This window comes from Cucumis melo, chromosome 7 (genome assembly GCF_025177605.1).
Source record: "Cucumis melo cultivar AY chromosome 7, USDA_Cmelo_AY_1.0, whole genome shotgun sequence".
NCBI classification, from domain to species: domain Eukaryota; kingdom Viridiplantae; phylum Streptophyta; class Magnoliopsida; order Cucurbitales; family Cucurbitaceae; genus Cucumis; species Cucumis melo.
Window position 1 is genome coordinate 20,174,702 of NC_066863.1, and position 140,048 is coordinate 20,314,749.

Here is a 140,048-nt window from a genome sequence, read left to right on the forward strand (position 1 = left end):
AAACGCGAGCGGGAATGCCCCGGACTCAGTTTTCTCGTCCTGGGGTAAAAAGCGGTCCCCCGACGGTTTCTTCCCTTTGCTCCGTATTGGTCATAAATCTTTCGATCTTCGGGTCTCGTGCTCCGAGGACTTCAACCCACACTCCTGGCATGCTCCCTGACACGTTTTCCGGAGGTATAGGTCGGGAAGCGAGCTCGTTGGAGGGAGAACTGTGGTGCGACCCAATACGGTCCAAAAGATGGCCGAAGCTTCCAACGAGTGGCGAACGCTCGTCCGGTGTCAGAAACCACTGGAAATGCACTTGCAGCGAAGGAAACGGGCTGAGCTCGAGGACTTCCGATGCTCGTCCCAAGAAAACGCGAGCGGGAATGCCCCGGACTCAGTTTTCTCGTCCTGGGGTAAAAAGCGGTCCCCCGACGGTTTCTTCCCTTTGCCCCGTATTGGTCATAAGTCTTTCGATCTTCGGGTCTCGTGCTCCGAGGACTTAGACCCACACTCCTGGCATGCTCCCTGACACGTTTTCCGGAGGTATAGGTCGGGAAGCGAGCTCGTTGGAGGGAGAACTGTGGTGCGACCCAAAACGGTCCAAAAGATGGCCGAAGCTTCCAACGAGTGGCGAACGCTCGTCCGGTGTCAGAAACCACTGGAAATGCACTTGCAGCGAAGGAAACGGGCTGAGCTCGAGGACTTCCGGTGCTCGTCCCAAGAAAACGCGAGCGGGAATGCCCCGGACTCAGTTTTCTCGTCCTGGGGTAAAAAGCGGTCCCCCGACGGTTTCTTCCCTTTGCTCCGTATTGGTCATAAGTCTTTCGATCTTCGGGTCTCGTGCTCCGAGGACTTCAACCCACAGTCCTGGCATGCTCCCTGACACGTTTTCCGGAGGTATAGGTCGGGAAGCGAGCTCGTTGGAGGGAGAACTGTGGTGCGACCCAAAACGGTCCAAAAGATGGCCGAAGCTTCCAACGAGTGGCGAACGCTCGTCCGGTGTCAGAAACCACTGGAAATGCACTTGCAGCGAAGGAAACGGGCTGAGCTCGAGGACTTCCGGTGCTCGTCCCAAGAAAACGCGAGCGGGAATGCCCCGGACTCAGTTTTCTCGTCCTGGGGTAAAAGGCGGTCCCCCGACGGTTTCTTCCCTTTGCTCCGTATTGGTCATAAGTCTTTCGATCTTCGGGTCTCGTGCTCCGAGGACTTCAACCCACACTCCTGGCATGCTCCCTGACACGTTTTCCGGAGGTATAGGTCGGGAAGCGAGCTCGTTGGAGGGAGAACTGTGGTGCGACCCAAAACGGTCCAAAAGATGGCCGAAGCTTCCAACGAGTGGCGAACGCTCGTCCGGTGTCAGAAACCACTGGAAATGCACTTGCAGCGAAGGAAACGGGCTGAGCTCGAGGACTTCCGGTGCTCGTCCCAAGAAAACGCGAGCGGGAATGCCCCGGACTCAGTTTTCTCGTCCTGGGGTAAAACGCGGTCCCCCGACGGTTTCTTCCCTTTGCTCCGTATTGGTCATAAGTCTTTCGATCTTCGGGTCTCGTGCTCCGAGGACTTCAACCCACACTCCTGGCATGCTCCCCGACACGTTTTCCGGAGGTATAGGTCGGGAAGCGAGCTCGTTGGAGGGAGAACTGTGGTGCGACCCAATACGGTCCAAAAGATGGCCGAAGCTTCCAACGAGTGGCGAACGCTCGTCCGGTGTCAGAAACCACTGGAAATGCACTTGCAGCGAAGGAAGCGGGCTGAGCTCGAGGACTTCCGGTGCTCGTCCCAAGAAAACGCGAGCGGGAATGCCCCGGACTCAGTTTTCTCGTCCTGGGGTAAAAAGCGGTCCCCCGACGGTTTCTTCCCTTTGCTCCGTATTGGTCATAAGTCTTTCGATCTTCGGGTCTCGTGCTCCGAGGACTTCAACCCACACTCCTGGCATGCTCCCTGACACGTTTTCCGGAGGTATAGGTCGGGAAGCGAGCTCGTTGGAGGGACAACTGTGGTGCGACCCAAAACGGTCCAAAAGATGGCCGAAGCTTCCAACGAGTGGCGAACGCTCGTCCGGTGTCAGAAACCACTGGAAATGCACTTGCAGCGAAGGAAACGGGCTGAGCTCGAGGACTTCCGGTGCTCGTCCCAAGAAAACGCGAGCGGGAATGCCCCGGACTCAGTTTTCTCGTCCTGGGGTAAAAAGCGGTCCCCCGACGGTTTCTTCCCTTTGCTCCGTATTGGTCATAAGTCTTTCGATCTTCGGGTCTCGTGCTCCGAGGACTTCAACCCACACTCCTGGCATGCTCCCTGACACGTTTTCCGGAGGTATAGGTCGGGAAGCGAGCTCGTTGGAGGGAGAACTGTGGTGCGACCCAAAACGGTCCAAAAGATGGCCGAAGCTTCCAACGAGTGGCGAACGCTCGTCCGGTGTCAGAAACCACTGGAAATGCACTTGCAGCGAAGGAAACGGGCTGAGCTCGAGGACTTCCGATGCTCGTCCCAAGAAAACGCGAGCGGGAATGCCCCGGACTCAGTTTTCTCGTCCTGGGGTAAAAAGCGGTCCCCCGACGGTTTCTTCCCTTTGCCCCGTATTGGTCATAAGTCTTTCGATCTTCGGGTCTCGTGCTCCGAGGACTTAGACCCACACTCCTGGCATGCTCCCTGACACGTTTTCCGGAGGTATAGGTCGGGAAGCGAGCTCGTTGGAGGGAGAACTGTGGTGCGACCCAAAACGGTCCAAAAGATGGCCGAAGCTTCCAACGAGTGGCGAACGCTCGTCCGGTGTCAGAAACCACTGGAAATGCACTTGCAGCGAAGGAAACGGGCTGAGCTCGAGGACTTCCGGTGCTCGTCCCAAGAAAACGCGAGCGGGAATGCCCCGGACTCAGTTTTCTCGTCCTGGGGTAAAAAGCGGTCCCCCGACGGTTTCTTCCCTTTGCTCCGTATTGGTCATAAGTCTTTCGATCTTCGGGTCTCGTGCTCCGAGGACTTCAACCCACAGTCCTGGCATGCTCCCTGACACGTTTTCCGGAGGTATAGGTCGGGAAGCGAGCTCGTTGGAGGGAGAACTGTGGTGCGACCCAAAACGGTCCAAAAGATGGCCGAAGCTTCCAACGAGTGGCGAACGCTCGTCCGGTGTCAGAAACCACTGGAAATGCACTTGCAGCGAAGGAAACGGGCTGAGCTCGAGGACTTCCGGTGCTCGTCCCAAGAAAACGCGAGCGGGAATGCCCCGGACTCAGTTTTCTCGTCCTGGGGTAAAAGGCGGTCCCCCGACGGTTTCTTCCCTTTGCTCCGTATTGGTCATAAGTCTTTCGATCTTCGGGTCTCGTGCTCCGAGGACTTCAACCCACACTCCTGGCATGCTCCCTGACACGTTTTCCGGAGGTATAGGTCGGGAAGCGAGCTCGTTGGAGGGAGAACTGTGGTGCGACCCAAAACGGTCCAAAAGATGGCCGAAGCTTCCAACGAGTGGCGAACGCTCGTCCGGTGTCAGAAACCACTGGAAATGCACTTGCAGCGAAGGAAACGGGCTGAGCTCGAGGACTTCCGGTGCTCGTCCCAAGAAAACGCGAGCGGGAATGCCCCGGACTCAGTTTTCTCGTCCTTGGGTAAAACGCGGTCCCCCGACGGTTTCTTCCCTTTGCTCCGTATTGGTCATAAGTCTTTCGATCTTCGGGTCTCGTGCTCCGAGGACTTCAACCCACACTCCTGGCATGCTCCCCGACACGTTTTCCGGAGGTATAGGTCGGGAAGCGAGCTCGTTGGAGGGAGAACTGTGGTGCGACCCAATACGGTCCAAAAGATGGCCGAAGCTTCCAACGAGTGGCGAACGCTCGTCCGGTGTCAGAAACCACTGGAAATGCACTTGCAGCGAAGGAAGCGGGCTGAGCTCGAGGACTTCCGGTGCTCGTCCCAAGAAAACGCGAGCGGGAATGCCCCGGACTCAGTTTTCTCGTCCTGGGGTAAAAAGCGGTCCCCCGACGGTTTCTTCCCTTTGCTCCGTATTGGTCATAAGTCTTTCGATCTTCGGGTCTCGTGCTCCGAGGACTTCAACCCACACTCCTGGCATGCTCCCTGACACGTTTTCCGGAGGTATAGGTCGGGAAGCAAGCTCGTTGGAGGGAGAACTGTGGTGCGACCCAAAACGGTCCAAAAGATGGCCGAAGCTTCCAACGAGTGGCGAACGCTCGTCCGGTGTCAGAAACCACTGGAAATGCACTTGCAGCGAAGGAAACGGGCTGAGCTCGAGGACTTCCGGTGCTCGTCCCAAGAAAACGCGAGCGGGAATGCCCCGGACTCAGTTTTCTCGTCCTGGGGTAAAACGCGGTCCCCCGACGGTTTCTTCCCTTTGCTCCGTATTGGTCATAAGTCTTTCGATCTTCGGGTCTCGTGCTCCGAGGACTTCAACCCACACTCCTGGCATGCTCCCCGACACGTTTTCCGGAGGTATAGGTCGGGAAGCGAGCTCGTTGGAGGGAGAACTGTGGTGCGACCCAATACGGTCCAAAAGATGGCCGAAGCTTCCAACGAGTGGCGAACGCTCGTCCGGTGTCAGAAACCACTGGAAATGCACTTGCAGCGAAGGAAACGGGCTGAGCTCGAGGACTTTCGGTGCTCGTCCCAAGAAAACGCGAGCGGGAATGCCCCGGACTCAGTTTTCTCGTCCTGGGGTAAAAAGCGGTCCCCCGACGGTTTCTTCCCTTTGCCCCGTATTGGTCATAAGTCTTTCGATCTTCGGGTCTCGTGCTCCGAGGACTTAGACCCACACTCCTGGCATGCTCCCTGACACGTTTTCCGGAGGTATAGGTCGGGAAGCGAGCTCGTTGGAGGGAGAACTGTGGTGCGACCCAAAACGGTCCAAAAGATGGCCGAAGCTTCCAACGAGTGGCGAACGCTCGTCCGGTGTCAGAAACCACTGGAAATGCACTTGCAGCGAAGGAAACGGGCTGAGCTCGAGGACTTCCGGTGCTCGTCCCAAGAAAACGCGAGCGGGAATGCCCCGGACTCAGTTTTCTCGTCCTTGGGTAAAAAGCGGTCCCCCGACGGTTTCTTCCCTTTGCTCCGTATTGGTCATAAGTCTTTCGATCTTCGGGTCTCGTGCTCCGAGGAGTTCAACCCACACTCCTGGCATGCTCCCTGACACGTTTTCCGGAGGTATAGGTCGTGAAGCGAGCTCGTTGGAGGGAGAACTGTGGTGCGACCCAAAACGGTCCAAAAGATGGCCGAAGCTTCCAACGAGTGGCGAACGCTCGTCAAGTGTCAGAAACCACTGGAAATGCACTTGCAGCGAAGGAAACGGGCTGAGCTCGAGGACTTCCGGTGCTCGTCCCAAGAAAACGCGAGCGGGAATGCCCCGGACTCAGTTTTCTCGTCCTGGGGTAAAAAGCGGTCCCCCGACGGTTTCTTCCCTTTGCTCCGTATTGGTCATAAGTCTTTCGATCTTCGGGTCTCGTGCTCCGAGGACTTCAACCCACACTCCTGGCATGCTCCCTGACACGTTTTCCGGAGGTATAGGTCGGGAAGCGAGCTCGTTGGAGGGAGAACTGTGGTGCGACCCAAAACGGTCCAAAAGATGGCCGAAGCTTCCAACGAGTGGCGAACGCTCGTCCGGTGTCAGAAACCACTGGAAATGCACTTGCAGCGAAGGAAACGGGCTGAGCTCGAGGACTTCCGGTGCTCGTCCCAAGAAAACGCGAGCGGGAATGCCCCGGACTCAGTTTTCTCGTCCTGGGGTAAAAAGCGGTCCCCCGACGGTTTCTTCCCTTTGCCCCGTATTGGTCATAAGTCTTTCGATCTTCGGGTCTCGTGCTCCGAGGACTTAGACCCACACTCCTGGCATGCTCCCTGACACGTTTTCCGGAGGTATAGGTCGGGAAGCGAGCTCGTTGGAGGGAGAACTGTGGTGCGACCCAAAACGGTCCAAAAGATGGCCGAAGCTTCCAACGAGTGGCGAACGCTCGTCCGGTGTCAGAAACCACTGGAAATGCACTTGCAGCGAAGGAAACGGGCTGAGCTCGAGGACTTCCGGTGCTCGTCCCAAGAAAACGCGAGCGGGAATGCCCCGGACTCAGTTTTTTCGTCCTGGGGTAAAAAGCGGTCCCCCGACGGTTTCTTCCCTTTGCTCCGTATTGGTCATAAATCTTTCGATCTTCGGGTCTCGTGCTCCGAGGACTTCAACCCACACTCCTGGCATGATCCCTGACACGTTTTCCGGAGGTATAGGTCGGGAAGCGAGCTCGTTGGAGGGAGAACTGTGGTGCGACCCAAAACGGTCCAAAAGATGGCCGAAGCTTCCAACGAGTGGCGAACGCTCGTCCGGTGTCAGAAACCACTGGAAATGCACTTGCAGCGAAGGAAACGGGCTGAGCTCGAGGACTTCCGGTGCTCGTCCCAAGAAAACGCGAGCGGGAATGCCCCGGACTCAGTTTTCTCGTCCTGGGGTAAAACGCGGTCCCCCGACGGTTTCTTCCCTTTGCTCCGTATTGGTCATAAGTCTTTCGATCTTCGGGTCTCGTGCTACGAGGACTTCAACCCACACTCCTGGCATGCTCCCCGACACGTTTTCCGGAGGTATAGGTCGGGAAGCGAGCTCGTTGGAGGGAGAACTGTGGTGCGACCCAATACGGTCCAAAAGATGGCCGAAGCTTCCAACGAGTGGCGAACGCTCGTCCGGTGTCAGAAACCACTGGAAATGCACTTGCAGCGAAGGAAGCGGGCTGAGCTCGAGGACTTCCGGTGCTCGTCCCAAGAAAACGCGAGCGGGAATGCCCCGGACTCAGTTTTCTCGTCCTGGGGTAAAAAGCGGTCCCCCGACGGTTTCTTCCCTTTGCTCCGTATTGGTCATAAGTCTTTCGATCTTCGGGTCTCGTGCTCCGAGGACTTCAACCCACACTCCTGGCATGCTCCCTGACACGTTTTCCGGAGGTATAGGTCGGGAAGCGAGCTCGTTGGAGGGAGAACTGTGGTGCGACCCAAAACGGTCCAAAAGATGGCCGAAGCTTCCAACGAGTGGCGAACGCTCGTCCGGTGTCAGAAACCACTGGAAATGCACTTGCAGCGAAGGAAACGGGCTGAGCTCGAGGACTTCCGGTGCTCGTCCCAAGAAAACGCGAGCGGGAATGCCCCGGACTCAGTTTTCTCGTCCTGGGGTAAAAAGCGGTCCCCCGACGGTTTCTTCCCTTTGCCCCGTATTGGTCATAAGTCTTTCGATCTTCGGGTCTCGTGCTCCGAGGACTTAGACCCACACTCCTGGCATGCTCCCTGACACGTTTTCCGGAGGTATAGGTCGGGAAGCGAGCTCGTTGGAGGGAGAACTGTGGTGCGACCCAAAACGGTCCAAAAGATGGCCGAAGCTTCCAACGAGTGGCGAACGCTCGTCCGGTGTCAGAAACCACTGGAAATGCACTTGCAGCGAAGGAAACGGGCTGAGCTCGAGGACTTCCGGTGCTCGTCCCAAGAAAACGCGAGCGGGAATGCCCCGGACTCAGTTTTTTCGTCCTGGGGTAAAAAGCGGTCCCCCGACGGTTTCTTCCCTTTGCTCCGTATTGGTCATAAATCTTTCGATCTTCGGGTCTCGTGCTCCGAGGACTTCAACCCACACTCCTGGCATGATCCCTGACACGTTTTCCGGAGGTATAGGTCGGGAAGCGAGCTCGTTGGAGGGAGAACTGTGGTGCGACCCAAAACGGTCCAAAAGATGGCCGAAGCTTCCAACGAGTGGCGAACGCTCGTCCGGTGTCAGAAACCACTGGAAATGCACTTGCAGCGAAGGAAACGGGCTGAGCTCGAGGACTTCCGGTGCTCGTCCCAAGAAAACGCGAGCGGGAATGCCCCGGACTCAGTTTTCTCGTCCTGGGGTAAAACGCGGTCCCCCGACGGTTTCTTCCCTTTGCTCCGTATTGGTCATAAGTCTTTCGATCTTCGGGTCTCGTGCTACGAGGACTTCAACCCACACTCCTGGCATGCTCCCCGACACGTTTTCCGGAGGTATAGGTCGGGAAGCGAGCTCGTTGGAGGGAGAACTGTGGTGCGACCCAATACGGTCCAAAAGATGGCCGAAGCTTCCAACGAGTGGCGAACGCTCGTCCGGTGTCAGAAACCACTGGAAATGCACTTGCAGCGAAGGAAGCGGGCTGAGCTCGAGGACTTCCGGTGCTCGTCCCAAGAAAACGCGAGCGGGAATGCCCCGGACTCAGTTTTCTCGTCCTGGGGTAAAAAGCGGTCCCCCGACGGTTTCTTCCCTTTGCTCCGTATTGGTCATAAGTCTTTCGATCTTCGGGTCTCGTGCTCCGAGGACTTCAACCCACACTCCTGGCATGCTCCCTGACACGTTTTCCGGAGGTATAGGTCGGGAAGCGAGCTCGTTGGAGGGACAACTGTGGTGCGACCCAAAACGGTCCAAAAGATGGCCGAAGCTTCCAACGAGTGGCGAACGCTCGTCCGGTGTCAGAAACCACTGGAAATGCACTTGCAGCGAAGGAAACGGGCTGAGCTCGAGGACTTCCGGTGCTCGTCCCAAGAAAACGCGAGCGGGAATGCCCCGGACTCAGTTTTCTCGTCCTGGGGTAAAAAGCGGTCCCCCGACGGTTTCTTCCCTTTGCTCCGTATTGGTCATAAGTCTTTCGATTTTCGGGTCTCGTGCTCCGAGGACTTCAACCCACACTCCTGGCATGCTCCCTGACACGTTTTCCGGAGGTATAGGTCGGGAAGCGAGCTCGTTGGAGGGAGAACTGTGGTGCGACCCAAAACGGTCCAAAAGATGGCCGAAGCTTCCAACGAGTGGCGAACGCTCGTCCGGTGTCAGAAACCACTGGAAATGCACTTGCAGCGAAGGAAACGGGCTGAGCTCGAGGACTTCCGATGCTCGTCCCAAGAAAACGCGAGCGGGAATGCCCCGGACTCAGTTTTCTCGTCCTGGGGTAAAAAGCGGTCCCCCGACGGTTTCTTCCCTTTGCCCCGTATTGGTCATAAGTCTTTCGATCTTCGGGTCTCGTGCTCCGAGGACTTAGACCCACACTCTTGGCATGCTCCCTGACACGTTTTCCGGAGGTATAGGTCGGGAAGCGAGCTCGTTGGAGGGAGAACTGTGGTGCGACCCAAAACGGTCCAAAAGATGGCCGAAGCTTCCAACGAGTGGCGAACGCTCGTCCGGTGTCAGAAACCACTGGAAATGCACTTGCAGCGAAGGAAACGGGCTGAGCTCGAGGACTTCCGGTGCTCGTCCCAAGAAAACGCGAGCGGGAATGCCCCGGACTCAGTTTTCTCGTCCTGGGGTAAAAGGCGGTCCCCCGACGGTTTCTTCCCTTTGCTCCGTATTGGTCATAAGTCTTTCGATCTTCGGGTCTCGTGCTCCGAGGACTTCAACCCACACTCCTGGCATGCTCCCTGACACGTTTTCCGGAGGTATAGGTCGGGAAGCGAGCTCGTTGGAGGGAGAACTGTGGTGCGACCCAAAACGGTCCAAAAGATGGCCGAAGCTTCCAACGAGTGGCGAACGCTCGTCCGGTGTCAGAAACCACTGGAAATGCACTTGCAGCGAAGGAAACGGGCTGAGCTCGAGGACTTCCGGTGCTCGTCCCAAGAAAACGCGAGCGGGAATGCCCCGGACTCAGTTTTCTCGTCCTGGGGTAAAACGCGGTCCCCCGACGGTTTCTTCCCTTTGCTCCGTATTGGTCATAAGTCTTTCGATCTTCGGGTCTCGTGCTCCGAGGACTTCAACCCACACTCCTGGCATGCTCCCCGACACGTTTTCCGGAGGTATAGGTCGGGAAGCGAGCTCGTTGGAGGGAGAACTGTGGTGCGACCCAATACGGTCCAAAAGATGGCCGAAGCTTCCAACGAGTGGCGAACGCTCGTCCGGTGTCAGAAACCACTGGAAATGCACTTGCAGCGAAGGAAACGGGCTGAGCTCGAGGACTTCCGGTGCTCGTCCCAAGAAAACGCGAGCGGGAATGCCCCGGACTCAGTTTTCTCGTCCTGGGGTAAAAAGCGGTCCCCCGACGGTTTCTTCCCTTTGCTCCGTATTGGTCATAAGTCTTTCGATCTTCGGGTCTCGTGCTCCGAGGACTTCAACCCACACTCCTGGCATGCTCCCTGACACGTTTTCCGGAGGTATAGGTCGGGAAGCGAGCTCGTTGGAGGGAGAACTGTGGTGCGACCCAAAACGGTCCAAAAGATGGCCGAAGCTTCCAACGAGTGGCGAACGCTCGTCCGGTGTCAGAAACCACTGGAAATGCACTTGCAGCGAAGGAAACGGGCTGAGCTCGAGGACTTCCGGTGCTCGTCCCAAGAAAACGCGAGCGGGAATGCCCCGGACTCAGTTTTCTCGTCCTGGGGTAAAAAGCGGTCCCCCGACGGTTTCTTCCCTTTGCTCCGTATTGGTCATAAGTCTTTCGATCTTCGGGTCTCGTGCTCCGAGGACTTCAACCCACACTCCTGGCATGCTCCCTGACACGTTTTCCGGAGGTATAGGTCGGGAAGCGAGCTCGTTGGAGGGAGAACTGTGGTGCGACCCAAAACGGTCCAAAAGATGGCCGAAGCTTCCAACGAGTGGCGAACGCTCGTCCGGTGTCAGAAACCACTGGAAATGCACTTGCAGCGAAGGAAACGGGCTGAGCTCGAGGACTTCCGGTGCTCGTCCCAAGAAAACGCGAGCGGGAATGCCCCGGACTCAGTTTTCTCGTCCTGGGGTAAAAAGCGGTCCCCCGACGGTTTCTTCCCTTTGCCCCGTATTGTTCATAAGTCTTTCGATCTTCGGGTCTCGTGCTCCGAGGACTTAGACCCACACTCCTGGCATGCTCCCTGACACGTTTTCCGGAGGTATAGGTCGGGAAGAGAGCTCGTTGGAGGGAGAACTGTGGTGCGACCCAAAACGGTCCAAAAGATGGCCGAAGCTTCCAACGAGTGGCGAACGCTCGTCCGGTGTCAGAAACCACTGGAAATGCACTTGCAGCGAAGGAAACGGGCTGAGCTCGAGGACTTCCGGTGCTCGTCCCAAGAAAACGCGAGCGGGAATGCCCCGGACTCAGTTTTCTCGTCCTGGGGTAAAAGGCGGTCCCCCGACGGTTTCTTCCCTTTGCTCCGTATTGGTCATAAGTCTTTCGATCTTCGGGTCTCGTGCTCCGAGGACTTCAACCCACACTCCTGGCATGCTCCCTGACACGTTTTCCGGAGGTATAGGTCGGGAAGCGAGCTCGTTGGAGGGAGAACTGTGGTGCGACCCAAAACGGTCCAAAAGATGGCCGAAGCTTCCAACGAGTGGCGAACGCTCGTCCGGTGTCAGAAACCACTGGAAATGCACTTGCAGCGAAGGAAACGGGCTGAGCTCGAGGACTTCCGGTGCTCGTCCCAAGAAAACGCGAGCGGGAATGCCCCGGACTCAGTTTTCTCGTCCTGGGGTAAAACGCGGTCCCCCGACGGTTTCTTCCCTTTGCTCCGTATTGGTCATAAGTCTTTCGATCTTCGGGTCTCGTGCTCCGAGGACTTCAACCCACACTCCTGGCATGCTCCCCGACACGTTTTCCGGAGGTATAGGTCGGGAAGCGAGCTCGTTGGAGGGAGAACTGTGGTGCGACCCAATACGGTCCAAAAGATGGCCGAAGCTTCCAACGAGTGGCGAACGCTCGTCCGGTGTCAGAAACCACTGGAAATGCACTTGCAGCGAAGGAAACGGGCTGAGCTCGAGGACTTCCGGTGCTCGTCCCAAGAAAACGCGAGCGGGAATGCCCCGGACTCAGTTTTCTCGTCCTGGGGTAAAAAGCGGTCCCCCGACAGTTTCTTCCCTTTGCTCCGTATTGGTCATAAGTCTTTCGATCTTCGGGTCTCGTGCTCCGAGGACTTCAACCCACACTCCAGGCATGCTCCCTGACACGTTTTCCGGAGGTATAGGTCGGGAAGCGAGCTCGTTGGAGGGAGAACTGTGGTGCGACCCAAAACGGTCCAAAAGATGGCCGAAGCTTCCAACGAGTGGCGAACGCTCGTCCGGTGTCAGAAACCACTGGAAATGCACTTGCAGCGAAGGAAACGGGCTGAGCTCGAGGACTTCCGGTGCTCGTCCCAAGAAAACGCGAGCGGGAATGCCCCGGACTCAGTTTTCTCGTCCTGGGGTAAAAAGCGGTCCCCCGACGGTTTCTTCCCTTTGCTCCGTATTGGTCATAAGTCTTTCGATCTTCGGGTCTCGTGCTCCGAGGACTTCAACCCACACTCCTGGCATGCTCCCTGACACGTTTTCCGGAGGTATAGGTCGGGAAGCGAGCTCGTTGGAGGGAGAACTGTGGTGCGACCCAAAACGGTCCAAAAGATGGCCGAAGCTTCCAACGAGTGGCGAACGCTCGTCCGGTGTCAGAAACCACTGGAAATGCACTTGCAGCGAAGGAAACGGGCTGAGCTCGAGGACTTCCGGTGCTCGTCCCAAGAAAACGCGAGCGGGAATGCCCCGGACTCAGTTTTCTCGTCCTGGGGTAAAAAGCGGTGCCCCGACGGTTTCTTCCCTTTGCCCCGTATTGGTCATAAGTCTTTCGATCTTCGGGTCTCGTGCTCCGAGGACTTCAACCCACACTCCTGGCATGCTCCCTGACACGTTTTCCGGAGGTATAGGTCGGGAAGCGAGCTCGTTGGAGGGAGAACTGTGGTGCGACCCAAAACGGTCCAAAAGATGGCCGAAGCTTCCAACGAGTGGCGAACGCTCGTCCGGTGTCAGAAACCACTGGAAATGCACTTGCAGCGAAGGAAACGGGCTGAGCTCGAGGACTTCCGGTGCTCGTCCCAAGAAAACGCGAGCGGGAATGCCCCGGACTCAGTTTTCTCGTCCTGGGGTAAAAAGCGGTCCCCCGACGGTTTCTTCCCTTTGCTCCGTATTGGTCATAAGTCTTTCGATCTTCGGGTCTCGTGCTCCGAGGACTTCAACCCACACTCCTGGCATGCTTCCTGACACGTTTTCCGGAGGTATAGGTCGGGAAGCGAGCTCGTTGGAGGGAGAACTGTGGTGCGACCCAAAACGGTCCAAAAGATGGCCGAAGCTTCCAACGAGTGGCGAACGCTCGTCCGGTGTCAGAAACCACTGGAAATGCACTTGCAGCGAAGGAAACGGGCTGAGCTCGAGGACTTCCGGTGCTCGTCCCAAGAAAACGCGAGCGGGAATGCCCCGGACTCAGTTTTCTCGTCCTGGGGTAAAAAGCGGTCCCCCGACGGTTTCTTCCCTTTGCTCCGTATTGGTCATAAGTCTTTCGATCTTCGGGTCTCGTGCTCCGAGGACTTCAACCCACACTCCTGGCATGCTCCCTGACACGTTTTCCGGAGGTATAGGTCGGGAAGCGAGCTCGTTGGAGGGAGAACTGTGGTGCGACCCAAAACGGTCCAAAAGATGGCCGAAGCTTCCAACGAGTGGCGAACGCTCGTCCGGTGTCAGAAACCACTGGAAATGCACTTGCAGCGAAGGAAACGGGCTGAGCTCGAGGACTTCCGGTGCTCGTCCCAAGAAAACGCGAGCGGGAATGCCCCGGACTCAGTTTTCTCGTCCTGGGGTAAAAAGCGGTCCCCCGACGGTTTCTTCCCTTTGCTCCGTATTGGTCATAAGTCTTTCGATCTTCGGGTCTCGTGCTCCGAGGACTTCAACCCACACTCCTGGCATGCTCCCTGACACGTTTTCCGGAGGTATAGGTCGGGAAGCGAGCTCGTTGGAGGGAGAACTGTGGTGCGACCCAAAACGGTCCAAAAGATGGCCGAAGCTTCCAACGAGTGGCGAACGCTCGTCCGGTTTCAGAAACCACTGGAAATGCACTTGGAGCGAAGGAAACAGGCTGAGCTCGAGGACTTCCGGTGCTCGTCCCAAGAAAACGCGAGCGGGAATGCCCCGGACTCAGTTTTCTCGTCCTGGGGTAAAAAGCGGTCCCCCGACGGTTTCTTCCCTTTGCTCCGTATTGGTCATAAGTCTTTCGATCTTCGGGTCTCGTGCTCCGAGGACTTCAACCCACACTCCTGGCATGCTCCCTGACACGTTTTCCGGAGGTATAGGTCGGGAAGCGAGCTCGTTGGAGGGAGAACTGTGGTGCGACCCAAAACGGTCCAAAAGATGGCCGAAGCTTCCAACGAGTGGCGAACGCTCGTCCGGTGTCAGAAACCACTGGAAATGCACTTGCAGCGAAGGAAACGGGCTGAGCTCGAGGACTTCCGGTGCTCGTCCCAAGAAAACGCGAGCGGGAATGCCCCGGACTCAGTTTTCTCGTCCTGGGGTAAAAAGCGGTCCCCCGACGGTTTCTTCCCTTTGCTCCGTATTGGTCATAAGTCTTTCGATCTTCGGGTCTCGTGCTCCGAGGACTTCAACCCACATTCCTGGCATGCTCCCTGACACGTTTTCCGGAGGTATAGGTCGGGAAGCGAGCTCGTTGGAGGGAGAACTGTGGTGCGACCCAAAACGGTCCAAAAGATGGCCGAAGCTTCCAACGAGTGGCGAACGCTCGTCCGGTGTCAGAAACCACTGGAAATGCACTTGCAGCGAAGGAAACGGGCTGAGCTCGAGGACTTCCGGTGCTCGTCCCAAGAAAACGCGAGCGGGAATGCCCCGGACTCAGTTTTCTCGTCCTGGGGTAAAAAGCGGTCCCCCGACGGTTTCTTCCCTTTGCCCCGTATTGTTCATAAGTCTTTCGATCTTCGGGTCTCGTGCTCCGAGGACTTAGACCCACACTCCTGGCATGCTCCCTGACACGTTTTCCGGAGGTATAGGTCGGGAAGCGAGCTCGTTGGAGGGAGAACTGTGGTGCGACCCAAAACGGTCCAAAAGATGGCCGAAGCTTCCAACGAGTGGCGAACGCTCGTCCGGTGTCAGAAACCACTGGAAATGCACTTGCAGCGAAGGAAACGGGCTGAGCTCGAGGACTTCCGGTGCTCGTCCCAAGAAAACGCGAGCGGGAATGCCCCGGACTCAGTTTTCTCGTCCTGGGGTAAAAAGCGGTCCCCCGACGGTTTCTTCCCTTTGCTCCGTATTGGTCATAAGTCTTTCGATCTTCGGGTCTCGTGCTCCGAGGACTTCAACCCACATTCCTGGCATGCTCCCTGACACGTTTTCCGGAGGTATAGGTCGGGAAGCGAGCTCGTTGGAGGGAGAACTGTGGTGCGACCCAAAACGGTCCAAAAGATGGCCGAAGCTTCCAACGAGTGGCGAACGCTCGTCCGGTGTCAGAAACCACTGGAAATGCACTTGCAGCGAAGGAAACGGGCTGAGCTCGAGGACTTCCGGTGCTCGTCCCAAGAAAACGCGAGCGGGAATGCCCCGGACTCAGTTTTCTCGTCCTGGGGTAAAAAGCGGTCCCCCGACGGTTTCTTCCCTTTGCCCCGTATTGTTCATAAGTCTTTCGATCTTCGGGTCTCGTGCTCCGAGGACTTAGACCCACACTCCTGGCATGCTCCCTGACACGTTTTCCGGAGGTATAGGTCGGGAAGCGAGCTCGTTGGAGGGAGAACTGTGGTGCGACCCAAAACGGTCCAAAAGATGGCCGAAGCTTCCAACGAGTGGCGAACGCTCGTCCGGTGTCAGAAACCACTGGAAATGCACTTGCAGCGAAGGAAACGGGCTGAGCTCGAGGACTTCCGGTGCTCGTCCCAAGAAAACGCGAGCGGGAATGCCCCGGACTCAGTTTTCTCGTCCTGGGGTAAAAGGCGGTCCCCCGACGGTTTCTTCCCTTTGCTCCGTATTGGTCATAAGTCTTTCGATCTTCGGGTCTCGTGCTCCGAGGACTTCAACCCACACTCCTGGCATGCTCCCTGACACGTTTTCCGGAGGTATAGGTCGGGAAGCGAGCTCGTTGGAGGGAGAACTGTGGTGCGACCCAAAACGGTCCAAAAGATGGCCGAAGCTTCCAACGAGTGGCGAACGCTCGTCCGGTGTCAGAAACCACTGGAAATGCACTTGCAGCGAAGGAAACGGGCTGAGCTCGAGGACTTCCGGTGCTCGTCCCAAGAAAACGCGAGCGGGAATGCCCCGGACTCAGTTTTCTCGTCCTGGGGTAAAACGCGGTCCCCCGACGGTTTCTTCCCTTTGCTCCGTATTGGTCATAAGTCTTTCGATCTTCGGGTCTCGTGCTCCGAGGACTTCAACCCACACTCCTGGCATGCTCCCCGACACGTTTTCCGGAGGTATAGGTCGGGAAGCGAGCTCGTTGGAGGGAGAACTGTGGTGCGACCCAATACGGTCCAAAAGATGGCCGAAGCTTCCAACGAGTGGCGAACGCTCGTCCGGTGTCAGAAACCACTGGAAATGCACTTGCAGCGAAGGAAACGGGCTGAGCTCGAGGACTTCCGGTGCTCGTCCCAAGAAAACGCGAGCGGGAATGCCCCGGACTCAGTTTTCTCGTCCTGGGGTAAAAAGCGGTCCCCCGACAGTTTCTTCCCTTTGCTCCGTATTGGTCATAAGTCTTTCGATCTTCGGGTCTCGTGCTCCGAGGACTTCAACCCACACTCCAGGCATGCTCCCTGACACGTTTTCCGGAGGTATAGGTCGGGAAGCGAGCTCGTTGGAGGGAGAACTGTGGTGCGACCCAAAACGGTCCAAAAGATGGCCGAAGCTTCCAACGAGTGGCGAACGCTCGTCCGGTGTCAGAAACCACTGGAAATGCACTTGCAGCGAAGGAAACGGGCTGAGCTCGAGGACTTCCGGTGCTCGTCCCAAGAAAACGCGAGCGGGAATGCCCCGGACTCAGTTTTCTCGTCCTGGGGTAAAAAGCGGTCCCCCGACGGTTTCTTCCCTTTGCTCCGTATTGGTCATAAGTCTTTCGATCTTCGGGTCTCGTGCTCCGAGGACTTCAACCCACACTCCTGGCATGCTCCCTGACACGTTTTCCGGAGGTATAGGTCGGGAAGCGAGCTCGTTGGAGGGAGAACTGTGGTGCGACCCAAAACGGTCCAAAAGATGGCCGAAGCTTCCAACGAGTGGCGAACGCTCGTCCGGTGTCAGAAACCACTGGAAATGCACTTGCAGCGAAGGAAACGGGCTGAGCTCGAGGACTTCCGGTGCTCGTCCCAAGAAAACGCGAGCGGGAATGCCCCGGACTCAGTTTTCTCGTCCTGGGGTAAAAAGCGGTCCCCCGACGGTTTCTTCCCTTTGCCCCGTATTGTTCATAAGTCTTTCGATCTTCGGGTCTCGTGCTCCGAGGACTTAGACCCACACTCCTGGCATGCTCCCTGACACGTTTTCCGGAGGTATAGGTCGGGAAGCGAGCTCGTTGGAGGGAGAACTGTGGTGCGACCCAAAACGGTCCAAAAGATGGCCGAAGCTTCCAACGAGTGGCGAACGCTCGTCCGGTGTCAGAAACCACTGGAAATGCACTTGCAGCGAAGGAAACGGGCTGAGCTCGAGGACTTCCGATGCTCGTCCCAAGAAAACGCGAGCGGGAATGCCCCGGACTCAGTTTTCTCGTCCTGGGGTAAAAAGCGGTCCCCCGACGGTTTCTTCCCTTTGCTCCGTATTGGTCATAAGTCTTTCGATCTTCGGGTCTCGTGCTCCGAGGACTTCAACCCACATTCCTGGCATGCTCCCTGACACGTTTTCCGGAGGTATAGGTCGGGAAGCGAGCTCGTTGGAGGGAGAACTGTGGTGCGACCCAAAACGGTCCAAAAGATGGCCGAAGCTTCCAACGAGTGGCGAACGCTCGTCCGGTGTCAGAAACCACTGGAAATGCACTTGCAGCGAAGGAAACGGGCTGAGCTCGAGGACTTCCGGTGCTCGTCCCAAGAAAACGCGAGCGGGAATGCCCCGGACTCAGTTTTCTCGTCCTGGGGTAAAAAGCGGTCCCCCGACGGTTTCTTCCCTTTGCTCCGTATTGGTCATAAGTCTTTCGATCTTCGGGTCTCGTGCTCCGAGGACTTCAACCCACACTCCTGGCATGCTCCCTGACACGTTTTCCGGAGGTATAGGTCGGGAAGCGAGCTCGTTGGAGGGAGAACTGTGGTGCGACCCAAAACGGTCCAAAAGATGGCCGAAGCTTCCAACGAGTGGCGAACGCTCGTCCGGTGTCAGAAACCACTGGAAATGCACTTGCAGCGAAGGAAACGGGCTGAGCTCGAGGACTTCCGGTGCTCGTCCCAAGAAAACGCGAGCGGGAATGCCCCGGACTCAGTTTTCTCGTCCTGGGGTAAAAAGCGGTCCCCCGACGGTTTCTTCCCTTTGCCCCGTATTGGTCATAAGTCTTTCGATCTTCGGGTCTCGTGCTCCGAGGACTTCAACCCACACTCCTGGCATGCTCCCTGACACGTTTTCCGGAGGTATAGGTCGGGAAGCGAGCTCGTTGGAGGGAGAACTGTGGTGCGACCCAAAACGGTCCAAAAGATGGCCGAAGCTTCCAACGAGTGGCGAACGCTCGTCCGGTGTCAGAAACCACTGGAAATGCACTTGCAGCGAAGGAAACGGGCTGAGCTCGAGGACTTCCGGTGCTCGTCCCAAGAAAACGCGAGCGGGAATGCCCCGGACTCAGTTTTCTCGTCCTGGGGTAAAAAGCGGTCCCCCGACGGTTTCTTCCCTTTGCTCCGTATTGGTCATAAGTCTTTCGATCTTCGGGTCTCGTACTCCGAGGACTTCAACCCACACTCCTGGCATGCTTCCTGACACGTTTTCCGGAGGTATAGGTCGGGAAGCGAGCTCGTTGGAGGGAGAACTGTGGTGCGACCCAAAACGGTCCAAAAGATGGCCGAAGCTTCCAACGAGTGGCGAACGCTCGTCCGGTGTCAGAAACCACTGGAAATGCACTTGCAGCGAAGGAAACGGGCTGAGCTCGAGGACTTCCGGTGCTCGTCCCAAGAAAACGCGAGCGGGAATGCCCCGGACTCAGTTTTCTCGTCCTGGGGTAAAAAGCGGTCCCCCGACGGTTTCTTCCCTTTGCTCCGTATTGGTCATAAGTCTTTCGATCTTCGGGTCTCGTGCTCCGAGGACTTCAACCCACACTCCTGGCATGCTCCCTGACACGTTTTCCGGAGGTATAGGTCGGGAAGCGAGCTCGTTGGAGGGAGAACTGTGGTGCGACCCAAAACGGTCCAAAAGATGGCCGAAGCTTCCAACGAGTGGCGAACGCTCGTCCGGTGTCAGAAACCACTGGAAATGCACTTGCAGCGAAGGAAACGGGCTGAGCTCGAGGACTTCCGGTGCTCGTCCCAAGAAAACGCGAGCGGGAATGCCCCGGACTCAGTTTTCTCGTCCTGGGGTAAAAAGCGGTCCCCCGACGGTTTCTTCCCTTTGCCCCGTATTGGTCATAAGTCTTTCGATCTTCGGGCCTCGTGCTCCGAGGACTTCAACCCACACTCCTGGCATGCTCCCTGACACGTTTTCCAGAGGTATAGGTCGGGAAGCGAGCTCGTTGGAGGGAGAACTGTGGTGCGACCCAAAACGGTCCAAAAGATGGCCGAAGCTTCCAACGAGTGGCGAACGCTCGTCCGGTGTCAGAAACCACTGGAAATGCACTTGCAGCGAAGGAAACGATCTGAGCTCGAGGACTTCCGGTGCTCGTCCCAAGAAAACGCGAGCGGGAATGCCCCGGACTCAGTTTTCTCGTCCTGGGGTAAAAAGCGGTCCCCCGACGGTTTCTTCCCTTTGCTCCGTATTGGTCATAAGTCTTTCGATCTTCGGGTCTCGTGCTCCGAGGACTTCAACCCACACTCCTTGCATGCTCCCTGACACGTTTTCCGGAGGTATAGGTCGGGAAGCGAGCTCGTTGGAGGGAGAACTGTGGTGCGACCCAAAACGGTCCAAAAGATGGCCGAAGCTTCCAACGAGTGGCGAACGCTCGTCCCGTGTCAGAAACCACTGGAAATGCACTTGCAGCGAAGGAAACGGGCTGAGCTCGAGGACTTCCGGTGCTCGTCCCAAGAAAACGCGAGCGGGAATGCCCCGGACTCAGTTTTCTCGTCCTGGGGTAAAAAGCGGTCCCCCGACGGTTTCTTCCCTTTGCTCCGTATTGGTCATAAGTCTTTCGATCTTCGGGTCTCGTGCTCCGAGGACTTCAACCCACACTCCTGGCATGCTCCCTGACACGTTTTCCGGAGGTATAGGTCGGGAAGCGAGCTCGTTGGAGGGAGAACTGTGGTGCGACCCAAAACGGTCCAAAAGATGGCCGAAGCTTCCAACGAGTGGCGAACGCTCGTCCGGTGTCAGAAACCACTGGAAATGCACTTGCAGCGAAGGAAACGGGCTGAGCTCGAGGACTTCCGGTGCTCGTCCCAAGAAAACGCGAGCGGGAATGCCCCGGACTCAGTTTTCTCGTCCTGGGGTAAAAAGCGGTCCCCCGACGGTTTCTTCCCTTTGCTCCGTATTGGTCATAAGTCTTTCGATCTTCGGGTCTCGTGCTCCGAGGACTTCAACCCACACTCCTGGCATGCTCCCTGACACGTTTTCCGGAGCTATAGGTCGGGAAGCGAGCTCGTTGGAGGGAGAACTGTGGTGCGACCCAAAACGGTCCAAAAGATGGCCGAAGCTTCCAACGAGTGGCGAACGCTCGTCCGGTGTCAGAAACCACTGGAAATGCACTTGCAGCGAAGGAAACGGGCTGAGCTCGAGGACTTCCGGTGCTCGTCCCAAGAAAACGCGAGCGGGAATGCCCCGGACTCAGTTTTCTCGTCCTGGGGTAAAAAGCGGTCCCCCGACGGTTTCTTCCCTTTGCTCCGTATTGGTCATAAGTCTTTCGATCTTCGGGTCTCGTGCTCCGAGGACTTCAACCCACACTCCTGGCATGCTCCCTGACACGTTTTCCGGAGCTATAGGTCGGGAAGCGAGCTCGTTGGAGGGAGAACTGTGGTGCGACCCAAAACGGTCCAAAAGATGGCCGAAGCTTCCAACGAGTGGCGAACGCTCGTCCGGTGTCAGAAACCACTGGAAATGCACTTGCAGCGAAGGAAACGGGCTGAGCTCGAGGACTTCCGGTGCTCGTCCCAAGAAAACGCGAGCGGGAATGCCCCGGACTCAGTTTTCTCGTCCTGGGGTAAAAAGCGGTCCCCCGACGGTTTCTTCCCTTTGCTCCGTATTGGTCATAAGTCTTTCGATCTTCGGGTCTCGTGCTCCGAGGACTTCAACCCACACTCCTGGCATGCTCCCTGACACGTTTTCCGGAGCTATAGGTCGGGAAGCGAGCTCGTTGGAGGGAGAACTGTGGTGCGACCCAAAACGGTCCAAAAGATGGCCGAAGCTTCCAACGAGTGGCGAACGCTCGTCCGGTGTCAGAAACCACTGGAAATGCACTTGCAGCGAAGGAAACGGGCTGAGCTCGAGGACTTCCGGTGCTCGTCCCAAGAAAACGCGAGCGGGAATGCCCCGGACTCAGTTTTCTCGTCCTGGGGTAAAAAGCGGTCCCCCGACGGTTTCTTCCCTTTGCTCCGTATTGGTCATAAGTCTTTCGATCTTCGGGTCTCGTGCTCCGAGGACTTCAACCCACACTCCTGGCATGCTCCCTGACACGTTTTCCGGAGGTATAGGTCGGGAAGCGAGCTCGTTGGAGGGAGAACTGTGGTGCGACCCAAAACGGTCCAAAAGATGGCCGAAGCTTCCAACGAGTGGCGAACGCTCGTCCGGTGTCAGAAACCACTGGAAATGCACTTGCAGCGAAGGAAACGGGCTGAGCTCGAGGACTTCCGGTGCTCGTCCCAAGAAAACGCGAGCGGGAATGCCCCGGACTCAGTTTTCTCGTCCTGGGGTAAAAAGCGGTCCCCCGACGGTTTATGCCCTTTGCTCCGTATTGGTCATAAGTCTTTCGATCTTCGGGTCTCGTGCTCCGAGGACTTCAACCCACACTCCTGGCATGCTCCCTGACACGTTTTCCGGAGGTATAGGTCGGGAAGCGAGCTCGTTGGAGGGAGAACTGTGGTGCGACCCAAAACGGTCCAAAAGATGGCCGAAGCTTCCAACAAGTGGCGAACGCTCGTCCGGTGTCAGAAACCACTGGAAATGCACTTGCAGCGAAGGAAACGGGCTGAGCTCGAGGACTTCCGGTGCTCGTCCCAAGAAAACGCGAGCGGGAATGCCCCGGACTCAGTTTTCTCGTCCTGGGGTAAAAAGCGGTCCCCCGACGGTTTCTTCTCTTTGCTCCGTATTGGTCATAAGTCTTTCGATCTTCGGGTCTCGTGCTCCGAGGACTTCAACCCACACTCCTGGCATGCTCCCTGACACGTTTTCCGGAGGTATAGGTCGGGAAGCGAGCTCGTTGGAGGGAGAACTGTGGTGCGACCCAAAACGGTCCAAAAGATGGCCGAAGCTTCCAACGAGTGGCGAACGCTCGTCCGGTGTCAGAAACCACTGGAAATGCACTTGCAGCGTAGGAAACGGGCTGAGCTCGAGGACTTCCGGTGCTCGTCCCAAGAAAACGCGAGCGGGAATGCCCCGGACTCAGTTTTCTCGTCCTGGGGTAAAAAGCGGTCCCCCGACGGTTTCTTCCCTTTGCTCCGTATTGGTCATAAGTCTTTCGATCTTCGGGTCTCGTGCTCCGAGGACTTCAACCCACACTCCTGGCATGCTCCCTGACACGTTTTCCGGAGGTATAGGTCGGGAAGCGAGCTCGTTGGAGGGAGAATTGTGGTGCGACCCAAAACGGTCCAAAAGATGGCCGAAGCTTCCAACGAGTGGCGAACGCTCGTCCGCTGTCAGAAACCACTGGAAATGCACTTGCAGCGAAGGAAACGGGCTGAGCTCGAGGACTTCCGATGCTCGTCCCAAGAAAACGCGAGCGGGAATGCCCCGGACTCAGTTTTCTCGTCCTGGGGTAAAAAGCGGTCCCCCGGCGGTTTCTTCCCTTTGCTCCGTATTGGTCATAAGTCTTTCGATCTTCGGGTCTCGTGCTCCGAGGACTTCAACCCACACTCCTGGCATGCTCCCTGACACGTTTTCCGGAGGTATAGGTCGGGAAGCGAGCTCGTTGGAGGGAGAACTGTGGTGCGACCCAAAACGGTCCAAAAGATGGCCGAAGCTTCCAACGAGTGGCGAACGCTCGTTCGGTGTCAGAAACCACTGGAAATGCACTTGCAGCGAAGGAAAGGGGCTGAGCTCGAGGACTTCCGGTGCTCGTCCCAAGAAAACGCGAGCGGGAATGCCCCGGACTCAGTTTTCTCGTCCTGGGGTAAAAAGCGGTCCCTCGACGGTTTCTTCCCTTTGCTCCGTATTGGTCATAAGTCTTTCAATCTTTGGGTCTCGTACTCCGAGGACTTCAACCCACACTCCTGGCATGCTCCCTGACACGTTTTCCGGAGGTATAGGTCGGGAAGCGAGCTCGTTGGAGGGAGAACTGTGGCGCGACCCAAAACGGTCCAAAAGATGGCCGAAGCTTCCAACGAGTGGCGAACGCTCGTCCGGTGTCAGAAACCACTGGAAATGCACTTGCAGCGAAGGAAACGGGCTGAGGTCGAGGACTTCCGGTGCTCGTCCCGAGAAAACGAGAGCGGGAATGCCCCGGACTCAGTTTTCTCGTCCTGGGGTAAAAAGCGGTCCCCCGACGGTTTCTTCCCTTTGCTCCGTATTGGTCATAAGTCTTTCGATCTTCGGGTCTCGTGCTCCGAGGACTTCAACCCACACTCCTGGCATGCTCCCTGACACGTTTTCCGGAGGTATAGGTCGGGAAGCGAGCTCGTTGGAGGGAGAACTGTGGTGCGACCCAAAACGGTCCAAAAGATGGCCGAAGCTTCCAACGAGTGGCGAACGCTCGTCCGGTGTCAGAAACCACTGGAAATGCACTTGCAGCGTAGGAAACGGGCTGAGCTCGAGGACTTCCGGTGCTCGTCCCAAGAAAACGCGAGCGGGAATGCCCCGGACTCAGTTTTCTCGTCCTGGGGTAAAAAGCGGTCCCCCGACGGTTTCTTCCCTTTGCTCCGTATTGGTCATAAGTCTTTCGATCTTCGGGTCTCGTGCTCCGAGGACTTCAACCCACACTCCTGGCATGCTCCCTGACACGTTTTCCGGAGGTATAGGTCGGGAAGCTAGCTCGTTGGAGGGAGAACTGTGGTGCGACCCAAAACGGTCCAAAAGATGGCCGAAGCTTCCAACGAGTGGCGAACGCTCGTCCGGTGTCAGAAACCACTGGAAATGCACTTGCAGCGAAGGAAACGGGCTGAACTCGAGGACTTCCGGTGCTCGTCCCAAGAAAACGCGAGCGGGAATGCCCCGGACTCAGTTTTCTCGTCCTGGGGTAAAAAGCGGTCCCTCGACGGTTTCTTCCCTTTGCTCCGTATTGGTCATAAGTCTTTCGATCTTCGGGTCTCGTGCTCCGAGGACTTCAATCCACACTCCTGGCATGCTCCCTGACACGTTTTCCGGAGGTATAGGTCGGGAAGCGAGCTCGTTGGAGGGAGAACTGTGGCGCGACCCAAAACGGTCCAAAAGATGGCCGAAGCTTCCAACGAGTGGCGAACGCTCGTCCGGTGTCAGAAACCACTGGAACTGCACTTGCAGCGAAGGAAACGAGCTGAGCTCGAGGACTTCGGGTGCTCGTCCCAAGAAAACGCGAGCGGGAATGCCCCGGACTCAGTTTTCTCGTCATGGGGTAAAAAGCGGTCCCCCGACGGTTTCTTCCCTTTGCTCCGTATTGGTCATAAGTCTTTCGATCTTCGGGTCTCGTGCTCCGAGGACTTCAACCCACACTCCTGGCATGCTCCCTGACACGTTTTCCGGAGGTATAGGTCGGGAAGCTAGCTCGTTGGAGGGAGAACTGTGGTGCGACCCAAAACGGTCCAAAAGATGGCCGAAGCTTCCAACGAGTGGCGAACGCTCGTCCGGTGTCAGAAACCACTGGAAATGCACTTGCAGCGAAGGAAACGGGCTGAACTCGAGGACTTCCGGTGCTCGTCCCAAGAAAACGCGAGCGGGAATGCCCCGGACTCAGTTTTCTCGTCCTGGGGTAAAAAGCGGTCCCCCGACGATTTCTTCCCTTTGCTCCGTATTGGTCATAAGTCTTTCGATCTTCGGGTCTCGTGCTCCGAGGACTTCAACCCACACTCCTGGCATGCTCCCTGACACGTTTTCCGGAGGTATAGGTCGGGAAGCGAGCTCGTTGGAGGGAGAACTGTGGCGCGACCCAAAACGGTCCAAAAGATGGCCGAAGCTTCCAACGAGTGGCGAACGCTCGTCCGGTGTCAGAAACCACTGGAAATGCACTTGCAGCGAAGGAAACGGGCTGAGCTCGAGGACTTCCGGGGCTCGTCCCAAGAAAACGCGAGCGGGAATGCCCCGGACTCAGTTTTCTCGTCCTGGGGTAAAAAGCGGTCCCCCGACGGTTTCTTCCCTTTGCTCCGTATTGGTCATAAGTCTTTCGATCTTCGGGTCTCGTGCTCCGAGGACTTCAACCCACACTCCTGGCATGCTCCCTGACACGTTTTCCGGAGGTATAGGTCGGGAAGCGAGCTCGTTGGAGGGAGAACTGTGGCGCGACCCAAAACGATCCAAAAGATGGCCGAAGCTTCCAACGAGTGGCGAACGCTCGTCCGGTGTCAGAAACCACTGGAAATGCACTTGCAGCGAAGGAAACGGGCTGAGCTCGAGGACTTCCGGTGCTCGTCTCGAGAAAACGCGAGCGGGAATGCCCCGGACTCAGTTTTCTCGTCCTGGGGTAAAAAGCGGTCCCCCGACGGTTTCTTCCCTTTGCTCCATATTGGTCATAAGTCTTTCGATCTTCGGGTCTCGTGCTCCGAGGACTTCAACCCACACTCCTGGCATGCTCCCTGACACGTTTTCCGGAGGTATAGGTCGGGAAGCGAGCTCGTTGGAGGGAGAACTGTGGTGCGACCCAAAACGGTCCAAAAGATGGCCGAAGCTTCCAACGAGTGGCGAACGCTCGTCCGGTGTCAGAAACCACTGGAAATGCACTTGCAGCGAAGGAAACGGGCTGAGCTCGAGGACTTCCGGTGCTCGTCCCAAGAAAACGCGAGCGGGAATGCCCCGGACTCAGTTTTCTCGTCCTGGGGTAAAAAGCGGTCCCCCGACGGTTTCTTCCCTTTGCTCCGTATTGGTCATAAGTCTTTCGATCTTCGGGTCTCGTGCTCCGAGGACTTCAACCCACACTCCTGGCATGCTCCCTGACACGTTTTCCGGGGTATAGGTCGGGAAGCGAGCTCGTTGGAGGGAGAACTGTGGCGCGACCTAAAACGGTCCAAAAGATGGCCGAAGCTTCCAACGAGTGGCGAACGCTCGTCCGGTGTCAGAAACCACTGGAAATGCACTTGCAGCGAAGGAAACGGGCTGAGCTCGAGGACTTCCGGTGCTCGTCCCGAGAAAACGCGAGCGGGAATGCCCCGGACTCAGTTTTCTCGTCCTGGGGTAAAAAGCGGTCCCCCGACGATTTCTTCCCTTTGCTCCGTATTGGTCATAAGTCTTTCGATCTTCGGGTCTCGTGCTCCGATGACTTCAACCCACACTCCTGGCATGCTCCCTGACACGTTTTCCGGAGGTATAGGTCGGGAAGCGAGCTCGTTGGAGGGAGAACTGTGGCGCGACCCAAAACGGTCCAAAAGATGGCCGAAGCTTCCAACGAGTGGCGAACGCTCGTCCGGTGTCAGAAACCACTGGAAATGCACTTGCAGCGAAGGAAACGGGCTGAGCTCGAGGACTTCCGGGGCTCGTCCCAAGAAAACGCGAGCGGGAATGCCCCGGACTCAGTTTTCTCGTCCTGGGGTAAAAAGCGGTCCCCCGACGGTTTCTTCCCTTTGCTCCGTATTGGTCATAAGTCTTTCGATCTTCGGGTCTCGTGCTCCGAGGACTTCAACCCACACTCCTGGCATGCTCCCTGACACGTTTTCCGGAGGTATAGGTCGGGAAGCGAGCTCGTTGGAGGGAGAACTGTGGCGCGACCCAAAACGGTCCAAAAGATGGCCGAAGCTTCCAACGAGTGGCGAACGCTCGTCCGGTGTCAGAAACCACTGGAAATGCACTTGCAGCGAAGGAAACGGGCTGAGCTCGAGGACTTCCGGTGCTCGTCTCGAGAAAACGCGAGCGGGAATGCCCCGGACTCAGTTTTCTCGTCCTGGGGTAAAAAGCGGTCCCCCGACGGTTTCTTCCCTTTGCTCCATATTGGTCATAAGTCTTTCGATCTTCGGGTCTCGTGCTCCGAGGACTTCAACCCACACTCCTGGCATGCTCCCTGACACGTTTTCCGGAGGTATAGGTCGGGAAGCGAGCTCGTTGGAGGGAGAACTGTGGCGCGACCCAAAACGGTCCAAAAGATGGCCGAAGCTTCCAACGAGTGGCGAACGCTCGTCCGGTGTCAGAAACCACTGGAAATGCACTTGCAGCGAAGGAAACGGGCTGAGCTCGAGGACTTCCGGGGCTCGTCCCAAGAAAACGCGAGCGGGAATGCCCCGGACTCAGTTTTCTCGTCCTGGGGTAAAAAGCGGTCCCCCGACGGTTTCTTCCCTTTGCTCCGTATTGGTCATAAGTCTTTCGATCTTCGGGTCTCGTGCTCCGAGGACTTCAACCCACACTCCTGGCATGCTCCCTGACACGTTTTCCGGAGGTATAGGTCGGGAAGCGAGCTCGTTGGAGGGAGAACTGTGGCGCGACCCAAAACGGTCCAAAAGATGGCCGAAGCTTCCAACGAGTGGCGAACGCTCGTCCGGTGTCAGAAACCACTGGAAATGCACTTGCAGCGAAGGAAACGGGCTGAGCTCGAGGACTTCCGGTGCTCGTCTCGAGAAAACGCGAGCGGGAATGCCCCGGACTCAGTTTTCTCGTCCTGGGGTAAAAAGCGGTCCCCCGACGGTTTCTTCCTTTTGCTCCGTATTGGTCATAAGTCTTTCGATCTTCGGGTCTCGTGCTCCGAGGACTTCAACCCACACTCCTGGCATGCTCCCTGACACGTTTTCCGGAGGTATAGGTCGGGAAGCGAGCTCGTTGGAGGGAGAACTGTGGTGCGACCCAAAACGGTCCAAAAGATGGCCGAAGCTTCCAACGAGTGGCGAACGCTCGTCCGGTGTCAGAAACAACTGGAAATGCACTTGCAGCGAAGGAAACGGGCTGAGCTCGAGGACTTCCGGTGCTCGTCCCAAGAAAACGCGAGCGGGAATGCCCCGGACTCAGTTTTCTCGTCCTGGGGTAAAAAGCGGTCCCCCGACGGTTTCTTCCCTTTGCTCCGTATTGGTCATAAGTCTTTCGATCTTCGGGTCTCGTGCTCCGAGGACTTCAACCCACACTCCTGGCATGCTCCCTGACACGTTTTCCGGAGGTATAGGTCGGGAAGCGAGCTCGTTGGAGGGAGAACTGTGGCGCGACCCAAAACGGTCCAAAAGATGGCCGAAGCTTCCAACGAGTGGCGAACGCTCGTCCGGTGTCAGAAACCACTGGAAATGCACTTGCAGCGAAGGAAACGGGCTGAGCTCGAGGACTTCCGGTGCTCGTCTCGAGAAAACGCGAGCGGGAATGCCCCGGACTCAGTTTTCTCGTCCTGGGGTAAAAAGCGGTCCCCCGACGGTTTCTTCCCTTTGCTCCATATTGGTCATAAGTCTTTCGATCTTCGGGTCTCGTGCTCCGAGGACTTCAACCCACACTCCTGGCATGCTCCCTGACACGTTTTCCGGAGGTATAGGTCGGGAAGCGAGCTCGTTGGAGGGAGAACTGTGGCGCGACCCAAAACGGTCCAAAAGATGGCCGAAGCTTCCAACGAGTGGCGAACGCTCGTCCGGTGTCAGAAACCACTGGAAATGCACTTGCAGCGAAGGAAACGGGCTGAGCTCGAGGACTTCCGGGGCTCGTCCCAAGAAAACGCGAGCGGGAATGCCCCGGACTCAGTTTTCTCGTCCTGGGGTAAAAAGCGGTCCCCCGACGGTTTCTTCCCTTTGCTCCGTATTGGTCATAAGTCTTTCGATCTTCGGGTCTCGTGCTCCGAGGACTTCAACCCACACTCCTGGCATGCTCCCTGACACGTTTTCCGGAGGTATAGGTCGGGAAGCGAGCTCGTTGGAGGGAGAACTGTGGCGCGACCCAAAACGGTCCAAAAGATGGCCGAAGCTTCCAACGAGTGGCGAACGCTCGTCCGGTGTCAGAAACCACTGGAAATGCACTTGCAGCGAAGGAAACGGGCTGAGCTCGAGGACTTCCGGTGCTCGTCTCGAGAAAACGCGAGCGGGAATGCCCCGGACTCAGTTTTCTCGTCCTGGGGTAAAAAGCGGTCCCCCGACGGTTTCTTCCTTTTGCTCCGTATTGGTCATAAGTCTTTCGATCTTCGGGTCTCGTGCTCCGAGGACTTCAACCCACACTCCTGGCATGCTCCCTGACACGTTTTCCGGAGGTATAGGTCGGGAAGCGAGCTCGTTGGAGGGAGAACTGTGGTGCGACCCAAAACGGTCCAAAAGATGGCCGAAGCTTCCAACGAGTGGCGAACGCTCGTCCGGTGTCAGAAACAACTGGAAATGCACTTGCAGCGAAGGAAACGGGCTGAGCTCGAGGACTTCCGGTGCTCGTCCCAAGAAAACGCGAGCGGGAATGCCCCGGACTCAGTTTTCTCGTCCTGGGGTAAAAAGCGGTCCCCCGACGGTTTCTTCCCTTTGCTCCGTATTGGTCATAAGTCTTTCGATCTTCGGGTCTCGTGCTCCGAGGACTTCAACCCACACTCCTGGCATGCTCCCTGACACGTTTTCCGGAGGTATAGGTCGGGAAGCGAGCTCGTTGGAGGGAGAACTGTGGCGCGACCTAAAACGGTCCAAAAGATGGCCGAAGCTTCCAACGAGTGGGGAACGCTCGTCCGGTGTCAGAAACCACTGGAAATGCACTTGCAGCGAAGGAAACGGGCTGAGCTCGAGGACTTCCGGTGCTCGTCCCGAGAAAACGAGAGCGGGAATGCCCCGGACTCAGTTTTCTCGTCCTGGGGTAAAAAGCGGTCCCCCGACGGTTTCTTCCCTTTGCTCCGTATTGGTCATAAGTCTTTCGATCTTCGGGTCTCGTGCTCCGAGGACATCAACCCACACTCCTGGCATGCTCCCTGACACGTTTTCCAAAGGTATAGGTCGGGAAGCGAGCTCGTTGGAGGGAGAACTGTGGTGCGACCCAAAACGGTCCAAAAGATGGCCGAAGCTTCCAACGAGTGGCGAACGCTCGTCCGGTGTCAGAAACCACTGGAAATGCACTTGCAGCGAAGGAAACGGGCTGAGCTCGAGGACTTCCGGGGCTCGTCCCAAGAAAACGCGAGCGGGAATGCCCCGGACTCAGTTTTCTCGTCCTGGGGTAAAAAGCGGTCCCCCGACGGTTTCTTCCCTTTGCTCCGTATTGGTCATAAGTCTTTCGATCTTCGGGTCTCGTGCTCCGAGGACTTCAACCCACACTCCTGGCATGCTCCCTGACACGTTTTCCGGAGGTATAGGTCGGGAAGCGAGCTCGTTGGAGGGAGAACTGTGGCGCGACCCAAAACGGTCCAAAAGATGGCCGAAGCTTCCAACGAGTGGCGAACGCTCGTCCGGTGTCAGAAACCACTGGAAATGCACTTGCAGCGAAGGAAACGGGCTGAGCTCGAGGACTTCCGGTGCTCGTCTCGAGAAAACGCGAGCGGGAATGCCCCGGACTCAGTTTTCTCGTCCTGGGGTAAAAAGCGGTCCCCCGACGGTTTCTTCCCTTTGCTCCATATTGGTCATAAGTCTTTCGATCTTCGGGTCTCGTGCTCCGAGGACTTCAACCCACACTCCTGGCATGCTCCCTGACACGTTTTCCGGAGGTATAGGTCGGGAAGCGAGCTCGTTGGAGGGAGAACTGTGGCGCGACCCAAAACGGTCCAAAAGATGGCCGAAGCTTCCAACGAGTGGCGAACGCTCGTCCGGTGTCAGAAACCACTGGAAATGCACTTGCAGCGAAGGAAACGGGCTGAGCTCGAGGACTTCCGGGGCTCGTCCCAAGAAAACGCGAGCGGGAATGCCCCGGACTCAGTTTTCTCGTCCTGGGGTAAAAAGCGGTCCCCCGACGGTTTCTCCCTGACACGTTTTCCGGAGGTATAGGTCGGGAAGCGAGCTCGTTGGAGGGAGAACTGTGGTGCGACCCAAAACGGTCCAAAAGATGGCCGAAGCTTCCAACGAGTGGCGAACGCTCGTCCGGTGTCAGAAACCAATGGAAATGCACTTGCAGCGAAGGAAACGGGCTGAGCTCGAGGACTTCCGGTGCTCGTCCCAAGAAAACGCGAGCGGGAATGCCCCGGACTCAGTTTTCTCGTCCTGGGGTAAGAAGCGGTCCCCCGACGGTTTCTTCCCTTTGCTCCGTATTGGTCATAAGTCTTTCGATCTTCGGGTCTCGTGCTCCGAGGACTTCAACCCAAACTCCTGGCATGCTCCCTGACACGTTTTCCGGAGGTATAGGTCGGGAAGCGAGCTCGTTGGAGGGAGAACTGTGGTGCGACCCAAAACGGTCCAAAAGATGGCCGAAGCTTCCAACGAGTGGCGAACGCTCGTCCGGTGTCAGAAACCACTGGAAATGCACTTGCAGCGAAGGAAACGGGCTGAGCTCGAGGACTTCCGGTGATCGTCCCAAGAAAACGCGAGCGGGAATGCCCCGGACTCAGTTTTCTCGTCCTGGGGTAAAAAGCGGTCCCCCGACGGTTTCTTCCCTTTGCTCCGTATTGGTCATAAGTCTTTCGATCTTCGGGTCTCATGCTCCGAGGACTTCAACCCACACTCCTGGCATGCTCCCTGACACGTTTTCCGAAGGTATAGGTCGGGAAGCGAGCTCGTTGGAGGGAGAACTGTGGTGCGACCCAAAACGGTCCAAAAGATGGCCGAAGCTTCCAACGAGTGGCGAACGCTCGTCCGGTGTCAGAAACCACTGCAAATGCACTTGCAGCGAAGGAAACGGGCTGAGCTCGAGGACTTCCGGTGCTCGTCCCAAGAAAACGCGAGCGGGAATGCCCCGGACTCAGTTTTCTCGTCCTGGGGTAAGAAGCAGTCCCCCGACGGTTTCTTCCCTTTGCTCCGTATTGGTCATAAGTCTTTCGATCTTCGGGTCTCGTGCTCCGAGGACTTCAACCCAAACTCCTGGCATGCTCCCTGACACGTTTTCCGGAGGTATAGGTCGGGAAGCGAGCTCGTTGGAGGGAGAACTGTGGTGCGACCCAAAACGGTCCAAAAGATGGCCGAAGCTTCCAACGAGTGGCGAACGCTCGTCCGGTGTCAGAAACCACTGGAAATGCACTTGCAGCGAAGGAAACGGGCTGAGCTCGAGGACTTCCGGTGCTCGTCCCAAGAAAACGCGAGCGGGAATGCCCCGGACTCAGTTTTCTCGTCCTGGGGTAAAAAGCGGTCCCCCGACGGTTTCTTCCCTTTGCTCCGTATTGGTCATAAGTCTTTCGATCTTCGGGTCTCGTGCTCCGAGGACTTCAACCCACACTCCTAGCATGCTCCCTCACACGTTTTCCGGAGGTATAGGTCGGGAAGCGAGCTCGTTGGAGGGAGAACTGTGGTGCGACCCAAAACGGTCCAAAAGATGGCCGAAGCTTCCAACGAGTGGCGAACGCTCGTCCGGTGTCAGAAACCACTGGAAATGCACTTGCAGCGAAGGAAACGGGCTGAGCTCGAGGACTTCCGGTGCTCGTCCCAAGAAAACGCGAGCGGGAATGCCCCGGACTCAGTTTTCTCGTCCTGGGGTAAAAAGCGGTCCCCCGACGGTTTCTTCCCTTTGCTCCGTATTGGTCATAAGTCTTTCGATCTTCGGGTCTCGTGCTCCGAGGACTTCAACCCACACTCCTGGCATGCTCCCTGACACGTTTTCCGGAGGTATAGGTCGGGAAGCGAGCTCGTTGGAGGGAGAACTGTGGTGCGACCCAAAACGGTCCAAAAGATGGCCGAAGCTTCCAACGAGTGGCGAACGCTCGTCCGGTGTCAGAAACCACTGGAAATGCACTTGCAGCGAAGGAAACGGGCTGAGCTCGAGGACTTCCGGTGCTCGTCCCAAGAAAACGCGAGCGGGAATGCCCCGGACTCAGTTTTCTCGTCCTGGGGTAAGAAGCGGTCCCCCGACGGTTTCTTCCCTTTGCTCCGTATTGGTCATAAGTCTTTCGATCTTCGGGTCTCGTGCTCCGAGGACTTCAACCCAAACTCCTGGCATGCTCCCTGACACGTTTTCCGGAGGTATAGGTCGGGAAGCGAGCTCGTTGGAGGGAGAACTGTGGTGCGACCCAAAACGGTCCAAAAGATGGCCGAAGCTTCCAACGAGTGGCGAACGCTCGTCCGGTGTCAGAAACCACTGGAAATGCACTTGCAGCGAAGGAAACGGGCTGAGCTCGAGGACTTCCGGTGATCGTCCCAAGAAAACGCGAGCGGGAATGCCCCGGACTCAGTTTTCTCGTCCTGGGGTAAAAAGCGGTCCCCCGACGGTTTCTTCCCTTTGCTCCGTATTGGTCATAAGTCTTTCGATCTTCGGGTCTCGTGCTCCGAGGACTTCAACCCAAACTCCTGGCATGCTCCCTGACACGTTTTCCGGAGGTATAGGTCGGGAAGCGAGCTCGTTGGAGGGAGAACTGTGGTGCGACCCAAAACGGTCCAAAAGATGGCCGAAGCTTCCAACGAGTGGCGAACGCTCGTCCGGTGTCAGAAACCACTGGAAGTGCACTTGCAGCGAAGGAAACGGGCTGAGCTCGAGGACTTCCGGTGATCGTCCCAAGAAAACGCGAGCGGGAATGCCCCGGACTCAGTTTTCTCGTCCTGGGGTAAAAAGCGGTCCCCCGACGGTTTCTTCCCTTTGCTCCGTATTGGTCATAAGTCTTTCGATCTTCGGGTCTCGTGCTCCGAGGACTTCAACCCACACTCCTGGCATGCTCCCTGACACGTTTTCCAGAGGTATAGGTCGGGAAGCGAGCTCGTTGGAGGGAGAACTGTGGTGCGACCCAAAACGGTCCAAAAGATGGCCGAAGCTTCCAACGAGTGGCGAACGCTCGTCCGGTGTCAGAAACCACTAGAAATGCACTTGCAGCGAAGGAAACGGGCTGAGCTCGAGGACTTCCGGTGCTCGTCCCAAGAAAACGCGAGCGGGAATGCCCCGGACTCAGTTTTCTCGTCCTGGGGTAAGAAGCGGTCCCCCGACGGTTTCTTCCCTTTGCTCCGTATTGGTCATAAGTCTTTCGATCTTCGGGTCTCGTGCTCCGAGGACTTCAACCCACACTCCTGGCATGCTCCCTGACACGTTTTCCAGAGGTATAGGTCGGGAAGCGAGCTCGTTGGAGGGAGAACTGTGGTGCGACCCAAAACGGTCCAAAAGATGGCCGAAGCTTCCAACGAGTGGCGAACGCTCGTCCGGTGTCAGAAACCACTGGAAATGCACTTGCAGCGATGGAAACGGGCTGAGCTCGAGGACTTCCGGTGCTCGTCCCAAGAAAACGCGAGCGGGAATGCCCCGGACTCAGTTTTCTCGTCCCGGGGTAAAAAGCGGTCCCCCGACGGTTTCTTCCCTTTGCTCCGTATTGGTCATAAGTCTTTCGATCTTCGGGTCTCGTGCTCCGAGGACTTCAACCCACACTCCTGGCATGCTCCCTGACACGTTTTCCGGAGGTATAGGTCGGGAAGCGAGCTCGTTGGAGGGAGAACTGTGGTGCGACCCAAAACGGTCCAAAAGATGGCCGAAGCTTCCAACGAGTGGCGAACGCTCGTCCGGTGTCAGAAACCACTGGAAATGCACTTGCAGCGAAGGAAACGGGCTGAGCTCGAGGACTTCCGGTGCTCGTCCCAAGAAAACGCGAGCGGGAATGCCCCGGACTCAGTTTTCTCGTCCTGGGGTAAAAAGCGGTCCCCCGACGGTTTCTTCCCTTTGCTCCGTATTGGTCATAAGTCTTTCGATCTTCGGGTCTCGTGCTCCGAGGACTTCAACCCACACTCCTGGCATGCTCCCTGACACGTTTTCCGGAGGTATAGGTCGGGAAGCGAGCTCGTTGGAGGGAGAACTGTGGTGCGACCCAAAACGGTCCAAAAGATGGCCGAAGCTTCCAACGAGTGGCGAACGCTCGTCCGGTGTCAGAAACCACTGGAAATGCACTTGCAGCGAAGGAAACGGGCTGAGCTCGAGGACTTCCAGTGCTCGTCCCAAGAAAACGCGAGCGGGAATGCCCCGGACTCAGTTTTCTCGTCCTGGGGTAAAAAGCGGTCCCCCGACGGTTTCTTCCCTTTGCTCCGTATTGGTCATAAGTCTTTCGTTCTTCGGGTCTCGTGCTCCGAGGACTTCAACCCACACTCCTGGCATGCTCCCTGACACGTTTTCCGGAGGTATAGGTCGGGAAGCGAGCTCGTTGGAGGAAGAACTGTGGTGCGACCCAAAACGGTCCAAAAGATGGCCGAAGCTTCCAACGAATGGCGAACGCTCGTCCGGTGTCAGAAACCACTGGAAATGCACTTGCAGCGAAGGAAACGGGCTGAGCTCGAGGACTTCCGGTGCTCGTCCCAAGAAAACGCGAGCGGGAATGCCCCGGACTCAGTTTTCTCGTCCCGGGGTAAAAAGCGGGTCCCCCGACGGTTTCTTCCCTTTGCTCCGTATTGGTCATAAGTCTTTCGATCTTCGGGTCTCGTGCTCCGAGGACTTCAACCCACACTCCTGGCATGCTCCCTCACACGTTTTCCGGAGGTATAGGTCGGGAAGCGAGCTCGTTGGAGGGAGAACTGTGGTGCGACCCAAAACGGTCCAAAAGATGGCCGAAGCTTCCAACGAGTGGCGAACGCTCGTCCGGTGTCAGAAACCAATGGAAATGCACTTGCAGCGAAGGAAACGGGCTGAGCTCGAGGACTTCCGGTGCTCGTCCCAAGAAAACGCGAGCGGGAATGCCCCGGACTCAGTTTTCTCGTCCTGGGGTAAGAAGCGGTCCCCCGACGGTTTCTTCCCTTTGCTCCGTATTGGTCATAAGTCTTTCGATCTTCGGGTCTCGTGCTCCGAGGACTTCAACCCAAACTCCTGGCATGCTCCCTGACACGTTTTCCGGAGGTATAGGTCGGGAAGCGAGCTCGTTGGAGGGAGAACTGTGGTGCGACCCAAAACGGTCCAAAAGATGGCCGAAGCTTCCAACGAGTGGCGAACGCTCGTCCGGTGTCAGAAACCACTGGAAATGCACTTGCAGCGAAGGAAACGGGCTGAGCTCGAGGACTTCCGGTGCTCGTCCCAAGAAAACGCGAGCGGGAATGCCCCGGACTCAGTTTTCTCGTCCTGGGGTAAGAAGCAGTCCCCCGACGGTTTCTTCCCTTTGCTCCGTATTGGTCATAAGTCTTTCGATCTTCGGGTCTCGTGCTCCGAGGACTTCAACCCAAACTCCTGGCATGCTCCCTGACACGTTTTCCGGAGGTATAGGTCGGGAAGCGAGCTCGTTGGAGGGAGAACTGTGGTGCGACTCAAAACGGTCCAAAAGATGGCCGAAGCTTCCAACGAGTGGCGAACGCTCGTCCGGTGTCAGAAACCACTGGAAATGCACTTGCAGCGAAGGAAACGGGCTGAGCTCGAGGACTTCCGGTGCTCGTCCCAAGAAAACGCGAGCGGGAATGCCCCGGACTCAGTTTTCTCGTCCTGGGGTAAAAAGCGGTCCCCCGACGGTTTCTTCCCTTTGCTCCGTATTGGTCATAAGTCTTTCGATCTTCGGGTCTCGTGCTCCGAGGACTTCAACCCACACTCCTGGCATGCTCCCTGACACGTTTTCCGGAGGTATAGGTCGGGAAGCGAGCTCGTTGGAGGGAGAAGTGTGGTGCGACCCAAAACGGTCCAAAAGATGGCCGAAGCTTCCAACGAGTGGCGAACGCTCGTCCGGTGTCAGAAACCACTGGAAATGCACTTGCAGCGAAGGAAACGGGCTGAGCTCGAGGACTTCCGGTGCTCGTCCCAAGAAAACGCGAGCGGGAATGCCCCGGACTCAGTTTTCTCGTCCTGGGGTAAAAAGCGGTCCCCCGACGGTTTCTACCCTTTGCTCCGTATTGGTCATAAGTCTTTCGATCTTCGGGTCTCGTGCTCCGAGGACTTCAACCCACACTCCTTGCATGCTCCCTGACACGTTTTCCGGAGGTATAGGTCGGGAAGCGAGCTCGTTGGAGGGAGAACTTTGGTGCGACCCAAAACGGTCCAAAAGATGGCCGAAGCTTCCAACGAGTGGCGAACGCTCGTCCGGTGTCAAAAACCACTGGAAATGCACTTGCAGCGAAGGAAACGGGCTGAGCTCGAGGACTTCCGGTGCTCGTCCCAAGAAAACGCGAGCGGGCATGCCCCGGACTCAGTTTTCTCGTCCTGGGGTAAAAAGCGGTCCCCCGACGGTTTCTTCCCTTTGCTCCGTATTGGTCATAAGTCTTTCGATCTTCGGGTCTCGTGCTCCGAGGACTTCAACCCACACTCCTAGCATGCTCCCTGACACGTTTTCCGGAGGTATAGGTCGGGAAGCGAGCTCGTTGGAGGGAGAACTATGGTGCGACCCAAAACGTTCCAAAAGATGGCCGAAGCTTCCAACGAGTAACGAACGCTCGTCCGGTGTCAGAAACCACTGGAAATTCACTTGCAGCGAAGGAAACGGGCTGAGCTCGAGGACTTCCGGTGCTCGTCCCATGAAAACGCGAGCGGGAATGCCCCGGACTCAGTTTTCTCGTCCTGGGGTAAAAAGCGGTCCCCTTACGGTTTCTTCCCTTTGCTCCGTATTGGTCATAAGTCTTTCGATCTTCGGGTCTCGTGCTCCGAGGACTTCAACCCACACTCCTGGCATGCTCCCTGACACGTTTTCCGGAGGTATAGGTCGGGAAGCGAGCTCGTTGGAGGGAGAACTTTGGTGCGACCCAAAACGGTCCAAAAGATGGCCGAAGCTTCCAACGAGTGGCGAACGCTCGTCCGGTGTCAGAAACAACTGGAAATGCACTTGCAGCGAAGGAAACGGGCTGAGCTCGAGGACTTCCGGTGCTCGTCCCAAGAAAACGCGAGCGGGAATGCCCCGGACTCAGTTTTCTCGTCCTGGGGTAAAAAGCGGTGCCCCGACGGTTTCTTCCCTTTGCTCCGTATTGGTCATAAGTCTTTCGATCTTCGGGTCTCGTGCTCCGAGGACTTCAACCCACACTCCTGGCATGCTCCCTGACACGTTTTCCGGAGGTATAGGTCGGGAAGCGAGCTCGTTGGAGGGAGAACTGTGGTGCGACCCAAAACGGTCCAAAAGATGGCCGAAGCTTCCAACGAGTGGCGAACGCTCGTCCGGTGTCAGAAACCACTGGAAATTCACTTGCAGCGAAGGAAACGGGCTGAGCTCGAGGACTTCCGGTGCTCGTCCCAAGAAAACGCGAGCGGGAATGCCCCGGACTCAGTTTTCTCGTCCTGGGGTAAAAAGCGGTCCCCCGACGGTTTCTTCCCTTTGCTCCGTATTGGTCATAAGTCTTTCGATCTTCGGGTCTCGTGCTCCGAGGACTTCAACCCACACTCCTGGCATGCTCCCTGACACGTTTTCCGGAGGTATAGGTCGGGAAGCGAGCTCGTTGGAGGGAGAAGTGTGGTGCGACCCAAAACGGTCCAAAAGATGGCCGAAGCTTCCAACGAGTGGCGAACGCTCGTCCGGTGTCAGAAACCACTGGAAATGCACTTGCAGCGAAGGAAACGGGCTGAGCTCGAGGACTTCCGGTGCTCGTCCCAAGAAAACGCGAGCGGGAATGCCCCGGACTCAGTTTTCTCGTCCTGGGGTAAAAAGCGGTCCCCCGACGGTTTCTACCCTTTGCTCCGTATTGGTCATAAGTCTTTCGATCTTCGGGTCTCGTGCTCCGAGGACTTCAACCCACACTCCTTGCATGCTCCCTGACACGTTTTCCGGAGGTATAGGTCGGGAAGCGAGCTCGTTGGAGGGAGAACTTTGGTGCGACCCAAAACGGTCCAAAAGATGGCCGAAGCTTCCAACGAGTGGCGAACGCTCGTCCGGTGTCAAAAACCACTGGAAATGCACTTGCAGCGAAGGAAACGGGCTGAGCTCGAGGACTTCCGGTGCTCGTCCCAAGAAAACGCGAGCGGGAATGCCCCGGACTCAGTTTTCTCGTCCTGGGGTAAAAAGCGGTCCCCCGACGGTTTCTTCCCTTTGCTCCGTATTGGTCATAAGTCTTTCGATCTTCGGGTCTCGTGCTCCGAGGACTTCAACCCACACTCCTAGCATGCTCCCTGACACGTTTTCCGGAGGTATAGGTCGGGAAGCGAGCTCGTTGGAGGGAGAACTATGGTGCGACCCAAAACGTTCCAAAAGATGGCCGAAGCTTCCAACGAGTAACGAACGCTCGTCCGGTGTCAGAAACCACTGGAAATTCACTTGCAGCGAAGGAAACGGGCTGAGCTCGAGGACTTCCGGTGCTCGTCCCATGAAAACGCGAGCGGGAATGCCCCGGACTCAGTTTTCTCGTCCTGGGGTAAAAAGCGGTCCCCTTACGGTTTCTTCCCTTTGCTCCGTATTGGTCATAAGTCTTTCGATCTTCGGGTCTCGTGCTCCGAGGACTTCAACCCACACTCCTGGCATGCTCCCTGACACGTTTTCCGGAGGTATAGGTCGGGAAGCGAGCTCGTTGGAGGGAGAACTTTGGTGCGACCCAAAACGGTCCAAAAGATGGCCGAAGCTTCCAACGAGTGGCGAACGCTCGTCCGGTGTCAGAAACCACTGGAAATGCACTTGCAGCGAAGGAAACGGGCTGAGCTCGAGGACTTCCGGTGCTCGTCCCAAGAAAACGCGAGCGGGAATGCCCCGGACTCAGTTTTCTCGTCCTGGGGTAAAAAGCGGTGCCCCGACGGTTTCTTCCCTTTGCTCCGTATTGGTCATAAGTCTTTCGATCTTCGGGTCTCGTGCTCCGAGGACTTCAACCCACACTCCTGGCATGCTCCCTGACACGTTTTCCGGAGGTATAGGTCGGGAAGCGAGCTCGTTGGAGGGAGAACTGTGGTGCGACCCAAAACGGTCCAAAAGATGGCCGAAGCTTCCAACGAGTGGCGAACGCTCGTCCGGTGTCAGAAACCACTGGAAATTCACTTGCAGCGAAGGAAACGGGCTGAGCTCGAGGACTTCCGGTGCTCGTCCCAAGAAAACGCGAGCGGGAATGCCCCGGACTCAGTTTTCTCGTCCTGGGGTAAAAAGCGGTCCCCCGACGGTTTCTTCCCTTTGCTCCGTATTGGTCATAAGTCTTTCGATCTTCGGGTCTCGTGCTCCGAGGACTTCAACCCACACTCCTGGCATGCTCCCTGACACGTTTTCCGGAGGTATAGGTCGGGAAGCGAGCTCGTTGGAGGGAGAACTTTGGTGCGACCCAAAACGGTCCAAAAGATGGCCGAAGCTTCCAACGAGTGGCGAACGCTCGTCCGGTGTCAAAAACCACTGGAAATGCACTTGCAGCGAAGGAAACGGGCTGAGCTCGAGGACTTCCGGTGCTCGTCCCAAGAAAACGCGAGCGGGAATGCCCCGGACTCAGTTTTCTCGTCCTGGGGTAAAAAGCGGTCCCCCGACGGTTTCTTCCCTTTGCTCCGTATTGGTCATAAGTCTTTCGATCTTCGGGTCTCGTGCTCCGAGGACTTCAACCCACACTCCTGGCATGCTCCCTGACACGTTTTCCGGAGGTATAGGTCGGGAAGCGAGCTCGTTTGAGGGAGAACTGTGGTGCGACCCAAAACGGTCCAAAAGATGGCCGAAGCTTCCAACGAGTGGCGAACGCTCGTCCGGTGTCAGAAACCACTGGAAATGCACTTGGGGCGAAGGAAACGGGCTGAGCTCGAGGACTTCCGGTGCTCGTCCCAAGAAAACGCGAGCGGGAATGCCCCGGACTCAGTTTTCTCGTCCTGGGGTAAAAAGCGGTCCCCTTACGGTTTCTTCCCTTTGCTCCGTATTGGTCATAAGTCTTTCGATCTTCGGGTCTCGTGCTCCGAGGACTTCAACCCACACTCCTGGCATGCTCCCTGACACGTTTTCCGGAGGTATAGGTCGGGAAGCGAGCTCGTTGGAGGGAGAACTGTGGTGCGACCCAAAACGGTCCAAAAGATGGCCGAAGCTTCCAACGAGTGGCGAACGCTCGTCCGGTGTCAGAAACCACTGGAAATGCACTTGCAGCGAAGGAAACGGGCTGAGCTCGAGGACTTCCGGTGCTCGTCCCAAGAAAACGCGAGCGGGAATGCCCCGGACTCAGTTTTCTCGTCCTGGGGTAAAAAGCTGTCCCCCGACGGTTTCTTCCCTTTGCTCCGTATTGGTCATAAGTCTTTCGATCTTCGGGTCTCGTGCTCCGAGGACTTCAACCCACACTCCTGGCATGCTCCCTGACACGTTTTCCGGAGGTATAGGTCGGGAAGCGAGCTCGTTGGAGGGAGAACTGTGGTGCGACCCAAAACGGTCCAAAAGATGGCCGAAGCTTCCAACGAGTGGCGAACGCTCGTTCGGTGTCAGAAACCACTGGAAATGCACTTGCAGGGAAGGAAACGGGCTGAGCTCGAGGACTTCCGATGCTCGTCCCAAGATAATGCGAGCGGGAATGCCCCGGACTCAGTTTTCTCGTCCTGGGGTAAAAAGCGGTCCCCCGACGGTTTCTTCCCTTTGCTCCGTATTGGTCATAAGTCTTTTGATCTTCGGGTCTCGTGCTCCGAGGACTTCAACCCACACTCCTGGCATGCTCCCTGACACGTTTTCCGGAGGTATAGGTCGGGAAGCGAGCTCGTTGGAGGGAGAACTGTGGTGCGACCCAAAACGGTCCAAAAGATGGCCGAAGCTTCCAACGAGTGGCGAACGCTCGTCCGGTGTCAGAAACCAAGGGAAATGCACTTGCAGCGAAGGAAACGGGCTGAGCTCGAGGACTTCCGGTGCTCGTCCCAAGAAAACGCGAGCGGGAATGCCCCGGACTCAGTTTTCTCGTCCTGGGGTAAAAAGCGGTCCCCCGACGGTTTCTTCCCTTTGCTCCGTATTGGTCATAAGTCTTTCGATCTTCGGGTCTCGTGCTCCGAGGACTTCAACCCACACTCCTGGCATGCTCCCTGACACGTTTTCCGGAGGTATAGGTCGGGAAGCGAGCTCGTTTGAGGGAGAACTGTGGTGCGACCCAAAACGGTCCAAAAGATGGCCGAAGCTTCCAACGAGTGGCGAACGCTCGTCCGGTGTCAGAAACCACTGGAAATGCACTTGGGGCGAAGGAAACGGGCTGAGCTCGAGGACTTCCGGTGCTCGTCCCAAGAAAACGCGAGCGGGAATGCCCCGGACTCAGTTTTCTCGTCCTGGGGTAAAAAGCGGTCCCCCGACGGATTCTTCCCTTTGCTCCGTATTGGTCATAAGTCTTTCGATCTTCGGGTCTCGTGCTCCGAGGACTTCAACCCACACTCCTGGCATGCTCCCTGACACGTTTTCCGGAGGTATAGGTCGGGAAGCGAGCTCGTTGGAGGGAGAACTGTGGTGCGACCCAAAACGGTCCAAAAGATGGCCGAAGCTTCCAACGAGTGGCGAACGCTCGTCCGGTGTCAGAAACCACTGGAAATGCACTTGCAGCGAAGGAAACGGGCTGAGCTCGAGGACTTCCGGTGCTCGTCCCAAGAAAACGCGAGCGGGAATGCCCCGGACTCAGTTTTCTCGTCCTGGGGTAAAAAGCGGTCCCCCGACGGTTTCTTCCCTTTGCTCCGTATTGGTCATAAGTCTTTCGATCTTCGGGTCTCGTGCTCCGAGGACTTCAACCCACACTCCTGGCATTCTCCCTGACACGTTTTCCGGAGGTATAGGTCGGGAAGCGAGCTCGTTGGAGGGAGAACTGTGGTGCGACCCAAAACGGTCCAAAAGATGGCCGAAGCTTCCAACGAGTGGCGAACGCTCGTCCGGTGTCAGAAACCACTGGAAATGCACTTGCAGCGAAGGAAACGGGCTGAGCTCGAGGACTTCCGGTGCTCGTCCCAAGAAAACGCGAGCAGGAATGCCCCGGACTCAGTTTTCTCGTCCTGGGGTAAAAAGCGGTCCCCCGACGGTTTCTTCCCTTTGCTCCGTATTGCTCATAAGTCTTTCGATCTTCGGGTCTCGTGCTCCGAGGACTTCAACCCACACTCCTGGCATGCTCCCTGACACGTTTTCCGGAGGTATAGGTCGGGAAGCGAGCTCGTTGGAGGGAGAACTGTGGTGCGACCCAAAACGGTCCAAAAGATGGCCGAAGCCTCCAACGAGTGGCGAACGCTCGTCCGGTGTCAGAAACCACTAGAAATGCACTTGCAGCAAAGGACACGGGCTGAGCTCGAGGACTTCCGGTGCTCGTCCCAAGAAAACGCGAGCGGGAATGCCCCGGACTCAGTTTTCTCGTCCTGGGGTAAAAAGCGGTCCCCCGACGGTTTCTTCCCTTTGCTCCGTATTGGTCATAAGTCTTTCGATCTTCAGGTCTCGTGCTCCGAGGACTTCAACCCACACTCCTGGCATGCTCCCTGACACGTTTTCCGGAGGTATAGGTCGGGAAGCGAGCTCGTTGGAGGGAGAACTGTGGTGCGACCCAAAACGGTCCAAAAGATGGCCGAAGCTTCCAACGAGTGGCGAACGCTCGTCCGGTGTCAGAAACCACTGGAAATGCACTTGCAGCGAAGGAAACGGGCTGAGCTCGAGGACTTCCGGTGCTCGTCCCAAGAAAACGCGAGCGGGAATGCCCCGGACTCAGTTTTCTCGTCCTGGGGTAAAAAGCGGTCCCCCGACGGTTTCTTCCCTTTGCTCCGTATTGGTCATAAGTCTTTCGATCTTCGGGTCTCGTGCTCCGAGGACTTCAACCCACACTCCTGGCATGCTCCCTGACACGTTTTCCGGAGGTATAGGTCGGGAAGCGAGCTCGTTGGAGGGAGAACTTTGGTGCGACCCAAAACGGTCCAAAAGATGGCCGAAGCTTCCAACGAGTGGCGAACGCTCGTCCGGTGTCAGAAACCACTGGAAATGCACTTGCAGCGAAGGAAACGGGCTGAGCTCGAGGACTTCCGGTGCTCGTCCCAAGAAAACGCGAGCGGGAATGCCCCGGACTCAGTTTTCTCGTCCTGGGGTAAAAAGCGGTCCCCCGACGGTTTCTTCCCTTTGCTCCGTATTGGTGATAAGTCTTTCGATCTTCGGGTCTCGTGCTCCGAGGACTTCAACCCACAGTCCTGGCATGCTCCCTGACACGTTTTCCGGAGGTATAGGTCGGGAAGCGAGCTCGTTGGAGGGAGAACTGTGGTGCGACCCAAAACGGTCCAAAAGATGGCCGAAGCTTCCAACGAGTGGCGAACGCTCGTCCGGTGTCAGAAACCAAGGGAAATGCACTTGCAGCGAAGGAAACGGGCTGAGCTCGAGGACTTCCGGTGCTCGTCCCAAGAAAACGCGAGCGGGAATGCCCCGGACTCAGTTTTCTCGTCCTGGGGTAAAAAGCGGTCCCCCGACGGTTTCTTCCCTTTGCTCCGTATTGGTCATAAGTCTTTCGATCTTCGGGTCTCGTGCTCCGAGGACTTCAACCCACACTCCTGGCATGCTCGGTGACACGTTTTCCGGAGGTATAGGTCGGGAAGCGAGGTCGTTGGAGGGAGAACTGTGGTGCGACCCAAAACGGTCCAAAAGATGGCCGAAGCTTCCAACGAGTGGCGAACGCTCGTCCGGTGTCAGAAACCACTGGAAATGCACTTGCAGCGAAGGAAACGGGCTGAGCTCGAGGACTTCCGGTGCTCGTCCCAAGAAAACGCGAGCAGGAATGCCCCGGACTCAGTTTTCTTGTCCTGGGGTAAAAAGCGGTCCCCCGACGGTTTCTTCCCTTTGCTCCGTATTGGTCATAAGTCTTTCGATCTTCGGGTCTCGTGCTCCGAGGACTTCAACCCACACTCCTGGCATGCTCCCTGACACGTTTTCCGGAGGTATAGGTCGGGAAGCGAGCTCGTTGGAGGGAGAACTGTGGTGCGACCCAAAACGGTCCAAAAGATGGCCAAAGCTTCCAACGAGTGGCGAACGCTCGTCCGGTGTCAGAAACCACTGGAAATGCACTTGCAGCGAAGGAAACGGGCTGAGCTCGAGGACTTCCGGTGCTCGTCCCAAGAAAACGCGAGCGGGAATGCCCCGGACTCAGTTTTCTCGTCCTGGGGTAAAAAGCGGTGCCCCGACGGTTTCTTCCCTTTGCTCCGTATTGGTCATAAGTCTTTCGATCTTCGGGTCTCGTGCTCCGAGGACTTCAACCCACACTCCTGGCATGCTCCCTGACACGTTTTCCGGAGGTATAGGTCGGGAAGCGAGCTCGTTGGAGGGAGAACTGTGGTGCGACCCAAAACGGTCCAAAAGATGGCCGAAGCTTCCAACGAGTGGCGAACGCTCGTCCGGTGTCAGAAACCACTGGAAATGCACTTGCAGCGAAGGAAACGGGCTGAGCTCGAGGACTTCCGGTGCTCGTCCCAAGAAAACGCGAGCGGGAATGCCCCGGACTCAGTTTTCTCGTCCTGGGGTAAAAAGCGGTCCCCCGACGGTTTCTTCCCTTTGCTCCGTATTGGTCATAAGTCTTTCGATCTTCGGGTCTCGTGCTCCGAGGACTTCAACCCACACTCCTGGCATTCTCCCTGACACGTTTTCCGGAGGTATAGGTCGGGAAGCGAGCTCGTTGGAGGGAGAACTGTGGTGCGACCCAAAACGGTCCAAAAGATGGCCGAAGCTTCCAACGAGTGGCGAACGCTCGTCCGGTGTCAGAAACCACTGGAAATGCACTTGCAGCGAAGGAAACGGGCTGAGCTCGAGGACTTCCGGTGATCGTCCCAAGAAAACGCGAGCGGGAATGCCCCGGACTCAGTTTTCTCGTCCTGGGGTAAAAAGCGGACCCCCGACGGTTTCTTCCCTTTGCTCCGTATTGGTCATAAGTCTTTCGATCTTCGGGTCTCGTGCTCCGAGGACTTCAACCCACACTCCTGGCATGCTCCCTGACACGTTTTCCGGAGGTATAGGTCGGGAAGCGAGCTCGTTGGAGGGAGAACTTTGGTGCGACCCAAAACGGTCCAAAAGATGGCCGAAGCTTCCAACGAGCGGCGAACGCTCGTCCGGTGTCAGAAACCACTGGAAATGCACTTGCAGCGAAGGAAACGGGCTGAGCTCGAGGACTTCCGGTGCTCGTCCCAAGAAACCGCGAGCGGGAATGCCCCGGACTCAGTTTTCTCGTCCTGGGGTAAAAAGCGGTCCCCCGACGGTTTCTTCCCTTTGCTCCGTATTGGTCATAAGTCTTTCGATCTTCGGGTCTCGTGCTCCGAGGACTTCAACCCACACTCCTGGCATGCTCCCTGACACGTTTTCCGGAGGTATAGGTCGGGAAGCGAGCTCGTTGGAGGGAGAACTGTGGTGCGACCCAAAACGGTCCAAAAGATGGCCGAAGCTTCCAACGAGTGGCGAACGCTCGTCCGGTGTCAGAAACCACTGGAAATGCACTTGCAGCGAAAGAAACGGGCTGAGCTCGAGGACTTCCGGTGCTCGTCCCAAGAAAACGCGAGCGGGAATGCCCCGGACTCAGTTTTCTCGTCCTGTGGTAAAAAGCGGTCCCCCGACGGTTTCTTCCCTTTGCTCCGTATTGGTCATAAGTCTTTCGATCTTCGGGTCTCGTGCTCTGAGGACTTCAACCCACACTCCTGGCATTCTCCCTGACACGTTTTCCGGAGGTATAGGTCGGGAAGCGAGCTCGTTGGAGGGAGAACTGTGGTGCGACCCAAAACGGTCCAAAAGATGGCCGAAGCTTCCAACGAGTGGCGAACGCTCGTCCGGTGTCAGAAACCACTGGAAACGCACTTGCAGCGAAGGAAACGGGCTGAGCTCGAGGACTTCCGGTGCTCGTCCCAAGAAAACGCGAGCGGGAATGCCCCGGACTCAGTTTTCTCGTGCTGGGGTAAAAAGCGGTCCCCCGACGGTTTCTTCCCTTTGCTCCGTATTGGTCATAAGTCTTTCGATCTTCGGGTCTCGTGCTCCGAGGACTTCAACCCACACTCCTGGCATGCTCCCTGACACGTTTTCCGGAGGTATAGGTCGGGAAGCGAGCTCGTTGGAGGGTAAACTGTGGTGCGACCCAAAACGGTCCAAAAGATGGCCGAAGCTTCCAAAGAGTGGCGAACGCTCGTCCGGTGTCAGAAACCACTGGAAATGCACTTGCAGCGAAGGAAACGGGCTGAGCTCGAGGACTTCCGGTGCTCGTCCCAAGAAAACGCGAGCGGGAATGCCCCGGACTCAGTTTTCTCGTCCTGGGGTAAAAAGCGGTCCCCCGACGGTTTCTTCTCTTTGCTCCGTATTGGTCATAAGTCTTTCGATCTTCGGGTCTCGTGCTCCGAGGACTTCAACCCACACTCCTGGCATGCTCCCTGACACGTTTTCCGGAGGTATAGGTCGGGAAGCGAGCTCGTTGGAGGGAGAACTGTGGTGCGACCCAAAACGGTCCAAAAGATGGCCGAAGCTTCCAACGAGTGGCGAACGCTCGTCCGGTGTCAGAAACACTGGAAATGCACTTGCAGCGAAGGAAACGGGCTGAGCTCGAGGACTTCCGGTGCTCGTCCCAAGAAAACGCGAGCGGGAATGCCCCGGACTCAGTTTTCTCATCCTGGGGTAAAAAGCGGTCCCCCGACGGTTTCTTCCCTTTGCTCCGTATTGGTCATAAGTCTTTCGATCTTCGGGTCTCGTGCTCCGAGGACTTCAACCCACACTCCTGGCATGCTCCCTGACACGTTTTCCGGAGGTATAGGTCGGGAAGCGAGCTCGTTGGAGGGAGAACTTTGGTGCGACCCAAAACGGTCCAAAAGATGGCCGAAGCTTCCAACGAGTGGCGAACGCTCGTCCCGTGTCAGAAACCACTGGAAATGCACTTGCAGCGAAGGACACGGGCTGAGCTCGAGGACTTCCGGTGCTCGTCCCAAGAAAACGCGAGCGGGAATGCCCCGGACTCAGTTTTCTCGTCCTGGGGTAAAAAGCGGTCCAAATACGGTTTCTTCCCTTTGCTCCGTATTGGTCATAAGTCTTTCGATCTTCGGGTCTCGTGCTCCGAGGACTTCAACCCACACTCCTGGCATGCTCCCTGACACGTTTTCCGGAGGTATAGGTCGGGAAGCGAGCTCGTTGGAGGGAGAACTGTGGTGCGACCCAAAACGGTCCAAAAGATGGCCGAAGCTTCCAACGAGTGCCGAACGCTCGTCCGGTGTCAGAAACCACTGGAAATGCACTTGCAGCGAAGGAAATGGGCTGAGCTCGAGGACTTCCGGTGCTCGTCCCAAGAAAACGCGAGCGGGAATGCCCCGGACTCAGTTTTCTCGTCCTGGGGTAAAAAGCGGTCCCCCGACGGTTTCTTCCCTTTGCTCCGTATTGGTCATAAGTCTTTCGATCTTCGGGTCTCGTGCTCCGAGGACTTCAACCCACACTCCTGGCATGCTCCCTGACACGTTTTCCGGAGGTATAGGTCGGGAAGCGAGCTCGTTGGAGGGAGAACTTTGGTGCGACCCAAAACGGTCCAAAAGATGGCCGAAGCTTCCAACGAGTGGCGAACGCTCGTCCGGTGTCAGAAACCACTGGAAATGCACTTGCAGCGAAGGAAACGGGCTGAGCTCGAGGACTTCCGGTGCTCGTCCCAAGAAAACGCGAGCGGGATTGCCCCGGACTCAGTTTTCTCGTCCTGGGGTAAAAAGCGGTCCCCCGACGGTTTCTTCCCTTTGCTCCGTATTGGTCATAAGTCTTTCGATCTTCGGGTCTCGTGCTCCGAGGACTTCAACCCACACTCCTGGCATGCTCCCTGACACGTTTTCCGGAGGTATAGGTCGGGAAGCGAGCTCGTTGGAGGGAGAACTGTGGTGCGACCCAAAACGGTCCAAAAGATGGCCGAAGCTTCCAACGAGTGGCGAACGCTCGTCCGGTGTCAGAAACCACTGGAAATGCACTTGCAGCGAAGGAAACGGGCTGAGCTCGAGGACTTCCGGTGCTCGTCCCAAGAAAACGCGAGCGGGAATGCCCCGGACTCAGTTTTCTCGTCCTGGGGTAAAAAGCGGTCCCCCGATGGTTTCTTCCCTTTGCTCCTTATTGGTCATAAGTCTTTCGATCTTCGGGTCTCGTGCTCCGAGGACTTCAACCCACACTCCTGGCATGCTCCCTGACACGTTTTCCGGAGGTATAGGTCGGGAAGCGAGCTCGTTGGAGGGAGAACTGTGGTGCGACCCAAAACGGTCCAAAAGATGGCCGAAGCTTCCAACGAGTGGCGAACGCTCGTCCGGTGTCAGAAACCACTGGAAATGCACTTGCAGCGAAGGAAACGGGCTGAGCTCGAGGACTTCCGGTGCTCGTCCCAAGAAAACGCGAGCGGGAATGCCCCGGACTCAGTTTTCTCGTCCTGGGGTAAAAAGCGGTCCCCCGACGGTTTCTTCCCTTTGCTCCGTATTGGTCATAAGTCTTTCGATCTTCGGGTCTCGTGCTCCGAGGACTTCAACCCACACTCCTGGCATGCTCCCTGACACGTTTTCCAGAGGTATAGGTCGGGAAGCGAGCTCGTTGGAGGGAGAACTGTGGTGCGACCCAAAACGGTCCAAAAGATGGCCGAAGCTTCCAACGAGTGGCGAACGCTCGTCCGGTGTCAGAAACCACTGGAAATGCACTTGCAGCGAAGGAAACGGGCTGAGCTCGAGGACTTCCGGTGCTCGTCCCAAGAAAACGCGAGCGGGAATGCCCCGGACTCAGTTTTCTCGTCCTGGGGTAAAAAGCGGTCCCCCGACGGTTTCTTCCCTTTGCTCCGTATTGGTCATAAGTCTTTCGATCTTCGGGTCTCGTGCTCCGAGGCCTTCAACCCACACTCCTGGCATGCTCCCTGACACGTTTTCCGGAGGTATAGGTCGGGAAGCGAGCTCGTTGGAGGGAGAACTGTGGTGCGACCCAAAACGGTCCAAAAGATGGCCGAAGCTTCCAACGAGTGGCGAACGCTCGTCCGGTGTCAGAAACCACTGGAAATGCACTTGCAGCGAAGGAAACGGGCTGAGCTCGAGGACTTCCGGTGCTCGTCCCAAGAAAACGCGAGCGGGAATGCCCCGGCCTCAGTTTTCTCGTCCTGGGGTAAAACGCGGTCCCCCGACGGTTTCTTCCCTTTGCTCCGTATTGGTCATAAGTCTTTCGATCTTTGGATCTCGTGCTCCAAGGACTTCAACCCACACTCCTGGCATGCTCCCTGACACGTTTTCCAGAGGTATAGGTCGGGAAGCGAGCTCGTTGGAGGGAGAACTGTGGTGCGACCCAAAACGGTCCAAAAGATGGCCGAAGCTTCCAACGAGTGGCGAACGCTCGTCCGGTGTCAGAAACCACTGGAAATGCACTTGCGGCGAAGGAAACGGGCTGAGCTCGAGGACTTCCGGTGCTCGTCCCAAGAAAACGCGAGCGGGAATGCCCCGGACTCAGTTTTCTCGTCCTGGGGTAAAAAGCGGTCCCCCGACGGTTTCTTCCCTTTGCTCCGTATTGGTCATAAGTCTTTCGGTCTTCGGGTCTCGTGCTCCGAGGACTTCAACCCACACTCCTGGCATGCTCCCTGACACGTTTTCCGGAGGTATAGGTCGGGAAGCGAGCTCGTTGGAGGGAGAACTGTGGTGCGACCCAAAACGGTCCAAAAGATGGCCGAAGCTTCCAACGAGTGGCGAACGCTCGTCCGGTGTCAGAAACCACTGGAAATGCACTTGCAGCGAAGGAAACGGGCTGAGCTCGAGGACTTCTTGTGCTCGTCCCAAGAAAACGCGAGCGGGAATGCCCCGAACACAGTTTTCTCGTCCTGGGGTAAAAAGCTGTCCCCCGACGGTTTCTTCCCTTTGCTCCGTATTGGTCATAAGTCTTTCGATCTTCGGATCTCGTGCTCCGAGGACTTCAACCCACACTCCTGGCATGCTCCCTGACACGTTTTCCGGAGGTATAGGTCGGGAAGCGAGCTCGTTGGAGGGAGAACTGTGGTGCGACCCAAAACGGTCCAAAAGATGGCCGAAGCTTCCAACGAGTGGCGAACGCTCGTCCTGTGTCAGAAACCACTGGAAATGCATTTGCAGCAAAGAAAACGGGCTGAGCTCGAGGACTTCCGGTGCTCGTCCCAAGAAAACGCGAGCGGGAATGCCCCGGACTCAGTTTTCTCGTCCTGGGGTAAAAAGCGGTCCCCCGACGGTTTCTTCCCTTTGCTCCGTATTGGTCATAAGTCTTTCGATCTTCGGGTCTCGTGCTCCGAGGACTTCAACCCACACTCCTGGCATGCTCCCTGACACGTTTTCCGGAGGTATAGGTCGGGAAGCGAGCTCGTTGGAGGGAGAACTGTGGTGCGACCCAAAACGGTCCAAAAGATGGCCGAAGCTTCCAACGAGTGGCGAACGCTCGTCCGGTGTCAGAAACCACTGGAAATGCACTTGCAGCGAAGGAAACGGGCTGAGCTCGGGGACTTCCGGTGCTCGTCCCAAGAAAACGCGAGCGGGAATGCCCCGGACTCAGTTTTCTCGTCCTGGGGTAAAAAGCGGTCCCCCGACGGTTTCTTCCCTTTGCTCCGTATTGGTCATAAGTCTTTCGATCTTCGGGTCTCGTGCTCCGAGGACTTCAACCCACACTCCTGGCATGCTCCCTGACACGTTTTTCGGAGGTATAGGTCGGGAAGCGAGCTCGTTGGAGGGAGAACTGTGGTGCGACCCAAAACGGTCCAAAAGATGGCCGAAGCTTCCAACGAGTGGCGAACGCTCGTCCGGTGTCAGAAACCACTGGAAATGCACTTGCAGCGAAGGAAACGGGCTGAGCTCGAGGACTTCCGGTGCTCGTCCCAAGAAAACGCGAGCGGGAATGCCCCGGACTCAGTTTTCTCGTCCTGGGGTAAAAAGCGGTCCCCCGACGGTTTCTTCCCTTTGCTCCGTATTGGTCACAAGTCTTTCGATCTTCGGGTCTCGTGCTCCGAGGACTTCAACCCACACTCCTGGCATGCTCCCTGACACGTTTTCCGGAGGTATAGGTCGGGAAGCGAGCTCGTTGGAGGGAGAACTGTGGTGCGACCCAAAACGGTCCAAAAGATGGCCGAAGCTTCCAACGAGTGGCGAACGCTCGTCCGGTGTCAGAAACCACTGGAAATGCACTTGCAGCGAAGGAAACGGGCTGAGCTCGAGGACTTCCGGTGCTCGTCCCAAGAAAACGCGAGCGGGAATGCCCCGGACTCAGTTTTCTCGTCCTGGGGTAAAAAGCGGTCCCCCGACGGTTTCTTCCCTTTGCTCCGTATTGGTCACAAGTCTGTCGATCTTCGGGTCTCGTGCTCCAAGGACTTCAACCCACACTCCTGGCATGCTCCCTGACACGTTTTCCGGAGGTATAGGTCGGGAAACGAGCTCGTTGGAGAGAGAACTGTGGTGCGACCCAAAACGGTCCAAAAGATGGCCGAAGCTTCCAACGAGTGGCGAACGCTCGTCCGGTGTCAGAAACCACTGGAAATGCACATGCAGCGAAGGAAACGGGCTGAGCTCGAGGACTTCCGGTGCTCGTCCCATGAAAACGCGAGCGGGAATGCCCCGGACTCAGTTTTCTCGTCCTGGGGTAAAAAGCGGTCCCCCGACGGTTTCTTCCCTTTGCTCCGTATTGGTCATAAGTCTTTCGATCTTCGGGTCTCGTGCTCCGAGGACTTCAACCCACACTCCTGGCATGCTCCCTGACACGTTTTCCAGAGGTATAGGTCGGGAAGCGAGCTCGTTGGAGGGAGAACTGTGGTGCGACCCAAAACGGTCCAAAAGATGGCCGAAGCTTCCAACGAGTGGCGAACGCTCGTCCGGTGTCAGAAACCACTGGAAATGCACTTGCAGCGAAGGAAACGGGCTGAGCTCGAGGACTTCCAGTGCTCGTCCCAAGAAAACGCGAGCGGGAATGCCCCGGACTCAGTTTTCTCGTCCTGGGGTAAAAAGCGGTCCCCCGACGGTTTCTTCCCTTTGCTCCGTATTGGTCATAAGTCTTTCGATCTTCGGGTCTCGTGCTCCGAGGCCTTCAACCCACACTCCTGGCATGCTCCCTGACACGTTTTCCGGAGGTATAGGTCGGGAAGCGAGCTCGTTGGAGGGAGAACTGTGGTGCGACCCAAAACGGTCCAAAAGATGGCCGAAGCTTCCAACGAGTGGCGAACGCTCGTCCGGTGTCAGAAACCACTGGAAATGCACTTGCAGCGAAGGAAACGGGCTGAGCTCGAGGACTTCTTGTGCTCGTCCCTAGAAAACGCGAGCGGGAATGCCCCGAACACAGTTTTCTCGTCCTGGGGTAAAAAGCGGTCCCCCGACGGTTTCTTCCCTTTGCTCCGTATTGGTCATAAGTCTTTCGATCTTCGGATCTCGTGCTCCGAGGACTTCAACCCACACTCCTGGCATGCTCCCTGACACGTTTTCCGGAGGTATAGGTCGGGAAGCGAGCTCGTTGGAGGGAGAACTGTGGTGCGACCCAAAACGGTCCAAAAGATGGCCGAAGCTTCCAACGAGTGGCAAACGCTCGTCCGGTGTCAGAAACCACTGGAAATGCACTTGCAGCGAAGGAAACGGGCTGAGCTCGGGGACTTCTTGTGCTCGTCCCAAGAAAACGTGAGCGGGAATGCCCCGAACACAGTTTTCTCGTCCTGGGGTAAAAAGCGGTCCCCCGACGGTTTCTTCCCTTTGCTCCGTATTGGTCATAAGTCTTTCGATCTTCGGATCTCGTGCTCCGAGGACTTCAACCCACACTCCTGGCATGCTCCCTGACACGTTTTCCGGAGGTATAGGTCGGGAAGCGAGCTCGTTGGAGGGAGAACTGTGGTGCGACCCAAAACGGTCCAAAAGATGGCCGAAGCTTCCAACGAGTGGCGAACGCTCGTCCTGTGTCAGAAACCACTGGAAATGCACTTGCAGTGAAGAAAACGGGCTGAGCTCGAGGACTTCCGGTGCTCGTCCCAAGAAAACGCGAGCGGGAATGCCCCGGACTCAGTTTTCTCGTCCTGGGGTAAAAAGCGGTCCCCCGACGGTTTCTTCCCTTTGCTCCGTATTGGTCATAAGTCTTTCGATCTTCGGGTCTCGTGCTCCGAGGACTTCAACCCACACTCCTGGCATGCTCCCTGACACGTTTTTCGGAGGTATAGGTCGGGAAGCGAGCTCGTTGGAGGGAGAACTGTGGTGCGACCCAAAACGGTCCAAAATATGGCCGAAGCTTCCAACGAGTGGCGAACGCTCGTCCGGTGTCAGAAACCACTGGAAATGCACTTGCAGCGAAGGAAACGGGCTGAGCTCGAGGACTTCCGGTGCTCGTCCCAAGAAAACGCGAGCGGGAATGCCCCGGACTCAGTTTTCTCGTCCTGGGGTAAAAAGCGGTCCCCTGACGGTTTCTTCCCTTTGCTCCGTATTGGTCATAAGTCTTTCGATCTTCGGGTCTCGTGCTCCGAGGACTTCAACCCACACTCCTGGCATGCTCCCTGACACGTTTTCCAGAGGTATAGGTCGGGATGCGAGCTCGTTGGAGGGAGAACTGTGGTGCGACCCAAAACGGTCCAAAAGATGGCCGAAGCTTCCAACGAGTGGCGAACGCTCGTCCGGTGTCATAAACCACTGGAAATGCACTTGCAGCGAAGGAAACGGGCTGAGCTCGAGGACTTCCGGTGCTCGTCCCATGAAAACGCGAGCGGGAATGCCCCGGACTCAGTTTTCTCGTCCTGGGGTAAAACGCGGTCCCCCGACGGTTTCTTCCCTTTGCTCCGTATTGGTCATAAGTCTTTCGATCTTTGGATCTCGTGCTCCGAGGACTTCAACCCACACTCCTGGCATGCTCCCTGACACGTTTTCCGGAGGTATAGGTCGGGAAACGAGCTCGTTGGAGAGAGAACTGTGGTGCGACCCAAAACGGTCCAAAAGATGGCCGAAGCTTCCAACGAGTGGCGAACGCTCGTCCGGTGTCAGAAACCACTGGAAATGCACTTGCAGCGAAGGAAACGGGCTGAGCTCGAGGACTTCCGGTGCTCGTCCCAAGAAAACGCGAGCGGGAATGCCCCGGACTCAGTTTTCTCGTCCTGGGGTAAAAAGCGGTCCCCCGACGGTTTCTTCCCTTTGCTCCGTATTGGTCATAAGTCTTTCGGTCTTCGGGTCTCGTGCTCCGAGGACTTCAACCCACACTCCTGGCATGCTCCCTGACACGTTTTCCGGAGGTATAGGTCGGGAAGCGAGCTCGTTGGAGGGAGAACTGTGGTGCGACCCAAAACGGTCCAAAAGATGGCCGAAGCTTCCAACGAGTGGCGAACGCTCGTCCGGTGTCAGAAACCACTGGAAATGCACTTGCAGCGAAGGAAACGGGCTGAGCTCGGGGACTTCCGGTGCTCGTCCCAAGAAAACGCGAGCGGGAATGCCCCGGACTCAGTTTTCTCGTCCTGGGGTAAAAAGCGGTCCCCCGACGGTTTCTTCCCTTTGCTCCGTATTGGTCATAAGTCTTTCGATCTTCGGGTCTCGTGCTCCGAGGACTTCAACCCACACTCCTGGCATGCTCCCTGACACGTTTTTCGGAGGTATAGGTCGGGAAGCGAGCTCGTTGGAGGGAGAACTGTGGTGCGACCCAAAACGGTCCAAAAGATGGCCGAAGCTTCCAACGAGTGGCGAACGCTCGTCCGGTGTCAGAAACCACTGGAAATGCACTTGCAGCGAAGGAAACGGGCTGAGCTCGAGGACTTCCGGTGCTCGTCCCAAGAAAACGCGAGCGGGAATGCCCCGGACTCAGTTTTCTCGTCCTGGGGTAAAAAGCGGTCCCCCGACGGTTTCTTCCCTTTGCTCCGTATTGGTCACAAGTCTTTCGATCTTCGGGTCTCGTGCTCCGAGGACTTCAACCCACACTCCTGGCATGCTCCCTGACACGTTTTCCGGAGGTATAGGTCGGGAAGCGAGCTCGTTGGAGGGAGAACTGTGGTGCGACCCAAAACGGTCCAAAAGATGGCCGAAGCTTCCAACGAGTGGCGAACGCTCGTCCGGTGTCAGAAACCACTGGAAATGCACTTGCAGCGAAGGAAACGGGCTGAGCTCGAGGACTTCCGGTGCTCGTCCCAAGAAAACGCGAGCGGGAATGCCCCGGACTCAGTTTTCTCGTCCTGGGGTAAAAAGCGGTCCCCCGACGGTTTCTTCCCTTTGCTCCGTATTGGTCATAAGTCTTTCGGTCTTCGGGTCTCGTGCTCCGAGGACTTCAACCCACACTCCTGGCATGCTCCCTGACACGTTTTCCGGAGGTATAGGTCGGGAAGCGAGCTCGTTGGAGGGAGAACTGTGGTGCGACCCAAAACGGTCCAAAAGATGGCCGAAGCTTCCAACGAGTGGCGAACGCTCGTCCGGTGTCAGAAACCACTGGAAATGCACTTGCAGCGAAGGAAACGGGCTGAGCTCGAGGACTTCTTGTGCTCGTCCCAAGAAAACGCGAGCGGGAATGCCCCGAACACAGTTTTCTCGTCCTGGGGTAAAAAGCTGTCCCCCGACGGTTTCTTCCCTTTGCTCCGTATTGGTCATAAGTCTTTCGATCTTCGGATCTCGTGCTCCGAGGACTTCAACCCACACTCCTGGCATGCTCCCTGACACGTTTTCCGGAGGTATAGGTCGGGAAGCGAGCTCGTTGGAGGGAGAACTGTGGTGCGACCCAAAACGGTCCAAAAGATGGCCGAAGCTTCCAACGAGTGGCGAACGCTCGTCCTGTGTCAGAAACCACTGGAAATGCATTTGCAGCAAAGAAAACGGGCTGAGCTCGAGGACTTCCGGTGCTCGTCCCAAGAAAACGCGAGCGGGAATGCCCCGGACTCAGTTTTCTCGTCCTGGGGTAAAAAGCGGTCCCCCGACGGTTTCTTCCCTTTGCTCCGTATTGGTCATAAGTCTTTCGATCTTCGGGTCTCGTGCTCCGAGGACTTCAACCCACACTCCTGGCATGCTCCCTGACACGTTTTCCGGAGGTATAGGTCGGGAAGCGAGCTCGTTGGAGGGAGAACTGTGGTGCGACCCAAAACGGTCCAAAAGATGGCCGAAGCTTCCAACGAGTGGCGAACGCTCGTCCGGTGTCAGAAACCACTGGAAATGCACTTGCAGCGAAGGAAACGGGCTGAGCTCGGGGACTTCCGGTGCTCGTCCCAAGAAAACGCGAGCGGGAATGCCCCGGACTCAGTTTTCTCGTCCTGGGGTAAAAAGCGGTCCCCCGACGGTTTCTTCCCTTTGCTCCGTATTGGTCATAAGTCTTTCGATCTTCGGGTCTCGTGCTCCGAGGACTTCAACCCACACTCCTGGCATGCTCCCTGACACGTTTTTCGGAGGTATAGGTCGGGAAGCGAGCTCGTTGGAGGGAGAACTGTGGTGCGACCCAAAACGGTCCAAAAGATGGCCGAAGCTTCCAACGAGTGGCGAACGCTCGTCCGGTGTCAGAAACCACTGGAAATGCACTTGCAGCGAAGGAAACGGGCTGAGCTCGAGGACTTCCGGTGCTCGTCCCAAGAAAACGCGAGCGGGAATGCCCCGGACTCAGTTTTCTCGTCCTGGGGTAAAAAGCGGTCCCCCGACGGTTTCTTCCCTTTGCTCCGTATTGGTCACAAGTCTTTCGATCTTCGGGTCTCGTGCTCCGAGGACTTCAACCCACACTCCTGGCATGCTCCCTGACACGTTTTCCGGAGGTATAGGTCGGGAAGCGAGCTCGTTGGAGGGAGAACTGTGGTGCGACCCAAAACGGTCCAAAAGATGGCCGAAGCTTCCAACGAGTGGCGAACGCTCGTCCGGTGTCAGAAACCACTGGAAATGCACTTGCAGCGAAGGAAACGGGCTGAGCTCGAGGACTTCCGGTGCTCGTCCCAAGAAAACGCGAGCGGGAATGCCCCGGACTCAGTTTTCTCGTCCTGGGGTAAAAAGCGGTCCCCCGACGGTTTCTTCCCTTTGCTCCGTATTGGTCACAAGTCTGTCGATCTTCGGGTCTCGTGCTCCAAGGACTTCAACCCACACTCCTGGCATGCTCCCTGACACGTTTTCCGGAGGTATAGGTCGGGAAACGAGCTCGTTGGAGAGAGAACTGTGGTGCGACCCAAAACGGTCCAAAAGATGGCCGAAGCTTCCAACGAGTGGCGAACGCTCGTCCGGTGTCAGAAACCACTGGAAATGCACATGCAGCGAAGGAAACGGGCTGAGCTCGAGGACTTCCGGTGCTCGTCCCATGAAAACGCGAGCGGGAATGCCCCGGACTCAGTTTTCTCGTCCTGGGGTAAAAAGCGGTCCCCCGACGGTTTCTTCCCTTTGCTCCGTATTGGTCATAAGTCTTTCGATCTTCGGGTCTCGTGCTCCGAGGACTTCAACCCACACTCCTGGCATGCTCCCTGACACGTTTTCCAGAGGTATAGGTCGGGAAGCGAGCTCGTTGGAGGGAGAACTGTGGTGCGACCCAAAACGGTCCAAAAGATGGCCGAAGCTTCCAACGAGTGGCGAACGCTCGTCCGGTGTCAGAAACCACTGGAAATGCACTTGCAGCGAAGGAAACGGGCTGAGCTCGAGGACTTCCAGTGCTCGTCCCAAGAAAACGCGAGCGGGAATGCCCCGGACTCAGTTTTCTCGTCCTGGGGTAAAAAGCGGTCCCCCGACGGTTTCTTCCCTTTGCTCCGTATTGGTCATAAGTCTTTCGATCTTCGGGTCTCGTGCTCCGAGGCCTTCAACCCACACTCCTGGCATGCTCCCTGACACGTTTTCCGGAGGTATAGGTCGGGAAGCGAGCTCGTTGGAGGGAGAACTGTGGTGCGACCCAAAACGGTCCAAAAGATGGCCGAAGCTTCCAACGAGTGGCGAACGCTCGTCCGGTGTCAGAAACCACTGGAAATGCACTTGCAGCGAAGGAAACGGGCTGAGCTCGAGGACTTCTTGTGCTCGTCCCTAGAAAACGCGAGCGGGAATGCCCCGAACACAGTTTTCTCGTCCTGGGGTAAAAAGCGGTCCCCCGACGGTTTCTTCCCTTTGCTCCGTATTGGTCATAAGTCTTTCGATCTTCGGATCTCGTGCTCCGAGGACTTCAACCCACACTCCTGGCATGCTCCCTGACACGTTTTCCGGAGGTATAGGTCGGGAAGCGAGCTCGTTGGAGGGAGAACTGTGGTGCGACCCAAAACGGTCCAAAAGATGGCCGAAGCTTCCAACGAGTGGCAAACGCTCGTCCGGTGTCAGAAACCACTGGAAATGCACTTGCAGCGAAGGAAACGGGCTGAGCTCGGGGACTTCTTGTGCTCGTCCCAAGAAAACGTGAGCGGGAATGCCCCGAACACAGTTTTCTCGTCCTGGGGTAAAAAGCGGTCCCCCGACGGTTTCTTCCCTTTGCTCCGTATTGGTCATAAGTCTTTCGATCTTCGGATCTCGTGCTCCGAGGACTTCAACCCACACTCCTGGCATGCTCCCTGACACGTTTTCCGGAGGTATAGGTCGGGAAGCGAGCTCGTTGGAGGGAGAACTGTGGTGCGACCCAAAACGGTCCAAAAGATGGCCGAAGCTTCCAACGAGTGGCGAACGCTCGTCCTGTGTCAGAAACCACTGGAAATGCACTTGCAGTGAAGAAAACGGGCTGAGCTCGAGGACTTCCGGTGCTCGTCCCAAGAAAACGCGAGCGGGAATGCCCCGGACTCAGTTTTCTCGTCCTGGGGTAAAAAGCGGTCCCCCGACGGTTTCTTCCCTTTGCTCCGTATTGGTCATAAGTCTTTCGATCTTCGGGTCTCGTGCTCCGAGGACTTCAACCCACACTCCTGGCATGCTCCCTGACACGTTTTTCGGAGGTATAGGTCGGGAAGCGAGCTCGTTGGAGGGAGAACTGTGGTGCGACCCAAAACGGTCCAAAATATGGCCGAAGCTTCCAACGAGTGGCGAACGCTCGTCCGGTGTCAGAAACCACTGGAAATGCACTTGCAGCGAAGGAAACGGGCTGAGCTCGAGGACTTCCGGTGCTCGTCCCAAGAAAACGCGAGCGGGAATGCCCCGGACTCAGTTTTCTCGTCCTGGGGTAAAAAGCGGTCCCCTGACGGTTTCTTCCCTTTGCTCCGTATTGGTCATAAGTCTTTCGATCTTCGGGTCTCGTGCTCCGAGGACTTCAACCCACACTCCTGGCATGCTCCCTGACACGTTTTCCAGAGGTATAGGTCGGGATGCGAGCTCGTTGGAGGGAGAACTGTGGTGCGACCCAAAACGGTCCAAAAGATGGCCGAAGCTTCCAACGAGTGGCGAACGCTCGTCCGGTGTCATAAACCACTGGAAATGCACTTGCAGCGAAGGAAACGGGCTGAGCTCGAGGACTTCCGGTGCTCGTCCCATGAAAACGCGAGCGGGAATGCCCCGGACTCAGTTTTCTCGTCCTGGGGTAAAACGCGGTCCCCCGACGGTTTCTTCCCTTTGCTCCGTATTGGTCATAAGTCTTTCGATCTTTGGATCTCGTGCTCCGAGGACTTCAACCCACACTCCTGGCATGCTCCCTGACACGTTTTCCGGAGGTATAGGTCGGGAAACGAGCTCGTTGGAGAGAGAACTGTGGTGCGACCCAAAACGGTCCAAAAGATGGCCGAAGCTTCCAACGAGTGGCGAACGCTCGTCCGGTGTCAGAAACCACTGGAAATGCACTTGCAGCGAAGGAAACGGGCTGAGCTCGAGGACTTCCGGTGCTCGTCCCAAGAAAACGCGAGCGGGAATGCCCCGGACTCAGTTTTCTCGTCCTGGGGTAAAAAGCGGTCCCCCGACGGTTTCTTCCCTTTGCTCCGTATTGGTCATAAGTCTTTCGATCTTCGGGTCTCGTGCTCCGAGGACTTCAACCCACACTCCTGGCATGCTCCCTGACACGTTTTCCGGAGGTATAGGTCGGGAAGCGAGCTCGTTGGAGGGAGAACTGTGGTGCGACCCAAAACGGTCCAAAAGATGGCCGAAGCTTCCAACGAGTGGCGAACGCTCGTCCGGTGTCAGAAACCACTGGAAATGCACTTGCAGCGAAGGAAACGGGCCGAGCTCGAGGACTTCCGGTGCTCGTCCCAAGAAAACGCGAGCGGGAATGCCCCGGACTCAGTTTTCTCGTCCTGGGGTAAAAAGCGGTCCCCCGACGGTTTCTTCCCTTTGCTCCGTATTGGTCATAAGTCTTTCGATCTTCGGGTCTCGTGCTCCGAGGACTTCAACCCACACTCCTGGCATGCTCCCTGACACGTTTTCCGGAGGTATAGGTCGGGAAGCGAGCTCGTTGGAGGGAGAACTGTGGTGCGACCCAAAACGGTCCAAAAGATGGCCGAAGCTTCCAACGAGTGGCGAACGCTCGTCCGGTGTCAGAAACCACTGGAAATGCACTTGCAGCGAAGGAAACGGGCTGAGCTCGAGGACTTCCGGTGCTCGTCCCAAGAAAACGCGAGCGAGAATGCCCCGGACTCAGTTTTCTCGTCCTGGGGTAAAAAGCGGTCCCCCGACAGTTTCTTCCCTTTGCTCCGTATTGGTCATAAGTCTTTCGATCTTCGGGTCTCGTGCTCCGAGGACTTCAACCCACACTCCTGACATGCTCCCTGACACGTTTTCCGGAGGTATAGGTCGGGGAGCGAGCTCGTTGGAGGGAGATGCACTTGGAGCGAAGGAAACGGGCTGAGCTCGAGGACTTCCGGTGCTCGTCCCAAGAAAACGCGAGCGGGAATGCCCCAGACTCAGTTTTCTCGTCCTGGGGTAAAAAGCGGTCCCCCGACAGTTTCTTCCCTTTGCTCCGTATTGGTCATAAGTCTTTCGATCTTCGGGTCTCGTGCTCCGAGGACTTCAACCCACACTCCTGGCATGCTCCCTGACACGTTTTCCGGAGGTATAGGTCGGGAAGCGAGCTCGTTGGAGGGAGAACTGTGGTGCGACCCAAAACGGTCCAAAAGATGGCCGAAGCTTCCAACGAGTGGCGAACGCTCGTCCGGTGTCAGAAACCACTGGAAATGCACTTGGGGCGAAGGAAACGGGCTGAGCTCGAGGACTTCCGGTGCTCGTCCCAAGAAAACGCGAGCGGGAATGCCCCGGACTCAGTTTTTTCGTCCTGGGGTAAAAAGCGGTCCCCCGACGGTTTCTTCCCTTTGCTCCGTATTGGTCATAAGTCTTTCGATCTTCGGGTCTCGTGCTCCGAGGACTTCAACCCACACTCCTGGCATGCTCCCTGACACTTTTTCCGGAGGTATAGGTCGGGAAACGAGCTCGTTGGAGGGAGAACTGTGGTGCGACCCAAAACGGACCAAAAGATGGCCGAAGATTCCAACGAGTGGCGAACGCTCGTCCGGTGTCAAAAACCACTGGAAATGCACTTGCAGCGAAGGAAACGGGCTGAGCTCGAGGACTTCCGGTGCTCGTCCCAAGAAAACGCGAGCGGGAATGCGCCGGATTCAGTTTTCTCGTCCTGGGGTAAAAAGCGGTCCCCCGACGGTTTCTTCCCTTTGCCCCGTATTGGTCATAAGTCTTTCGATCTTCGGGTCTCGTGCTCCGAGGACTTCAACCCACACTCCTGGCATGCTCCCTGACACGTTTTCCGGAGGTATAGGTCGGGAAGCGAGCTCGTTGGAGGGAGAACTGTGGTGCGACCCAAAACGGTCCAAAAGATGGCCGAAGCTTCCAACGAGTGGCGAACGCTCGTCCGGTGTCAGAAACCACTGGAAATGCACTTGCAGCGAAGGAAACGGGCTGAGCTCGAGGACTTCTGGTGCTCGTCCCAAGAAAACGCGAGCGGGAATGCCCCGGACTCAGTTTTCTCGTCCTGGGGTAAAAAGCGGTCCCCCGACGGTTTCTTCCCTTTGCTCCGTATTGGTCATAAGTCTTTCGATCTTCGGGTCTCGTGCTCCGAGGACTTAAACCCACACTCCTGGCATGCTCCCTGACACGTTTTCCGGAGGTATAGGTCGGGAAGCGAGCTCGTTGGAGGGAGAACTGTGGTGCGACCCAAAACGGTCCAAAAGATGGCCGAAGCTTCCAACGAGTGGCGAACGCTCGTCCGGTGTCAGAAACCACTGGAAATGCACTTGCAGCGAAGGAAACGGGCTGAGCTCGAGGACTTCCGGTGCTCGTCCCAAGAAAACGCGAGCGGGAATGCCCCGGACTCAGTTTTCTCGTCCTGGGGTAAAAAGCGGTCCCCCGACGGTTTCTTCCCTTTGCTCCGTATTGGTCATAAGTCTTTCGATCTTCGGGTCTCGTGCTCCGAGGACTTCAACCCACACTCCTGGCATGCTCCCTGACACGTTTTCCGGAGGTATAGGTCGGGAAGCGAGCTCGTTGGAGGGAGAACTGTGGTGCGACCCAAAACGGTCCAAAAGATGGCCGAAGCTTCCAACGAGTGGCGAACGCTCGTCCGGTGTCAGAAACCACTGGAAATGCACTTGCAGCGAAGGAAACGGGCTGAGCTCGAGGACTTCCGGTGCTCGTCCCAAGAAAACGCGAGCGGGAATGCCCCGGACTCAGTTTTCTCGTCCTGGGGTAAAAAGCGGTCCCCCGACGGTTTCTTCCCTTTGCTCCGTATTGGTCATAAGTCTTTCGATCTTCGGGTCTCGTGCTCCGAGGACTTCAACCCACACTCCTGGCATGCTCCCTGACACGTTTTCCGGAGGTATAGGTCGGGAAGCGAGCTCGTTGGAGGGAGAACTGTGGTGCGACCCAAAACGGTCCAAAAGATGGCCGAAGCTTCCAACGAGTGGCGAACGCTCGTCCGGTGTCAGAAACAACTGGAAATGCACTTGCAGCGAAGGAAACGGGCCGAGCTCGAGGACTTCCGGTGCTCGTCCCAAGAAAACGCGAGCGGGAATGCCCCGGACTCAGTTTTCTCGTCCTGGGGTAAAAAGCGGTCCCCCGACGGTTTCTTCCCTTTGCTCCGTATTGGTCATAAGTCTTTCGATCTTCGGGTCTCGTGCTCCGAGGACTTCAACCCACACTCCTGGCATGCTCCCTGACACGTTTTCCGGAGGTATAGGTCGGGAAGCGAGCTCGTTGGAGGGAGAACTGTGGTGCGACCCAAAACGGTCCAAAAGATGGCCGAAGCTTCCAACGAGTGGCGAACGCTCGTCCGGTGTCAGAAACCACTGGAAATGCACTTGCGGCGAAGGAAACGGGCTGAGCTCGAGGACTTCCGGTGCTCGTCCCAAGAAAACGCGAGCGGGAATGCCCCGGACTCAGTTTTCTCGTCCTGGGGTAAAAAGCGGTCCCCCGACGGTTTCTTCCCTTTGCTCCGTATTGGTCATAAGTCTTTCGATCTTCGGGCCTCGTGCTCCGAGGACTTCAACCCACACTCCTGGCATGCTCCCTGACACGTTTTCCGGAGGTATAGGTCGGGAAGCGAGCTCGTTGGAGGGAGAACTGTGGTGCGACCCAAAACGGTCCAAAAGATGGCCGAAGCTTCCAACGAGTGGCGAACGCTCGTCCGGTGTCAGAAACCACTGGAAATGCACTTGCAGCGAAGGAAACGGGCTGAGCTCGAGGACTTCCGGTGCTCGTCCCAAGAAAACGCGAGCGGGAATGCCCTGGACTCAGTTTTCTCGTCCTGGAGTAAAAAGCGGTCCCCCGACGGTTTCTTCCCTTTGCTCCGTATTGGTCATAAGTCTTTCGATCTTCTTGTCTCGTGCTCCGAGGACTTCAACCCACACTCCTGGCATGCTCCCTGACACGTTTTCCGGAGGTATAGGTCGGGAAGCGAGCTCGTTGGAGGGAGAACTGTGGTGCGACCCAAAACGGTCCAAAAGATGGCCGAAGCTTCCAACGAGTGGCGAACGCTCGTCCGGTGTCAGAAACCACTGGAAATGCACTTGCGGCGAAGGAAACGGGCTGAGCTCGAGGACTTCCGGTGCTCGTCCCAAGAAAACGCGAGCGGGAATGTCCCGGACTCAGTTTTCTCGTCCTGGGGTAAAAAGCGGTCCCCCGACGGTTTCTTCCCTTTGCTCCGTATTGGTCATAAGTCTTTCGATCTTTGGGTCTCGTGCTCCGAGGACTTCAACCTACACTCCTGGCATGCTCCCTGACACGTTTTCCGGAGGTATAGGTCGGGAAGCGAGCTCGTTGGAGGGAGAACTGTGGTGCGACCCAAAACGGTCCAAAAGATGGCCGAAGCTTCCAACGAGTGGCGAACGCTCGTCCGGTGTCAGAAACCACTGGAAATGCACTTGCGGCGAAGGAAACGAGCTGAGCTCGAGGACTTCCGGTGCTCGTCCCAAGAAAAGGCGAGCGGGAATGCCCCGGACTCAGTTTTCTCGTCCTGGGGTAAAAAGCGGTCCCCCGACGGTTTCTTCCCTTTGCTCTGTATTGGTCATAAGTCTTTCGATCTTCGGGTCTCGTGCTCCGAGGACTTCAACCCACACTCCTGGCATGCTCCCTGACACGTTTTCCGGAGGTATAGATCGGGAAGCGAGCTCGTTGGAGGGAGAACTGTGGTGCGACCCAAAACGGTCCAAAAGATGGTCGAAGCTTCCAACGAGTGGCGAACGCTCGTCCGGTGTCAGAAACCACTGGAAATGCACTTGCGGCGAAGGAAACGGGCTGAGCTCGAGGACTTCCGGTGCTCGTCCCAAGAAAACGCGAGCGGGAATGCCCCGGACTCAGTTTTCTCGTCCTGGGGTAAAAAGCGGTCCCCCGACGGTTTCTTCCCTTTGCTCCGTATTGGTCATAAGTCTTTCGATCTTCGGGCCTCGTGCTCCGAGGACTTCAACCCACACTCCTGGCATGCTCCCTGACACGTTTTCCGGAGGTATAGGTCGGGAAGCGAGCTCGTTGGTGGGAGAACTGTGGTGCGACCCAAAACGGTCCAAAAGATGGCCGAAGCTTCCAACGAGTGGCGAACGCTCGTCCGGTGTCAGAAACCACTGGAAATGCACTTGCAGCGAAGGAAACGGGCTGAGCTCGAGGACTTCCGGTGCTCGTCCCAAGAAAACGCGAGCGGGAATGCCCTGGACTCAGTTTTCTCGTCCTGGGGTAAAAAGCGGTCCCCCGACGGTTTCTTCCCTTTGCTCCGTATTGGTCATAAGTCTTTCGATCTTCTTGTCTCGTGCTCCGAGGACTTCAACCCACACTCCTGGCATGCTCCCTGACACGTTTTCCGGAGGTATAGGTCGGGAAGCGAGCTCGTTGGAGGGAGAACTGTGGTGCGACCCAAAACGGTCCAAAAGATGGCCGAAGCTTCCAACGAGTGGCGAACGCTCGTCCGGTGTCAGAAACCACTGGAAATGCACTTGCGGCGAAGGAAACGGGCTGAGCTCGAGGACTTCCGGTGCTCGTCCCAAGAAAACGCGAGCGGGAATGTCCCGGACTCAGTTTTCTCGTCCTGGGGTAAAAAGCGGTCCCCCGACGGTTTCTTCCCTTTGCTCCGTATTGGTCATAAGTCTTTCGATCTTTGGGTCTCGTGCTCCGAGGACTTCAACCTACACTCCTGGCATGCTCCCTGACACGTTTTCCGGAGGTATAGGTCGGGAAGCGAGCTCGTTGGAGGGAGAACTGTGGTGCGACCCAAAACGGTCCAAAAGATGGCCGAAGCTTCCAACGAGTGGCGAACGCTCGTCCGGTGTCAGAAACCACTGGAAATGCACTTGCGGCGAAGGAAACGAGCTGAGCTCGAGGACTTCCGGTGCTCGTCCCAAGAAAAGGCGAGCGGGAATGCCCCGGACTCAGTTTTCTCGTCCTGGGGTAAAAAGCGGTCCCCCGACGGTTTCTTCCCTTTGCTCTGTATTGGTCATAAGTCTTTCGATCTTCGGGTCTCGTGCTCCGAGGACTTCAACCCACACTCCTGGCATGCTCCCTGACACGTTTTCCGGAGGTATAGATCGGGAAGCGAGCTCGTTGGAGGGAGAACTGTGGTGCGACCCAAAACGGTCCAAAAGATGGTCGAAGCTTCCAACGAGTGGCGAACGCTCGTCCGGTGTCAGAAACCACTGGAAATGCACTTGCGGCGAAGGAAACGGGCTGAGCTCGAGGACTTCCGGTGCTCGTCCCAAGAAAACGCGAGCGGGAATGCCCCGGACTCAGTTTTCTCGTCCTGGGGTAAAAAGCGGTCCCCCGACGGTTTCTTCCCTTTGCTCCGTATTGGTCATAAGTCTTTCGATCTTCGGGCCTCGTGCTCCGAGGACTTCAACCCACACTCCTGGCATGCTCCCTGACACGGTTTCCGGAGGTATAGGTCGGTAAGCGAGCTCGTTGGAGGGAGAACTGTGGTGCGACCCAAAACGGTCCAAAAGATGGCCGAAGCTTCCAACGAGTGGCGAACGCTCGTCCGGTGTCAGAAACCACTGGAAATGCACTTGCAGCGAAGGAAACGGGCTGAGCTCGAGGACTTCCGGTGCTCGTCCCAAGAAAACGCGAGCGGGAATGCCCTGGACTCAGTTTTCTCGTCCTGGGGTAAAAAGCGGTCCCCCGACGGTTTCTTCCCTTTGCTCCGTATTGGTCATAAGTCTTTCGATCTTCTTGTCTCGTGCTCCGAGGACTTCAACCCACACTCCTGGCATGCTCCCTGACACGTTTTCCGGAGGTATAGGTCGGGAAGCGAGCTCGTTGGAGGGAGAACTGTGGTGCGACCCAAAACGGTCCAAAAGATGGCCGAAGCTTCCAACGAGTGGCGAACGCTTGTCCGGTGTCAGAAACCACTGGAAATGCACTTGCGGCGAAGGAAACGGGCTGAGCTCGAGGACTTCCGGTGCTCGTCCCAAGAAAACGCGAGCGGGAATGTCCCGGACTCAGTTTTCTCGTCCTGGGGTAAAAAGCGGTCCCCCGACGGTTTCTTCCCTTTGCTCCGTATTGGTCATAAGTCTTTCGATCTTCGGGTCTCGTGCTCCGAGGACTTCAACCCACACTCCTGGCATGCTCCCTGACACGTTTTCCGGAGGTATAGGTCGGGAAGCGAGCTCGTTGAAGGGAGAACTGTGGTGCGACCCAAAACGGTCCAAAAGATGGCCGAAGCTTCCAACGAGTGGCGAACGCTCGTCCGGTGTCAGAAACCACTGGAAATGCACTTGCAGCGAAGGAAACGGGCTGAGCTCGAGGACTTCCGGTGCTCGTCCCAAGAAAACGCGAGCGGGAATGCCCCGGACTCAGTTTTCTCGTCCTGGAGTAAAAAGCGGTCCCCCGACGGTTTCTTCCCTTTGCTCCGTATTGGTCATAAGTCTTTCGATCTTCGGGTCTCGTGCTCCGAGGACTTCAACCCACACTCCTGGCATGCTCCCTGACACGTTTTCCGGAGGTATAGGTCGGGAAGCGAGCTCGTTGGAGGGAGAACTGTGGTGCAGCCCAAAACGGTCCAAAAGATGGCCGAAGCTTCCAACGAGTGGCGAACGCTCGTCCGGTGTCAGAAACCACTGGAAATGCACTTGCAGCGAAGGAAACGGGCTGAGCTCGAGGACTTCCGGTGCTCGTCCCAAGAAAACGCGAGCGGGAATGCCCCGGACTCAGTTTTCTCGTCCTGGGGTAAAAAGCGGTCCCCCGACGGTTTCTTCCCTTTGCTCCGTATTGGTCATAAGTCTTTCGATCTTCTTGTCTCGTGCTCCGAGGACTTCAACCCACACTCCTGGCATGCTCCCTGACACGTTTTCCGGAGGTATAGGTCGGGAAGCGAGCTCGTTGGAGGGAGAACTGTGGTGCGACCCAAAACGGTCCAAAAGATGGCCGAAGCTTCCAACGAGTGGCGAACGCTCGTCCGGTGTCAGAAACCACTGGAAATGCACTTGCGGCGAAGGAAACGGGCTGAGCTCGAGGACTTCCGGTGCTCGTCCCAAGAAAACGCGAGCGGGAATGTCCCGGACTCAGTTTTCTCGTCCTGGGGTAAAAAGCGGTCCCCCGACGGTTTCTTCCCTTTGCTCCGTATTGGTCATAAGTCTTTCGATCTTTGGGTCTCGTGCTCCGAGGACTTCAACCTACACTCCTGGCATGCTCCCTGACACGTTTTCCGGAGGTATAGGTCGGGAAGCGAGCTCGTTGGAGGGAGAACTGTGGTGCGACCCAAAACGGTCCAAAAGATGGCCGAAGCTTCCAACGAGTGGCGAACGCTCGTCCGGTGTCAGAAACCACTGGAAATGCACTTGCGGCGAAGGAAACGAGCTGAGCTCGAGGACTTCCGGTGCTCGTCCCAAGAAAACGCGAGCGGGAATGCCCCGGACTCAGTTTTCTCGTCCTGGGGTAAAAAGCGGTCCCCCGACGGTTTCTTCCCTTTGCTCTGTATTGGTCATAAGTCTTTCGATCTTCGGGTCTCGTGCTCCGAGGACTTCAACCCACACTCCTGGCATGCTCCCTGACACGTTTTCCGGAGGTATAGATCGGGAAGCGAGCTCGTTGGAGGGAGAAATGTGGTGCGACCCAAAACGGTCCAAAAGATGGTCGAAGCTTCCAACGAGTGGCGAACGCTCGTCCGGTGTCAGAAACCACTGGAAATGCACTTGCGGCGAAGGAAACGGGCTGAGCTCGAGGACTTCCGGTGCTCGTCCCAAGAAAACGCGAGCGGGAATGCCCCGGACTCAGTTTTCTCGTCCTGGGGTAAAAAGCGGTCCCCCGACGGTTTCTTCCCTTTGCTCCGTATTGGTCATAAGTCTTTCGATCTTCGGGCCTCGTGCTCCGAGGACTTCAACCCACACTCCTGGCATGCTCCCTGACACGTTTTCCGGAGGTATAGGTCGGGAAGCGAGCTCGTTGGAGGGAGAACTGTGGTGCGACCCAAAACGGTCCAAAAGATGGCCGAAGCTTCCAACGAGTGGCGAACGCTCGTCCGGTGTCAGAAACCACTGGAAATGCACTTGCAGCGAAGGAAACGGGCTGAGCTCGAGGACTTCCGGTGCTCGTCCCAAGAAAACGCGAGCGGGAATGCCCTGGACTCAGTTTTCTCGTCCTGGGGTAAAAAGCGGTCCCCCGACGGTTTCTTCCCTTTGCTCCGTATTGGTCATAAGTCTTTCGATCTTCTTGTCTCGTGCTCCGAGGACTTCAACCCACACTCCTGGCATGCTCCCTGACACGTTTTCCGGAGGTATAGGTCGGGAAGCGAGCTCGTTGGAGGGAGAACTGTGGTGCGACCCAAAACGGTCCAAAAGATGGCCGAAGCTTCCAACGAGTGGCGAACGCTCGTCCGGTGTCAGAAACCACTGGAAATGCACTTGCGGCGAAGGAAACGGGCTGAGCTCGAGGACTTCCGGTGCTCGTCCCAAGAAAATGCGAGCGGGAATGTCCCGGACTCAGTTTTCTCGTCCTGGGGTAAAAAGCGGTCCCCCGACGGTTTCTTCCCTTTGCTCCGTATTGGTCATAAGTCTTTCGATCTTCGGGTCTCGTGCTCCGAGGACTTCAACCCACACTCCTGGCATGCTCCCTGACACGTTTTCCGGAGGTATAGGTCGGGAAGCGAGGTCGTTGGAGGGAGAACTGTGGTGCGACCCAAAACGGTCCAAAAGATGGCCGAAGCTTCCAACGAGTGGCGAACGCTCGTCCGGTGTCAGAAACCACTGGAAATGCACTTGCAGCGAAGGAAACGGGCTGAGCTCGAGGACTTCCGGTGCTCGTCCCAAGAAAACGCGAGCGGGAATGCCCCGGACTCAGTTTTCTCGTCCTGGAGTAAAAAGCGGTCCCCCGACGGTTTCTTCCCTTTGCTCCGTATTGGTCATAAGTCTTTCGATCTTCGGGTCTCGTGCTCCGAGGACTTCAACCCACACTCCTGGCATGCTCCCTGACACGTTTTCCGGAGGTATAGGTCGGGAAGCGAGCTCGTTGGAGGGAGAACTGTGGTGCAGCCCAAAACGGTCCAAAAGATGGCCGAAGCTTCCAACGAGTGGCGAACGCTCGTCCGGTGTCAGAAACCACTGGAAATGCACTTGCAGCGAAGGAAACGGGCTGAGCTCGAGGACTTCCGGTGCTCGTCCCAAGAAAACGCGAGCGGGAATGCCCCGGACTCAGTTTTCTCGTCCTGGGGTAAAAAGCGGTCCCCCGACGGTTTCTTCTCTTTGCTCCGTATTGGTCATAAGTCTTTCGATCTTCGGGTCTCGTGCTCCGAGGACTTCAACCCACACTCCTGGCATGCTCCCTGACACGTTTTCCGGAGGTATAGGTCGGGAAGCTAGCTCGTTGGAGGGAGAACTGTGGTGCGACCCAAAACGGTCCAAAAGATGGCCGAAGCTTCCAACGAGTGGCGAACGCTCGTCCGGTGTCAGAAACCACTGGAAATGCACTTGCAGCGAAGGAAACGGGCTGAGCTTGAGGACTTCCGGTGCTCGTCCCAAGAAAACGCGAGCGGGAATGCCCCGGACTCAGTTTTCTCGTCCTGGGGTAAAAGGCGGTCCCCCGACGGTTTCTTCCCTTTGCTCCGTATTGGTCATAAGTCTTTCGATCTTCGGGTCTCGTGCTCCGAGGACTTCAACCCACACTCCTGGCATGCTCCCTGAAACGTTTTCCGGAGGTATAGGTCGGGAAGCGAGCTCGTTGGAGGGAGAACTGTGGTGCGACCCAAAACGGTCCAAAAGATGGCCGAAGCTTCCAACGAGTGGCGAACGCTTGTTCGGTGTCAGAAACCACTGGAAATGCACTTGCAGCGAAGGAAACGGGCTGAGCTCGAGGACTTCCGGTGCTCGTCCCGAGAAAACGCGAGCGGGAATGCCCCGGACTCAGTTTTCTCGTCCTGGGGTAAAAAGCGGTCCCCCGACGGTTTATTCCCTTTGCTCCGTATTGGTCATAAGTCTTTCGATCTTCGGGTCTCGTGCTCCGAGGACTTCAACCCACACTCCTGGCATGCTCCCTGACACGTTTTCCGGAGGTATAGGTCGGGAAGCGAGCTCGTTGGAGGGAGAACTGTGGTGCGACCCAAAACGGTCCAAAAGATGGCCGAAGCTTCCAACGAGTGGCGAACGCTCGTCCGGTGTCAGAAACCACTGGAAATGCACTTGCAGCGAAGGAAACGGGCGGAGCTCGAGGACTTCCGGTGCTCGTCTCGAGAAAACGTGAGCGGGAATGCCCCGGACTCAGTTTTCTCGTCCTGGGGTAAAAAGCGGTCCCCCGACGGTTTCTTCCCTTTGCTCCGTATTGGTCATAAGTCTTTCGATCTTCGGGTCTCGTGCTCCGAGGACTTCAACCCACACTCCTGGTATGCTCCCTGACACGTTTTCCGGAGGTATAGGTCGGGAAGCGAGCTCGTTCGAGGGAGAACTGTGGTGCGACCCAAAACGGTCCAAAAGATGGCCGAAGCTTCCAACGAGTGGCGAACGCTCGTCCGGTGTCAGAAACCACTGGAAATGCACTTGCAGAGAAGGAAACGGGCTGAGCTCGAGGACTTCCGGTGCTCGTCCCGAGAAAACGCGAGCGGGAATGCCCCGGACTCAGTTTTCTCGTCCTGGGGTAAAAAGCGGTCCCCCGACGGTTTCTTCCCTTTGCTCCGTATTGGTCATAAGTCTTTCGATCTTCGGGTCTCGTGCTCCGAGGACTTCAACCCACACTCCTGGCATGCTCCCTGACACATTTTCCGGAGGTATAGGTCGGGAAGCGAGCTCGTTGGAGGGAGAACTGTGGTGCGACCCAAAACGGTCCAAAAGATGGCCGAAGCTTCCAACGAGTGGCGAACGCTTGTTCGGTGTCAGAAACCACTGGAAATGCACTTGCAGCGAAGGAAACGGGCTGAGCTCGAGGACTTCCGGTGCTCGTCCCAAGAAAACGCGAGCGGGAATGCCCCGGACTCAGTTTTCTCGTCCTGGGGTAAAAAGCGGTCCCCCGACGGTTTCTTCCCTTTGCTCCGTATTGGTCATAAGTCTTTCGATCTTCGGGTCTCGTGCTCCGAGGACTTCAACCCACACTCCTGGCATGCTCCCTGACACGTTTTCCGGAGGTATAGGTCGGGAAGCGAGCTCGTTGGAGGGAGAACTGTGGTGTGACCCAAAACGGTCCAAAAGATGGCCGAAGCTTCCAACGAGTGGCGAACGCTCGTCCGGGGTCCGAAACCACTGGAAATGCACTTGCAGCGAAGGAAACGGGCTGAGCTCGAGGACTTCCGGTGCTCGTCCCAAGAAAACGCGAGCGGGAATGCCCCGGACTCAGTTTTCTCGTCCTGGGGTAAAAAGCGGTCCCCCGACGGTTTCTTCCCTTTGCTCCGTATTGGTCATAAGTCTTTCGATCTTCGGGTCTCGTGCTCCGAGGACTTCAACCCACACTCCTGGCATGCCCCCTGACACGTTTTCCGGAGGTATAGGTGGGGAAGCGAGCTCGTTGGAGGGAGAACTGTGGTGCGACCCAAAACGGTCCAAAAGATGGCCGAAGCTTCCAACGAGTGGCGAACGCTCGTCCGGTGTCAGAAACCACTGAAAATGCACTTGGGGCGAAGGAAACGGGCTGAGCTCGAGGACTTCCGGTGCTCGTCCCAAGAAAACGCGAGCGGGAATGCCCCGGACTCAGTTTTCTCGTTCTGGGGTAAAAAGCGGTCCCCCGACGGTTTCTTCCCTTTGCTCCGTATTGGTCATAAGTCTTTCGATCTTCGGGTCTCGTGCTCCGAGGACTTCAACCCACACTCCTGGCATGCTCCCTGACACGTTTTCCGGAGGTATAGGTCGGGAAGCGAGCTCGTTGGAGGGAGAACTGTGGCGCGACCCAAAACGGTCCAAAAGATGGCCGAAGCTTCCAACGAGTGGCGAACGCTCGTCCGGTGTCAGAAACCACTGGAAATGCACTTGCAGCGAAGGAAACGGGCTGAGCTCGAGGACTTCCGGTGCTCGTCCCAAGAAAACGCGAGCGGGAATGCCCCGGACTCAGTTTTCTCGTCCTGGGGTAAAAAGCGGTCCCCCGACGGTTTCTTTCCTTTGCTCCGTATTGGTCATAAGTCTTTCGATCTTCGGGTCTCGTGCTCCGAGGACTTCAACCCACACTCCTGGCATGCTCCCTGAAACGTTTTCCGGAGGTATAGGTCGGGAAGCGAGCTCGTTGGAGGGAGAACTGTGGTGCGACCCAAAACGGTCCAAAAGATGGCCGAAGCTTCCAACGAGTGGCGAACGCTCGTCCGGTGTCAGAAACCACTGGAAATGCACTTGGGGCGAAGGAAACGGGCTGACCTCGAGGACTTCCGGTGCTCGTCCCAAGAAAACGCGAGCGGGAATGCCCCGGACTCAGTTTTCTCGTCCTGGGGTAAAAAGCGGTCCCCCGACGGTTTCTTCCCTTTGCTCCGTATTGGTCATAAGTCTTTCGATCTTCGGGTCTCGTGCTCCGAGGACTTCAACCCACACTCCTGGCATGCCCCCTGACACGTTTTCCGGAGGTATAGGTGGGGAAGCGAGCTCGTTGGAGGGAGAACTGTGGTGAAAACGGTCCAAAAGATGGCCGAAGCTTCCAACGAGTGGCGAACGCTCGTCCGGTGTCAGAAACCACTGAAAATGCACTTGGGGCGAAGGAAACGGGCTGAGCTCGAGGACTTCCGGTGCTCGTCCCAAGAAAACGCGAGCGGGAATGCCCCGGACTCAGTTTTCTCGTCCTGGGGTAAAAAGCGGTCCCCCGACGGTTTCTTCCCTTTGCTCCGTATTGGTCATAAGTCTTTCGATCTTCGGGTCTCGTGCTCCGAGGACTTCAACCCACACTCCTGGCATGCTCCCTGACACGTTTTCCGGAGGTATAGGTCGGGAAGCGAGCTCGTTGGAGGGAGAACTGTGGTGCGACCCAAAACGGTCCAAAAGATGGCCGAAGCTTCCAACGAGTGGCGAACGTTCCTCCGGTGTCAGAAACCACTGGAAATGCACTTGCAGCGAAGGAAACGGGCTGAGCTCGAGGACTTCCGGTGCTCGTCCCAAGAAAACGCGAGCGGGAATGCCCTGGACTCAGTTTTCTCGTTCTGGGGTAAAAAGCGGTCCCCCGACGGTTTCTTCCCTTTGCTCCGTATTGGTCATAAGTCTTTCGATCTTCGGGTCTCGTGCTCCGAGGACTTCAACCCACACTCCTGGCATGCTCCCTGACACGTTTTCCGGAGGTATAGGTCGGGAAGCGAGCTCGTTGGAGGGAGAACTGTGGTGCGACCCAAAACGGTCCAAAAGATGGCCGAAGCTTCCAACGAGTGGCGAACGTTCGTCCGGTGTCAGAAACCACTGGAAATGCACTTGCAGCGAAGGAAACGGGCTGAGCTCGAGGACTTCCGGTGCTCGTCCCAAGAAAACGCGAGCGGGAATGCCCCGGACTCAGTTTTCTCGTCCTGGGGTAAAAAGCGGTCCCCCGACGGTTTCTTCCCTTTGCTCCGTATTGGTCATAAGTCTTTCGATCTTCGGGTCTCGTGCTCCGAGGACTTCAACCCACACTCCTGGCATGCTCCCTGACACGTTTTCCGGAGGTATAGGTCGGGAAGCGAGCTCGTTGGAGGGAGAACTGTGGTGCGACCCAAAACGGTCCAAAAGATGGCCGAAGCTTCCAACGAGTGGCGAACGCTCGTCCGGTGTCAGAAACCACTGGAAATGCACTTGCAGCGAAGGAAACGGGCTGAGCTCGAGGACTTCCGGTGCTCGTCCCAAGAAAACGCGAGCGGGAATGCCCCGGACTCAGTTTTCTCGTCCTGGGGTAAAAAGCGGTCCCCCGACGGTTTCTTCCCTTTGCTCCGTATTGGTCATAAGTCTTTCGATCTTCGGGTCTCGTGCTCCGAGGACTTCAACCCACACTCCTGGCATGCTCCCTGACACGTTTTCCGGAGGTATAGGTCGGGAAGCGAGCTCGTTGGTGGGAGAACTGTGGTGCGACCCAAAACGGTCCAAAAGATGGCCGAAGCTTACAACGAGTGGCGAACGCTCGTCCGGTGTCAGAAACCACTGGAAATGCACTTGGGGCGAAGGAAACGGGCTGAGCTCGAGGACTTCCGGTGCTCGTCCCAAGAAAACGCGAGCGGGAATGCCCCGGACTCAGTTTTCTCGTCCTGGGGTAAAAAGCGGTCCCCCGACGGTTTCTTCCCTTTGCTCCGTATTGGTCATAAGTCTTTCGATCTTCGGGTCTCGTGCTCCGAGGACTTCAACCCACACTCCTGGCATGCTCCCTGACACGTTTTCCGGAGGTATAGGTCGGGAAGCGAGCTCGTTGGAGGGAGAACTGTGGTCGACCCAAAACGGTCCAAAAGATGGCCGAAGCTTCCAACGAGTGGCGAACGCTCGTCCGGTGTCAGAAACCACTGGAAATGCACTTGGGGCGAAGGAAACGGGCTGAGCTCGAGGACTTCCGGTGCTCGTCCCAAGAAAACGCGAGCGGGAATGCCCCGCACTCAGTTTTCTCGTCCTGGGGTAAAAAGCGGTCCCCCGACGGTTTCTTCCCTTTGCTCCGTATTGGTCATAAGTCTTTCGATCTTCGGGTCTCGTGCTCCGAGGACTTCAACCCACACTCCTGGCATGCTCCCTGACACGTTTTCCGGAGGTATAGGTCGGGAAGCGAGCTCGTTGGAGGGAGAACTGTGGTGCGACCCAAAACGGTCCAAAAGATGGCCGAAGCTTCCAACGAGTGGCGAACGCTCGTCCGGTGTCAGAAACCACTGGAAATGCACTTGGGGCGAAGGAAACGGGCTGAGCTCGAGGACTTCCGGTGCTCGTCCCAAGAAAACGCGAGCGGGAATGCCCCGGACTCAGTTTTCTCGTCCTGGGGTAAAAAGCGGTCCCCCGACGGTTTCTTCCCTTTGCTCCGTATTGGTCATAAGTCTTTCGATCTTCGGGTCTCGTGCTCCGAGGACTTCAACCCACACTCCTAGCATGCTCCCTGACACGTTTTCCGGAGGTATAGGTCGGGAAGCGAGCTCGTTGGAGGGAGAACTGTGGTGCGACCCAAAACGGTCCAAAAGATGGCCGAAGCTTCCAACGAGTGGCGAACGCTCGTCCGGTGTCAGAAACCACTGGAAATGCACTTGGGGCGAAGGAAACGGGCTGAGCTCGAGGACTTCCGGTGCTCGTCCCAAGAAAACGCGAGCGGGAATGCCCCGGACTCAGTTTTCTCGTCCTGGGGTAAAAAGCGGTCCCCCGACGGTTTCTTCCCTTTGCTCCGTATTGGTCATAAGTCTTTCGATCTTCGGGTCTCGTGCTCCGAGGACTTCAACCCACACTCCTGGCATGCTCCCTGACACGTTTTCCGGAGGTATAGGTCGGGAAGCGAGCTCGTTGGAGGGAGAATTGTGGTGCGACCCAAAACGGTCCAAAAGATGGCCGAAGCTTCCAACGAGTGGCGAACGCTCGTCCGGTGTCAGAAACATCTGGAAATGCACTTGGGGCGAAGGAAACGGGCTGAGCTCGAGGACTTCCGGTGCTCGTCCCAAGAAAACGCGAGCGGGAATGCCCCGGACTCAGTTTTCTCGTCCTGGGGTAAAAAGCGGTCCCCCGACGGTTTCTTCCCTTTGCTCCGTATTGGTCATAAGTCTTTCGATCTTCGGGTCTCGTGCTCCGAGGACTTCAACCCACACTCCTGGCATGCTCCCTGACACGTTTTCCGGAGGTATAGGTCGGGAAGCGAGCTCGTTGGAGGGAGAACTGTGGTGCGACCCAAAACGGTCCAAAAGATGGCCGAAGCTTCCAATGAGTGGCGAACGCTCGTCCGGTGTCAGAAACCACTGGAAATGCACTTGCAGCGAAGGAAACGGGCTGAGCTCGAGGACTTCCGGTGCTCGTCCCAAGAAAACGCGAGCGGGAATGCCCCGGACTCAGTTTTCTCGTCCTGGGGTAAAAAGCGGTCCCCCGACGGTTTCTTCCCTTTGCTCCGTATTGGTCATAAGTCTTTCGATCTTCGGGTCTCGTGCTCCGAGGACTTCAACCCACACTCCTGGCATGCTCCCTGACACGTTTTCCGGAGGTATAGGTCGGGAAGCGAGCTCGTTGGTGGGAGAACTGTGGTGCGACCCAAAACGGTCCAAAAGATGGCCGAAGCTTACAACGAGTGGCGAACGCTCGTCCGGTGTCAGAAACCACTGGAAATGCACTTGGGGCGAAGGAAACGGGCTGAGCTCGAGGACTTCCGGTGCTCGTCCCAAGAAAACACGAGCGGGAATGCCCCGGACTCAGTTTTCTCGTCCTGGGGTAAAAAGCGGTCCCCCGACGGTTTCTTCCCTTTGCTCCGTATTGGTCATAAGTCTTACGATCTTCGGGTCTCGTGCTCCGAGGACTTCAACCCACACTCCTGGCATGCTCCCTGACACGTTTTCCGGAGGTATAGGTCGGGAAGCGAGCTCGTTGGAGGGAGAACTGTGGTCGACCCAAAACGGTCCAAAAGATGGCCGAAGCTTCCAACGAGTGGCGAACGCTCGTCCAGTGTCAGAAACCACTGGAAATGCACTTGGGGCGAAGGAAACGGGCTGAGCTCGAGGACTTCCGGTGCTCGTCCCAAGAAAACGCGAGCGGGAATGCCCCGGACTCAGTTTTCTCGTCCTGGGGTAAAAAGCGGTCCCCCGACGGTTTCTTCCCTTTGCTCCGTATTGGTCATAAGTCTTTCGATCTTCGGGTCTCGTGCTCCGAGGACTTCAACCCACACTCCTGGCATGCTCCCTGACACGTTTTCCGGAGGTATAGGTCGGGAAGCGAGCTCGTTGGAGGGAGAACTGTGGTGCGACCCAAAACGGTCCAAAAGATGGCCGAAGCTTCCAACGAGTGGCGAACGCTCGTCCGGTGTCAGAAACCACTGGAAATGCACTTGGGGCGAAGGAAACGGGCTGAGCTCGAGGACTTCCGGTGCTCGTCCCAAGAAAACGCGAGCGGGAATGCCCCGGACTCAGTTTTCTCGTCCTGGGGTAAAAAGCGGTCCCCCGACGGTTTCTTCCCTTTGCTCCGTATTGGTCATAAGTCTTTCGATCTTCGGGTCTCGTGCTCCGAGGACTTCAACCCACACTCCTGGCATGCTCCCTGACACGTTTTCCGGAGGTATAGGTCGGGAAGCGAGCTCGTTGGAGGGAGAACTGTGGTGCGACCCAAAACGGTCCAAAAGATGGCCGAAGCTTCCAATGAGTGGCGAACGCTCGTCCGGTGTCAGAAACCACTGGAAATGCACTTGCAGCGAAGGAAACGGGCTGAGCTCGAGGACTTCCGGTGCTCGTCCCAAGAAAACGCGAGCGGGAATGCCCCGGACTCAGTTTTCTCGTCCTGGGGTAAAAAGCGGTCCCCCGACGGTTTCTTCCCTTTGCTCCGTATTGGTCATAAGTCTTTCGATCTTCGGGTCTCGTGCTCCGAGGACTTCAACCCACACTCCTGGCATGCTCCCTGACACGTTTTCCGGAGGTATAGGTCGGGAAGCGAGCTCGTTGGTGGGAGAACTGTGGTGCGACCCAAAACGGTCCAAAAGATGGCCGAAGCTTACAACGAGTGGCGAACGCTCGTCCGGTGTCAGAAACCACTGGAAATGCACTTGGGGCGAAGGAAACGGGCTGAGCTCGAGGACTTCCGGTGCTCGTCCCAAGAAAACACGAGCGGGAATGCCCCGGACTCAGTTTTCTCGTCCTGGGGTAAAAAGCGGTCCCCCGACGGTTTCTTCCCTTTGCTCCGTATTGGTCATAAGTCTTACGATCTTCGGGTCTCGTGCTCCGAGGACTTCAACCCACACTCCTGGCATGCTCCCTGACACGTTTTCCGGAGGTATAGGTCGGGAAGCGAGCTCGTTGGAGGGAGAACTGTGGTCGACCCAAAACGGTCCAAAAGATGGCCGAAGCTTCCAACGAGTGGCGAACGCTCGTCCAGTGTCAGAAACCACTGGAAATGCACTTGGGGCGAAGGAAACGGGCTGAGCTCGAGGACTTCCGGTGCTCGTCCCAAGAAAACGCGAGCGGGAATGCCCCGGACTCAGTTTTCTCGTCCTGGGGTAAAAAGCGGTCCCCCGACGGTTTCTTCCCTTTGCTCCGTATTGGTCATAAGTCTTTCGATCTTCGGGTCTCGTGCTCCGAGGACTTCAACCCACACTCCTGGCATGCTCCCTGACACGTTTTCCGGAGGTATAGGTCGGGAAGCGAGCTCGTTGGAGGGAGAACTGTGGTGCGACCCAAAACGGTCCAAAAGATGGCCGAAGCTTCCAACGAGTGGCGAACGCTCGTCCGGTGTCAGAAACCACTGGAAATGCACTTGGGGCGAAGGAAACGGGCTGAGCTCGAGGACTTCCGGTGCTCGTCCCAAGAAAACGCGAGCGGGAATGCCCCGGACTCAGTTTTCTCGTCCTGGGGTAAAAAGCGGTCCCCCGACGGTTTCTTCCCTTTGCTCCGTATTGGTCATAAGTCTTTCGATCTTCGGGTCTCGTGCTCCGAGGACTTCAACCCACACTCCTGGCATGCTCCCTGACACGTTTTCCGGAGGTATAGGTCGGGAAGCGAGCTCGTTGGAGGGAGAACTGTGGTGCGACCCAAAACGGTCCAAAAGATGGCCGAAGCTTCCAACGAGTGGCGAACGCTCGTCCGGTGTCAGAAACCACTGGAAATGCACTTGGGGCGAAGGAAACGGGCTGAGCTCGAGGACTTCCGGTGCTCGTCCCAAGAAAACGCGAGCGGGAATGCCCCGGACTCAGTTTTCTCGTCCTGGGGTAAAAAGCGGTCCCCCGACGGTTTCTTCCCTTTGCTCCGTATTGGTCATAAGTCTTTCGATCTTCGGGTCTCGTGCTCCGAGGACTTCAACCCACACTCCTGGCATGCTCCCTGACACGTTTTCCGGAGGTATAGGTCGGGAAGCGAGCTCGTTGGAGGGAGAACTGTGGTGCGACCCAAAACGGTCCAAAAGATGGCCGAAGCTTCCAACGAGTGGCGAACGCTCGTCCGGTGTCAGAAACCACTGGAAATGCACTTGGGGCGAAGGAAACGGGCTGAGCTCGAGGACTTCCGGTGCTCGTCCCAAGAAAACGCGAGCGGGAATGCCCCGGACTCAGTTTTCTCGTCCTGGGGTAAAAAGCGGTCCCCCGACGGTTTCTTCCCTTTGCTCCGTATTGGTCATAAGTCTTTCGATCTTCGGGTCTCGTGCTCCGAGGACTTCAACCCACACTCCTGGCATGCTCCCTGACACGTTTTCCGGAGGTATAGGTCGGGAAGCGAGCTCGTTGGAGGGAGAATTGTGGTGCGACCCAAAACGGTCCAAAAGATGGCCGAAGCTTCCAACGAGTGGCGAACGCTCGTCCGGTGTCAGAAACATCTGGAAATGCACTTGGGGCGAAGGAAACGGGCTGAGCTCGAGGACTTCCGGTGCTCGTCCCAAGAAAACGCGAGCGGGAATGCCCCGGACTCAGTTTTCTCGTCCTGGGGTAAAAAGCGGTCCCCCGACGGTTTCTTCCCTTTGCTCCGTATTGGTCATAAGTCTTTCGATCTTCGGGTCTCGTGCTCCGAGGACTTCAACCCACACTCCTGGCATGCTCCCTGACACGTTTTCCGGAGGTATAGGTCGGGAAGCGAGCTCGTTGGAGGGAGAACTGTGGTGCGACCCAAAACGGTCCAAAAGATGGCCGAAGCTTCCAACGAGTGGCGAACGCTCGTCCGGTGTCAGAAACCACTGGAAATGCACTTGCAGCGAAGGAAACGGGCTGAGCTCGAGGACTTCCGGTGCTCGTCCCAAGAAAACGCGAGCGGGAATGCCCCGGACTCAGTTTTCTCGTCCTGGGGTAAAAAGCGGTCCCCCGACGGTTTCTTCCCTTTGCTCCGTATTGGTCATAAGTCTTTCGATCTTCGGGTCTCGTGCTCCGAGGACTTCAACCCACACTCCTGGCATGCTCCCTGACACGTTTTCCGGAGGTATAGGTCGGGAAGCGAGCTCGTTGGTGGGAGAACTGTGGTGCGACCCAAAACGGTCCAAAAGATGGCCGAAGCTTACAACGAGTTGCGAACGCTCGTCCGGTGTCAGAAACCACTGGAAATGCACTTGGGGCGAAGGAAACGGGCTGAGCTCGAGGACTTCCGGTGCTCGTCCCAAGAAAACACGAGCGGGAATGCCCCGGACTCAGTTTTCTCGTCCTGGGGTAAAAAGCGGTCCCCCGACGGTTTCTTCCCTTTGCTCCGTATTGGTCATAAGTCTTACGATCTTCGGGTCTCGTGCTCCGAGGACTTCAACCCACACTCCTGGCATGCTCCCTGACACGTTTTCCGGAGGTATAGGTCGGGAAGCGAGCTCGTTGGAGGGAGAACTGTGGTCGACCCAAAACGGTCCAAAAGATGGCCGAAGCTTCCAACGAGTGGCGAACGCTCGTCCAGTGTCAGAAACCACTGGAAATGCACTTGGGGCGAAGGAAACGGGCGGAGCTCGAGGACTTCCGGTGCTCGTCCCAAGAAAACGCGAGCGGGAATGCCCCGGACTCAGTTTTCTCGTCCTGGGGTAAAAAGCGGTCCCCCGACGGTTTCTTCCCTTTGCTCCGTATTGGTCATAAGTCTTTCGATCTTCGGGTCTCGTGCTCCGAGGACTTCAACCCACACTCCTGGCATGCTCCCTGACACGTTTTCCGGAGGTATAGGTCGGGAAGCGAGCTCGTTGGAGGGAGAACTGTGGTGCGACCCAAAACGGTCCAAAAGATGGCCGAAGCTTCCAACGAGTGGCGAACGCTCGTCCGGTGTCAGAAACCACTGGAAATGCACTTGGGGCGAAGGAAACGGGCTGAGCTCGAGGACTTCCGGTGCTCGTCCCAAGAAAACGCGAGCGGGAATGCCCCGGACTCAGTTTTCTCGTCCTGGGGTAAAAAGCGGTCCCCCGACGGTTTCTTCCCTTTGCTCCGTATTGGTCATAAGTCTTTCGATCTTCGGGTCTCGTGCTCCGAGGACTTCAACCCACACTCCTGGCATGCTCCCTGACACGTTTTCCGGAGGTATAGGTCGGGAAGCGAGCTCGTTGGAGGGAGAACTGTGGTGCGACCCAAAACGGTCCAAAAGATGGCCGAAGCTTCCAACGAGTGGCGAACGCTCGTCCGGTGTCAGAAACCACTGGAAATGCACTTGGGGCGAAGGAAACGGGCTGAGCTCGAGGACTTCCGGTGCTCGTCCCAAGAAAACACGAGCGGGAATGCCCCGGACTCAGTTTTCTCGTCCTGGGGTAAAAAGCGGTCCCCCGACGGTTTCTTCCCTTTGCTCCGTATTGGTCATAAGTCTTACGATCTTCGGGTCTCGTGCTCCGAGGACTTCAACCCACACTCCTGGCATGCTCCCTGACACGTTTTCCGGAGGTATAGGTCGGGAAGCGAGCTCGTTGGAGGGAGAACTGTGGTCGACCCAAAACGGTCCAAAAGATGGCCGAAGCTTCCAACGAGTGGCGAACGCTCGTCCAGTGTCAGAAACCACTGGAAATGCACTTGGGGCGAAGGAAACGGGCGGAGCTCGAGGACTTCCGGTGCTCGTCCCAAGAAAACGCGAGCGGGAATGCCCCGGACTCAGTTTTCTCGTCCTGGGGTAAAAAGCGGTCCCCCGACGGTTTCTTCCCTTTGCTCCGTATTGGTCATAAGTCTTTCGATCTTCGGGTCTCGTGCTCCGAGGACTTCAACCCACACTCCTGGCATGCTCCCTGACACGTTTTCCGGAGGTATAGGTCGGGAAGCGAGCTCGTTGGAGGGAGAACTGTGGTGCGACCCAAAACGGTCCAAAAGATGGCCGAAGCTTCCAACGAGTGGCGAACGCTCGTCCGGTGTCAGAAACCACTGGAAATGCACTTGGGGCGAAGGAAACGGGCTGAGCTCGAGGACTTCCGGTGCTCGTCCCAAGAAAACGCGAGCGGGAATGCCCCGGACTCAGTTTTCTCGTCCTGGGGTAAAAAGCGGTCCCCCGACGGTTTTTTCCCTTTGCTCCGTATTGGTCATAAGTCTTTCGATCTTCGGGTCTCGTGCTCCGAGGACTTCAACCCACACTCCTGGCATGCTCCCTGACACGTTTTCCGGAGGTATAGGTCGGGAAGCGAGCTCGTTGGAGGGAGAACTGTGGTGCGACCCAAAACGGTCCAAAAGATGGCCGAAGCTTCCAACGAGTGGCGAACGCTCGTCCGGTGTCAGAAACCACTGGAAATGCACTTGGGGCGAAGGAAACGGGCTGAGCTCGAGGACTTCCGGTGCTCGTCCCAAGAAAACGCGAGCGGGAATGCCCCGGACTCAGTTTTCTCGTCCTGGGGTAAAAAGCGGTCCCCCGACGGTTTCTTCCCTTTGCTCCGTATTGGTCATAAGTCTTTCGATCTTCGGGTCTCGTGCTCCGAGGACTTCAACCCACACTCCTGGCATGCTCCCTGACACGTTTTCCGGAGGTATAGGTCGGGAAGCGAGCTCGTTGGAGGGAGAACTGTGGTGCGACCCAAAACGGTCCAAAAGATGGCCGAAGCTTCCAACGAGTGGCGAACGCTCGTCCGGTGTCAGAAACCACTGGAAATGCACTTGGGGCAAAGGAAACGGGCTGAGCTCGAGGACTTCCGGTGCTCGTCCCAAGAAAACGCGAGCGGGAATGCCCCGGACTCAGTTTTCTCGTCCTGGGGTAAAAAGCGGTCCCCCGACGGTTTCTTCCCTTTGCTCCGTATTGGTCATAAGTCTTTCGATCTTCGGGTCTCGTGCTCCGAGGACTTCAACCCACACTCCTGGCATGCTCCCTGACACGTTTTCCGGAGGTATAGGTCGGGAAGCGAGCTCGTTGGAGGGAGAACTGTGGTGCGACCCAAAACGGTCCAAAAGATGGCCGAAGCTTCCAACGAGTGGCGAACGCTCGTCCGGTGTCAGAAACATCTGGAAATGCACTTGGGGCGAAGGAAACGGGCTGAGCTCGAGGACTTCCGGTGCTCGTCCCAAGAAAACGCGAGCGGGAATGCCCCGGACTCAGTTTTCTCGTCCTGGGGTAAAAAGCGGTCCCCCGACGGTTTCTTCCCTTTGCTCCGTATTGGTCATAAGTCTTTCGATCTTCGGGTCTCGTGCTCCGAGGACTTCAACCCACACTCCTGGCATGCTCCCTGACACGTTTTCCGGAGGTATAGGTCGGGAAGCGAGCTCGTTGGAGGGAGAACTGTGGTGCGACCCAAAACGGTCCAAAAGATGGCCGAAGCTTCCAACGAGTGGCGAACGCTCGTCCGGTGTCAGAAACCACTGGAAATGCACTTGGGGCGAAGGAAACGGGCTGAGCTCGAGGACTTCCGGTGCTCGTCCCAAGAAAACGCGAGCGGGAATGCCCCGGACTCAGTTTTCTCGTCCTGGGGTAAAAAGCGGTCCCCCGACGGTTTCTTCCCTTTGCTCCGTATTGGTCATAAGTCTTTTGATCTTCGGGTCTCGTGCTCCGAGGACTTCAACCCACACTCCTGGCATGCTCCCTGACACGTTTTCCGGAGGTATAGGTCGGGAAGCGAGCTCGTTGGAGGGAGAACTGTGGTGCGACCCAAAACGGTCCAAAAGATGGCCGAAGCTTCCAACGAGTGGCGAACGCTCGTCCGGTGTCAGAAACCACTGGAAATGCACTTGGGGCGAAGGAAACAGGCTGAGCTCGAGGACTTCCGGTGCTCGTCCCAAGAAAACGCGAGCGGGAATGCCCCGGACTCAGTTTTCTCGTCCTGGGGTAAAAAGCGGTCCCCCGACGGTTTCTTCCCTTTGCTCCGTATTGGTCATAAGTCTTTCGATCTTCGGGTCTCGTGCTCCGAGGACTTCAACCCACACTCCTGGCATGCTCCCTGACACGTTTTCCGGAGGTATAGGTCGGGAAGCGAGCTCGTTGGAGGGAGAACTGTGGTGCGACCCAAAACGGTCCAAAAGATGGCCGAAGCTTCCAACGAGTGGCGAACGCTCGTCCGGTGTCAGAAACCACTGGAAATGCACTTGGGGCGAAGGAAACGGGCTGAGCTCGAGGACTTCCGGTGCTCGTCCCAAGAAAACGCGAGCGGGAATGCCCCGGACTCAGTTTTCTCGTCCTGGGGTAAAAAGCGGTCCCCCGACGGTTTCTTCCCTTTGCTCCGTATTGGTCATAAGTCTTTCGATCTTCGGGTCTCGTGCTCCGAGGACTTCAACCCACACTCCTGGCATGCTCCCTGACACGTTTTCCGGAGGTATAGGTCGGGAAGCGAGCTCGTTGGAGGGAGAATTGTGGTGCGACCCAAAACGGTCCAAAAGATGGCCGAAGCTTCCAACGAGTGGCGAACGCTCGTCCGGTGTCAGAAACATCTGGAAATGCACTTGGGGCGAAGGAAACGGGCTGAGCTCGAGGACTTCCGGTGCTCGTCCCAAGAAAACGCGAGCGGGAATGCCCCGTACTCAGTTTTCTCGTCCTGGGGTAAAAAGCGGTCCCCCGACGGTTTCTTCCCTTTGCTCCGTATTGGTCATAAGTCTTTCGATCTTCGGGTCTCGTGCTCCGAGGACTTCAACCCACACTCCAGGCATGCTCCCTGACACGTTTTCCGGAGGTATAGGTCGGGAAGCGAGCTCGTTGGAGGGAGAACTGTGGTGCGACCCAAAACGGTCCAAAAGATGGCCGAAGCTTCCAACGAGTGGCGAACGCTCGTCCGGTGTCAGAAACCACTGGAAATGCACTTGGGGCGAAGGAAACGGGCTGAGCTCGAGGACTTCCGGTGCTCGTCCCAAGAAAACGCGAGCGGGAATGCCCCGGACTCAGTTTTCTCGTCCTGGGGTAAAAAGCGGTCCCCCGACGGTTTCTTCCCTTTGCTCCGTATTGGTCATAAGTCTTTCGATCTTCGGGTCTCGTGCTCCGAGGACTTCAACCCACACTCCTGGCATGCTCCCTGACACGTTTTCCGGAGGTATAGGTCGGGAAGCGAGCTCGTTGGAGGGAGAACTGTGGTGCGACCCAAGACGGTCCAAAAGATGGCCGAAGCTTCCAACGAGTGGCGAACGCTCGTCCGGTTTCAGAAACCACTTGAAATGCACTTGGGGCGAAGGAAACGGGCTGAGCTCGGGGACTTCCGGTGCTCGTCCCAAGAAAACGCGAGCAGGAATGCCCCGGACTCAGTTTTCTCGTCCTGGGGTAAAAAGCGGTCCCCCGACGGTTTCTTCCCTTTGCTCCGTATTGGTCATAAGTCTTTCGATCTTCGGGTCTCGTGCTCCGAGGACTTCAACCCACACTCCTGGCATGCTCCCTGACACGTTTTCCGGAGGTATAGGTCGGGAAGCGAGCTCGTTGGAGGGAGAACTGTGGTGCGACCCAAAACGGTCCAAAAGATGGCCGAAGCTTCCAACGAGTGGCGAACGCTCGTCCGGTGTCAGAAACCACTGGAAATGCACTTGCAGCGAAGGAAACGGGCTGAGCTCGAGGACTTCCGGTGCTCGTCCCAAGAAAACGCGAGCGGGAATGCCCCGGACTCAGTTTTCTCGTCCTGGGGTAAAAAGCGGTCCCCCGACGGTTTCTTCCCTTTGCTCCGTATTGGTCATAAGTCTTTCGATCTTCGGGTCTCGTGCTCCGAGGACTTCAACCCACACTCCTGGCATGCTCCCTGACACGTTTTCCGGAGGTATAGGTCGGGAAGCGAGCTCGTTGGAGGGAGAACTGTGGTGCGACCCAAAACGGTTCAAAAGATGGCCGAAGCTTCCAACGAGTGGCAAACGCTCGTCCGGTGTCAGAAACCACTGGAAATGCACTTGCAGCGAAGGAAACGGGCTGAGCTCGAGGACTTCCCGTGCTCGTCCCAAGAAAACGCGAGCGGGAATGCCCCGGACTCAGTTTTCTCGTCCTGGGGTAAAAAGCGGTCCCCCGACGGTTTCTTCCCTTTGCTCCGTATTGGTCATAAGTCTTTCGATCTTCGGGTCTCGTGCTCTGAGGACTTCAACCCACACTCCTGGCATGCTCCCTGACACGTTTTCCGGAGGTATAGGTCGGGAAGCGAGCTCGTTGGAGGGAGAACTGTGGTGCGACCCAAAACGGTCCAAAAGATGGCCGAAGCTTCCAACGAGTGGCGAACGCTCGTCCGGTGTCAGAAACCACTGGAAATGCACTTGCAGCGAAGGAAACGGACTGAGCTCGAGGACTTCCGGTGCTCGTCCCAAGAAAACGCGAGCGGGAATGCCCCGGACTCAGTTTTCTCGTCGTGGGGTAAAAAGCGGTCCCCCGACGGTTTCTTCCCTTTGCTCCGTATTGGTCATAAGTCTTTCGATCTTCGGGTCTCGTGCTTCGAGGACTTCAACCCACACTCCTGGCATGCTCCCTGACACGTTTTCCGGAGGTATAGGTCGGGAAGCGAGCTCGTTGGAGGGAGAACTGTGGTGCGACCCAAAACGGTCCAAAAGATGGCCGAAGCTTCCAACGAGTGGCGAACGCTCGTCCGGTGTCAGAAACCACTGGAAATGCACTTGCAGCGAAGGAAACGGGCTGAGCTCGAGGACTTCCGGTGCTCGTCCCAAGAAAACGCGAGCGGGAATGCCCCGGACTCAGTTTTCTCGTCCTGGGGTAAAAAGCGGTCCCCCGACGGTTTCTTCCCTTTGCTCCGTATTGGTCATAAGTCTTTCGATCTTCGGGTCTCGTGCTCCGAGGACTTCAACCCACACTCCTGGCATGCTCCCTGACACGTTTTCCGGAGGTATAGGTCGGGAAGCGAGCTCGTTGGAGGGAGAACTGTGGTGCGACCCAAAACGGTCCAAAAGATGGCCGAAGCTTCCAACGAGTGGCGAACGCTCGTCCGGTGTCAGAAACCACTGGAAATGCACTTGCAGCGAAGGAAACGGGCTGAGCTCGAGGACTTCCGGTGCTCGTCCCAAGAAAACGCGAGCGGGAATGCCCCGGACTCAGTTTTCTCGTCCTGGGGTAAAAAGCGGTCCCCCGACGGTTTCTTCCCTTTGCTCCGTATTGGTCATAAGTCTTTCGATCTGCGGGTCTCGTGCTCCGAGGACTTCAACCCACACTCCTGGCATGCTCCCTGACACGTTTTCCGGAGGTATAGGTCGGGAAGCGAGCTCGTTGGAGGGAGAACTGTGGTGCGACCCAAAACGGTCCAAAAGATGGCCGAAGCTTCCAACGAGTGGCGAACGCTCGTCCGGTGTCAGAAACCACTGGAAATGCACTTGCAGCGAAGGAAACGGGCTGAGCTCGAGGACTTCCGGTGCTCGTCCCAAGAAAACGCGAGCGGGAATGCCCCGGACTCAGTTTTCTCGTCCTGGGGTAAAAAGCGGTCCCCCGACGGTTTCTTCCCTTTGCTCCGTATTGGTCATAAGTCTTTCGATCTTCGGGTCTCGTGCTCCGAGGACATCAACCCACACTCCTGGCATGCTCCCTGACACGTTTTCCGGAGGTATAGGTCGGAAAGCGAGCTCGTTGGAGGGAGAACTGTGGTGCGACCCAAAACGGTCCAAAAGATGGCCGAAGCTTCCAACGAGTGGCGAACGCTCGTCCGGTGTCAGAAACCACTGGAAATGCACTTGCAGCGAAGGAAACGGGCTGAGCTCGAGGACTTCCCGTGCTCGTCCCAAGAAAACGCGAGCGGGAATGCCCCGGACTCAGTTTTCTCGTCCTGGGGTAAAAAGCGGTCCCCCGACGGTTTCTTCCCTTTGCTCCGTATTGGTCATAAGTCTTTCGATCTTCGGGTCTCGTGCTCCGAGGACTTCAACCCACACTCCTGGCATGCTCCCTGACACGTTTTCCGGAGGTATAGGTCGGGAAGCGAGCTCGTTGGAGGGAGAACTGTGGTGCGACCCAAAACGGTCCAAAAGATGGCCGAAGCTTCCAACGAGTGGCGAACTCTCGTCCGGTGTCAGAAACCACTGGAAATGCACTTGCAGCGAAGGAAACGGGCTGAGCTCGAGGACTTCCGGTGCTCGTCCCAAGAAAACGCGAGCGGGAATGCCCCGGACTCAGTTTTCTCGTCCTGGGGTAAAAAGCGGTCCCCCGACGGTTTCTTCCCTTTGCTCCGTATTGGTCATAAGTCTTTCGATCTTCGGGTCTCGTGCTCCGAGGACTTCAACCCACACTCCTGGCATGCTCCCTGACACGTTTTCCGGAGGTATAGGTCGGGAAGCGAGCTCGTTGGAGGGAGAACTGTGGTGCGACCCAAAACGGTCCAAAAGATGGCCGAAGCTTCCAACGAGTGGCGAACTCTCGTCCGGTGTCAGAAACCACTGGAAATGCACTTGCAGCGAAGGAAACGGGCTGAGCTCGAGGACTTCCGGTGCTCGTCCCAAGAAAACGCGAGCGGGAATGCCCCGGACTCAGTTTTCTCGTCCTGGGGTAAAAAGCGGTCCCCCGACGGTTTCTTCCCTTTGCTCCGTATTGGTCATAAGTCTTTCGATCTTCGGGTCTCGTGCTCCGAGGACTTCAACCCACACTCCTGGCATGCTCCCTGACACGTTTTCCGGAGGTATAGGTCGGGAAGCGAGCTCGTTGGAGGGAGAACTGTGGTGCGACCCAAAACGGTCCAAAAGATGGCCGAAGCTTCCAACGAGTGGCGAACGCTCGTCCGGTGTCAGAAACCACTGGAAATGCACTTGCAGCGAAGGAAACGGGCTGAGCTCGAGGACTTCCGGTGCTCGTCCCAAGAAAACGCGAGCGGGAATGCCCCGGACTCAGTTTTCTCGTCCTGGGGTAAAAAGCGGTCCCCCGACGGTTTCTTCCCTTTGCTCCGTATTGGTCATAAGTCTTTCGATCTTCGGGTCTCGTGCTCCGAGGACTTCAACCCACACTCCTGGCATGCTCCCTGACACGTTTTCCGGAGGTATAGGTCGGGAAGCGAGCTCGTTGGAGGGAGAACTGTGGTGCGACCCAAAACGGTCCAAAAGATGGCCGAAGCTTCCAACGAGTGGCGAACGCTCGTCCGGTGTCAGAAACCACTGGAAATGCACTTGCAGCGAAGGAAACGGGCTGAGCTCGAGGACTTCCGGTGCTCGTCCCAAGAAAACGCGAGCGGGAATGCCCCGGACTCAGTTTTCTCGTCCTGGGGTAAAAAGCGGTCCCCCGACGGTTTCTTCCCTTTGCTCCGTATTGGTCATAAGTCTTTCGATCTTCGGGTCTCGTGCTCCGAGGACTTCAACCCACACTCCTGGCATGCTCCCTGACACGTTTTCCGGAGGTATAGGTCGGGAAGCGAGCTCGTTGGAGGGAGAACTGTGGTGCGACCCAAAACGGTCCAAAAGATGGCCGAAGCTTCCAACGAGTGGCGAACGCTCGTCCGGAGTCAGAAACCACTGGAAATGCACTTGCAGCGAAGGAAACGGGCTGAGCTCGAGGACTTCCGGTGCTCGTCCCAAGAAAACGCGAGCTGGAATGCCCTGGACTCAGTTTTCTCGTCCTGGGGTAAAAAGCGGCCCCCCGACGGTTTCTTCCCTTTGCTCCGTATTGGTCATAAGTCTTTCGATCTTCGGGTCTCGTGCTCCGAGGACTTCAACCCACACTCCTGGCATGCTCCCTGACACGTTTTGCGGAGGTATAGGTCGGGAAGCGAGCTCGTTGGAGGGAGAACTGTGGTGCGACCCAAAACGGTCCAAAAGATGGCCGAAGCTTCCAACGAGTGGCGAACGCTCGTCCGGTGTCAGAAACCACTGGAAATGCACTTGCAGCGAAGGAAACGGGCTGAGCTCGAGGACTTCCGGTGCTCGTCCCTAGAAAACGCGAGCGGGAATGCCCCGGAATCAGTTTTCTCGTCCTGGGGTAAACAGCGGTCCCCCGACGGTTTCTTCCCTTTGCTCCGTATTGGTCATAAGTCTTTCGATCTTCGGGTCTCGTGCTCCGAGGACTTCAACCCACACTCCTGGCATGCTCCCTGACACGTTTTCCGGAGGTATAGGTCGGGAAGCGAGCTCGTTGGAGGGAGAACTTTGGTGCGACCCAAAACGGTCCAAAAGATGGCCGAAGCTTCCAACGAGTGGCGAACGCTCGTCCGGTGTCAGAAACCACTGGAAATGCACTTGCAGCGAAGGAAACGGGCTGAGCTCGAGGACTTCCGGTGCTCGTCCCAAGAAAACGGGAGCGGGAATGCCCCGGAATCAGTTTTCTCGTCCTGGGGTAAAAAGCGGTCCCCCGACGGTTTCTTCCCTTTGCTCCGTATTGGTCATAAGTCTTTCGATCTTCGGGTCTCGTGCTCCGAGGACTTCAACCCATACTCCTGGCATGCTCCCTGACACGTTTTCCGGAGGTATAGGTCGGGAAGCGAGCTCGTTGGAGGGAGAACTGTGGTGCGACCCAAAACGGTCCAAAAGATGGCCGAAGCTTCCAACGAGTGGCGAACGCTCGTCCGGTGTCAGAAACCACTGGAAATGCACTTGCAGCGAAGGAAACGGGCTGAGCTCGAGGACTTCCGGTGCTCGTCCCAAGAAAACGCGAGCGGGAATGCCCCGGACTCAGTTTTCTCGTCCTGGGGTAAAAAGCGGTCCCCCGACGGTTTCTTCCCTTTGCTCCGTATTGGTCATAAGTCTTTCGATCTTCGGGTCTCGTGCTCCGAGGACTTCAACCCACACTCCTTGCATGCTCCCTGACACGTTTTCCGGAGGTATAGGTCGGGAAGCGAGCTCGTTGGAGGGAGAACTGTGGTGCGACCCAAAACGGTCCAAAAGATGGCCGAAGCTTCCAACGAGTGGCGAACGCTCGTCCGGTGTCAGAAACCACTGGAAATGCACTTGCAGCGAAGGAAACGGGCTGAGCTCGAGGACTTCCGGTGCTCGTCCCAAGAAAACGCGAGCGGGAATGCCCCGGACTCAGTTTTCTCGTCCTGGGGTAAAAAGTGGTCCCCCGACGGTTTCTTCCCTTTGCTCCGTATTGGTCATAAGTCTTTCGATCTTCGGGTCTCGTGCTCCGAGGACTTCAACCCACACTCCTGGCATGCTCCCTGACACGTTTTCCGGAGGTATAGGTCGGGAAGCGAGCTCGTTGGAGGGAGAACTGTGGTGCGACCCAAAACGGTCCAAAAGATGGCCGAAGCTTCCAACGAGTGGCGAACGCTCGTCCGGTGTCAGAAACCACTGGAAATGCACTTGCAGCGAAGGAAACGGGCTGAGCTCGAGGACTTCCGGTGCTCGTCCCAAGAAAACGCGAGCGGGAATGCCCCGGACTCAGTTTTCTCGTCCTGGGGTAAAAAGCGGTCCCCCGACGGTTTCTTCCCTTTGCTCCGTATTGGTCATAAGTCTTTCGATCTTCGGGTCTCGTGCTCCGAGGACTTCAACCCACACTCCTTGCATGCTCCCTGACACGTTTTCCGGAGGTATAGGTAGGGAAGCGAGCTCGTTGGAGGGAGAACTGTGGTGCGACCCAAAACGGTCCAAAAGATGGCCGAAGCTTCCAACGAGTGGCGAACGCTCGTCCGGTGTCAGAAACCACTGGAAATGCACTTGCAGCGAAGGAAACGGGCTGAGCTCGAGGACTTCCGGTGCTCGTCCCAAGAAAACGCGAGCGGGAATGCCCCGGACTCAGTTTTCTCGTCCTGGTGTAAAAAGCGGTCCCCCGACGGTTTCTTCCCTTTGCTCCATATTGGTCATAAGTCTTTCGATCTTCGGGTCTCGTGCTCCGAGGACTTCAACCCACACTCCTTGCATGCTCCCTGACACGTTTTCCGGAGGGATAGGTCGGGAAGCGAGCTCGTTGGAGGGAGAACTGTGGTGCGACCCAAAACGGTCCAAAAGATGGCCGAAGCTTCCAACGAGTGGCGAACGCTCGTCCGGTGTCAGAAACCACTGGAAATGCACTTGCAGCGAAGGAAACGGGCTGAGCTCGAGGACTTCCGGTGCTCGTCCCAAGAAAACACGAGCGGGAATGCCCCGGACTCAGTTTTCTCGTCCTGGGGTAAAAAGCGGTCCCCCGACGGTTTCTTCCCTTTGCTCCGTATTGGTCATAAGTCTTTCGATCTTCGGGTCTCGTGCTCCGAGGACTTCAACCCACACTCCTGGCATGCTCCCTGACACGTTTTCCGGAGGTATAGGTCGGGAAGCGAGCTCGTTGGAGGGAGAACTGTGGTGCGACCCAAAACGGTCCAAAAGATGGCCGAAGCTTCCAACGAGTGGCGAACGCTCGTCCAGTGTCAGAAACCACTGGAAATGCACTTGCAGCGAAGGAAACGGGCTGAGCTCGAGGACTTCCGGTGCTCGTCCCAAGAAAACGCGAGCGGGAATGCCCCGGACTCAGTTTTCTCGTCCTGGGGTAAAAAGCGGTCCCCCGACGGTTTCTTCCCTTTGCTCCGTATTGGTCATAAGTCTTTCGATCTTCGGGTCTCGTGCTCCGAGGACTTCAACCCACACTCCTGGCATTCTCCCTGACACGTTTTCCGGAGGTATAGGTCGGGAAGCGAGCTCGTTGGAGGGAGAACTGTGGTGCGACCCAAAACGGTCCAAAAGATGGCCGAAGCTTCCAACGAGTGGCGAACGCTCGTCCGGTGTCAGAAACCACTGGAAATGCATTGCAGCGAAGTAAACGGGCTGAGCTCGAGGACTTCCGGTGCTCGTCCCAAGAAAACGCGAGCGGGAATGCCCCGGATTCAGTTTTCTCGTCCTGGGGTAAAAAGCGGTCCCCCGACGGTTTCTTCCCTTTGCTCCGTATTGGTCATAAGTCTTTCGATCTTCGGGTCTCGTGCTCCGAGGACTTCAACCCACACTCCTGGCATGCTCCCTGACACGTTTTCCGGAAGTATAGGTCGGGAAGCGAGCTCGTTGGAGGGAGAACTGTGGTGCGACCCAAAAGGGTCCAAAAGATGGCCGAAGCTTCCAACGAGTGGCGAACGCTCGTCCGGTGTCAGAAACCATTGGAAATGCACTTGCAGCGAAGGAAACGGGCTGAGCTCGAGGACTTCCGGTGCTCGTCCCAAGAAAACGCGACCGGGAATGCCCCGGACTCAGTTTTCTCGTCCTGGGGTAAAAAGCGGTCCCCCGACGGTTTCTTCCCTTTGCTCCGTATTGGTCATAAGTCTTTCGATCTTCGGGTCTCGTGCTCCGAGGACTTCAACCCACACTCCTGGCATGCTCCCTGACACGTTTTCCGGAGGTATAGGTCGGGAAGCGAGCTCGTTGGAGGGAGAACTGTGGTGCGACCCAAAACGGTCCAAAAGATGGCCGAAGCTTCCAACGAGTGGCGAACGCTCGTCCGGTGTCAGAAACAACTGGAAATGCACTTGCAGCGAAGGAAACGGGCTGAGCTCGAGGACTTCCGGTGCTCGTCCCAAGAAAACGCGAGCGGGAATGCCCCGGATTCAGTTTTCTCGTCCTGGGGTAAAAAGCGGTCCCCCGACGGTTTCTTCCCTTTGCTCCGTATTGGTCATAAGTCTTTCGATCTTCGGGTCTCGTGCTCCGAGGACTTCAACCCACACTCCTGGCATGCTCCCTGACACGTTTTCCGGAAGTATAGGTCGGGAAGCGAGCTCGTTGGAGGGAGAACTGTGGTGCGACCCAAAACGGTCCAAAAGATGGCCGAAGCTTCCAACGAGTGGCGAACGCTCGTCCGGTGTCAGAAACCATTGGAAATGCACTTGCAGCGAAGGAAACGGGCTGAGCTCGAGGACTTCCGGTGCTCGTCCCAAGAAAACGCGACCGGGAATGCCCCGGACTCAGTTTTCTCGTCCTGGGGTAAAAAGCGGTCCCCCGACGGTTTCTTCCCTTTGCTCCGTATTGGTCATAAGTCTTTTGATCTTCGGGTCTCGTGCTCCGAGGACTTCAACCCACACTCCTTGCATGCTCCCTGACACGTTTTCCGGAGGTATAGGTCGGGAAGCGAGCTCGTTGGAGGGAGAACTGTGGTGCGACCCAAAACGGTCCAAAAGATGGCCGAAGCTTCCAACGAGTGGCGAACGCTCGTCCGGTGTCAGAAACCACTGGAAATGCACTTGCAGCGAAGGAAACGGGCTGAGCTCGAGGACTTCCGGTGCTCGTCCCAAGAAAACACGAGCGGGAATGCCCCGGACTCAGTTTTCTCGTCCTGGGGTAAAAAGTGGTCCCCCGACGGTTTCTTCCCTTTGCTCCGTATTGGTCATAAGTCTTTCGATCTTCGGGTCTCGTGCTCCGAGGACTTCAACCCACACTCCTGGCATGCTCCCTGACACGTTTTCCGGAGGTATAGGTCGGGAAGCGAGCTCGTTGGAGGGAGAACTGTGGTACAACCCAAAACGGTCCAAAAGATGGCCGAAGCTTCCAACGAGTGGCGAACGCTCGTCCGGTGTCAGAAACCACTGGAAATGCACTTGCACCGAAGGAAACGGGCTGAGCTCGAGGTCTTCCGGTGCTCGTGCCAAGAAAACGCGAGCGGGAATGCCCCGGACTCAGTTTTCTCGTCCTGGGGTAAAAAGCGGTCCCCCGACGGTTTCTTCCCTTTGCTCCGTATTGGTCATAAGTCTTTCGATCTTCGGGTCTCGTGCTCCGAGGACTTCAACCCACACTCTTGGCATGCTCCCTGACACGTTTTCCGGAGGTATAGGTCGGGAAGCGAGCTCGTTGGAGGGAGAACTGTGGTGCGACCCAAAACGGTCCAAAAGATGGCCGAAGCTTCCAACGAGTGGCGAACGCTCGTCCGGTGTCAGAAACCACTGGAAATGCACTTGCAGCGAAGGAAACGGGCTGAGCTCGAGGACTTCCGGTGCTCGTCCCAAGAAAACGCGAGCGGGAATGCCCCGGACTCAGTTTTCTCGTCCTGGGGTAAAAAGCGGTCCCCCGACGGTTTCTTCCAATTGCTCCGTATTGGTCATAAGTCTTTCGATCTTCGGGTCTCGTGCTCCGAGGACTTCAACCCACACTCCTGGCATGCTCCCTGACACGTTTTCCGGAGGTATAGGTCGGGAACCGAGCTCGTTGGAGGGAGAACTGTGGTGCGACCCAAAACGGTCCAAAAGATGGCCGAAGCTTCCAACGAGTGGCGAACGCTCGTCCGGTGTCAGAAACCACTGGAAATGCACTTGCAGCGAAGGAAACGGGCTGAGCTCGAGGACTTCCGGTGCTCGTCCCAAGAAAACACGAGCGGGAATGCCCCGGACTCAGTTTTCTCGTCCTGGGGTAAAAAGCGGTCCCCCGACGATTTCTTCCCTTTGCTCCGTATTGGTCATAAGTCTTTCGATCTTCGGGTCTCGTGCTCCGAGGACTTCAACCCACACTCCTGGCATGCTCCCTGACACGTTTTCCGGAGGTATAGGTCGGGAAGCGAGCTCGTTGGAGGGAGAACTGTGGTGCGACCCAAAACGGTCCAAAAGATGGCCGAAGCTTCCAACGAGTGGCGAACGCTCGTCCAGTGTCAGAAACCACTGGAAATGCACTTGCAGCGAAGGAAACGGGCTGAGCTCGAGGACTTCCGGTGCTCGTCCCAAGAAAACGCGAGCGGGAATGCCCCGGACTCAGTTTTCTCGTCCTGGGGTAAAAAGCGGTCCCCCGACGGTTTCTTCCCTTTGCTCCGTATTGGTCATAAGTCTTTCGATCTTCGGGTCTCGTGCTCCGAGGACTTCAACCCACACTCCTGGCATTCTCCCTGACACGTTTTCCGGAGGTATAGGTCGGGAAGCGAGCTCGTTGGAGGGAGAACTGTGGTGCGACCCAAAACGGTCCAAAAGATGGCCGAAGCTTCCAACGAGTGGCGAACGCTCGTCCGGTGTCAGAAACCACTGGAAATGCATTGCAGCGAAGTAAACGGGCTGAGCTCGAGGACTTCCGGTGCTCGTCCCAAGAAAACGCGAGCGGGAATGCCCCGGATTCAGTTTTCTCGTCCTGGGGTAAAAAGCGGTCCCCCGACGGTTTCTTCCCTTTGCTCCGTATTGGTCATAAGTCTTTCGATCTTCGGGTCTCGTGCTCCGAGGACTTCAACCCACACTCCTGGCATGCTCCCTGACACGTTTTCCGGAAGTATAGGTCGGGAAGCGAGCTCGTTGGAGGGAGAACTGTGGTGCGACCCAAAACGGTCCAAAAGATGGCCGAAGCTTCCAACGAGTGGCGAACGCTCGTCCGGTGTCAGAAACCATTGGAAATGCACTTGCAGCGAAGGAAACGGGCTGAGCTCGAGGACTTCTGGTGCTCGTCCCAAGAAAACGCGACCGGGAATGCCCCGGACTCAGTTTTCTCGTCCTGGGGTAAAAAGCGGTCCCCCGACGATTTCTTCCCTTTGCTCCGTATTGGTCATAAGTCTTTCGATCTTCGGGTCTCGTGCTCCGAGGACTTCAACCCACACTCCTTGCATGCTCCCTGACACGTTTTCCGGAGGTATAGGTCGGGAAGCGAGCTCGTTGGAGGGAGAACTGTGGTGCGACCCAAAACGGTCCAAAAGATGGCCGAAGCTTCCAACGAGTGGCGAACGCTCGTCCGGTGTCAGAAACCATTGGAAATGCACTTGCAGCGAAGGAAACGGGCTGAGCTCGAGGACTTCCGGTGCTCGTCCCAAGAAAACGCGACCGGGAATGCCCCGGACTCAGTTTTCTCGTCCTGGGGTAAAAAGCGGTCCCCCGACGGTTTCTTCCCTTTGCTCCGTATTGGTCATAAGTCTTTTGATCTTCGGGTCTCGTGCTCCGAGGACTTCAACCCACACTCCTTGCATGCTCCCTGACACGTTTTCTGGAGGTATAGGTCGGGAAGCGAGCTCGTTGGAGGGAGAACTGTGGTGCGACCCAAAACGGTCCAAAAGATGGCCGAAGCTTCCAACGAGTGGCGAACGCTCGTCCGGTGTCAGAAACCACTGGAAATGCACTTGCAGCGAAGGAAACGGGCTGAGCTCGAGGACTTCCGGTGCTCGTCCCAAGAAAACACGAGCGGGAATGCCCCGGACTCAGTTTTCTCGTCCTGGGGTAAAAAGTGGTCCCCCGACGGTTTCTTCCCTTTGCTCCGTATTGGTCATAAGTCTTTCGATCTTCGGGTCTCGTGCTCCGAGGACTTCAACCCACACTCCTGGCATGCTCCCTGACACGTTTTCCGGAGGTATAGGTCGGGAAGCGAGCTCGTTGGAGGGAGAACTGTGGTACAACCCAAAACGGTCCAAAAGATGGCCGAAGCTTCCAACGAGTGGCGAACGCTCGTCCGGTGTCAGAAACCACTGGAAATGCACTTGCACCGAAGGAAACGGGCTGAGCTCGAGGACTTCCGGTGCTCGTCCCAAGAAAACGCGAGCGGGAATGCCCCGGACTCAGTTTTCTCGTCCTGGGGTAAAAAGCGGTCCCCCGACGGTTTCTTCCCTTTGCTCCGTATTGGTCATAAGTCTTTCGATCTTCGGGTCTCGTGCTCCGAGGACTTCAACCCACACTCTTGGCATGCTCCCTGACACGTTTTCCGGAGGTATAGGTCGGGAAGCGAGCTCGTTGGAGGGAGAACTGTGGTGCGACCCAAAACGGTCCAAAAGATGGCCGAAGCTTCCAACGAGTGGCGAACGCTCGTCCGGTGTCAGAAACCACTGGAAATGCACTTGCAGCGAAGGAAACGGGCTGAGCTCGAGGACTTCCGGTGCTCGTCCCAAGAAAACGCGAGCGGGAATGCCCCGGACTCAATTTTCTCGTCCTGGGGTAAAAAGCGGTCCCCCGACGGTTTCTTCCCTTTGCTCCGTATTGGTCATAAGTCTTTCGATCTTCGGGTCTCGTGCTCCGAGGACTTCAACCCACACTCCTGGCATGCTCCCTGACACGTTTTCCGGAGGTATAGGTCGGGAAGCGAGCTCGTTGGAGGGAGAACTGTGGTGCGACCCAAAACGGTCCAAAAGATGGCCGAAGCTTCCAACGAGTGGCGAACGCTCGTCCGGTGTCAGAAACAACTGGAAATGCACTTGCAGCGAAGGAAACGGGCTGAGCTCGAGGACTTCCGGTGCTCGTCCCAAGAAAACACGAGCGGGAATGCCCCGGACTCAGTTTTCTCGTCCTGGGGTAAAAAGCGGTCCCCCGACGGTTTCTTCCCTTTGCTCCGTATTGGTCATAAGTCTTTCGATCTTCGGGTCTCGTGCTCCGAGGACTTCAACCCACACTCCTGGCATTCTCCCTGACACGTTTTCCGGAGGTATAGGTCGGGAAGCGAGCTCGTTGGAGGGAGAACTGTGGTGCGACCCAAAACGGTCCAAAAGATGGCTGAAGCTTCCAACGAGTGGCGAACGCTCGTCCGGTGTCAGAAACCACTGGAAATGCATTGCAGCGAAGTAAACAGGCTGAGCTCGAGGACTTCCGGTGCTCGTCCCAAGAAAACGCGAGCGGGAATGCCCCGGATTCAGTTTTCTCGTCCTGGGGTAAAAAGCGGTCCCCCGACGGTTTCTTCCCTTTGCTCCGTATTGGTCTTAAGTCTTTCGATCTTCGGGTCTCGTGCTCCGAGGACTTCAACCCACACTCCTGGCATGCTCCCTGACACGTTTTCCGGAAGTATAGGTCGGGAAGCGAGCTCGTTGGAGGGAGAACTGTGGTGCGACCCAAAACGGTCCAAAAGATGGCCGAAGCTTCCAACGAGTGGCGAACGCTCGTCCGGTGTCAGAAACCATTGGAAATGCACTTGCAGCGAAGGAAACGGGCTGAGCTCGAGGACTTCCGGTGCTCGTCCCAAGAAAACGCGAGCGGGAATGCCCCGGACTCAGTTTTCTCGTCCTGGGGTAAAAAGCGGTCCCCCGACGGTTTCTTCCCTCTGCTCCGTATTGGTCATAAGTCTTTCGATCTTCGGGTCTCGTGCTCCGAGGACTTCAACCCACACTCCTGGCATGCTCCCTGACACGTTTTCCGGAGGTATAGGTCGGGAAGCGAGCTCGTTGGAGGGAGAACTGTGGTGCGACCCAAAACGGTCCAAAAGATGGCCGAAGCTTCCAACGAGTGGCGAACGCTCGTCCGGTGTCAGAAACCACTGGAAATGCACTTGCAGCGAAGGAAACGGGCTGAGCTCGAGGACTTCCGGTGCTCGTCCCAAGAAAACGCGAGCGGGAATGCCCCGGATTCAGTTTTCTCGTCCTGGGGTAAAAAGCGGTCCCCCGACGGTTTCTTCCCTTTGCTCCGTATTGGTCATAAGTCTTTCGATCTTCGGGTCTCGTGCTCCGAGGACTTCAACCCACACTCCTGGCATGCTCCCTGACACGTTTTCCGGAGGTATAGGTCGGGAAGCGAGCTCGTTGGAGGGAGAACTGTGGTGCGACCCAGAACGGTCCAAAAGATGGCCGAAGCTTCCAACGAGTGGCGAACGCTCGTCCGGTGTCAGAAACCACTGGAAATGCACTTGCAGCAAAGGAAACGGGCTGAGCTCGAGGACTTCCGGTGCTCGTCCCAAGAAAACGCAAGCGGGAATGCCCCGGACTCAGTTTTCTCGTCCTTGGGTAAAAAGCGGTCCCCCGACGGTTTCTTCCCTTTGCTCCGTATTGGTCATAAGTCTTTCGATCTTCGGGTCTCGTGCTTCGAGGACTTCAACCCACACTCCTGGCATGCTCCCTGACACGTTTTCCGGAGGTATAGGTCGGGAAGCGAGCTCGTTGGAGGGAGAACTGTGGTGCGACCCAAAACGGTCCAAAAGATGGCTGAAGCTTCCAACGAGTGGCGAACGCTCGTCCGGTGTCAGAAACCACTGGAAATGCATTTGCAGCGAAGGAAACGGGCTGAGCTCGAGGACTTCCGGTGCTCGTCTCGAGAAAACGCGAGCGGGAATGCCCCGGACTCAGTTTTCTCGTCCTGGGGTAAAAAGCGGTCCCGCGACGGTTTCTTCCCTTTGCTCCGTATTGGTCATAAGTCTTTCGATCTTCGGGTCTCGTGCTCCGAGGACTTCAACCCACACTCCTGGCATGCTCCCTGACACGTTTTCCGGAGGTATAGGTCGGGAAGCTAGCTCGTTGGAGGGAGAACTGTGGCGCGACCCAAAACGGTCCAAAAGATGGCCGAAGCTTCCAACGAGTGGCGAACGCTCGTCCGGTGTCAGAAACCACTGGAAATGCACTTGCAGCGAAGGAAACGGGCTGAGCTCGAGGACTTCCGGTGCTCGTCTCGAGAAAACGCGAGCGGGAATGCCCCGGACTCAGTTTTCTCGTCCTGGGGTAAAAAGCGGTCCCCCGACGGTTTCTTCCCTTTGCTCCGTATTGGTCATAAGTCTTTCAATCTTCGGGTCTCGTGCTGCGAGGACTTCAACCCACACTCCTGGCATGCTCCCTGACACGTCTTCCGGAGGTATAGGTCGGGAAGCGAGCTCGTTGGAGGGAGAACTGTGGCGCGACCCAAAACGGTCCAAAAGATGGCCGAAGCTTCCAACGAGTGGCGAACGCTCGTCCGGTGTCAGAAACCACTGAAAATGCACTTGCAGCGAAGGAAACGGGCTGAGCCCGAGGACTTCCGGTGCTCGTCCCGAGAAAACGCGAGCGGGAATGCCCCGGACTCAGTTTTCTCGTCCTGGGGTAAAAAGCGGTCCCCCGACGGTTTCTTCCCTTTGCTCCGTATTGGTCATAAGTCTTTCGATCTTCGGGTCTCGTGCTCCGAGGACTTCAACCCACACTCCTGGCATGCTCCCTGACACGTTTTCCGGAGGTATAGGTCGGGAAGCTAGCTCGTTGGAGGGAGAACTGTGGCGCGACCCAAAACGGTCCAAAAGATGGCCGAAGGTTCCAACGAGTGGCGAACGCTCGTCCGGTGTCAGAAACCACTGGAAATGCACTTGCAGCGAAGGAAACGGGCTGAGCTCGAGGACTTCCGGTGCTCGTCCCGAGAAAACGCGAGCGGGAATGCCCCGGACTCAGTTTTCTCGTCCTGGGGTAAAAAGCGGTCCCCCGACGGTTTCTTCCCTTTGCTCCGTATTGGTCATAAGTCTTTCGATCTTCGGGTCTCGTGCTCCGAGGACTTCAACCCACACTCCTGGCATGCTCCCTGACACGTTTTCCGGAGGTATAGGTCGGGAAGCGAGCTCGTTGGAGGGAGAACTGTGGTGCGACCCAAAACGGTCCAAAAGATGGCCGAAGCTTCGAACGAGTGGCGAACGCTCGTCCGGTGTCAGAAACCACTGTAACTGCACTTGCAGCGAAGGAAACGGGCTGAGCTCGAGGACTTCCGGTGCTCGTCCCAAGAAAACGCGAGCGGGAATGCCCCGGACTCAGTTTTCTCGTCTTATGGTAAAAAGCGGTCCCCCGACGGTTTCTTCCCTTTGCTCCGTATTGGTCATAAGTCTTTCGATCTTCGGGTCTCGTGCTCCGAGGACTTCAACCCACACTCCTGGCATGCTCCCTGACACGTTTTCCGGAGGTATAGGTCGGGAAGCTAGCTCGTTGGAGGGAGAACTGTGGCGCGACCCAAAACGGTCCAAAAGATGGCCGAAGCTTCCAACGAGTGGCGAACGCTCGTCCGGTGTCAGAAACCACTGGAAATGCACTTGCAGCGAAGGAAACGGGCTGAGCTCGAGGACTTCCGGTGCTCGTCCCAAGAAAACGCGAGCGGGAATGCCCCGGACTCAGTTTTCTCGTCCTGGGGTAAAAAGTGGTCCCCCGACGGTTTCTTCCCTTTGTTCCGTATTGGTCATAAGTCTTTTGATCTTCGGGTCTCGTGCTCCGAGGACTTCAACCCACACTCCTGGCATGCTCCCTGACACGTTTTCCGGAGGTATAGGTCGGGAAGCGAGCTCGTTGGAGGGAGAACTGTGGTGCGACCCAAAACGGTCCAAAAGATGGCCGAAGATTCCAACGAGTGGTGAACGCTCGTCCGGAGTCAGAAACCACTGGAAATGCACTTGCAGCGAAGGAAACGGGCTGAGCTCGAGGACTTCCGGTGCTCGTCCCAAGAAAACGCGAGCGGGAATGCCCCGGACTCCGTTTTCTCGTCCTGGGGTAAAAAGCGGTCCCCCGACGGTTTTTTCCCTTTGCTCCGTATTGGTCATAAGTCTTTCGATCTTCGGGTCTCGTGCTCCGAGGACTTCAACCCACACTCCTGGCATGCTCCCTGACACGTTTTGCGGAGGTATAGGTCGGGAAGCGAGCTCGTTGGAGGGAGAACTGTGGCGCGACCCAAAACGGTCCAAAAGATGGCCGAAGCTTCCAACGAGTGGCGAACGCTCGTCCGGTGTCAGAAACCACTGGAAATGCACTTGCAGCGAAGGAAACGGGCTGAGCTCGAGGACTTCCGGTGCTCGTCTCGAGAAAACGCGAGCGGGAATGCCCCGGACTCAGTTTTCTCGTCCTGGGGTAAAAAGCGGTCCCCCGACGGTTTCTTCCCTTTGCTCCGTATTGGTCATAAGTCTTTCGATCTTCGGGTCTCGTGCTCCGAGGACTTCAACCCACACTCCTGGCATGCTGCCTAACACGTTTTCCGGAGGTATAGGTCGGGAAGCTAGCTCGTTGGAGGGAGAACTGTGGCGCGACCCAAAACGGTCCAAAAGATGGCCGAAGCTTCCAACGAGTGGCGAACGCTCGTCCGGTGTCAGAAACCACTGGAAATGCACTTGCAGCGAAGGAAACGGGCTGAGCTCGAGGACTTCCGGTGCTCGTCTCGAGAAAACGCGAGCGGGAATGCCCCGGACTCAGTTTTCTCGTCCTGGGGTAAAAAGCGGTCCCCCGACGGTTTCTTCCCTTTGCTCCGTATTGGTCATAAGTCTTTCAATCTTCGGGTCTCGTGCTCCGAGGACTTCAACCCACACTCCTGGCATGCTCCCTGACACGTTTTCCGGAGGTATAGGTCGGGAAGCGAGCTCGTTGGAGGGAGAACTGTGGCGCGACCCAAAACGGTCCAAAAGATGGCCGAAACTTCCAACGAGTGGCGAACGCTCGTCCGGTGTCAGAAACCACTGGAAATGCACTTGCAGCGAAGGAAACGGGCTGAGCCCGAGGACTTCCGGTGCTCGTTCCGAGAAAACGCGAGCGGGAATGCCCCGGACTCAGTTTTCTCGTCCTGGGGTAAAAAGCGGTCCCCCGACGGTTTCTTCCCTTTGCTCCGTATTGGTCATAAGTCTTTCGATCTTCGGGTCTCGTGCTCCGAGGACTTCAACCCACCCTCCTGGCATGCTGCCTAACACGTTTTCCGGAGGTATAGGTCGGGAAGCTAGCTCGTTGGAGGGAGAACTGTGGCGCGACCCAAAACGGTCCAAATGATGGCCGAAGCTTCCAACGAGTGGCGAACGCTCGTCCGGTGTCAGAAACCACTGGAAATGCACTTGCAGCGAAGGAAACGGGCTGAGCTCGAGGACTTCCGGTGCTCGTCCCGAGAAAACGCGAGCGGGAATGCCCCGGACTCAGTTTTCTCGTCCTGGGGTAAAAAGCGGTCCCCCGACGGTTTCTTCCCTTTGCTCCGTATTGGTCATAAGTCTTTCGATCTTCGGGTCTCGTGCTCCGAGGACTTCAACCCACACTCCTGGCATGCTCCCTGACACGTTTTCCGGAGGTATAGGTCGGGAAGCGAGCTCGTTGGAGGGAGAACTGTGGTGCGACCCAAAACGGTCCAAAAGATGGCCGAAGCTTCGAACGAGTGGCGAACGCTCGTCCGGTGTCAGAAACCACTGTAACTGCACTTGCAGCGAAGGAAACGGGCTGAGCTCGAGGACTTCCGGTGCTCGTCCCAAGAAAACGCGAGCGGGAATGCCCCGGACTCAGTTTTCTCGTCTTATGGTAAAAAGCGGTCCCCCGACGGTTTCTTCCCTTTGCTCCGTATTGGTCATAAGTCTTTCGATCTTCGGGTCTCGTGCTCCGAGGACTTCAACCCACACTCCTGGCATGCTCCCTGACACGTTTTCCGGAGGTATAGGTCGGGAAGCGAGCTCGTTGGAGGGAGAACTGTGGTGCGACCCAAAACGGTCCAAAAGATGGCCGAAGCTTCCAACGAGTGGCGAACGCTCGTCCGGTGTCAGAAACCACTGGAAATGCACTTGGAGCGAAGGAAACGGGCTGAGCTCGAGGACTTCCGGTGCTCGTCCCAAGAAAACGCGAGCGGGAATGCCCCGGACTCAGTTTTCTCGTCCTGGGGTAAAAAGCGGTCCCCCGACGGTTTCTTCCCTTTGCTCCGTATTGGTCATAAGTCTTTCGATCTTCGGGTCTCGTGCTCCGAGGACTTCAACCCACACTCCTGGCATGCTCCCTGACACGTTTTCCGGAGGTATAGGTCGGGAAGCGAGCTCGGTTGAGGGAGAACTGTGGTGCGACCCAAAACGGTCCAAAAGATGGCCGAAGCTTCCAACGAGTGGCGAACGCTCGTCCGGTGTCAGAAACCACTGGAAATGCACTTGCAGCGAAGGAAACGGGCTGAGCTCGAGGACTTCCGGTGCTCGTCCCAAGAAAACGCGAGCGGGAATGCCCCGGACTCAGTTTTCTCGTCCTGGGGTAAAAAGCGGTCCCCCGACGGTTTCTTCCCTTTGCTCCGTATTGGTCATAAGTCTTTCGATCTTCGGGTCTCGTGCTCCGAGGACTTCAACCCCCACCCCTGGCATGCTCCCTGACACGTTTTCCGGAGGTATAGGTCGGGAAGCGAGCTCGTTGGATGGAGAACTGTGGTGCGACCCAAAACGGTCCAAAAGATGGCCGAAGCTTCCAACGAGTGGCGAACGCTCGTCCAGTGTCAGAAACCACTGGAAATGCACTTGCAGCGAAGGAAACGGGCTGAGCTCGAGGACTTCCGGTGCTCGTCCCAAGAAAACGCGAGCGGGAATGCCTCGGACTCAGTTTTCTCGTCCTGGGGTAAAAAGCGGTCCCCCGACGGTTTCTTCCCTTTGCTCCGTATTGGTCATAAGTCTTTCGATCTTCGGGTCTCGTGCTCCGAGGACTTCAACCCTCACTCCTGGAATGGTCCCTGACACGTTTTCCGGAGGTATAGGTCGGGAAGCGAGCTCGTTGGAGGGAGAACTGTGGTGCGACCCAAAACGGTCCAAAAGATGGCCGAAGCTTCCAACGAGTGGCGAACGCTCGTCCGGTGTCAGAAACCACTGGAAATGCACTTGGAGCGAAGGAAACGGGCTGAGCTCGAGGACTTCCGGTGCTCGTCCCAAGAAAACGCGAGCGGGAATTCCCCGGACTCAGTTTTCTCGTCCTGGGGTACAAAGCGGTCCCCCGACGGTTTCTTCCCTTTGCTCCGTATTGGTCATAAGTCTTTCGATCTTCGGGTCTCGTGCTCCGAGGACTTCAACCCACACTCCTGGCATGCTCCCTGACACGTTTTCCGGAGGTATAGGTCGGGAAGCGAGCTCGTTGGAGGGAGAACTGTGGTGGGACCCAAAACGGTCCGAAAGATGGCCGAAGCTTCCAACGAGTGGCGAACGCTCGTCCGGTGTCAGAAACCACTGGAAATGCACTTGCAGCGAAGGAAACGGGCTGAGCTCGAGGACTTCCGGTGCTCGTCCCAAGAAAACGCGAGCGGGAATGCCCCGGACTCAGTTTTCTCGTCCTGGGGTAAAAAGCGGTCCCCCGACGGTTTCTTCCCTTTGCTCCGTATTGGTCATAAGTCTTTCGATCTTCGGGTCTCGTGCTCCGAGGACTTCAACCCACACTCTTGGCATGGTCCCTGACACGTTTTCCGGAGGTATAGGTCGGGAAGCGAGCTCGTTGGAGGGAGAACTGTGGCGCGACCCAAAACGGTCCAAAAGATGGCCGAAGCTTCCAACGAGTGGCGAACGCTCGTCCGGTGTCAGAAACCACTGGAAATGCACTTGCAGCGAAGGAAACGGGTTGAGCTCGAGGACTTCCGGTGCTCGTCCCAAGAAAACGCGAGCTGGAATGCCCCGGACTCAGTTTTCTCGTCCTGGGGTAAAAAGCGGTCCCCCGACGGTTTCTTCCCTTTGCTCCGTATTGGTCATAAGTCTTTCGATCTTCGGGTCTCGTGCTCCGAGGACTTCAACCCACACTCCTGGCATGCTCCCGGACACGATTTCCGGAGGTATAGGTCGGGAAGCGAGCTCGTTGGAGGGAGAACTGTGGCGCGACCCAAAACGGTCCAAAAGATGGCCGAAGCTTCCAACGAGTGGCGAACGCTCGTCCGGTGTCAGAAACCACTGGAAATGCACTTGGAGCGAAGGAAACGGGCTGAGCTCGAGGACTTCCGGTGCTCGTCCCAAGAAAACGCGAGCGGGAATTCCCCGGACTCAGTTTTCTCGTCCTGGGGTAAAAAGCGGTCCCCCGACGGTTTCTTCCCTTTGCTCCGTATTGGTCATAAGTCTTTCGATCTTTGGGTCTCGTGCTCCGAGGACTTCAACCCACACTCCTGGCATGCTCCCTGACACGTTTTCCGGAGGTATAGGTCGGGAAGCGAGCTCGTTGGAGGGAGAACTGTGGTGGGACCCAAAACGGTCCGAAAGATGGCCGAAGCTTCCAACGAGTGGCGAACGCTCGTCCGGTGTCAGAAACCACTGGAAATGCACTTGCAGCGAAGGAAACGGGCTGAGCTCGAGGACTTCCGGTGCTCGTCCCAAGAAAACGCGAGCGGGAATGCCCGGGACTCAGTTTTCTCGTCCTGGGGTAAAAAGCGGTCCCCCGACGGTTTCTTCCCTTTGCTCCGTATTGGTCATAAGTCTTTCGATCTTCGGGTCTCGTGCTCCGAGGACTTCAACCCACACTCCTGGCATGCTCCCTGACACGTTTTCCGGAGGTATAGGTCGGGAAGCGAGCTCGTTGGAGGGAGAACTGTGGCGCGACCCAAAACGGTCCAAAAGATGGCCGAAGCTTCCAACGAGTGGCGAACGCTCGTCCGGTGTCAGAAACCACTGGAAATGCACTTGCATCGAAGGAAACGGGCTGAGCTCGAGGAATTCCGGTGCTCGTCCCGAGAAAACGCGAGCGGGAATGCCCCGGACTCAGTTTTCTCGTCCTGGGGTAAAAAGCGGTCCCCCGACGGTTTCTTCCCTTTGCTCCGTATTGGTCATAAGTCTTTCGATCTTCGGGTCTCGTGCTCCGAGGACTTCAACCCACACTCCTGGCATGCTCCCTGACACGATTTCCGGAGGTATAGGTCGGGAAGCGAGCTCGTTGGAGGGAGAACTGTGGCGCGACCCAAAACGGTCCAAAAGATGGCCGAAGCTTCCAACGAGTGGCGAACGCTCGTCCGGTGTCAGAAACCACTGGAAATGCACTTGCAGCGAAGGAAACGGGCTGAGCTCGAGGACTTCCGGTGCTCGTCCCGAGAAAACGCGAGCGGGAATGCCCCGGACTCAGTTTTCTCGTCCTGGGGTAAAAAGCGGTCCCCCGACGGTTTCTTCCCTTTGCTCCGTATTGGTCATAAGTCTTTCGATCTTCGGGTCTCGTGCTCCGAGGACTTCAACCCACACTCCTGGCATGCTCCCTGACACGTTTTCCGGAGGTATAGGTCGGGAAGCGAGCTCGTTGGAGGGAGAACTGTGGTGCGACCCAAAACGGTCCAAAAGATGGCCGAAGCTTCGAACGAGTGGCGAACGCTCGTCCGGTGTCAGAAACCACTGTAACTGCACTTGCAGCGAAGGAAACGGGCTGAGCTCGAGGACTTCCGGTGCTCGTCCCGAGAAAACGCGAGCGGGAATGCCCCGGACTCAGTTTTCTCGTCCTGGGGTAAAAAGCGGTCCCCCGACGGTTTCTTCCCTTTGCTCCGTATTGGTCATAAGTCTTTCGATCTTCGGGTCTCGTGCTCCGAGGACTTCAACCCACACTCCTGGCATGCTCCCTGACACGATTTCCGGAGGTATAGGTCGGGAAGCGAGCTCGTTGGAGGGAGAACTGTGGCGCGACCCAAAACGGTCCAAAAGATGGCCGAAGCTTCCAACGAGTGGCGAACGCTCGTCCGGTGTCAGAAACCACTGGAAATGCACTTGCATCGAAGGAAACGGGCTGAGCTCGAGGAATTCCGGTGCTCGTCCCGAGAAAACGCGAGCGGGAATGCCCCGGACTCAGTTTTCTCGTCCTGGGGTAAAAAGCGGTCCCCCGACGGTTTCTTCCCTTTGCTCCGTATTGGTCATAAGTCTTTCGATCTTCGGGTCTCGTGCTCCGAGGACTTCAACCCACACTCCTGGAATGCTCCCTGACACGATTTCCGGAGGTATAGGTCGGGAAGCGAGCTCGTTGGAGGGAGAACTGTGGCGCGACCCAAAACGGTCCAAAAGATGGCCGAAGCTTCCAACGAGTGGCGAACGCTCGTCCGGTGTCAGAAACCACTGGAAATGCACTTGCAGCGAAGGAAACGGGCTGAGCTCGAGGACTTCCGGTGCTCGTCCCGAGAAAACGCGAGCGGGAATGCCCCGGACTCAGTTTTCTCGTCCTGGGGTAAAAAGCGGTCCCCCGACGGTTTCTTCCCTTTGCTCCGTATTGGTCATAAGTCTTTCGATCTTCGGGTCTCGTGCTCCGAGGACTTCAACCCACACTCCTGGCATGCTCCCTGACACGTTTTCCGGAGGTATAGGTCGGGAAGCGAGCTCGTTGGAGGGAGAACTGTGGCGCGACCCAAAACGGTCCAAAAGATGGCCGAAGCTTCCAACGAGTGGCGAACGCTCGTCCGGTGTCAGAAACCACTGGAAATGCACTTGCAGCGAAGGAAACGGGCTGAGCTCGAGGACTTCCGGTGCTCGTCCCGAGAAAACGCGAGCGGGAATGCCCCGGACTCAGTTTTCTCGTCCTGGGGTAAAAAGCGGTCCCCCGACGGTTTCTTCCCTTTGCTCCGTATTGGTCATAAGTCTTTCGATCTTCGGGTCTCGTGCTCCGAGGACTTCAACCCACACTCCTGGCATGCTCCCTGACACGATTTCCGGAGGTATAGGTCGGGAAGCGAGCTCGTTGGAGGGAGAACTGTGGCGCGACCCAAAACGGTCCAAAAGATGGCCGAAGCTTCCAACGAGTGGCGAACGCTCGTCCGGTGTCAGAAACCACTGGAAATGCATTTGCAGCGAAGGAAACGGGCTGAGCTCGAGGACTTCCGGTGCTCGTCCCGAGAAAACGCGAGCGGGAATGCCCCGGACTCAGTTTTCTCGTCCTTGGGTAAAAAGCGGTCCCCCGACGGTTTCTTCCCTTTGCTCCGTATTGGTCATAAGTCTTTCGATCTTCGGGTCTCGTGCTCCGAGGACTTCAACCCACACTCCTGGCATGCACCCTGACACGTTTTCCGGAGGTATAGGTCGGGAAGCGAGCTCGTTGGAGGGAGAACTGTGGTGCGACCCAAAACGGTCCAAAAGATGGCCGAAGCTTCCAACGAGTGGCGAACGCTCGTCCGGTGTCAGAAACCACTGGAAATGCACTTGCAGCGAAGGAAATGGGCTGAGCTCGAGGACTTCCGGTGCTCGTCCCAAGAAAACGCGAGCGGGAATGCCCCATACTCAGTTTTCTCGTCCTGGGGTAAAAAGCGGTCCCCCGACGGTTTCTTCCCTTTGCTCCGTATTGGTCATAATTCTTTCGATCTTCGGGTCTCGTGCTCCGAGGACTTCAACCCACACTCCTGGCATGCTCCCTGACACGTTTTCCGGAGGTATAGGTCGGGAAGCGAGCTCGTTGGAGGGAGAACTGTGGTGCGACCCAAAACGGTCCAAAAGACGGCCGAAGCTTCCAACGAGTGGCGAACGCTTGTCCGGTGTCAGAAACCACTGGAAATGCACTTGCAGCGAAGGAAACGGGCTGAGCTCGAGGACTTCCGGTGCTCGTCCCAAGAAAACGCGAGCGGGAATTCCCCGGACTCAGTTTTCTCGTCCTGGGGTAAAAAGCGGTCCCCCGACGGTTTCTTCCCTTTGCTCCGTATTGGTCATAAGTCTTTCGATCTTCGGGTCTCGTGCTCCGAGGACTTCAACCCACACTCCTGGCATGCTCCCTGACACGTTTTTCGGAGGTATAGGTCGGGAAGCGAGCTCGTTGGAGGGAGAACTGTGGTGCGACCCAAAACGGTCCAAAAGATGGCCGAAGCTTCCAACGAGTGGCGAACGCTCGTCCGGTGTCAGAAACCACTGGAAATGCACTTGCAGCGAAGGAAACGGGCTGAGCTCGAGGACTTCCGGTGCTCGTCCCAAGAAAACGCGAGCGGGAATGCCCCGGACTCAGTTTTCTCGTCCCGGGGTAAAAAGCGGTCCCCCGACGGTTTCTTCCCTTTGCTCCGTATTGGTCATAAGTCTTTCGATCTTCGGGTCTCGTGCTCCGAGGACTTCAACCCACACTCCTGGCATGCTCTATGACACGTTTTCCGGAGGTATAGGTCGGGAAGCGAGCTCGTTGGAGGGAGAACTGTGGTGCGACCCAAAACGGTCCAAAAGATGGCCGAAGCTTCCAACGAGTGGCGAACGCTCGTCCGGTGTCAGAAACCACTGGAAATGCACTTGCAGCGAAGGAAACGGGCTGAGCTCGAGGACTTCCGGTGCTCGTCCCAAGAAAACGCGAGCGGGAATGCCCCGGACTCAGTTTTCTCGTCCTGGGGTAAAAAGCGGTCCCCCGACGGTTTCTTCCCTTTGCTTCGTATTGGTCATAAGTCTTTCGATCTTCGGGTCTCGTGCTCCGAGGACTTCAACCCACACTCCTGGCATGCTCCCTGACACGTTTTCCGGAGGTATAGGTCGGGAAGCGAGCTCGTTGGAGGGAGAACTGTGGTGCGACCCAAAACGGTCCAAAAGATGGCCGAAGCTTCCAACGAGTGGCGAACGCTCGTCCGGTGTCAGAAACCACTGGAAATGCACTTGCAGCGAAGGAAACGGGCTGAGCTCGAGGACTTCCGGTGCTCGTCCCAAGAAAACGCGAGCGGGAATGCCCCGGACTCAGTTTTCTCGTCCCGGGGTAAAAAGCGGTCCCCCGACGGTTTCTTCCCTTTGCTCCGTATTGGTCATAAGTCTTTCGATCTTCGGGTCTCGTGCTCCGAGGACTTCAACCCACACTCCTGGCATGCTCTATGACACGTTTTCCGGAGGTATAGGTCGGGAAGCGAGCTCGTTGGAGGGAGAACTGTGGTGCGACCCAAAACGGTCCAAAAGATGGCCGAAGCTTCCAACGAGTGGCGAACGCTCGTCCGGTGTCAGAAACCACTGGAAATGCACTTGCAGCGAAGGAAACGGGCTGAGCTCGAGGACTTCCGGTGCTCGTCCCAAGAAAACGCGAGCGGGAATGCCCCGGACTCAGTTTTCTCGTCCTGGGGTAAAAAGCGGTCCCCCGACGGTTTCTTCCCTTTGCTCCGTATTGGTCATAAGTCTTTCGATCTTCGGGTCTCGTGCTCCGAGGACTTCAACCCACACTCCTGGCATGCTCCCTGACACGTTTTCCGGAGGTATAGGTCGGGAAGCGAGCTCGTTGGAGGGAGAACTGTGGTGCGACCCAAAACGGTCCAAAAGATGGCCGAAGCTTCCAACGAGTGGCGAACGCTCGTCCGGTGTCAGAAACCACTGGAAATGCACTTGCAGCGAAGGAAACGGGCTGAGCTCGAGGACTTCCGGTGCTCGTCCCAAGAAAACGCGAGCGGGAATGCCCCGGACTCAGTTTTCTCGTCCGGGGGTAAAAAGCGGTCCCCCGACGGTTTCTTCCCTTTGCTCCGTATTGGTCATAAGTCTTTCGATCTTCGGGTCTCGTGCTCCGAGGACTTCAACCCACACTCCTGGCATGCTCTATGACACGTTTTCCGGAGGTATAGGTCGGGAAGCGAGCTCGTTGGAGGGAGAACTGTGGTGCGACCCAAAACGGTCCAAAAGATGGCCGAAGCTTCCAACGAGTGGCGAACGCTCGTCCGGTGTCAGAAACCACTGGAAATGCACTTGCAGCGAAGGAAACGGGCTGAGCTCGAGGACTTCCGGTGCTCGTCCCAAGAAAACGCGAGCGGGAATGCCCCGGACTCAGTTTTCTCGTCCCGGGGTAAAAAGCGGTCCCCCGACGGTTTCTTCCCTTTGCTCCGTATTGGTCATAAGTCTTTCGATCTTCGGGTCTCGTGCTCCGAGGACTTCAACCCACACTCCTGGCATGCTCCCTGACACGTTTTCCGGAGGTATAGGTCGGGAAGCGAGCTCGTTGGAGGGAGAACTGTGGTGCGACCCAAAACGGTCCAAAAGATGGCCGAAGCTTCCAACGAGTGGCGAACGCTCGTCTGGTGTCAGAAACCACTGGAAATGCACTTGCAGCGAAGGAAACGGGCTGAGCTCGAGGACTTCCGGTGCTCGTCCCAAGAAAACGCGAGCGGGAATGCCCCGGACTCCGTTTTCTCGTCCTGGGGTTAAAAGCGGTCTGCCGACGGTTTCTTCCCTTTGCTCCGTATTGGTCACAAGTCTTTCGATCTTCGGGTCTCGTGCTCCGAGGACTTCAACCCACACTCCTGGCATGCTCCCTGACACGTTTTCCGGAGGTATAGGTCGGGAAGCGAGCTCGTTGGAGGGAGAACTGTGGTGCGACCCAAAACGGTCCAAAAGATGGCCGAAGCTTCCAACGAGTGGCGAACGCTCGTCCGGTGTCAGAAACCACTGGAAATGCACTTGCAGCGAAGGAAACGGGCTGAGCTCGAGGACTTCCGGTGCTCGTTCCAAGAAAACGCGAGCGGGAATGCCCCGGACTCAGTTTTCTCGTCCTGGGGTAAAAAGCGGTCCCCCGACGGTTTCTTCCCTTTGCTCCGTATTGGTCATAAGTCTTTCGATCTTCGGGTCTCGTGCTCCGAGGACTTCAACCCACACTCCTAGCATGCTCCCTGACACGTTTTCCGGAGGTATAGGTCGGGAAGCGAGCTCGTTGGAGGGAGAACTGTGGTGCGACCCAAAACGGTCCAAAAGATGGCCGAAGCTTCCAACGAGTGGCGAACGCTCGTCCGGTGTCAGAAACCACTGGAAATGCACTTGCAGCGAAGGAAACGGGCTGAGCTCGAGGACTTCCGGTGCTCGTCCCAAGAAAACGCGAGCGGGAATGCCCCGGACTCAATTTTCTCGTCCGGGGGTAAAAAGCGGTCCCCCGACGGTTTCTTCCCTTTGCTCCGTATTGGTCATAAGTCTTTCGATCTTCGGGTCTCGTGCTCCGAGGACTTCAACCCACACTCCTGGCATGCTCCCTGACACGTTTTCCGGAGGTATAGGTCGGGAAGCGAGCTCGTTGGAGGGAGAACTGTGGTGCGACCCAAAACGGTCCAAAAGATGGCCGGAGCTTCCAACGAGTGGCGAACGCTCGTCCGGTGTCAGAAACCACTGGAAATGCACTTGCAGCGAAGGAAACGGGCTGAGCTCGAGGACTTCCGGTGCTCGTCCCAAGAAAACGCGAGCGGGAATGCCCCGGACTCAGTTTTCTCGTCCGGGGGTAAAAAGCGGTCCCTCGACGGTTTCTTCCCTTTGCTCCGTATTGGTCATAAGTCTTTCGATCTTCGGGTCTCTTGCTCCGAGGACTTCCACCCACACTCCTGGCATGCTCCCTGACACGTTTTCCGGAGGTATAGGTCGGGAAGCGAGCTCGTTGGAGGGAGAACTGTGGTGCGACCCAAAACGGTCCAAAAGATGGCCGAAGCTTCCAACGAGTGGCGAACGCTCGTCCGGTGTCAGAAACCACTGGAAATGCACTTGCAGCGAAGGAAACGGGCTGAGCTCGAGGACTTCCGGTGCTCGTCCCAAGAAAACGCGAGCGCGAATGCCCGGGACTCGGTTTTCTCGTCCTGGGGTAAAAAGCGGTCCCCCGACGGTTTCTTCCCTTTGCTCCGTATTGGTCATAAGTCTTTCGATCTTCGGGTCTCGTGCTCCGAGGACTTCAACCCACACTCCTGGCATGCTCCCTGACACGTTTTCCGGAGGTATAGGTCGGGAAGCGAGCTCGTTGGAGGGAGAACTGTGGTGCGACCCAAAACGGTCCAAAAGATGGCCGAAGCTTCCAACGAGTGGCGAACGCTCGTCCGGTGTCAGAAACCACTGGAAATGCACTTGCAGCGAAGGAAACGGGCTGAGCTCGAGGACTTCCGGTGCTCGTCCCAAGAAAACGCGAGCGGGAATGCCCCGGACTCAGTTTTCTCGTCCGGGGGTAAAAAGCGGTCCCCCGACGGTTTCTTCCCTTTGCTCCGTATTGGTCATAAGTCTTTCGATCTTCGGGTCTCGTGCTCCAAGGACTTCAACCCACACTCCTGGCATGCTCCCTGACACGTTTTCCGGAGGTATAGGTCGGGAAGCGAGCTCGTTGGAGGGAGAACTGTGGTGCGACCCAAAACGGTCCAAAAGATGGCCGAAGCTTCCAACGAGTGGCGAACGCTCGTCCGGTGTCAGAAACCACTGGAAATGCACTTGCAGCGAAGGAAACGGGCTGAGCTCGAGGACTTTCGGTGCTCGTCCCAAGAAAACGCGAGCGGGAATGCCCCGGACTCAGTTCTCTCGTCCCGGGGTAAAAAGCGGTCCCCCGACGGTTTCTTCCCTTTGCTCCGTATTGGTCATAAGTCTTTCGATCTTCGGGTCTCGTGCTCCGAGGAGTTCAACCCACACTCCTGGCATGCTCCTTGACACGTTTTCTGGAGGTATAGGTCGGGAAGCGAGCTCGTTGGAGGGAGAACTGTGGTGCGACCCAAAACGGTCCAAAAGATGGCCGAAGCTTCCAACGAGTGGCGAACGCTCGTCCGGTGTCAGAAACCAATGGAAATGCACTTGCAGCGAAGGAAACGGGCTGAGCTCGAGGACTTCCGGTGCTCGTCCCAAGAAAACGCGAGCGGGAATGCCCCGGACTCAGTTTTCTCGTCCTGGGGTAAAAAGCGGTCCCCCGACGGTTTCTTCCCTTTGCTCCGTATTGGTCATAAGTCTTTCGATCTTCGGGTCTCGTGCTCCGAGGACTTCAACCCACACTCCTGGCATGCTCCCTGACACGTTTTCCGGAGGTATAGGTCGGGAAGCGAGCTCGTTGGAGGGAGAACTGTGGTGCGACCCAAAACGGTCCAAAAGATGGCCGAAGCTTCCAACGAGTGGCGAACGCTCGTCCGGTGTCAGAAACCACTGGAAATGCACTTGCAGCGAAGGAAACGGGCTGAGCTCGAGGACTTCCGGTGCTCGTCCCAAGAAAACGCGAGCGCGAATGCCCGGGACTCGGTTTTCTCGTCCTGGGGTAAAAAGCGGTCCCCCGACGGTTTCTTCCCTTTGCTCCGTATTGGTCATAAGTCTTTCGATCTTCGGGTCTCGTGCTCCGAGGACTTCAACCCACACTCCTGGCATGCTCCCTGACACGTTTTCCGGAGGTATAGGTCGGGAAGCGAGCTCGTTGGAGGGAGAACTGTGGTGCGACCCAAAACGGTCCAAAAGATGGCCGAAGCTTCCAACGAGTGGCGAACGCTCGTCCGGTGTCAGAAACCACTGGAAATGCACTTGCAGCGAAGGAAACGGGCTGAACTCGAGGACTTCCGGTGCTCGTCCCAAGAAAACGCGAGCGGGAATGCCCCGGACTCGGTTTTCTCGTCCTGGGGTAAAAAGCGGTCCCCCGACGGTTTCTTCCCTTTGCTCCGTATTGGTCATAAGTCTTTCGATCTTCGAGTCTCGTGCTCCGAGGACTTCAACCCACACTCCTGGCATGCTCCCTGACACGTTTTCCGGAGGTATAGGTCGGGAAGCGAGCTCGTTGGACGGAGAACTGTGGTGCGACCCAAAACGGTCCAAAAGATGGCCAAAGCTTCCAACGAGTGGCGAACGCTCGTCCGGTGTCAGAAACCACTGGAAATGCACTTGCAGCAAAGGAAACGGGCTGAGCTCGAGGACTTCCGGTGCTCGTCCCAAGAAAACGCGAGCGGGAATGCCCCGGACTCAGTTTTCTCGTCCTGGGGTAAAAAGCGGTCCCCCGACGGTTTCTTCCCTTTGCTCCGTATTGGTCATAAGTCTTTCGATCTTCGGGTCTCGTGCTCCGAGGACTTCAACCCACACTCCTGGCATGCTCCCTGACACGTTTTCCGGAGGTATAGGTCGGGAAGCGAGCTCGTTGGAGGGAGAACTGTGGTGCGACCCAAAACGGTCCAAAAGATGGCCGAAGCTTCCAACGAGTGGCGAACGCTCGTCCGGTGTCAGAAACCACTGGAAATGCACTTGCAGCGAAGGAAACGGGCTGAGCTCGAGGACTTCCAGTGCTCGTCCCAAGAAAACGCGAGCGGGAATGCCCCGGACTCAGTTTTCTCGTCCTGGGGTAAAAAGCGGTCCCCCGACGGTTTCTTCCCTTTGCTCCGTATTGGTCATAAGTCTTTCGATCTTCGGGTCTCGTGCTCCGAGGACTTCAACCCACACTCCTGGCATGCTCCCTGACACGTTTTCCGGAGGTATAGGTCGGGAAGCGAGCTCGTTGGAGGGAGAACTGTGGTGCGACCCAAAACGGTCGAAAAGATGGTCGAAGCTTCCAACGAGTGGCGAACGCTCGTCCGGTGTCAGAAACCACTGGAAATGCACTTGCAGCGAAGGAAACGGGCTGAGCTCGAGGACTTCCGGTGCTCGTCCCAAGAAAACGCGAGCGGGAATGCCCCGGACTCAGTTTTCTCGTCCTGGGGTAAAAAGCGGTCCCCCGACGGTTTCTTTCCTTTGCCCCGTATTGGTCATAAGTCTTTCGATCTTCGGGTCTCGTGCTCCGAGGACTTCAACCCACACTCCTGGCATGCTCCCTGACACGTTTTCCGGAGGTATAGGTCGGGAAGCGAGCTCGTTGGAGGGAGAACTGTGGTGCGACCCAAAACGGTCCAAAAGATGGCCGAAGCTTCCAACGAGTGGCGAACGCTCGTCCGGTGTCAGAAACCACTTGAAATGCACTTGCAGCGAAGGAAACGGGCTGAGCTCGAGGACTTCCGGTGCTCGTCCCAAGAAAACGCGAGCGGGAATGCCCCGGACTCAGTTTTCTCGTCCTGGGGTAAAAAGCGGTCCCCCGACGGTTTCTTCCCTTTGCCCCGTATTGGTCATAAGTCTTTCGATCTTCGGGTCTCGTGCTCCGAGGACTTCAACCCACACTCCTGGCATGCTCCCTGACACGTTTTCCGGAGGTATAGGTCGGGAAGCGAGCTCGTTGGAGGGAGAACTGTGGTGCGACCCAAAACGGTCCAAAAGATGGTCGAAGCTTCCAACGAGTGGCGAACGCTCGTCCGGTGTCAGAAACCACTGGAAATGCACTTGCAGCGAAGGAAACGGGCTGAGCTCGAGGACTTCCGGTGCTCGTCCCAAGAAAACGCGAGCGGGAATGCCCCGGACTCAGTTTTCTCGTCCTGGGGTAAAAAGCGGTCCCCCGACGGTTTCTTCCCTTTGCTCCGTATTGGTCATAAGTCTTTCGCTCTTCGGGTCTCGTGCTCCGAGGACTTCAACCCACACTCCTGGCATGCTCCCTGACACGTTTTCCGGAGGTATAGGTCGGGAAGCGAGCTCGTTGGAGGGAGAACTGTGGTGCGACCCAAAACGGTCCAAAAGATGGCCGAAGCTTCCAACGAGTGGCGAACGCTCGTCCGGTGTCAGAAACCACTGGAAATGCACTTGCAGCGAAGGAAACGGGCTGAGCTCGAGGACTTCCGGTGCTCGTCCCAAGAAAACGCGAGCGGGAATGCCCCGGACTCAGTTTTCTCGTCCTGGGGTAAAAAGCGGTCCCCCGACGGTTTCTTTCCTTTGCCCCGTATTGGTCATAAGTCTTTCGATCTTCGGGTCTCGTGCTCCGAGGACTTCAAGCCACACTCCTGGCATGCTCCCTGACACGTTTTCCGGAGGTATAGGTCGGGAAGCGAGCTCGTTGGAGGGAGAACTGTGGTGCGACCCAAAACGGTCCAAAAGATGGCCGAAGCTTCCAACGAGTGGGGAACGCTCGTCCGGTGTCAGAAACCACTGGAAATGCACTTGCAGCGAAGGAAACGGGCTGAGCTCGAGGACTTCCGGTGCTCGTCCCAAGAAAACGCGAGCGGGAATGCCCCGGACTCAGTTTTCTCGTCCTGGGGTAAAAAGCGGTCCCCCGACGGTTTCTTTCCTTTGCCCCGTATTGGTCATAAGTCTTTCGATCTTCGGGTCTCGTGCTCCGAGGACTTCAAGCCACACTCCTGGCATGCTCCCTGACACGTTTTCCGGAGGTATAGGTCAGGAAGCGAGCTCGTTGGAGGGAGAACTGTGGTGCGACCCAAAACGGTCCAAAAGATGGCCGAAGCTTCCAACGAGTGGCGAACGCTCGTCCGGTGTCAGAAACCACTGGAAATGCACTTGCAGCGAAGGAAACGGGCTGAGCTCGAGGACTTCCGGTGCTCGTCCCAAGAAAACGCGAGCGGGAATGCCCCGGACTCAGTTTTCTCGTCCGGGGGTAAAAAGCGGTCCCCCGACGGTTTCTTCCCTTTGCTCCGTATTGGTCATAAGTCTTTCGATCTTCGGGTCTCGTGCTCCGAGGACTTCAACCCACACTCCTGGCATGCTCCCTGACACGTTTTCCGGAGGTATAGGTCGGGAAGCGAGCTCGTTGGAGGGAGAACTGTGGTGCGACCCAAAACGGTCCAAAAGATGGCCGAAGCTTCCAACGAGTGGCGAACGCTCGTCCGGTGTCAGAAACCACTGGAAATGCACTTGCAGCGAAGGAAACGGGCTGAGCTCGAGGACTTCCGGTGCTCGTCCCAAGAAAACGCGAGCGGGAATGCCCCGGACTCAGTTTTCTCGTCCTGGGGTAAAAAGCGGTCCCCCGACGGGTTCTTCCCTTTGCTCCGTATTGGTCATAAGTCTTTCGATCTTCGGGTCTCGTGCTCCGAGGACTTCAACCCACACTCCTGGCATGCTCCCTGACACGTTTTCCGGAGGTATAGGTCGGGAAGCGAGCTCGTTGGAGGGAGAACTGTGGTGCGACCCAAAACGGTCCAAAAGATGGCCGAAGCTTCCAACGAGTGGCGAACGCTCGTCCGGTGTCAGAAACCACTGGAAATGCACTTGCAGCGAAGGAAACGGGCTGAGCTCGAGGACTTCCGGTGCTCGTCCCAAGAAAACGCGAGCGGGAATGCCCCGGACTCAGTTTTCTCGTCCTGGGGTAAAAAGCGGTCCCCCGACGGGTTCTTCCCTTTGCTCCGTATTGGTCATAAGTCTTTCGATCTTCGGGTCTCGTGCTCCGAGGACTTCAACCCACACTCCTGGCATGCTCCCTGACACGTTTTCCGGAGGTATAGGTCGGGAAGCGAGCTCGTTGGAGGGAGAACTGTGGTGCGACCCAAAACGGTCCAAAAGATGGCCGAAGCTTCCAACGAGTGGCGAACGCTCGTCCGGTGTCAGAAACCACTGGAAATGCACTTGCAGCGAAGGAAACGGGCTGAGCTCGAGGACTTCCGGTGCTCGTCCCAAGAAAACGCGAGCGGGAATGCCCCGGACTCAGTTTTCTCGTCCTGGGGTAAAAAGCGGTCCCCCGACGGGTTCTTCCCTTTGCTCCGTATTGGTCATAAGTCTTTCGATCTTCGGGTCTCGTGCTCCGAGGACTTCAACCCACACTCCTGGCATGCTCCCTGACACGTTTTCCGGAGGTATAGGTCGGGAAGCGAGCTCGTTGGAGGGAGAACTGTGGTGCGACCCAAAACGGTCCAAAAGATGGCCGAAGCTTCCAACGAGTGGCGAACGCTCGTCCGGTGTCAGAAACCACTGGAAATGCACTTGCAGCGAAGGAAACGGGCTGAGCTCGAGGACTTCCGGTGCTCGTCCCAAGAAAACGCGAGCGGGAATGCCCCGGACTCAGTTTTCTCGTCCTGGGGTAAAAAGCGGTCCCCCGACGGTTTCTTTCCTTTGCCCCGTATTGGTCATAAGTCTTTCGATCTTCGGGTCTCGTGCTCCGAGGACTTCAACCCACACTCCTGGCATGCTCCCTGACACGTTTTCCGGAGGTATAGGTCGGGAAGCGAGCTCGTTGGAGGGAGAACTGTGGTGCGACCCAAAACGGTCCAAAAGATGGCCGAAGCTTCCAACGAGTGGCGAACGCTCGTCCGGTGTCAGAAACCACTGGAAATGCACTTGCAGCGAAGGAAACGGGCTGAGCTCGAGGACTTCCGGTGCTCGTCCCAAGAAAACGCGAGCGGGAATGCCCCGGACTCAGTTTTCTCGTCCGGGGGTAAAAAGCGGTCCCCCGACGGTTTCTTCCCTTTGCTCCGTATTGGTCATAAGTCTTTCGATCTTCGGGTCTCGTGCTCCGAGGACTTCAACCCACACTCCTGGCATGCTCCCTGACACGTTTTCCGGAGGTATAGGTCGGGAAGCGAGCTCGTTGGAGGGAGAACTGTGGTGCGACCCAAAACGGTCCAAAAGATGGCCGAAGCTTCCAACGAGTGGCGAACGCTCGTCCGGTGTCAGAAACCACTGGAAATGCACTTGCAGCGAAGGAAACGGGCTGAGCTCGAGGACTTCCGGTGCTCGTCCCAAGAAAACGCGAGCGGGAATGCCCCGGACTCAGTTTTCTCGTCCTGGGGTAAAAAGCGGTCCCCCGACGGTTTCTTCCCTTTGCTCCGTATTGGTCATAAGTCTTTCGATCTTCGGGTCTCGTGCTCCGAGGACTTCAACCCACACTCCTGGCATGCTCCCTGACACGTTTTCCGGAGGTATAGGTCGGGAAGCGAGCTCGTTGGAGGGAGAACTGTGGTGCGACCCAAAACGGTCCAAAAGATGGCCGAAGCTTCCAACGAGTGGCGAACGCTCGTCCGGTGTCAGAAACCACTGGAAATGCACTTGCAGCGAAGGAAACGGGCTGAGCTCGAGGACTTCCGGTGCTCGTCCCAAGAAAACGCGAGCGGGAATGCCCCGGACTCAGTTTTCTCGTCCTGGGGTAAAAAGCGGTCCCCCGACGGTTTCTTTCCTTTGCCCCGTATTGGTCATAAGTCTTTCGATCTTCGGGTCTCGTGCTCCGAGGACTTCAACCCACACTCCTGGCATGCTCCCTGACACGTTTTCCGGAGGTATAGGTCGGGAAGCGAGCTCGTTGGAGGGAGAACTGTGGTGCGACCCAAAACGGTCCAAAAGATGGCCGAAGCTTCCAACGAGTGGCGAACGCTCGTCCGGTGTCAGAAACCACTGGAAATGCACTTGCAGCGAAGGAAACGGGCTGAGCTCGAGGACTTCCGGTGCTCGTCCCAAGAAAACGCGAGCGGGAATGCCCCGGACTCAGTTTTCTCGTCCTGGGGTAAAAAGCGGTCCCCCGACGGTTTCTTTCCTTTGCCCCGTATTGGTCATAAGTCTTTCGATCTTCGGGTCTCGTGCTCCGAGGACTTCAACCCACACTCCTGGCATGCTCCCTGACACGTTTTCCGGAGGTATAGGTCGGGAAGCGAGCTCGTTGGAGGGAGAACTGTGGTGCGACCCAAAACGGTCCAAAAGATGGCCGAAGCTTCCAACGAGTGGCGAACGCTCGTCCGGTGTCAGAAACCACTGGAAATGCACTTGCAGCGAAGGAAACGGGCTGAGCTCGAGGACTTCCGGTGCTCGTCCCAAGAAAACGCGAGCGGGAATGCCCCGGACTCAGTTTTCTCGTCCTGGGGTAAAAAGCGGTCCCCCGACGGTTTCTTCCCTTTGCTCCGTATTGGTCATAAGTCTTTCGATCTTCGGGTCTCGTGCTCCGAGGACTTCAACCCACACTCCTGGCATGCTCCCTGACACGTTTTCCGGAGGTATAGGTCGGGAAGCGAGCTCGTTGGAGGGAGAACTGTGGTGCGACCCAAAACGGTCCAAAAGATGGCCGAAGCTTCCAACGAGTGGCGAACGCTCGTCCGGTGTCAGAAACCACTGGAAATGCACTTGCAGCGAAGGAAACGGGCTGAGCTCGAGGACTTCCGGTGCTCGTCCCAAGAAAACGCGAGCGGGAATGCCCCGGACTCAGTTTTCTCGTCCGGGGGTAAAAAGCGGTCCCCCGACGGTTTCTTCCCTTTGCTCCGTATTGGTCATAAGTCTTTCGATCTTCGGGTCTCGTGCTCCGAGGACTTCAACCCACACTCCTGGCATGCTCCCTGACACGTTTTCCGGAGGTATAGGTCGGGAAGCGAGCTCGTTGGAGGGAGAACTGTGGTGCGACCCAAAACGGTCCAAAAGATGGCCGAAGCTTCCAACGAGTGGCGAACGCTCGTCCGGTGTCAGAAACCACTGGAAATGCACTTGCAGCGAAGGAAACGGGCTGAGCTCGAGGACTTCCGGTGCTCGTCCCAAGAAAACGCGAGCGGGAATGCCCCGGACTCAGTTTTCTCGTCCTGGGGTAAAAAGCGGTCCCCCGACGGTTTCTTCCCTTTGCTCCGTATTGGTCATAAGTCTTTCGATCTTCGGGTCTCGTGCTCCGAGGACTTCAACCCACACTCCTGGCATGCTCCCTGACACGTTTTCTGGAGGTATAGGTCGGGAAGCGAGCTCGTTGGAGGGAGAACTGTGGTGCGACCCAAAACGGTCCAAAAGATGGCCGAAGCTTCCAACGAGTGGCGAACGCTCGTCCGGTGTCAGAAACCACTGGAAATGCACTTGCAGCGAAGGAAACGGGCTGAGCTCGAGGACTTCCGGTGCTCGTCCCAAGAAAACGCGAGCGGGAATGCCCCGGACTCAGTTTTCTCGTCCTGGGGTAAAAAGCGGTCCCCCGACGGTTTCTTTCCTTTGCCCCGTATTGGTCATAAGTCTTTCGATCTTCGGGTCTCGTGCTCCGAGGACTTCAACCCACACTCCTGGCATGCTCCCTGACACGTTTTCCGGAGGTATAGGTCGGGAAGCGAGCTCGTTGGAGGGAGAACTGTGGTGCGACCCAAAACGGTCCAAAAGATGGCCGAAGCTTCCAACGAGTGGCGAACGCTCGTCCGGTGTCAGAAACCACTGGAAATGCACTTGCAGCGAAGGAAACGGGCTGAGCTCGAGGACTTCCGGTGCTCGTCCCAAGAAAACGCGAGCGGGAATGCCCCGGACTCAGTTTTCTCGTCCTGGGGTAAAAAGCGGTCCCCCGACGGTTTCTTTCCTTTGCCCCGTATTGGTCATAAGTCTTTCGATCTTCGGGTCTCGTGCTCCGAGGACTTCAACCCACACTCCTGGCATGCTCCCTGACACGTTTTTCGGAGGTATAGGTCGGGAAGCGAGCTCGTTGGAGGGAGAACTGTGGTGCGACCCAAAACGGTCCAAAAGATGGCCGAAGCTTCCAACGAGTGGCGAACGCTCGTCCGGTGTCAGAAACCACTGGAAATGCACTTGCAGCGAAGGAAACGGGCTGAGCTCGAGGACTTCCGGTGCTCGTCCCAAGAAAACGCGAGCGGGAATGCCCCGGACTCAGTTTTCTCGTCCTGGGGTAAAAAGCGGTCCCCCGACGGTTTCTTCCCTTTGCCCCGTATTGGTCATAAGTCTTTCGATCTTCGGGTCTCGTGCTCCGAGGACTTCAACCCACACTCCTGGCATGCTCCCTGACACGTTTTCCGGAGGTATAGGTCGGGAAGCGAGCTCGTTGGAGGGAGAACTGTGGTGCGACCCAAAACGGTCCAAAAGATGGCCGAAGCTTCCAACGAGTGGCGAACGCTCGTCCGGTGTCAGAAACCACTGGAAATGCACTTGCAGCGAAGGAAACGGGCTGAGCTCGAGGACTTCCGGTGCTCGTCCCAAGAAAACGCGAGCGGGAATGCCCCGGACTCAGTTTTCTCGTCCTGGGGTAAAAAGCGGTCCCCCGACGGTTTCTTCCCTTTGCTCCGTATTGGTCATAAGTCTTTCGATCTTCGGGTCTCGTGCTCCGAGGACTTCAACCCACACTCCTGGCATGCTCCCTGACACGTTTTCCGGAGGTATAGGTCGGGAAGCGAGCTCGTTGGAGGGAGAACTGTGGTGCGACCCAAAACGGTCCAAAAGATGGCCGAAGCTTCCAACGAGTGGCGAACGCTCGTCCGGTGTCAGAAACCACTGGAAATGCACTTGCAGCGAAGGAAACGGGCTGAGCTCGAGGACTTCCGGTGCTCGTCCCAAGAAAACGCGAGCGGGAATGCCCCGGACTCAGTTTTCTCGTCCTGGGGTAAAAAGCGGTCCCCCGACGGTTTCTTCCCTTTGCCCCGTATTGGTCATAAGTCTTTCGATCTTCGGGTCTCGTGCTCCGAGGACTTCAACCCACACTCCTGGCATGCTCCCTGACACGTTTTCCGGAGGTATAGGTCGGGAAGCGAGCTCGTTGGAGGGAGAACTGTGGTGCGACCCAAAACGGTCCAAAAGATGGCCGAAGCTTCCAACGAGTGGCGAACGCTCGTCCGGTGTCAGAAACCACTGGAAATGCACTTGCAGCGAAGGAAACGGGCTGAGCTCGAGGACTTCCGGTGCTCGTCCCAAGAAAACGCGAGCGGGAATGCCCCGGACTCAGTTTTCTCGTCCTGGGGTAAAAAGCGGTCCCCCGACGGTTTCTACCCTTTGCCCCGTATTGGTCATAAGTCTTTCGATCTTCGGGTCTCGTGCTCCGAGGACTTTAACCCACACTCCTGGCATGCTCCCTGACACGTTTTCCGGAGGTATAGGTCGGGAAGCGAGCTCGTTGGAGGGAGAACTGTGGTGCGACCCAAAACGGTCCAAAAGATGGCCGAAGCTTCCAACGAGTGGCGAACGCTCGTCCGGTGTCAGAAACCACTGGAAATGCACTTGCAGCGAAGGAAACGGGCTGAGCTCGAGGACTTCCGGTGCTCGTCCCAAGAAAACGCGAGCGGGAATGCCCCGGACTCAGTTTTCTCGTCCTGGGGTAAAAAGCGGTCCCCCGACGGTTTCTTCCCTTTGCTCCGTATTGGTCATAAGTCTTTCGATCTTCGGGTCTCGTGCTCCGAGGACTTCAACCCACTCTCCTGGCATGCTCCCTGACACGTTTTCCGGAGGTATAGGTCGGGAAGCGAGCTCGTTGGAGGGAGAACTGTGGTGCGACCCAAAACGGTCCAAAAGATGGCCGAAGCTTCCAACGAGTGGCGAACGCTCGTCCGGTGTCAGAAACCACTGGAAATGCACTTGCAGCGAAGGAAACGGGCTGAGCTCGAGGACTTCCGGTGCTCGTCCCAAGAAAACGCGAGCGGGAATGCCCCGGACTCAGTTTTCTCGTCCTGGGGTAAAAAGCGGTCCCCCGACGGTTTCTTCCCTTTGCTCCGTATTGGTCATAAGTCTTTCGATCTTCGGGTCTCGTGCTCCGAGGACTTCAACCCACACTTCTGGCATGCTCCCTGACACGTTTTCCGGAGGTATAGGTCGGGAAGCGAGCTCGTTGGAGGGAGAACTGTGGTGCGACCCAAAACGGTCCAAAAGATGGCCGAAGCTTCCAACGAGTGGCGAACGCTCGTCCGGTGTCAGAAACCACTGGAAATGCACTTGCAGCGAAGGAAACGGGCTGAGCTCGAGGACTTCCGGTGCTCGTCCCAAGAAAACGCGAGCGGGAATGCCCCGGACTCAGTTTTCTCGTCCTGGGGTAAAAAGCGGTCCCCCGACGGTTTCTTCCCTTTGCTCCGTATTGGTCATAAGTCTTTCGATCTTCGGGTCTCGTGCTCCGAGGACTTCAACCCACACTCCTGGCATGCTCCCTGACACGTTTTCCGGAGGTATAGGTCGGGAAGCGAGCTCGTTGGAGGGAGAACTGTGGTGCGACCCAAAACGGTCCAAAAGATGGCCGAAGCTTCCAACGAGTGGCGAACGCTCGTCCGGTGTCAGAAACCACTGGAAATGCACTTGCAGCGAAGGAAACGGGCTGAGCTCGAGGACTTCCGGTGCTCGTCCCAAGAAAACGCGAGCGGGAATGCCCCGGACTCAATTTTCTCGTCCTGGGGTAAAAAGCGGTCCCCCGACGGTTTCTTCCCTTTGCTCCGTATTGGTCATAAGTCTTTCGATCTTCGGGTCTCGTGCTCCGAGGACTTCAACCCACACTCCTGGCATGCTCCCTGACACGTTTTCCGGAGGTATAGGTCGGGAAGCGAGCTCGTTGGAGGGAGAACTGTGGTGCGACCCAAAACGGTCCAAAAGATGGCCGAAGCTTCCAACGAGTGGCGAACGCTCGTCCGGTGTCAGAAACCACTGGAAATGCACTTGCAGCGAAGGAAACGGGCTGAGCTCGAGGACTTCCGGTGCTCGTCCCAAGAAAACGCGAGCGGGAATGCCCCGGACTCAGTTTTCTCGTCCTGGGGTAAAAAGCGGTCCCCCAACGGTTTCTTCCCTTTGCTCCGTATTGGTCATAAGTCTTTCGATCTTCGGGTCTCGTGCTCCGAGGACTTCAACCCACACTCCTGGCATGCTCCCTGACACGTTTTCCGGAGGTATAGGTCGGGAAGCGAGCTCGTTGGAGGGAGAACTGTGGTGCGACCCAAAACGGTCCAAAAGATGGCCGAAGCTTCCAACGAGTGGCGAACGCTCGTCCGGTGTCAGAAACCACTGGAAATGCACTTGCAGCGAAGGAAACGGGCTGAGCTCGAGGACTTCCGGTGCTCGTCCCAAGAAAACGCGAGCGGGAATGCCCCGGACTCCGTTTTCTCGTCCTGGGGTAAAAAGCGGTCCCCCGACGGTTTCTTCCCTTTGCTCCGTATTCGTCATAAGTCTTTCGATCTTCGGGTCTCGTGCTCCGAGGACTTCAACCCACACTCCTGGCATGCTCCCTGACACGTTTTCCGGAGGTATAGGTCGGGAAGCGAGCTCGTTGGAGGGAGAACTGTGGTGCGACCCAAAACGGTCCAAAAGATGGCCGAAGCTTCCAACGAGTGGCGAACGCTCGTCCGGTGTCAGAAACCACTGGAAATGCACTTGCAGCGAAGGAAACGGGCTGAGCTCGAGGACTTCCGGTGCTCGTCCCAAGAAAACGCGAGCGGGAATGCCCCGGACTGAGTTTTCTCGTCCTGGGGTAAAAAGCGGTCCCCCGACGGTTTCTTCCCTTTGCTCCGTATTGGTCATAAGTCTTTCGATCTTCGGGTCTCGTGCTCCGAGGACTTCAACCCACACTCCTGGCATGCTCCCTGACACGTTTTCCGGAGGTATAGGTCGGGAAGCGAGCTCGTTGGAGGGAGAACTGTGGTGCGACCCAAAACGGTCCAAAAGATGGCCGAAGCTTCCAACGAGTGGCGAACGCTCGTCCGGTGTCAGAAACCACTGGAAATGCACTTGCAGCGAAGGAAACGGGCTAAGCTCGAGGACTTCCGGTGCTCGTCCCAAGAAAACGCGAGCGGGAATGCCCCGGACTCAGTTTTCTCGTCCTGGGTTAAAAAGCGGTCCCCCGACGGTTTCTTCCCTTTGCTCCGTATTGGTCATAAGTCTTTCGATCTCCGGGTCTCGTGCTCCGAGGACTTCAACCCACACTCCTGGCATGCTCCCTGACACGTTTTCCGGAGGTATAGGTCGGGAAGCGAGCTCGTTGGAGGGAGAACTGTGGTGCGACCCAAAACGGTCCAAAAGATGGCCGAAGCTTCCAACGAGTTGCGAACGCTCGTCCGGTGTCAGAAACCACTGGAAATGCACTTGCAGCGAAGGAAACGGGCTGAGCTCGAGGACTTCCGGTGCTCGTCCCAAGAAAACGCGAGCGGGAATGCCCCGGACTCAGTTTTCTCGTCCTGGGGTAAAAAGCGGTCCCCCGACGGTTTCTTCCCTTTGCTCCGTATTGGTCATAAGTCCTTCGATCTCCGGGTCTCGTGCTCCGAGGACTTCAACCCACACTCCTGGCATGCTCCCTGACACGTTTTCCGGAGGTATAGGTCGGGAAGCGAGCTCGTTGGAGGGAGAACTGTGGTGCGACCCAAAACGGTCCAAAAGATGGCCGAAGCTTCCAACGAGTGGCGAACGCTCGTCCGGTGTCAGAAACCACTGGAAATGCACTTGCAGCGAAGGAAACGGGCTGAGCTCGAGGACTTCCGGTGCTCGTCCCAAGAAAACGCGAGCGGGAATGCCCCGGACTCAGTTTTCTCGTCCTGGGGTAAAAAGCGGTCCCCCGACGGTTTCTTCCCTTTGCTCCGTATTGGTCATAAGTCTTTCGATCTCCGGGTCTCGAGCTTCGAGGACTTCAACCCACACTCCTGGCATGCTCCCTGACACGTTTTCCGGAGGTATAGGTCGGGAAGCGAGCTCGTTGGAGGGAGAACTGTGGTGCGACCCAAAACGGTCCAAAAGTTGGCCGAAGCTTCCAACGAGTGGCGAACGCTCGTCCGGTGTCAGAAACCACTGGAAATGCACTTGCAGCAAAGGAAACGGGCTGAGCTCGAGGACTTCCGGTGCTCGTCCCAAGAAAACGCGAGCGGGAATGCCCCGGACTCAGTTTTCTCGTCCTGGGGTAAAAAGCGGTCCCCCGACGGTTTCTTCCCTTTGCTCCGTATTGGTCATAAGTCTTTCGATCTTCGGGTCTCGTGCTCCGAGGACTTCAACCCACACTCCTGGCATGCTCCCTGACACGATTTCCGGAGGTATAGGTCGGGAAGCGAGCTCGTTGGAGGGAGAACTGTGGTGCGACCCAAAACGGTCCAAAAGATGGCCGAAGCTTCCAACGAGTTGCGAACGCTCGTCCGGTGTCAGAAACCACTGGAAATGCACTTGCAGCGAAGGAAACGGGCTGAGCTCGAGGACTTCCGGTGCTCGTCCCAAGAAAACGCGAGCGGGAATGCCCCGGACTCAGTTTTCTCGTCCTGGGGTAAAAAGCGGTCCCCCGACGGTTTCTTCCCTTTGCTCCGTATTGGTCATAAGTCTTTCGATCTCCGGGTCTCGTGCTCCGAGGACTTCAACCCACACTCCTGGCATGCTCCCTGACACGTTTTCCGGAGGTATAGGTCGGGAAGCGAGCTCGTTGGAGGGAGAACTGTGGTGCGACCCAAAACGGTCCAAAAGATGGCCGAAGCTTCCAACGAGTGGCGAACGCTCGTCCGGTGTCAGAAACCACTGGAAATGCACTTGCAGCGAAGGAAACGGGCTGAGCTCGAGGACTTCCGGTGCTCGTCCCAAGAAAACGCGAGCGGGAATGCCCCGGACTCAGTTTTCTCGTCCTGGGGTAAAAAGCGGTCCCCCGACGGTTTCTTCCCTTTGCTCCGTATTGGTCATAAGTCTTTCGATCTCCGGGTCTCGAGCTTCGAGGACTTCAACCCACACTCCTGGCATGCTCCCTGACACGTTTTCCGGAGGTATAGGTCGGGAAGCGAGCTCGTTGGAGGGAGAACTGTGGTGCGACCCAAAACGGTCCAAAAGTTGGCCGAAGCTTCCAACGAGTGGCGAACGCTCGTCCGGTTTCAGAAACCACTGGAAATGCACTTGCAGCGAAGGAAACGGGCTGAGCTCGAGGACTTCCGGTGCTCGTCCCAAGAAAACGCGAGCGGGAATGCCCCGGACTCAGTTTTCTCGTCCTGGGGTAAAAAGCGGTCCCCCGACGGTTTCTTCCCTTTGCTCCGTATTGGTCATAAGTCTTTCGATCTTCGGGTCTCGTGCTCCGAGGACTTCAACCCACACTCCTGGCATGCTCCCTGACACGATTTCCGGAGGTATAGGTCGGGAAGCGAGCTCGTTGGAGGGAGAACTGTGGTGCGACCCAAAACGGTCCAAAAGATGGCCGAAGCTTCCAACGAGTTGCGAACGCTCGTCCGGTGTCAGAAACCACTGGAAATGCACTTGCAGCGAAGGAAACGGGCTGAGCTCGAGGACTTCCGGTGCTCGTCCCAAGAAAACGCGAGCGAGAATGCCCCGGACTCAGTTTTCTCGTCCTGGGGTAAAAAGCGGTCCCCCGACGGTTTCTTCCCTTTGCTCCGTATTGGTCATAAGTCTTTCGATCTTCGGGTCTCGTGCTCCGAGGACTTCAACCCACACTCCTGGCATGCTCCCTGACACGTTTTCCGGAGGTATAGGTCGGGAAGCGAGCTCGTTGGAGGGAGAACTGTGGTGCGACCCAAAACGGTCCAAAAGTTGGCCGAAGCTTCCAACGAGTGGCGAACGCTCGTCCGGTGTCAGAAACCACTGGAAATGCACTTGCAGCGAAGGAAACGGGCTGAGCTCGAGGACTTCCGGTGCTCGTCCCAAGAAAACGCGAGCGGGAATGCCCCGGACTCAGTTTTCTCGTCCTGGGGTAAAAAGCGGTCCCCCGACGGTTTCTTCCCTTTGCTCCGTATTGGTCATAAGTCTTTCGATCTTCGGGTCTCTTGCTCCGAGGACTTCAACCCACACTCCTGGCATGCTCCCTGACACGATTTCCGGAGGTATAGGTCGGGAAGCGAGCTCGTTGGAGGGAGAACTGTGGTGCGACCCAAAACGGTCCAAAAGATGGCCGAAGCTTCCAACGAGTTGCGAACGCTCGTCCGGTGTCAGAAACCACTGGAAATGCACTTGCAGCGAAGGAAACGGGCTGAGCTCGAGGACTTCCGGTGCTCGTCCCAAGAAAACGCGAGCGGGAATGCCCCGGACTCAGTTTTCTCGTCCTGGGGTAAAAAGCGGTCCCCCGACGGTTTCTTCCCTTTGCTCCGTATTGGTCATAAGTCTTTCGATCTCCGGGTCTCGTGCTCCGAGGACTTCAACCCACACTCCTGGCATGCTCCCTGACACGTTTTCCGGAGGTATAGGTCGGGAAGCGAGCTCGTTGGAGGGAGAACTGTGGTGCGACCCAAAACGGTCCAAAAGATGGCCGAAGCTTCCAACGAGTGGCGAACGCTCGTCCGGTGTCAGAAACCACTGGAAATGCACTTGCAGCGAAGGAAACGGGCTGAGCTCGAGGACTTCCGGTGCTCGTCCCAAGAAAACGCGAGCGGGAATGCCCCGGACTCAGTTTTCTCGTCCTGGGGTAAAAAGCGGTCCCCCGACGGTTTCTTCCCTTTGCTCCGTATTGGTCATAAGTCTTTCGATCTCCGGGTCTCGAGCTTCGAGGACTTCAACCCACACTCCTGGCATGCTCCCTGACACGTTTTCCGGAGGTATAGGTCGGGAAGCGAGCTCGTTGGAGGGAGAACTGTGGTGCGACCCAAAACGGTCCAAAAGTTGGCCGAAGCTTCCAACGAGTGGCGAACGCTCGTCCGGTGTCAGAAACCACTGGAAATGCACTTGCAGCGAAGGAAACGGGCTGAGCTCGAGGACTTCCGGTGCTCGTCCCAAGAAAACGCGAGCGGGAATGCCCCGGACTCAGTTTTCTCGTCCTGGGGTAAAAAGCGGTCCCCCGACGGTTTCTTCCCTTTGCTCCGTATTGGTCATAAGTCTTTCGATCTTCGGGTCTCGTGCTCCGAGGACTTCAACCCACACTCCTGGCATGCTCCCTGACACGATTTCCGGAGGTATAGGTCGGGAAGCGAGCTCGTTGGAGGGAGAACTGTGGTGCGACCCAAAACGGTCCAAAAGATGGCCGAAGCTTCCAACGAGTTGCGAACGCTCGTCCGGTGTCAGAAACCACTGGAAATGCACTTGCAGCGAAGGAAACGGGCTGAGCTCGAGGACTTCCGGTGCTCGTCCCAAGAAAACGCGAGCGGGAATGCCCCGGACTCAGTTTTCTCGTCCTGGGGTAAAAAGCGGTCCCCCGACGGTTTCTTCCCTTTGCTCCGTATTGGTCATAAGTCTTTCGATCTTCGGGTCTCGTGCTCCGAGGACTTCAACCCACACTCCTGGCATGCTCCCTGACACGTTTTCCGGAGGTATAGGTCGGGAAGCGAGCTCGTTGGAGGGAGAACTGTGGTGCGACCCAAAACGGTCCAAAAGATGGCCGAAGCTTCCAACGAGTGGCGAACGCTCGTCCGGTGTCAGAAACCACTGGAAATGCACTTGCAGCGAAGGAAACGGGCTGAGCTCGAGGACTTCCGGTGCTCGTCCCAAGAAAACGCGAGCGGGAATGCCCCGGACTCAGTTTTCTCGTCCTGGGGTAAAAAGCGGTCCCCCGACGGTTTCTTCCCTTTGCTCCGTATTGGTCATAGGTCTTTCGATCTTCGGGTCTCGTGCTCCGAGGACTTCAACCCACACTCCTGGCATGCTCCCTGACACGTTTTCCGGAGGTATAGGTCGGGAAGCGAGCTCGTTGGAGGGAGAACTGTGGTGCGACCCAAAACGGTCCAAAAGATGGCCGAAGCTTCCAACGAGTGGCGAACGCTCGTCCGGTGTCAGAAACCACTGGAAATGCACTTGCAGCGAAGGAAACGGGCTGAGCTCGACGACTTCCGGTGCTCGTCCCAAGAAAACGCGAGCGGGAATGCCCCGGACTCAGTTTTCTCGTCCTGGGGTAAAAAGCGGTCCCCCGACGGTTTCTTCCCTTTGCTCCGTATTGGTCATAAGTCTTTCGATCTTCGGGTAACGTGCTCCGAGGGCTTCAACCCACACTCCTGGCATGCTCTCTGACACGTTTTCCGGAGGTATAGGTCGGGAAGCGAGCTCGTTGGAGGGAGAACTGTGGTGCGACCCAAAACGGTCCAAAAGATGGCCGAAGCTTCCAACGAGTGGCGAACGCTCGTCCGGTGTCAGAAACCACTGGAAATGCACTTGCAGCGAAGGAAACGGGCTGAGCTCGAGGATTTCCGGTGCTCGTCCCAAAAAAACACGAGCGGGAATGCCCCGGAATCAGTTTTCTCGTGCTGGGGTAAAAAGCGGTCCCCCGACGGTTTCTTCCCTTTGCTCCGTATTGGTCATAAGTCTTTCGATCTTCGGGTCTCGTGCTCCGAGGACTTCAACCCACACTCCTGGCATGCTCCCTGACACGTTTTCCGGAGGTATAGGTCGGGAAGCGAGCTCGTTGGAGGGAGAACTGTGGTGCGACCCAAAACGGTCCAAAAGATGGCCGAAGCTTCCAACGAGTGGCGAACGCTCGTCCGGTGTCAGAAACCACTGGAAATGCACTTGCAGCGAAGGAAACGGGCTGAGCACGAGGACTTCCGGTGCTCGTCCCTAGAAAACGCGAGCGGGAATGCCCCGGACTGAGTTTTCTCGTCCTGGGGTAAAAAGCGGTCCCCCGACGGTTTCTTCCCTTTGCTCCGTATTGGTCATAAGTGTTTCGATCTTCGGGTCTCGTGCTCCGAGGACTTCAACCCACACTCCTGGCATGCTCCCTGACACGTTTTCCGGAGGTATAGGTCGGGAAGCGAGCTCGTTGGAGGGAGAACTGTGGTGCGACCCAAAACGGTCCAAAAGATGGCCGAAGCTTCCAACGAGTGGCGAACGCTCGTCCGGTGTCAGAAACCACTGGAAATGCACTTGCAGCGAAGGAAACGGGCTGAGCTCGAGGACTTCCGGTGCTCGTCCCAAGAACACGCGAGCGGGAATGCCCCGGACTCAGTTTTCTCGTCCTTGGGTAAAAAGCGGTCCCCCGACGGTTTCTTCCCTTTGCTCCGTATTGGTCATAAGTCTTTCGATCTTCGGGTCTCGTGCTCCGAGGACTTCAACCCACACTCCTGGCATGCTCCCTGACACGTTTTCCGGAGGTATAGGTCGGGAAGCGAGCTCGTTGGAGGGAGAACTGTGGTGCGACCCAAAACGGTCCAAAAGATGGCCGAAGCTTCCAACGAGTGGCGAACGCTCGTCCGGTGTCAGAAACCACTGGAAATGCACTTGCAGCGAAGGAAACGGGCTGAGCTCGAGGACTTCCGGTGCTCGTCCCAAGAAAACGCGAGCGGGAATGCCCCGGACTCAGTTTTCTCGTCCTGGGGTAAAAAGCGGTCCCCCGACGGTTTCTTCCCTTTGCTCCGTATTGGTCATAAGTCTTTCGATCTTCGGGTCTCGTGCTCCGAGGACTTCAACCCACACTCCTGGCATGCTCCCTGACACGTTTTCCGGAGGTATAGGTCGGGAAGCGAGCTCGTAGGAGGGTGAACTGTGGTGCGACCCAAAACGGTCCAAAAGATGGCCGAAGCTTCCAACGAGTGGCGAACGCTCGTCCGGTGTCAGAAACCACTGGAAATGCACTTGCAGCGAAGGAAACGGGCTGAGCTCGAGGACTTCCGGTGCTCGTCCCAAGAAAACGCGAGCGGGAATGCCCCGGACTGAGTTTTCTCGTCCTGGGGTAAAAAGCGGTCCCCCGACGGTTTCTTCCCTTTGCTCCGTATTGGTCATAAGTCTTTCGATCTTCGGGTCTCGTGCTCCGAGGACTTCAACCCACACTCCTGGCATGCTCCCTGACACGTTTTCCGGAGGTATAGGTCGGGAAGCGAGCTCGTTGGTGGGAGAACTGTGGTGCGACCCAAAACGGTCCAAAAGATGGCCGAAGCTTCCAACGAGTGGCGAACGCTCGTCCGGTGTCAGAAACCACTGGAAATGCACTTGCAGCGAAGGAAACGGGCTGAGCTCGAGGACTTCCGGTGCTCGTCCCAAGAACACGCGAGCGGGAATGCCCCGGACTCAGTTTTCTCGTCCTTGGGTAAAAAGCGGTCCCCCGATGGTTTCTTCCCTTTGCTCCGTATTGGTCATAAGTCTTTCGATCTTCGGGTCTCGTGCTCCGAGGACTTCAACCCACACTCCTGGCATGCTCCCTGACACGTTTTCCGGAGGTATAGGTCGGGAAGCGAGCTCGTTGGAGGGAGAACTGTGGTGCGACCCAAAACGGTCCAAAAGATGGCCGAAGCTTCCAACGAGTGGCGAACGCTCGTCCGGTGTCAGAAACCACTGGAAATGCACTTGCAGCGAAGGAAACGGGCTGAGCTCGAGGACTTCCGGTGCTCGTCCCAAGAAAACGCGAACGGGAATGCCCCGGACTCAGTTTTCTCGTCCTGGGGTAAAAAGCGGTCCCCCGACGGTTTCTTCCCTTTGCTCCGTATTGGTCATAAGTCTTTCGATCTTCGGGTCTCGTGCTCCGAGGACTTCAACCCACACTCCTGGCATGCTCCCTGACACGTTTTCTGGAGGTATAGGTCGGGAAGCGAGCTCGTTGGAGGGAGAACTGTGGTGCGACCCAAAACGGTCCAAAAGATGGCCGAAGCTTCCAACGAGTGGCGAACGCTCGTCCGGTGTCAGAAACCACTGGAAATGCACTTGCAGCGAAGGAAACGGGCTGAGCTCGAGGACTTCCGGTGCTCGTCCCAAGAACACGCGAGCGGGAATGCCCCGGACTCAGTTTTCTCGTCCTTGGGTAAAAAGCGGTCCCCCGACGGTTTCTTCCCTTTGCTCCGTATTGGTCATAAGTCTTTCGATCTTCGGGTCTCGTGCTCCGAGGACTTCAACCCACACTCCTGGCATGCTCCCTGACACGTTTTCCGGAGGTATAGGTCGGGAAGCGAGCTCGTTGGAGGGAGAACTGTGGTGCGACCCAAAACGGTCCAAAAGATGGCCGAAGCTTCCAACGAGTGGCGAACGCTCGTCCGGTGTCAGAAACCACTGGAAATGCACTTGCAGCGAAGGAAACGGGCTGAGCTCGAGGACTTCCGGTGCTCGTCCCAAGAAAACGCGAACGGGAATGCCCCGGACTCAGTTTTCTCGTCCTGGGGTAAAAAGCGGTCCCCCGACGGTTTCTTCCCTTTGCTCCGTATTGGTCATAAGTCTTTCGATCTTCGGGTCTCGTGCTCCGAGGACTTCAACCCACACTCCTGGCATGCTCCCTGACACGTTTTCTGGAGGTATAGGTCAGGAAGCGAGCTCGTTGGAGGGAGAACTGTGGTGCGACCCAAAACGGTCCAAAAGATGGCCGAAGCTTCCAACGAGTGGCGAACACTCGTCCGGTGTCAGAAACCACTGGAAATGCACTTGCAACAAAGGAAACGGGCTGAGCTCGAGGACTTCCGGTCCTCGTCCCAAGAAAACGCGAGCGGGAATGCCCCGGACTCAGTTTTCTCGTCCTGGGGTAAAAAGCGGTCCCCCGACGGTTTCTTCCCTTTGCTCCGTATTGGTTATAAGTCTTTCGATCTTCGGGTCTCGTGCTCCGAGGACTTCAACCCACACTCCTGGCATGCTCCCTGACACGTTTTCCGGAGGTATAGGTCGGGAAGCGAGCTCGTTGGAGGGAGAACTGTGGTGCGACCCAAAACGGTCCAAAAGATGGCCGTAGCTTCCAACGAGTGGCGAACGCTCGTCCGGTGTCAGAAACCACTGGAAATGCACTTGCAGCGAAGGAAACGGGCTGAGCTCGAGGACTTCCGATGCTCGTCCCAAGAAAACGCGAGCGGGAATGCCCCGGACTCAGTTTTCTCGTCCTGGGGTAAAAAGCGGTCCCCCGACGGTTTCTTCCCTTTGCTCCGTATTGGTCAGAAGTCTTTCGATCTTCGGGTCTCGTGCTCCGAGGACTTCAACCCACACTCGTGGCATGCTCCCTGACACGTTTTCCGGAGGTATAGGTCGGGAAGCGAGCTCGTTGGAGGGAGAACTGTGGTGCGACCCAAAACGGTCCAAAAGATGGCCGAAGCTTCCAACGAGTGGCGAACGCTCGTCCGGTGTCAGAAACCACTGGAAATGCACTTGCAGCGAAGGAAACGTGCTGAGCTCGAGGACTTCCGATGCTCCCCAAGAAAACGCGAGCGGGAATGCCCCGGACTCAGTTTTCTCGTCCTGGGGTAAAAAGCGGTCCCCCGACGGTTTCTTCCCTTTGCTCCGTATTGGTCACAAGTCTTTCGATCTTCGGGTCTCGTGCTCCGAGGACTTCAACCCACACTCCTGGCATGCTCCCTGACACGTTTTCCGGAGGTATAGGTCGGGAAGCGAGCTCGTTGGAGGGAGAACTGTGGTGCGACCCAAAACGGTCCAAAAGATGGCCGAAGCTTCCAACGAGTGGCGAACGCTCGTCCGGTGTCAGAAACCACTGGAAATGCACTTGCAGCGAAGGAAACGGGCTGAGCTCGAGGACTTACGGTGCTCGTTCCATGAAAACGCGAGCGGGAATGCCCCGGACTCAGTTTTCTCTTCCTGGGGTAAAAAGCGGTCCCCCGACGGTTTCTTCCCTTTGCTCCGTATTGGTCATAAGTCTTTCGATCTTCGGGTCTCGTGCTCCGAGGACTTCAACCCACACTCCTAGCATGCTCCCTGACACGTTTTCCGGAGGTATAGGTCGGGAAACGAGCTCGTTGGAGGGAGAACTGTGGTGCGACCCAAAACGGTCCAAAAGATGGCCGAAGCTTCCAACGAGTGGCGAACGCTCGTCCGGTGTCAGAAACCACTGGAAATGCACTTGCAGCGAAGGAAACGGGCTGAGCTCGAGGACTTCCGGTGCTCGTCCCAAGAAAACGCGAGCGGGAATGCCCCGGACTCAGTTTTCTCGTCCTGGGGTAAAAAGCGGTCCCCCGACGGTTTCTTCCCTTTGCTCCGTATTGGTCACAAGTCTTTCGATCTTCGGGTCTCGTGCTCCGAGGACTTCAACCCACACTCCTAGCATGCTCCCTGACACGTTTTCCGGAGGTATAGGTCGGGAAACGAGCTCGTTGGAGGGAGAACTGTGGTGCGACCCAAAACGGTCCAAAAGATGGCTGAAGCTTCCAACGAGTGGCGAACGCTCGTCCGGTGTCAGAAACCACTGGAAATGCACTTGCAGCGAAGGAAACGGGCAGAGCTCGAGGACTTCTGGTGCTCGTCCCAAGAAAACGCGAGCGGGAATGCCCCGGACTCAGTTTTCTCGTCCTGGGGTAAAAAGCGGTCCCCCGACGGTTTCTTCCCTTTGCTCCGTATTGGTCATAAGTCTTTCGATCTTCGGGTCTCGTGCTCCGAGGACTTCAACCCACACTCCTGGCATGCTCCCTGACACGTTTTCCGGAGGTATAGGTCGGGAAGCGTGCTCGTTGGAGAGAGAACTGTGGTGCGACCCAAAACGGTCCAAAAGATGGCCGAAGCTTCCAACGAGTGGCGAACGCTCGTCCGGTGTCAGAAACCACTGGAAATGCACTTGCAGCGAAGGAAACGGGCTGAGCTCGAGGACTTCCGGTGCTCCCCAAGAAAACGCGAGCGGGAATGCCCCGGACTCAGTTTTCTCGTCCTGGGGTAAAAAGCGGTCCCCCGACGGTTTCTTCCCTTTGCTCCGTATTGGTCACAAGTCTTTCGATCTTCGGGTCTCGTGCTCCGAGGACTTCAACCCACACTCCTGTCATGCTCCCTGACACGTTTTCCGGAGGTATAGGTCGGGAAGCGAGCTCGTTGGAGGGAGAACTGTGGTGCGACCCAAAACGGTCCAAAAGATGGCCGAAGCTTCCAACGAGTGGCGAACGCTCGTCCGGTGTCAGAAACCACTGGAAATGCACTTGCAGCGAAGGAAACGGGCTGAGCTCGAGGACTTACGGTGCTCGTTCCATGAAAACGCGAGCGGGAATGCCCCGGACTCAGTTTTCTCGTCCTGGGGTAAAAAGCGGTCCCCCGACGGTTTCTTCCCTTTGCTCCGTATTGGTCATAAGTCTTTCGATCTTCGGGTCTCGTGCTCCGAGGACTTCAACCCACACTCCTAGCATGCTCCCTGACACGTTTTCCGGAGGTATAGGTCGGGAAACGAGCTCGTTGGAGGGAGAACTATGGTGCGACCCAAAACGGTCCAAAAGATGGCCGAAGCTTCCAACGAGTGGCGAACGCTCGTCCGGTGTCAGAAACCACTGGAAATGCACTTGCAGCGAAGGAAACGGGCTGAGCTCGAGGACTTCCGGTGCTCGTCCCAAGAAAACGCGAGCGGGAATGCCCCGGACTCAGTTTTCTCGTCCTGGGGTAAAAAGCGGTCCCCCGACGGTTTCTTCCCTTTGCTCCGTATTGGTCACAAGTCTTTCGATCTTCGGGTCTCGTGCTCCGAGGACTTCAACCCACACTCCTGGCATGCTCCCTGACACGTTTTCCGGAGGTATAGGTCGGGAAGCGAGCTCGTTGGAGGGAGAACTGTGGTGCGACCCAAAACGGTCCAAAAGATGGCCGAAGCTTCCAACGAGTGGCGAACGCTCGTCCGGTGTCAGAAACCACTGGAAATGCACTTGCAGCGAAGGAAACGGGCTGAGCTCGAGGACTTACAGTGCTCGTTCCATGAAAACGCGAGCGGGAATGCCCCGGACTCAGTTTTCTCGTCCTGGGGTAAAAAGCG